The sequence below is a fragment of the Sturnus vulgaris genome, chromosome 2 (genome assembly GCF_052056855.1).
Source record: "Sturnus vulgaris isolate bStuVul1 chromosome 2, bStuVul1.hap1, whole genome shotgun sequence".
Taxonomy (NCBI): domain Eukaryota; kingdom Metazoa; phylum Chordata; class Aves; order Passeriformes; family Sturnidae; genus Sturnus; species Sturnus vulgaris.
The window spans coordinates 16,947,722-17,091,900 of NC_142244.1; the positions used below are offsets into that span (position 1 = coordinate 16,947,722).

Genomic DNA, 144,179 nt, shown 5'->3' on the forward strand with positions numbered 1-144,179 from the left:
AAACAAGAAGCCTCATGAAGGGGTCAAGGAAGACTCAACACCTAATGCCAGGTTTTACAGCAGATATTAAATATACACTCCCAACTGTGACTCCTGGCCTTAGCTAATCAAAATAAAACTCTCCCAAACAAAAGGCTGACTTACAGTGGGTAGAAACACAATAGACTCAGAAAATAATTATGCTTCCCAATTCATGCCAGAAATGTAGGTAAATATTTAAAGCTTATTGTAAAATAGGGTTCATGCTTATTTTACAGGGTAAACAGTGCTGGAAACAGGACTGTGAGGTTTACATTTTAAAATTTCAACAATAGTGTCTGCATACATGCAGGGAACAAGAACTGCCCATAGCTCAAACATCCAGACCCACAGCACAGACATAATCAAAAAGACTCCCTCTTTATTTTAAACATAAAAAGAAACATTTTACACAACATTGTTAGAATTATTCAGTACCTGCATTCCAGAATTGTGCCCAAAACTTTATTTTATAACTTTGAAATTCAAACAAAAGAGAGAAAATATCTTGCCCTTCTGCTGTATGATGTTCAAGGTTGCCCTGGATCGAAATTCCAAGTGCCTGGAGGAATTTACCAGCTTAACCAGGAGACTGGCAATGCAAACAGAGGAAGATCAATGTGAGCCCTTAGGATACTTTGACAATACCACAGGTTGCAGCAGGGAGGATATGGATGCTTGCACTGCACCACAGGCAGCCTACTCTTCTGATACTCTGCAGGTTTAATACACAACCAGATGCACACACACCTCCACTCACACAAACCCTGGTCACACACGAAATAAAAATAATAATAATAAAACATGAAAAGTGACCTAGATTTTTTTTCCCTTAGAGAGAAGATTCACACTATTTTTAAAAAAGGGGATAATACAAAATTGGCACAAGTAGAAGGAAATCTGGGGGCTAGGTCTAGCCCATCAGCTTCTAACTTTCCAACTACAGCAAATACAAGGTGGAATGGGATGCAGCATTGCCTTCCAAGGGGCTGACAGCAGTGCAAGCTAGTGGCAAACTTCCTTCACTTGGAGTGACAAAGATGGTTTGTTATGGGCTATGAAGGAAGGTCAGCATTAGATAAAGACATGGGGACCTTTCACTAGAGAAGAAGGGAGCCCTGACCAAAATAACCCTGAGTTTTTTTCCAGCAGGGAGGAAGTGTGCTATATTGTGTGTTTGGGAAGAGCTGGCGGTTCCCTGCTCATCCATTCCCTAATTATTGCATTATGGTCACGATCCTCTCTCCCTAAAACTTAACCAAGGGCATAGATAGACAAGGAGTCAGTCTGCCAGGACAAAAAGTGACAGATGCTGGGCTTAGAACTTGACCACTACTACCACCCCTTCCAAGATGCCCCAATGCCACAAGCCTTCTGAGAAAAAAGCAGATGTTAATGCACGGAAAAAAGCTGCTAGATCAGCCAGCATCCCAAACATCAGAATAGTGTTTCATAACATTCCAAGAAAAAGCAAGATTTCACTACAGCAGGGACAGGAGAGGAAGAAAAATTCTTGCTGTCAAAGTAGTGTCTGAGTAAATCGTTTCCTGAACTCCCTTCCTTTGGAAAGCGTTGCTACAGATTTCTGGGCTTTCACAGTGGAAGCTAAAGACTGCTTCTGGCCTGTCCTTTAGGAAAGGCAGCTAAGTCTGCCTGCAACAGAGACCTTTTCAGAGCTCTTCCAGAAAGAAAAACATCAGGCCAGAAAGGAGACTCACTCTGTACCTTCAGGCCAAAGTCTTTCAGAGGTTCATAGGTCTGGGGGTCCCAGTTTTGTAATACTACATTAAATGTCTTAAAGAGTCAAATAACAACTTTCAAGCCCCAATTCTGCAAATTAAGCCCATTTTGAAGATGTTTCATATTCATCTTTTAAAAATCCCTGGACATCTCTACACATACAGATGTGACTGCATGCCATGTTCACATGCAGGACACAGAGCAGGCTTCTGGAAAACCCCTTCACATCAGCCTCAGAACAAAGGTCACAATGCAAGACAGAAAAAAAAAAAAAAAAAACACACAGAGAAAACTTACCACAAAAAACCTTCATAGCCCAGATACCAGACCTGCAGCTCCCCTGGAATATGCAGTGGGATGAGCTATTAGAGAAGCAGATTGTCTAGGATATAACTAATGTCTAATCAGGCAACAACACACCACAGCCACTACCTACCATGGATGCTCTTGTTTGCCATCTTTTATCTTAAAGGCCATGGTAAGGACTGAGCCCTGGCCTCATCTCTGTATTTTTCACCCTTCTTGATGCAAGCCAAACCACGGCTGCGACATCAGATTGTGGTGAAGTCCTACTTCCTCGTTTGTTTGTACACAGCATCTTTATTCTGACCTTTATTGCTTAGAACACCAGCTGTGCTGGGAAGACAGAACTGCCTGGCAAAGGTGCTGCTCCCTCTCAGGAGCCAGGTCAGTGTATTTGGAAGACCAAAGCAGGACTTCTGTTCTATAGCACCGAGGAAGAGGTCTCAAGCCCATGGGGAAAGCCCCACTGCAGGCCCACGCTCAAAACCAGGGCTGTTGGAACCAGAAGGATCCTTGCTGCCCTCTTGGGCTTGCTCTTATTCCTATCCTGAGCTGCACTGCAGCTACTGCAGATTTCAGATTCTGCTCACAGGTTTGTGGGTTACCAGTGAGTGACTGGCAGAAGCAGCACTGAAGTCTGGTCTGTGCATTTGGTAACACATAGTTTACAAGTCTCTGAACATGATCAGTTGGCCAACTGCAGATGAAGATCCATCTCTTGTTATTTTCATAAGTCACACCATCACTTAGGGAGCAAGGTGCCCACCTCCCTGCTGAGGCCAGCAGAAGGCTGAGCCTTGTCCCTAGGTGCCATGTGCCCCCCTGCCACAAGCAGAACAGGGTCTCAGGCACGATGTGAGCAGCTGTAGTGGGGAGAAGGTGGAAGGATGGGGAAAAAGGTGGCCATAGGCAGACATCCATCAAATGCTTGTCTGAGGATTAACTCTTCAGTGTTGCCAAGTTAGTCCCTACTCACCACAGCTAAGAGCTTTGAGCACTGAAAATAAAAGGTTTTAAAAAGTGCTTCAAAGACCTCCACCAGGCAAGTGTCAGGATTAACTGCAATCTCTTGGAAAGTCAGGGAAGAGAAGGCATGCTGACAACCATAAAACAATTCTTTGCTGAAACAGCCTCATGATGGTTCCAGCACAGGAACCTTCCCCAGCCTTCAATCCAACACAGAGAAGTCTCTGAGATACCAAGGTGGAAAGAGAAAGGGAACAGGATGGTGTGATGGGGATAGAGGGGCAAGGTAGATTGGTTAACACAGTGAAAATCTAACACTTTTACCAGCCTCTTTCCCATTCATCATCCTGCCCACCTTGCTTTCATACAGGGACATCTTTCCAAAACCACAAGGGGGGAAATAAAACCAATGAACAAACAAACAAAATATTAATTAATTTTGTCACAGGGCCCTGCTGAAAGAAGGCTCAACAGTTTGCACATTAGAAGGACATGATCCCTATGCAGAAAGTGCTGCTGGAAAAGGAGAACTCCCAAGTTGCTAAATATGGCCTGATTGTTCTCAGGACATGACGTGTAACAAGGAGAAGCTTGAGGTCCAGGCTGGAATCAGAGAGCAAATGCACTGTCTTGTCTGGGCCTGTGAGCAAGTGTCTCAACACAGTCCAAGAGCCCTGTGAGTCTCTCCCAAAATGCAAGTGTGTCCAGCTCAGTCCATCTCCATCGACATTAGCCGGCGGCGCTCTCGTCTCGTTTCCTGCACTTCCTTCTTGCAGCACCAACGGGAGCTGCAGTAGCCAATAAGGCAGGATAGGAGTCCAATGGCAGTGGCCAGACCGATGCCAATCAACAGGGGGTACTTGAAAGCATTCAGAACTGAAAAAGGAAGGCAGAGTCATTAGATATCACTGAGAAATTCAGACATCCCTTTTATTTCTTCTGCCTGAAAAAGGAAAAAAATTCCACATTATTCAGTCAGGGGCAGATTAATTATTTCAGAAAGAAATTACACTAATTTTCCTTCTTGATTTCCATCTTCCCGGGTTTGAAAAATTGGCCTTTTAGTCTCTCCCTTTCCTCTTTAATATCAAAGCCTTGGAGAGGCTGGAAGCACCAGAAGAGCCTGGGAGTGAGATAGCAAAATCAAGTTTATTCCAAGAGTCATACTCTCACACATTTCTCCAAACAAAATATTGGATTGTTTCCCCATCAGAGGCAGAATGTGGCTGCATTCCTTGTAATACATTCCCAAAAATAAGTGGACTCCTTTATGCTTTGAATTATTAGAATTACTATATATTTACCCTAGCTAATCAACCTTCAAAGCTGGTGCCTAAACAAAAAAATTGATTCTGAAGTACCTACTGCTCAGTTAAAAGGCAGTAAGAACTGAAAGGGGCTTGGAAAGTACAGTTATAATAGTTATCAGCACAGTGGGGAGAACAAAAGCTTCTTGTTCATTTCAAGTTCATGGAACTTCCAAAAATGACCTCTCCTGGAAATATCAAGAAAGCAGCTAGTTCAAAACCCCTCCTGTACTAATTTTCCTCCTTAGCTACGTGCTGAATGCAGTATCTAGTGTTTGACTTCCTGCTCATGAAGTCTAGCTAGCAACACTTGCAACTCTGGGTGGAAAGCAGAAAAGGCATAAAGTGCAGGGAGCAATATCTCTTGTCATTAGAGAGGGAGGAAGGAGTCAGAGCTCTGACTTTCCTCAGCTTTGACACTAACCACAATGTGACCAATTCACACATCCCATCTGCAAACCAAGGCTTCCTCCAGCAGGCAGCAGAAGGGTTAACACTTGGAGAGAATACTGTGCCCTTCACTGAAAGATGAACTATGGAAAACATCACCAAGAGGTGATCAGGAAAGAAAATGCCCCAGTCTATCAACTGTTTAGGCAGAATAGATTCTTCTACTCTGAAGAATCTTGAATGAGAAACTGCCAACCATAAAAAAGATGACAAAATCTAATGAGATTACCAGAAGCACCTTTAAAAGTAGTTTTGGGGAATGTTTGCCACAAAAAGACACAATAAGGTGTTGAAAACCGAACTGAGTAGCACACGTTTCATTCTCTTACCATCCATTTTCACAGAGAGGAAGAGGGGCTTGGCTTTGATGTCAGGCTCGCGCTGCCACACGCCCGTGGCGGAGCGCACCCACGGCGTCACCAGGCAATAGTGGTTCCCAAAGTCATGGTCCTCGCAGCCGTGCACACGCAGCCGGAACTCCAGAGGGCTGATCCTCTCCACGCTCACATCGCTGCTGCCATTCCTCCTGCTCTGTGTCACGATCCCTCTCCGGTCCAGCGAGGCCAGCAGGACGGGCTCTCTGTCCAGCGCAAAGGAGCGCACGGCGAACCACGAGACGTCAAAGGACATGTCATCTGCGTTGGTGGGCAAAGAAGAATTCAGACATGTTGGTGAGTCCTGAAAAGCGTTCACAGTGCCATTTCTCAGCAGAAAGGTTAATCTGTAAGCAGCACAGCCAGTAGAGGTAAAAAAAAAAAAAAAAAAAAAAAAAAGAAAACAGAAAGAAAAAGAGAGAATCCCCTGAACATCTCCTTTCTAGGAAGATTCAAGCAGTGAACTGAAATGAAATGCACTGACAGGAAGAATGGAGTTGTACAGAAAGGGTGACTTACCACAGGGATGACACAGAAGCGATTTTTTGCTTTTCTGCCTGCAATTCTGAAATTTGTATTTAACTCTAAGTTTTTACCAAGCAGGCCTAGTATCATAAGAAATTTTACAGTTACACTGCACCTATAGTGAAAGGGAGTGGGAGTGCTAGATATTTGCTAGCAGAGAGTGATTTGCAGTCACTGTCTTCACAAGATCAGAAGGCTCTATCCTGAAAATCTCTTCCTTACATTTAGAGTTTGCCTAAATGAACACAAAATCTGCACAGTGCACAAAAAATTACCTGCAACAGTACAAAACATTCAGAAGCAAAGCCTGACCATGCTGCTTTCATACATTCTTCCCAGAGCTTTCACCACCCAAAGACACAGTCTATAATATGGATTTGCAGGAACTCACACTTCTAACACAGCTGGCAGGTAGTCAGAGTCCATCAGCACATCTAGCTCGCTGTGTGCTCATGCAAGGTCCTATTGATCTCATTAGCAGATCTCAGTCCTAAGCCTATTAGGCAGATGTAGCCGAGTATCCACTTTAAAAATCACCGCTATTCTTTGCTATCATGAGCCCAGCAACACCTGTCAGTCTGAAACCTGGCATGACCCACAGCACAGACAGGAAGGCCTGCTCACTTGTGTCCTCACAGGTCTTCCTTCCTGGCACATGAGCAAACCAATGGGCCCAAACTGGAAACAGAAATTACTATTTCTGTCCTGAGTTTGGAGTACTGGTACAGTGTGTGCACGCCTAAGGCAGTCCCAGTGATTCTTGGCAATGTATCAACCCTCCATTTTTTAGTACTGAGAGCTCTGAAAAGTACAATCTGAAATTTAAAACTAATCTTTTGTCTAATTGAGTTTGCTTTTCTCTTAAATTTTCACATTTGACCTCCAGGCTAATGGAATAACTGAAGCCCTAAGCCTACTGATGTACTGTAATTGTTTACAGATCTAAGTGAAGATGATTTTTAAGTCTCAATCAGGCAAGCTAGCACTTTGACGAAGACAGGAACCTATACATTTTGAAGTAAAGGGAGGTAAAGGGACAGCCTCAGCTTTTTTACTTGAAGCATAATATCAGCTGGCCACATGGGACATTCCCCCTCACTGCAGGAAAAAAAAGCCAAACAAACCAGTGTTTGGGGTATAATTCACTCCTTCCCAAGGTGCACTGGTTTTACACACATCTACAGAAACAAAACAAAAATATGAAAAAGCACATGTTACTACTGGAGACAGTGTCTGACCAAACTGTTTTGGGACAGCAGCCAGTTTCCTGCCCTGCCTGCCACAGCCTGGTGTTCTGGCAATGCACAGAACCTCGGGAGAGCACCTGGCCTGCTTTGCAGCCCTACAGCAGGAGAAAGTGTCCCAGTCCTACATGGGGTTCAGCATAGGTCATATGGACCAGCAGCCCTCAGAGCAATCCCTCTTGCCTTCCATCCTACAATGAGTGACTTGGCAAAGCACTCTGACCACTTCCCTTGAAATCAAAGTTAATAAAATTACCATAAACACATGTTCAGTCAAAGAGATCAAACTTTCACCTCTGCTTTGTGCACTCATCCAAGTGTCTATGGGAAACAGGGCCTCTGCTGGAGAGAGCTCTGTTTATAGAAACCACTCTTCATCCCTGCTGTCTGTTTATGCCAAATACGGTAACAGCACTGGTCCACAGGCAGTCACGTTGGGAATGACCAATTCCTTCCAAAGATCCAACACTGACTCTTGCTCTTGTGTTTCCAGGTGCTGCAGGAGCATATGGACACCTTTCAGGCTAAGTCAAATTATACTTAACACACCACTGATCTTGCTGGAAAGGGTTTAAGCAATAAATTTAGATATTAAAAGATAATAATAATAATCTAGTCTTCAGATCCTCAGGCAGCTTTGAAGAATTTCCTCTTTTGCATCTCAGATAATTTGAGGTTCCCTTCCCTTCACATGAGTAAAGGCACTTGATGTCATTCTGAAATATTTGAATCTGTCTTCTGTAATTACAACATGGGACAACAGTATTATGCCAACATATTTTATTAGCCAGTACACAGTTTGCAATTAGTGACTCACTACAGACAGTCAGAGGGAGGATTTGGCTCCAAGTACTCTGTCACTATCCTCCTTGAAATAGCTTAATACAGCAAAGTCATCTGATTCATTTCTATATATCTCTGGGTTTCATGCAATAAAAACACAGGCAAATTTAGCAAAGCCAGGACATAAATCAGGTGCTCTCTAAATATCAGAGATGAACATGCCTAGCAGCTCCCAAGTGCTAATAAATATGTAGATTCACTGATATAAAACAGGTCACACACTAGGCATCTGCCCCATTCCACATAGTTTCTTGCATCAATGCTGATGAGTCACTCTCAATTTTTGACCCAAATCTACAAAAGCCCCACTTTGAGAACCACACTCACACTCAGCAAAGGTTTCTTTTCCTGGTTCTTTCTGTGCCACAGTCAGTAGTGTGGCACACCTGGCCAAGGTGCCCTACAGTGAAGGGTTACATCCCAGTGCCCACAGGGGCATCAACGACCTCAGTGCCACCTAAAGGAACAGAGATCCCGTGGAGCTGGACACTTCAGAGCCCTGTGAGCAGAGTTAAGAGTGGTGCTGTGCTTCCTCCCCTCCTCAGCCAGTGAGAATCATCAACATGTAAAGCACATCTTTATGCACATTTCGATTTGACACACAGGGCTAAGCTGTCTGGGTCTTAGCTACTTCCCTGACCAATCACTCCTTAAAAGAGGGAATCCTATTTCTAGACCAGCTTCTTAGGAACCATACACTTCCACTGCTTAGAATGGAGCTCTCTCAGCATCCTGTTACAGTGTTGAATCACAATTTTGAGACCCTTTTTGTTTACTACATTTAAATGAGGTTGAATAGGGCTTCCTAGAGAGCTGAGCAAACCACTTCAAGCCATATAAGGGGTAAACAAGCTGGTTTTGTTAAATTCTCCAGAGTGCCCACTGGGTCTGTCTGGAGCAGATAAAAAACCCCCACATCTCCTTTCAGACACAGTAAGTAATACTTTTAAATCCCTAAGCACACAGCCCAAGAATGGGTGAACTGGGAAGTCTAGAGAGATCATTTGTGAAAATGTGTATTCAACAGAAGTATCAGAAGCAGCTTTTGTATCTTCAGGGCACAGAAGAACTACTATTCCCCACTGACACACACACATATTCCCCTCGTATCAATTCAAAACACCAACCACAGCTGCCAAGCCAAAGGAGCACTTCTTTAGATGGAGCAGTTGCTGCCATGTACTGGGCTCAGTAACACACACTCGATTTCAGCAGGGTCTCAAAGAAGCAGAGGAAATTAAAGCATGTAGCAGTCATGCCAAAACCTCTTCTACCCTTTTGAAAATTTCCCACAGGGTGGATACACACAAACACACACTGAAAGCATTGTGAGTTGCCTCTACCAGAAAAGGGTTCAAACTGCAAGTGATGCTCCTAGGAAAAAAAAAAAAAAAAAAAGGATCAATCTCACTAACAAATGGCACTGACAAAGATAACTGGTCGTTCAGCTTTTCTTCAGCTCCTTGGAAGTACTTTATTTTTCTAATTGTGCATACAAAGAGGGAGAAGAGGTGGCACCTGACACCAACATACTACAGGAGGCACACATACTAATCCACATGCATGCCTGCAAAGTTGTGTGTCTATGTGCACAAGAGCAAGAGCTGGCAGGCATACCAAATATTTTCAAAGGATGTGCATTTAACAGGACATCTTATGAAACATCCTGCTCCTCCTTTGCTCACAGGGGATCCCACACCACAGCAAGTCTGACACGAGAAGTACACATGGCCTTGAAAGCCACCACGCCCCTCAGAAGGGAGTCAAATGCATTTGCTCTTTTCTCCTTTCTCATCACATTCCCAAATGGAATGACCATGTCTGTACTGCAGTCCTCTGTTTTCTTCTAGAAGATGCTGGTAACTCTTGCCCTGTTTCTCTCAGTGCCAGCTGTAGGCTTTCCCTAGCAGTGTGCCTCATGTCCCCAGTGGCATGAGACAGCCCCGTTACTTTCACAGTCTGTCGAACATTTGGCACTAATTTAAAAAGCAAGTCCTCCATTCCAGTTGTGAACTAAACTGTCATACTGACACAGCATGAAGACAGATCAGAGATGGGATACAGAGGAATAAGGTTACTAGTGAGGAACTACATCTGTTTGCTACCATATAAGTCCTTAAGCCCTTCCTCGAACCTCCTCCATTAGCCCCCTCCAGCTCCCAAGGCAAAGAAGGATGAGGGAAGTCTGCATAAATTCCAGCTGTTCCCTGCCAGTCTCATCCAGAGGACCAGCAAGGACTGTGTTTCATCACACGGGATGACTGGTTAGGCCCCAAATCCTGCTCATCCTGCAACTGGAGGCTCAGAGCATGGACTGAAAAGCCCCCTCAAAGTCTGCCACAATGCCACATTTTACTCCACTCTAGGCTTACTGGTCTGTGCCTCATCTGCCCCGTTAGAGACTGAAAGAGAAAGAAGCCAAACAAACCACCAACATGAAAGAAACAAGATAAAAAACCACCACAGAGGTCTGCCATGTCCAAGATGACATTACCCAGCTAGGGAACAGATTACAGGGCTGACATTTAAGGCTCTGCTCTGGTTGCCCATAACTGTTGGAAACAGCATCACCTCCAGCTCCAGGGATAATCTATCAATTCAACAGACATCCATAAACTCTCGTGAAGTTGCCAAGTTAAAACTTAACTGTGCTGATGAGCAGCTCCTCAAAGAAAAGACACTTTTTTACTCCGACCTTTCTGATTATCCTTATACTGTCTGTGTTCCTCTCAGTCTCAAGGAACCAAATATACAGAAAACCATCCCAAACTCAACTGCAGCAAAGCACTGACAGGAGAGCCCCACTGCTACTTTTCACAGCATGGGGAAGGCTGGAAGGGACCATTGCAGGTCATCTGGTCCAACCTCCCTGCTCAAGAGTTATCTTAGAGCACATGACACAGATTTTGTCCAGAGGGTTTTTGAATGTCTCCAGAGAAGGAGCCTCCACAACATCTCTGGGCACCCTGTTCCAGTGTGTGGCAGCCCTCACAGTAAAGAAGTTCCTCTTAATATTCAGGTGGAGCTTGTTGTGTTCCAGTTCTCAAGTTTTAAGTGAGTCAGGGATGCTGACGCCTCTTCCACAAGGCACCACCAAGCTGTCGAGCCCCAGCAGAAGCAGCAGCTGCTCCCTGTCAGCAATTATTGCTTTGGAAGGGAAGGCAGCTGCTCTGGGTACTTCCTCACAACAATACCTGTAAGAGCTTGAGCACACCTCAACGTGGAAGAGGCTTCCTGCTGAGCAGAAGCCACAGGACTGGCTGAGGTAGATGAACAGACACACATTGCTGCTTGCTGTGCCCAATATCCCAGGCTATGACTCTTTTGACAGCAATAAAGTTTACTCAGCTTTTCCTTCCTGCCAGGCATTTCAATAGTAAAATCTACAGACTTCTATCATTTTTTCACAGGCAGCACACGACTGTAATCTAGCAAATTGCTTCCCTGCCACGCTCAGATTTAATGTAGAACAGACATCTTGTAATTTCAAAGTGATGGACCTTTACTAAGCCTGGTACTTCATCTCATCAGCTACTACATCATAAGTAATATTTTCTGCACAGCACCTCTTTTGTAGTGGTTTATGTGTAGGCTTTTAAGTTTGGCATGAATCACAACAACTTTAGATATATTCGTATATATTTATATTTACATATATATTTGTAGATTTATTTAAAAGAGATGCTTATATTCATATACATAATGACTCAACTCACTCCAAACCGAAATTTTGGGTATAAGAAAGAGAGTTACTCTCAGCATTTTGATGAAAAGCAGCTCAGACAATGCTTGGCAAGCAGCCAGGTTTTGTGCAATTCTCTGAACTTTTTAGCTGTCCATAAAAATTTGCTTTTGTGTCTGCTACCCTTCTCACAGGAACTAGGTACTGTAATTCTTTCTTCCACATAAAAAAGGATGCTCAACTCTGAAGGCAATGAACATTCATTTTGGCATTTAGGCTGCAGCAGTCAATTATTATGATTTTTAGATTTACCTTAAGCCTTAAATTCACTCTGAAGTGAGAAAGCTGACTGGCCAGATGTCTAAGATTTCTTTACAGATGACCATTTTCTTCTAAATGGTATATCCAATGGACCTCCTTTCCATTTAAAGGGAATAGGAATAGTTTTTTTATAGGTTGAGATTACCTGCAGTGGGGTCAGTTGGTGGGGACAGCAGAGGGGGATTTGATGGTAAGAACATTTTTTCTCTTTTCCCTCAGGAAGTAAAATGAAAAAAAAACTTGCTTTAAATTGAGCTGGGTAAAGTAAGCACATTCTCCTGTTTTTATCTAGTTCTACAGAATTGTTGTTTCTCAACTATCCAGCTTCACTCAAAGGACACAGGGTTTTAACTTCTGAAGGCAAACGAGTTACAAGTGAAATAATTCTGCTGAAATACCTGGCTCAAGTGGCATTCCTTCCGTTGTGATGATACACAGCAAATCTGCCACTTCCCCCTGGTAAATCGTTGGGCTGTCAGAATGCACCGAGACATTGAACACAGGACCTAGAAAAGAGTAACCACAATTATTCATGACAGGCTTTACTTCACTGTCCAACACCCTTCTTGCACATTTTTGAAGCATTCTCTCCTCGTTTGCAGAGACAGAGCTCTGAAGTAGGGAAAAGCAGCCATATACGTTTTCTGTAAATTTCTTTTTTCATTTTTAGCCATTTAATTCTGTATTAAGACAAAGTACCCAAACCATCAGACCTTTTGCCCAACACAGAGACTGCTGCCCAAATCTGCCTCCTACTCTCCAGCACAAAGGGAGCTGGTCTTCCACTGGTGACTCCTTTAAGAGCATGGGCGTTCAGATCTTCAGGCTAATCCAGAACAGATCTTTTTGTTGAGGCTGTCAATAGGAATTCAAGTTAAAGCAAAGCAGTATCTTAACAATACCAGTGGTTCTACAGTGGAACTGGAACAGACAATACAAGCAGTGCATCTGATAATACTTTTCTGTGGGTTTTCCTTCAGGCTCTGCCACAGACAGCTTCTTCTGTAGATGTCTCAAAGCCCAAGGGTACAGTAACTCCTTCAGCTGCAAAGTGCTGATGATATCAAAGAAAACCATTAGGCTGCTTTGAAATACTCAGATACCACGACAACACTGTGATGTTTTAAAAGATTTCTGACACACCTAGGTTAAAAAACCAAAACATCCCCAAAGTCTGACAACAGCTGCATCTCTAGTGCAAAAGTAACAAAATCATAACTCCTCAGATATGCCAGCACTGTTGATACTCTCTACTTCACAGGGCAGAAACTAAAGAATGTACCAAAATATTTCTGTGATTTCTCTGCTAATCAAGGTGAAGGACATGAATAGAAGCAAAGCTGATCCCAACAGTGATTCCAGGATGACTTTGGGGGAAAGAGCCAGGGAACCCAAGAAGAAACTTGGGACTCAGATTAACCTGGGACTCCCTTTTTACACTCCCTAAACTCCCATTATTACACCTGGCTCACCTACTTCTGGCACAGCAGCAGCAACAAACAGAGAAAGGTGCCTTGGGAGGAAAGAAAAGCTGTTTATTTGCTCTCCTCCACTCTTACCTGCTACTCTTTTAGTACAAGAACCCTACATTACAAATCCACTGAAGATCAGGGGCAAACAATGCTTTTAATGAAGAACACTTCAGGAAATCATCCGAAACAACCCACCTGTGTCTTGCCCTCTCAACAGGTTTCTGTGGAAAGCTACACTGACAGCTCACCACATGGCACACACTTACCACATCATTCCCAAAGTGAGGTTCTGGAGAGAAACTTGGATGTTATCATGAAGCTAGAGCTATAATTTTTGGTGCAACTTTTCTAGACTACAAGGGCCTGGCTTGTTTTGGTCAATAGATAATACACAGCATGCTAAGAAATTAATTTCAACTACAGTGCAATAATTACTTCTCCAGCTTTCAGAATCCCCCTCTCCCCTAACTTCCACCAGCCCTCTCCTCTTCCCCAGAAGCAGTTGTACTTTTGTACACAAGGGTAGTATGCAGACATATAATCTCAGAGTTTGACATCCATTTTGACACTAGAAGATCTTAAAATTAGCCCTGCAAATTACCCCCCAAACAAGGATCAAAGGATGGCAGAGATGCAATATAGAGGTTATACACAGATTACACCAACCAAGACTCCTGCATGCTTATGCTAGAACACATTTAAGGAAACAAGACCCACAATACTGAGATCAGCTGCTCAGGTAGTGACTTCACAAGCAGGCTGCAACCCTAACTTAAGATCATCATGATGGGATCCTTTTCCTAGGAGATGAACAGAGATTAATCTGAATGCTTCCTCAGCATCTATCTAAACTGGTTTTGTGTTAATTCAGTTTGTTTCCTGACATTCACACACATACATCAAACTATACTGCCCTTGCAGCCTATTTAATTATTTGTCCTCAGAAAAATCAAGACCTTTTCCATCCTTTTGTTTGGAGTTGAGCAGACAGAAGTTCAAGGTCCTAGGGGATTAAAGGCAGCATGGACCAGGGCACTCCAGCCAACTATAAGCACGAAAGTCTCAAGCTTTCAAGTGTGTGAACTGTCAAAGAAAAGAAATAAAGAGACTGGCAAAATCTGCTAGAAACTTCCCTGCATTCCCAGCACACTCCTTCTGCTGAAGGCAGAACAGTACCATAATAATGCTGATACTGTCCACAGCTCAGAGTCTATCCTAAATCTATCCTGCAGCAAGTGAGGTGACATCCCATCAGGAATATGGGACATGCTCTACTCCGGCAAACAGGCTGGATGCTGAGAGGGGTTGAGCAAGAGAGATGAACTGCATGATTCCAACTCTGTCAGGCTAAGGATGGGCTGCCTTATCCCTGCCCTGGCAGGTTAAACAAGGAAAGACAGAGGACACATGGGATTTTTCAGGCTTTATTTCTAGGCTGAAATTCCAGGTACCTCCTGCATTGAACAGGCACTGCCTTCAAACCCTGGCAAACCAACAAACCACTAATGTGGAGCCGAGTCAGAGCACTCTTGGCTGCTGGATGTCACAAGGGTAAAAGCTGAGCTTGGTTGGTGACTCAGCCAGGAAAGGCTGTGGATCATGGAAAAGCAGCACTCCCAACAAACTCCTCAGTTTGGGTCACCAAGCACTTCTCCACTGGGCCTTCCCCATGAAGAGCCAGAACTTCCTAGGCAGGAAAGCTCCAAGGCATCACCATGTCAGGATCCTGCTTCCCCTTGGTAAGGCACAAACAGTTCTTTCCCTTTAGTTATTTCTCTAGCAGGTAACATCTCCTGCAAATAAACATCTCTACCTCCAAGGAGAAATCACTGTCCTGTGCTAGAACTGGATATCAATAAATTGGATATCAAGATATGCGTTGGGCGTTGTGCCCTTCCCTCTTTAGCTGAAGAGGAAAAACAACATTTAATTATTTTTTTAAACCTAAGCAAGATTAATTATAGTGGAAGTTCCTCAGTTCAGTCTTGAAAACTGTGTGGCTGCAACTTCCTAGGGCTATATGTCTTCTCTGGGTGTATCTCAGCCCTTCTGCCCACATTACCCATACCCAAGGACAGAATAAAGGACACACAAATCTTTGAAAGGACACCTTCAAAGACTTATTCCTCCCCTTAAAAAACCTGAAAAGGCAGGAGTGCCCCCTTCCCCCATCCAGTGTTCCAGAGATCTTGGACCACACCAAGCATGGCTCAGAACACAAAACCCAAATACTTTTCTCAAATTTTTTGCCCTCCAAGACAAAACAAAAAGCCACAAAAAAAAAGGCCAAACATCTCAACACCAAAGTTGCAGACACAGGCATGTGGTGAAACTCCCAGCAGACATTGATGGCACTGGCTCAGGGTCTCAGCACTGTCACACTCAGGCACTTACAGTGTCACTGGAAGGGCTGAGGAGGTGACAGGAACTCTCTCCTTCAGTCAGACATCAGTTCATGCTACATTAACAGCAAGGAGAACAGAACTCTGCACATAACAGATGATGTGGCTTTGGCCATCTTGCCACCTGCATTCAATAGTCTGAAATACTGTTATTGGCACCTGCTGGTTACTCGGGAGAATAAACAAACCAGAGTTTAGTTTCAATTGCAAGGCTGACAGATCAAGCATGACCTGTAAAACTCATCAAGAACAAAGCAAAGTTAAATGCTGAAAAGCTGTTCGTGAGCTTGAAAGCTGAGAAATAACTGGATTTTTAATAACTTCAGATTTGAAGATAAGTGTCATTCCCTCAGATAATTTGGAAGCTAAAGAGCACAGATTTACAAAACAAACCAGCATTCTCAATTCTAAGAGCTAAGCATCATAAATTGCCATATTCTGCTGAGACCTTTAATTTAAAATAAGCCAAAATATCTGTTCCTTACTATAAGTAATGCCTTATGCAAGCTTAGATAAAACCCCTAAAAGCAGTTTTCTTCTTTATTAAAGTAATAACAATTTTATATTAAAAAGCATCTGCAGTCAGGATAGCAAGAGTTTTCAAAGCATTTCTTGACTCCTGAACACTTGAAAAACACTACACAACTTTAAACAGAAAGTGAAGAAATTGAGGTTAGAAGTTTACTAGTACACATCCAGAAGTGCTTAAAGAGAAACCAGGTTCCAGAACCAGGCTTTGTTCAGTAGACTTCTCTCTGAATGTTCCCTTTTATGTTCGATCTCAGTGCTCAAACTGTTGATTTCATGTCACCAGGAAGGTAACTCCAGGAGCCAGATCCTATAGTGATACAGTTTTCAGCTACAAAGTGCTATGCTAATGCTTCTATATATAAAAATTAAAGGAAAAAGTGTTTGGAAGTTGAACCAAGATTTGTTTATTACTTTGTGCTCAATCACACCAAAGGGGCTGCAGGGTAGAAGAGTTCAAGTTGATCGAGTTTATTTACTCAACTTAAGAATTTACAAATTGGAGACAAATTCTAAGCCCTCTTTACCTGATATCACCCCATTTTCTCCCTTCCCTGCTCAGTAATCCAAACACTTTAAATCTGCAAGCAAAATGGGAAAAGGAAAGAGAATAACTAAGAGCCAGTTACAATTCAGTTTTGTAACAGAAGAGGTCCTAATTATCTAGGGTGCTAGGTGATGTTTTGTCTTCTTTGATTATCATTTTACACTGTACTCTGCAAAAAAAAGGTACAGTCTTCCCAAAGACACAAGCTACCTTTATTTCCCAGCCAAGTAGAGAAGAGAAAGGTCAAGTAATCTGATGACAACAGAGACCTAGGGCAGACTGTTCCTCTCAAGAAGCCTGTGCCCAGTCCATTACTGACCAGGGGGGTTGGAATTCCTGCATGCAGCTTCCCTGCTTCCAATCACACAGCACCACAGACCACAATGGGGAAAGCAAATGATGCAACCCACGAGTTCTGCATCGTCCAGAATATTACTCATCTCTGCCCTGGCACCAAATCATTCACTCTTCAGCTGAGAATTCCATGACCTGCTTTTCTCCAGATAGTAAGTTTCTTCACCTTCATTTTTCCAGACCCCTGCCCTTTCCCAGCTTCTTGGTGAAGCTGCTCCCAACAAGCTTTACCCCAAGCCTCATAATGGCTGTTACTGGAAGAAGCCCTCAGTAGTTAAGTCTGTGGTTTCTACTTCCAGCTACAAATTACTGCACACAGGCACAAAGGCACACAATGACAAAGCACGTTCCTGCCCATTAACGGTGGCTGGAAAATACCAGCCTTTCTTGCCAAAGAGTTTCTGCTGCATTGCTTTTCATTCATTTCCGTGATTAAGCTTTCTTTCCTTCAAGAATCTTTCTATTCGTCCTTCTTGAAATTGAGTGTCTCTCTCGGGGTCATTGCAGGGCATAATTTCATTTTAATTGCAACTTCAACATCAATACTCAGCTCATATTTCGGCAGCTCTTGGTTTATCTCTGCTTCTTCCAAAGGGAACGATAATACATTGCTGTGCAATGAGCTCACATGCAGATGTAATCCAGAGTTGAAGATTTCATTGAGATATTTCCCTTACAAGTTCTCTTTTATTTTTGCTTCTCCAGAACTTTCTACCCTGCTGAATGGCACAGAGCACAGATAGTTTAGAGCACAGCCAAGCTCCAAATGCTTCTCTCTCTTAACACACTTCTCAACATGAGATTAAAGGCTTCCTTCTCCCTGCTTCCCTCAAAGGGAAAGGAAAATAAGTCACTTCTGTGGAAATCCTGAGACTGTGTAGTGGGCAAAGACATTCCAAACACTAACCTGGGTTGCTCAGTTCATGGTGAAAGGGTTTGAAAATTAAAGGACAAATGCCAAAACAGAGTTTATGGAGCTGTCTTCATACACTGGCTGGAGAAGAACAGCAAGGGACAGAAGACAGGTACATTCCAGGCTGAAAGAAAGGCTCTGCACACATGCATCAACCAATAGCTCAGGAGGAGAGAGGATGCATTGGAGTAGAAACAGTGCAATGAAATTAAGAGAACATTTCAAGACAGGCACTAGCAGCTGCTCTTGTAACTTCACATCACTGGGCAACCCTTTAAAAAATACATAGCAGATGTATACTCTCTGTCCTACACTGGGAAGAAAAACAAACAAAAAAGCACTGACGAATATTAAATTCTTCATATGGGACAGCTTCCTCTGCCCCCCAGATAAGCTTGTTTTGTTTATAGCAGCTGGACATACAAAAGGCATTTGGTTTATGAAACTGGCCTAGCGATCCATGTTATTCATGAGGTCATACCAGAGGATTCACAAGATCCTCTCTGGTCTTAAAATACATCCAGCAGAGAACAATCTGCCATTGACTGAATATTTAAAAATTAATGGCCTAGTAGGCTCCTCCTCACCACACTCCTCCACCCTCGCTTCCAGTTCATATGGTCCAATGGACAAAATCCACATTTCGTTTTTTTAAGTTCAGGGTGTTTCAAACAAATGCCTTTACATTAACATTTAAGATCATTAACCAAACATAATAAATACATCCCTCTGCAACAGCAAGTGAAGAAAGAAGAGAAGAGATCTCTGCTTGCAGCCAGCGAGTTCTGCCTTGAATGGAAAGAATCTGAGCAAGACATTTTCCACAGATGTTCATGGAAAAACATTTCAGAGCACTGCCACATTTCAAACCTATTGTGGTAGGAAACACTGAAGTTTCATGTGTGCAGTTCCCAGCTTATATATGAGAAGCTCACAGACCCCTGCCATTCAGAGATCACATTGCACCATGTGTATGCATGCTTAAAAACCCCTCTTTGAAACATCAGTCAGCTCCAAGAGATCTGGGAGAGAGTCAAATCAGAGAGAAGGATTTCCAGTCCCAGCAAGCCTCACCATCCCCCATCAAAGGGGAATCAATAAAAACAACTGAGAAAGAAATTCCTCCTAGGACTAAAAGCTTCACATAAAACCCTTTAAGGGCATCCTTTTGCTGAAAATGCTACTTCCTTATTGATCCCTTCCCCACTCCAACAGCCATGATAGAAACTGAAAATGCTGCCCAAGCCTGAGACTTCAAAGTACAGAGGAGACTGGAATACATCCTATTTTTCAAAATTACACTGCTGTATTATATTCCCTCCAGCAGTTATAGGTAAGTTGTCTTGCTGTTACACTTTGAGAAATTGGTGTGAATGACTCCTTAACAGTTTTCCTATTGGAGCAAACACTCATAAGATACCACACCCCACCTTCCCTACAACTCAGGATTTAGCACACTGGTGCTCCCCAGCTTTTCTTTTTTTTTTTTTTCCCCAGTTGTCTGGAAAGCTGCATGCCCCTCATTTATTCCTGCACCCTTCCTATTAGTACTTTCCTCCAATTTTGGGAGAAATTCTCCCTACCAACAACTAGCTCCCTCAGCAGCTCTGCCTTTCACCATACCCATTAGGTAAATTCTGGCACCAACTTATTTTTTCTGAAGAACAAGTTTGACAACTGCTTGTGCCACAGGATGCAAGAGAAGGGTGTGATATCTGAGCTGTGCCTTCATAGCTGCTCCACAACTTTGTCATTTACCTCTGACTCCCTGACTCAGTCTGCATCAAAGACAGGAGGCTTCAGCAAACAAAACTAAAGTAACACACCCACAAAACATTTTTTGTCTTGTATACTTAATTCCAGATGATTTCCCAAATAATAATTCCACAGTTAGTCCTTTCTAACTGTGCTCATCACATGTTCTCATCGTGCCCAGAGGCGAATATCCAGCAGGGATATCTGAGTAACAACTGAAGGACACAAAGTTCATCCATCAATTAAAGAAAATTGCAGGTATTTCAAGACAGATTTTGCTACATGCCAAGATTATTTTGGGAAATAGCACTCTAGCAAATTGTGCCTGGGATCTCATTTCTTCATTCTTCTGTAAAGAATGAAAGGCTGACAGGGCTTCAGGACCATGCCTCCCCCTGCTCCAGCCCTGCTACTGGAATTCACACATTCCCAGGGTACTTCTACATGCTTCCTCCCTTTCTTCACTCCACGCTCCAGAAATCCTATCTGGGTGAAGAGGCTGGGAGGAGAGGCTGACAGCAAAAAGAAGTCAGGGCTACAACACGCACGCTTCCCTCCCTCGCATTGCTCACAGATTTCCCTCTGAACCCTGGGTGTCAAAGCATCCCAACAAACTTTTTGGATGGGAGTTCAAAGTGACACAAGACAAGCAATGTTGGGAGAGGAACCAACCACCACTTTTGTGCAGGAAAGCCTCCGCATGGGAGCTTGGAGGCAAAGGGTGGGGTTCGGGGAAAGATTTCATTCTTGCTGGTTTCTTGTATCACCCCCTTTGCAAATACTGCTCTCCTGCTGTGTCTGACCCAGATGTGAAGAGCAGGAAGGCTAAAACTGCAGCCCACTAAACCATCTTGAGAAATTACCTAAAACTGAAAGAAGCTGAGTCAATGTCCTCTGTTTGGCCAGCTTATATCAAAGCTACAACTCAAAGCTTCCTACAAAGTGATGTCCTCATTGCCAGGCTGTCCTCCTATGATCAGCCCTTGTCCTTTCCCTAGTGTGCCATATATGCAAGCTGAGATCTTAGGAACCACATCATCTAGTTGTGGATGCAACCAGAAGTCAGGCTGCTCTTGCCTATACAGACACATCTCCTAAATATGCTGCAGCCCGTTACTACCAGCAGAACATGAGCATGAAAGCCCCACCAGCTCAAAACCCCACCAGCTTGGTTTATCAATTCATGAGAGGAGCCCTTCCCTCATATGTGCACCAGTGTTATAAAAACAGCTCCCACTGCACTTCCCAACAATATAACATCACAAAAATCAGGGTTAACATGCATCTCTGATGATCCAAATCAATGCCATCCATCTCTCCCTCCCCCCAGCATTTTATCAGGACAAGCATTTTTCTATAGAAAAGTCTCAACTGGCAGGCTTTGTTACAGCTGAAGGTAAGGGTTTCAGCAAGCAGTGGAGGAACAGGATGTCCTTCTGGGTGCTGAAATTCATCCCAATTTGTGGAGCTTTGTAGTTCAGCCACGAGGGACCTCTAAGGTCTTGCAGTGGCAGGATACACTTACTGAGATGGCTGAAATGTTACCCTGACTTGACCATTTTCTGCAATTACATCAACAGTGAGGTGCGCTCAGGGAATTTAATGCTATGCTAATAGAGTCTGTTTTGGAACAGAAATCCAGTTTATATTAATGTTCTTCCAGAGCAGCCACTACTAACAATCTAGTGATACAGCTGGCAAATGCAGCAGCAGTTGCTCCATACTGAGAACCAGCTCTGAGCCTGCAGGACCATAAAAGCTGCATTAGTAGAGAAAAACCCAGGGGTTATGATTACAGCCAATTCATTAAACATCTTTCTGTAAACAATCAATAGCACAAAGGACACAAGTACCACCAAAGAAGACAAGCACAGCTCTCAGCCATCACACCATTTGCTCCAAAGCGTAGGTATTTCTGAGACACAGGGAAATCAACGGGAAAGCGGAAAATCAATGGGAAAGAACGTCCCTTTCTGTCTCAAGACACAGAGCTGCCAGGCTCCGTACCAACCTGAAGTCTGGAAGTCTATCTGGATAGGGTTGGACAAACCATTGACAGCTTCACGCCACATGCCCCCGCCGCCGGGGGACCAGGCTGTCACCACGCAGCGGTAGAGCCCGGCGTCCGAGATCTGCGTCTGGTACATCCTGTAGCGGAACTCGTTCTCCTGCACCTTCTCCAGCACCACGCCGTCCACGCGCGTCTGGTCCGTCCAGTCCTCCAGCCGAACCACGGAGTCCTGGCTCAGCGAGATGATGCGAGTGGTTCCGTTGGGACCCGACTGGTCCGGCAGGGGCTTCTCGGCCGTGATGAGGACGGAGTAGCGCGGCGTCTTGATGTTCTTGGAGGACACTTTGCACGTCATCTCAAAGGTGTGGCCTGCTACAAAGAATGGCTTCAGTTTCACCGCCTCCACTGTAAGTGTGTAATCTGAAGAGGGAAGGAAATAAGCAGCAAGAGAGGGTTAACAAATAGATAATGGGCAGCACCATCACTAGTTGAATGTCCCATTCAACCTAGGAGATTAGAGACAGGCAAAGCTCCTTTTTTGGAGGAACAAATCCCAGCACTTTTTATCTAAACACGTGGACAACCCAGAATGCTACTCACAAGTACATAACAGTTTGGGCCAAGGTGCACGAATTCAAACAAACACCAAATACTGGACAGATAATAGAATACACGGGTTGCAACAATACAGGATTGTTTTATTCAGGAATAAAGATATTAGACAAGATTCAGAGTCCCAGTTCTGGGACTGGATCTGGAAAAGCACCCTCAGTGACAGGGTGTAAGGGCACTGCTAAAATACTCACGACTAATGACAAAAGTTGTCACTTGCTGAATTGGCAGCATTTAGCGTAGCATCTTTTTATTTCCCTTAAAAATACACCCTAACAGCAATCCAGCCACATTCAGCTGGAAACACATGACAAAAGCTGGTGGTAACAGAAGTCTCCACCCCAGGCATCCCCATACAGATTTACACACACCTCTGCCTCCCTGTCAGTCTTTCCTCCCCTTGCTTCTCATACATTTACTTGCATACAAGCCTATCAGAAGTCTTGACATTTCCCATTTGACATCAGGAATTCCAGCAAGACTTATTGCTTAGTTTCCTTCCATTCTCTACTGGCTCCTCAATCCCAAGAATCCCTTAATTACAGGGTTTGGGAAAATTATACATCTCGGAGCATAGCTCCAAGACACACAAAATACAAGCTCACAGTGAGAAACTGAGAAAATGAGGAGTGACTGAAGTCAGAATCAGATAAAAGGAAAGGGAGTTGCTAGTTTCCTGGCATTGTGATGAAAAGATATCCTGTACATCAAGGTTCTTCTTAAAGAAGGGAGGGCTGAGGATACAGCCAATTCAACTCTCTGGATTACTCTGCTGCACAGTATTTTCCCTTCCCTCCTTTATTAAAAATAAAAAAAGGTGTAGACCTGTTAAAAAGGCTCCACAGAACTTCTTTATGCAAGATGAAACTTCTCAGGAGAAAGGAAATAAGCAGTGGTGAGATTGAAACACATTTCACAAAACTGAACTTAAATGCAGTAATATTTATGTCCTCCCCACAAGAGCAACAAGATACTTGTCAAGATTACATTTTGCAGTGTTTTGCCTTCAAGCAGCAGTTTTCACAATGAGTAAACACAGCCCACAAGATGAGAAACCCGGTATGACAACTTTAAATCAGTACTGTATAAAGCAGATCACAGTACAAAGCTATATAAAGAAACAGCAGGAGCAGTGAAGGCTGAGATGCTTCTAGTGGTCTAGCTGAGCACAGAATTATTTGATACTCCACACCAAACACCCCTCACACTTCCACCCACTAAGCAAGTGACAATACAAGAGTTGTACATTTAGGCACTCAGGGTACAATCACAAATGAAGTTGTATAGAGTCACAGTCATTCTCCTCTCCCTTGTGAAAAGACTCATCAGATCTCAGATTCCAGATTTCAAATCAATTTTTTTCTCATTCTGTGTCTATGAGACTCTGATATTTCCTTCTTCATATGGCTGCAGTGTTTAGGAGCCCAGCACAGATCAGCTTTTCACATATTTTTAGGAATATAGTAGGCAATTATGTCTTGTCCCAAAAGCAGAAGCACAAACAGCTAGTTATACTTTTCTGGCACATATTGCTGCTTTCTAGGCCACATGAGGAGGCTCTGGGCAAAAATCCCTCCTTATTTAAATGCTCTTTACATTGTAGATCTTCACATCAGAGCACTGGGTCCTAGACACCAGAAAGGAAATGCTGCATTTGGTTTCTGGTATATGTGCTTAAGATTAAATACCCTGACACATTCAGAGCAGTTCAGCTACAGCTGAGAGAACTCTCCCTGCTACCTTTGCTTCCACTACTCTGAGCCATAGGTCAAGCAGCAGCAGAAAGGACCATGTCTTGTCCCCAACAAGGACAGAGCAAATTTTGTTTCCAGACCTCCTTTACTGGTTTTCCATTTGAGGGCAATAGCAAATGCTTTTACTAAGTATTTCTGCTAAAGGAAAAGGAGAAAGGAGTGGTGGTAGCATGGGACAACAGCAGAAATGCCATTGGTAGAGTCTGTGGAAGAGAACAGCTGAGGCCCAGAGATGCAGCTGAAGAACAGTGATAGAATTCAAAAGGGTTAGAAATTAGGATGCTGAAGAGAGCAAAGAGATATGTTCTTATGAAAGTTCTTTCAAAGCATTTTTCTACCTTTAAAAACCCGAGTTCCTTAGTTTGGCTGAACACAAGGCAGAAGCACCCCCTCTTCTGTTAGACCATAAGAAATCTAGAACAGAATAGAGAAGGCGACACGCAGCCCATCACATAACAGGTGCTGAATGTTTCTTTTTGCAACGAAGTAAAAAAAAAAGATCAAAGAGATGTTTCTGTATGTGCCATAATATCAGAGACTTGCATATGTAGCAAAGTAAAACAACAACAACAAGGCCCTATATCCTACCAACCAGAAAAACCTGGGTCACCATTCTTAATATTCTGGTTTTGTGCCAATATTGCTCTCCTTCAGAAGCAGGAGTTGAAATGTAATTAGCACTCCTTCACCCCCACCTAGAAAAGCATGTAGCTAGCTGTCTGTGTAAGAGTGCACATTATGAGAAAGAAGGCAGCCCAAAGATTTGGCACTTATCTTAGAAATAACAGTAATCTGCACGGAAAATTAAGAGGGGAAGAAAAGTCTCTTCATGTTTCCTATGTTAGCAGAAATTACTCATCAGATCTTGCAGCATAAGATGAGCCAGAGAGGTCAAATGAATGTTTTATATAAGAACTGCAGCCTAAGGTCTCATTTCTAACCTTCTGGGAATTGCCAAGGAAGCAGTGTGTGTCTTGACCACTACTCCTCACACTCGTCTGTCTGCATGCATGCCTGCAGTCCCGTGTGGAGTCTCATCATCTACTTGTAAAGCTCCATGAATGAAAAGCACAATAAAACACACCCTGCTTGGTCATACACAGGAGGCTGCAATCTGCAGTTTATTCTGGAAAGCAATAGGGGAAGAGTTCCTAAGTAAACCATATCCAAAGCTTGGGCACTACTCCAAAGGCAGAGGGCTAGCAACAGAAGAAATCCTAGCCAAATGACTCAAATAAAATTTGAGTAAACTGCACTTTGGAGCCTGGCAGTGCAAGGTTCTGCCTGCCATCACTGGCCAGTCCAAGTGGTTAAGCCACACTGTAATTCTCCTGTTGCTCTTCTACCACAAAGTGTGTGCTCAGCTTCAAGAGCACTTCCTGGGTAGTGACCAAAACCAGTTTTCACCTAATCTATGCCAGGCAAACTTCTAGAGAAGTCCAACAGCTACAAGGGCAAGGAGACTTTAGAAAACAGCAAACACCTTCCTTGCACCCCTCTCACTCTGGCTGGAAAAGCAGCACAATGGCCAAGGCTGACAGCAACTTTGGAGCCTCACAGTGCTAACTGAGGCTGCTGACAAGAATCCCAATGTCCATAAAGGCCCCTTCATCCCCCAGTGCACTAAGGAGGCTGCTCATACAGGGAATGCAGCAGGCACTAAGGCACTGACAGCTCTGCTGTGGCAGGAGGAGGTGGCTGTACAACACCCCAAGGTACAACTGCAGCCCCAGCAGCTCTGGGAGCACAACAAGCACACCAAAGCCTGCACCTGAACATGTGAACTACACATCAACACACACCTCACTTCAGGAACTCTTGTCCCTACAGCCAAGCTGGCACATACATGTAATGGGTTAGTTGCACCACCTAATTAGTGGCTTGTCTTCATTTTCCTCTGCCTTCACTCAGAGCCAGGATTGAAACACGAAGGAGACAAATTTCTCATTCGGGCTTGGTTGTTTATTAAATCTTATCTAAAGTACAGAGAGTTCTGCAACACTTCTACCTCACAACTAAAAGCGAGCAAAATGGAGGCAGATCTAGCTAGTTACAAGGTCTTTTAAAGCCGAACAGTCCAATTAAAAGCTAACACCTCTATTATTTATACTTTTGACCCAATAACCCTGTGACCTGCAGTGCAGCACTAACTATCCAACCAAAAACTACTACCTGAAAGCATGAAGAAGAGGAAAGAGACAACACACAAGAACGTCCATCTTGTTCCATACCTATTACTATATTCTAAACTCCAAATTCCAAACCCTTCACCATGTGAAATCACACACTCCTATTTTAACTACACACCCGTGACTCTTAACTCCATCACTCAAATTTGGGAGCCTTCTCCAAGGCCTCAGGTCAGAAGCAGTGTTCTCCTGGGGGTCAGTGCCAGAAAGCACAGAAAGCCCAAAACTCACAGGCTTCTGGGTTCCAACACATACACACACCAGCTCAGTGCCATGGGGATTTCTTTGCCCAGGAGGAACTGTGTGTCTGTACTACACCGTGTTTGTGACACATCAGCAACGAGAAAGAAAAGTAGGTGGCAGAAATATTACCTGTTCTCTATTTGCAGGACTGTCTGAAAGATTAAGGCACCCTTGCTCCCAATTAAGTGTGATGGGAGGGCCTGGGCAAACGTTTAGGACAAGTAACATTATGTTAAATGTAATTATTTTGTAAATTAAAGACAGAAGTATTAACAAAACCCCAAATAATAGTACCTTTGGGATCTGGAATTTCAATTAAAAGATAATGTTCTGTTCTGCTAAGTACTCCATGAAGATCCAAAGTTGACAACACTGGTTTAGGAAAAAAGCATTGATTCCACATTCCACTGTAAACACTATCTGTGTTCTAAATGTAACTCATACTCAAATAAACAAACAAACAAATAAATAAATAAAATTATCTTTTAGAATATCAAACTTTTTTCTGGGTTGAATATCATTTACAGAGCTAGTCAAAAAAGGTTTCCTCCCTTCCTTTACCCCTTTTCACAGACTGGAATCTGTACTCTAAATAAGCAAAACATAATACAACTGATGTTTTTAATTTCTGAGATGAGACAGATGCCTTCTTTGTCACCTTGGCAGGGGAGAAAGTAGAGGAAGGAGAAGGAACGTATCAGGCAGGCCATGTCAAAAACAACAGTGATCTATGATAGCAATTGGCTGCATTTGCAAAGCTGACTTAGCAGAAAGATGTGTGAGCATTATTGGTCCCAGTGGAATAAAATGGAAAACAGAGACAATAAAACTCCAAGTTCAAATGGGCAAACACGCGACTTATTATACAATGCACAAAAAAGGGTTTTTGACATCTTTACATGATGTTTACATTTTGAATAAAGGCTCTGAACACCCCTCTTTGCTGAGAGACCCACAAACACAATATAAACCCATTTCTCCTTTCTCAAGAACTCAGAACATTTGTTTTCAAAGCGAGATTTCTCCAATGCCTTCCCCCCAAAGCAGTGCTCTAAAGTCAACAAAGAAGATGCAAGCAATGAAATAGATGGAAGAAAAATCTCTGTGTAGACACAAGCTATCCAAGGAAGAGGCAAATTTCTGTTCTCTCCTTAGGCAAACACGTGGGAGCCTGGCTGCTGGCTTTTATAAGCACTGGGAGCAGTTAGGGACTCAAATCACCAGAGATACTTGTCAAAACAACAGTCAGAGAGCACAGGCAGCAGCAGATTAACTCTTTCATAGTTGCCTGCTACAGCACTGGGCTCCCAGCCACGTCTGGAGCTCACAGGAATAGGATATGGGAAGGGACAGGGTACCCAGGGAGAGGCATCTGGGGCTGCACTGCTGAAGGAGGAGTTGATGGGTGGAAGAGAAGGGGAAATCAAACCTATATTTCACCCTCCTCACCTCACATATGTACAATATTCTTTTCCAGGAGGGGAAGGCTTTTGCAGGAAAGCTCACTTGCACATAATAAATCCCCCAACCCCAAGTTTTGCCAACAGAACGTACTTTTCAGCACGGGGACTGTAACGTTTACATTTGTGCTGCAAAATTAGCAGAGTTTCTGGAACAAAACCAGAAACAAGAGAATGTTCACACCTGTCATGGTTTGTTTTCCCTCAGAAATGTCAACACAGGCTGAGACTTTTCAACTCCAGCTGGTCTCTGTAGCTGCTCCAAAGGCGACGATCCATTACACTGGCATGCACATACACACACTCCGTGTTGTGGCATAACACTGAACTAATTGTGACCAACATCCAGCACTAATGAGACTTCTCAGTCCTCCTGGAGAAACCAGCTTCAGGTGTATAAAAAAAAAAAAAAAACAAAACCAAAACCTCAAAAAACCCCCAAAAAAAGCAACCTTTCCCTGGACCACATGCATGGCCTGGGGATGCAGGGAGTACTGAGCCAGCATCCCACCACTTCTCTCTCCACTGAAGCAGAATCACAGCAGAAGATTTCCAATTTGCTTTCCAGGGATTATCTCTAAACAACTTTTAAATTATTTCAAACTGCTTTCTCTGAAATATAGTTCTCTGCCTGTGGATGCCTAAATTAGCTTATTAAACTAATCTATCAAGATAAATGCAGCTTAGCTAAGCCCAGATTTTTGACACAGACATCACATCCCAGGTTATCCTAACCTTTCTGGTGCCCTCCAACAGACCCTCTGGTATATCTTCACTCTGAGCCAAAACAGTATCACTCTACAGCACACCCAGGAAAGACAGATCCCATTTTAAACCAGAGTTAAGCAACTTCAGTTCAGGTAACTATTAAGCTCCTAAAAATGCTCCCTGAATAAGTTAAACACTGACTAGAGCTAGTTCACTTCTACCTAAAAAAAGTCAAGATCCAAACAAACCACTGAATTACTTTGCTTGGCTACCCACTTATTCTTTGATACTCTGGTAGTACTATGCCCATGAACTTCCTCGGAACTGCCTTTTAAACATGGGCTTATAGAAGAGAAAAATAAAACCACGACTCTCAAACTGTCAGACAGAGAAGTCAAGCTGACATTCCTCTTTTCACCTCAGTACAACCCTGTTGTTATCAGCAAGATGCATCCTAAAGAGACCAAAATCCTCCGAGCCACCAAAGTGGGAAATGACCACAGCAATGCTGCTGGATGACACCCCTGCCAGTTCCAGCCCAGCTCAGCAGCTTGATGGAATCTCTCCTTTGGTGGTGTCTCTTCCTTTGCATTTCCACTCCAAACTGCTGCACAGAACTGGGAAAGTAGTGATGCAAAATAAAGGAGTGATGCCCCTCCATAGATAAAAAGCCTTTACACAAGTTGACCATGCTTTTAAACCTTCATAAACACAGACCCCCATTTCCAAAGCCCATTAGCAGGCCTTCTGGCTGACAAGTCTATTCTCAGGCATCCAGGTGTAAAGTTCCTACCTTGTGTAGCCCAGAAAATGTTGACAGGTGCAGAAGTCACATCTTTGCTCTTCACCCAGCTGTTGTTGCGGTGCCTACTCCACGCCGAGATGACACAGAAATAATCCCCTCTGTCACTCTCTGAAGTCCACTGGATTCTCAAACTGAAGGTGTCAGCAGACTTCTTAGAGAAGATTATTTCCCCATTCTGAATCCTCTCTCTGCCCCTGTCCCCAGGTAGCAGAGTCCAGTCTGCATCCATGGAAGCCAGGAGCTCCTCTGCCACCACGTCATCCCCAGGCAGGTGCTGCCTGTAGTACCAGGAAACGCTGAAGCGGATGTTTGCTTCGGTGTCCTGCACGTTGGTGATCCTGCAATTGAGCTCTGTGGGGTCATCTGAAAACTTGGGTGTTTTAGAGGCATTCAGGAACACATCATAGTCTGGCTCTGCAGGAGAGGAAACACGGGAGAAACAGGTTAGAAGCTATGAGCTGGGAGAAAAAGTCACATTTAATTACAAGATACACTAACTTCTAACATCCAGTTTTAGCATCTGAGCTAAGAAGTCAAGTGCCACAACATGCATTTTTCTTACAAGACCCTGGAACTTGGACTCTAGTTCTCAGGCTTGCACCATTCTGACACAGGTACCCCTAAGTCTGCATTCCCAAACAAAACATTCCATTTCATACGTCTAGTCAGACCATTTCAGAAGAATCAGTACTAATAGATTTTTTTTTAACCAAATAATTCCCTCCTTTAGGCCTGCCCCCAAGAAGCCACCTATGGGTTCAATTTCCACCCAGTCAGACACTTTTTGCACCTGTCAAATGCCTGGGGTGGCCTGCAGCAGGACACTGGTTATCCTCTAGCTTTGGACTGACCAGAGACATCCCACTTCCCCAATACCTCTCCAGGATAAGAGGCCATCTTCCATCTTGAAATGCCTTCTTTTCCACACTTAGCCATCCCATTGTGTCTCTACAACGGTTTAAGAATGGTAAAAAACAGCCCTTTAAAAAGCAAGCACTTCACCCACCCAGACACCCAAACCAGGGGACACAGAACACCATTGGCATTGGCCAGAGGCAGCACCAAGAGCTGAGCACAGTAAATTTCAGTGGTTAGCAGCTTAAATATTACCTAGGTCAATAAATAATAAGTAGGATAAGAGTTGAAGATATGTAGATCAGAAAAAGCTTCACAGTCTGAATAGAGAAGCATGTGCTGCTCAGCTGTGAGGCTGGAATATCTCACAGTGGAAAACCAGTGCCTGAGTTTCAGGGGTTAAGAATGGGGCTGTTGTATTTAAATCTGAAATAGCTGGCTGCCCAAAGCCTAAAAGCGATAAGGGAGCCACATGACTCTTTTCTCTCAGACTACAGAGATAGTAAAGGAAAAAGATTACAGCAAGAACCTCACTCCACAAAGGAAATACATATTTATTTACTAGTATTAGAATATTTTTGTCTTGCTGTCTGCTGTAATTCAGAAGAATGACCAGCTTCACAACCGTTTGGCCAATACTCATCACACGGCTCTTACAGCCTAACTGTATTGAGCACTCCTTATTTATTTCCTGCTTTATGTTTTACTTGGCATTTTGCCCTCCTAGAAACAATTAACTGAAGCTATAATTGGGACAAAGAAGGCATCCAAGACTAAAACTTAGGCTTAGCTTACCAACAAGCCAAGATAATAAAGCATCTTAATATAACTGCTGTGGAAACTCTGTGTGCATATGCACTTTTGGACTTGAGATGCAGAGGATAAAAACAATTGTAGCAAACAAGCTGGGCTGCTGCTATGTAAGCCTGCAAGAAAAGATTTCTCACCACTGTCCTTGGATCTAGCACGAACAAGGGCATCAACACACACCAGACCCCAGAGAATCTGGTAATACTGACGGTGAATTTCTGTGACATTAGGCAACATAAAATCATAGAAGCATTGCTTATAAAGTCATTGGTGTCTACTACCAGGGAGCATGTACAGATTTCTGCACATTTTCAGGATAAGTAAAGCAAAACAAAAAGAAAATGCAGAGAATTTTGCTACAAGCAAAGCACAGATTATTAATGAAGGCCAAACTCCACTTTTGGTGTAAACCCCCTTAGGAAGAGCAGCGTAGCTGCAGGATCTTTCTCATTCACAAAAGACTAGTTTACTCCAGGGCCTCATGATATATTGCTCACACTCTACAACTCTCTTACCATTCCCCCTTTGCCACCCCTTCTCCTCAAAAAGAAGGCATTCAAGACCAACTAACATTTTCACAGCAACATAGACTATGAAAGCAGATGCACTTCTCTAGACGGGGACACAAGAAGGAAAAAAACCGCAAGAATCCCAAGTCCTTAGAAAACTCTTGGAGGTTTGTTTTATTTGTGGGCAGAAGGAGAAGAAGAGAGTTTTCTCTTCGATAGCACCACTCCAGATCAGCACTTCACCCTGACAGACACTCTAACAGAGGATTTAGAAAGAATAAAAGGCTGTCTGGATAAACCTCATTCCCCCACTCTGTCAGCTGTCAACGAACAGCCTCACTGACAATTCAACGACTTAATACTCCAGGAGCTCTTAACTTCCATTAAGGAGGAGGAGTTAGTGAATTCTGGATGCAGTTGATAACCTCAAATGCCAAAAATTTATTCTGCTTTCCCTCTCCCTAGCAACCAAGCATCTGCATCTGCTGAAAAGCAGATTTTCTTTTCTCCTGTTCCCAAATAATGCTAAGTTGGAATGGAAAGAGTAAAGAGTAGTCCTACAGATACAATCATGACAAGAGAGCACACGAGCATGCAAGTGCATCTGTACACACATGAACACACATGCATGACTGCACATGCACACAATTGTGGGAAGGAGGGAACACTCACAAATTAAATGTACAATGTGAATGGCTGAATGAGGACAGGAAATGAAGACATTAATCACTTGTGCACTTCTAGTACACATTACAAGTGTACTTGGAGACGGCCACGGCTCAACTGCTCTGCACAATGCTAAAATGCAACATTTAAAGTCATTGTTGATGGGATTTAACCTTATGGCACAGCTATTTATTGCTGAAAAACAGGCTCTCTATATGCTGGCCTCATTCAGCACTTTCATGTTGGAAGAGCTCTGCCTTTGTAACTGGACAGCACCACCAGTTTCTCATGACAACAGGATCTGAAAGGGTACATTGAAAGGGTTTGGGCCTGGATGCTTGCATCCAGTCAGAGCTGGGAACAGGCACTAAGCACCACAGCTCTGCCAGTTCACATCCAGCTTCATTCATGCTTCCAATACCTTATACATTTTAGCAGGTGCATATACCTTACCTACACCACTCTGCAATAACATCCTGAGTTTCACTGCCTCTAAATTGAAGCTATTATCTCCCCAAGAATAAACTAGAGAACAGATTGGGTAGGTTGACATATCTAGACCTATCTGTAAAACAACAGGCTTTTTAAGAAGTTTTACTGGGGTTTCATTTTTAGTACTTCTCCCACGTAACTTTACTTCTAAGGATATTTGCATAAAGAGAAATAAACCTGAGAAAGAGATCCCTACATACAGATAATAGATGCAAACAAGAGGAACAATCGTGCAGAAGAGATTCTGCAGGGTCCTCTCCCTTTTCTGATGGGGCCGAGGATTGAGGGATACATTACCCATGAAGTCTGACAGCCCAATCACTCACCTAGTGCTGTCACCACCACACTGACTGGTGCAGAGGTCCTCTCCACCACCTTATGCCAGCTCCCATTGTGCAGTGGCACCCAGATAGCAGCTTCACAGAAGTAGTAACCAGAGTCCTCCACATCCACATCACGCACCAAGAGGCGATAGGAGTTCCTGTCCACATGGCTCAGGCTGATGAGAGTTGAATCACTGACAACGGAATTGTGGTCCATGCTCAGCAAGAGCTGAGCATCTGACAAGGTGTCATCAGGTGATACAGAAAAATACCACATCACCTCTGCTTGGAAAATACCACTTCTGTCTGTTGTGATGTTGCATGTAAGGTCCAGGGAGTCTCTTTCGGTCACAGACACATTGCTGGTTGAGATGACTACATCTAGAGCTTGGAAAGAGAGACACAAAAATTCAAACAAAAAAATATTTTTTTGTTTGCTACTTTTATCCAACATAGTTCACTCTAAGTTATCCAGGACTTCACATTCTGTAACAGGAGCTTCTGAACAGGCTCAGTAGCCAAACCTTCAAATGCCTGTTGGATATTGAGCCGAGTGATCAATTACAAGGGCAATACACATTATCAGTCAAGCAAGGGATGTGTGATGGGAGCAGAGGAGAGAACAGGAGGGAGAACAGCATTTTTATAACTCAACAGCAACTGGTCCATGAAGGCTTCGTCTCGTCCATAGACTGCACATCACCTTTGCACAGCAGGAAAATAGATTTTTCAGCCACACAGGAGGGTCAAAGTGTTTTGGGACTATGCCTCAGAAGATCAAGCATCTAGAGAAATCCTTAGGAACTACATTGGAACTCAGCATGGTTTCTGCTGAGCTCCTCAAACAGAGCAGATTTGTTGGAGTCCTGACTAATCTCATGTGTGCTGCAAAAACATGAAATGGAAGCAAACAGAAGGCAGCAGTAACTCTCTATACTGCTGATTTCTTCGATTATTGCTCAAAACAAGACACACTGGGGACTTCAAAGCAACACCAACAGCCACTCCAAACACACTTAGCAACCACTGGCCAGTGAATATTTTTAATATACATATCACATATAGTCATAGCCAGCATTCAAACAGGACCAGATACAGAATATTAAAAGAGAACTATGGAATCACAGTGTCAAGACTAGGCTACCACATGTCTTCATTTGCTCATTCACTCATTCTACATTGCCTGAAGATTAGATCTGGGTCTCAGTGCAGCATCATTCCCACAGGGTGTAATGCAGCTGCTCTTAAAGTCTCCACCAAGGCCAGTAGACAGGGCTGCTACAGCAGTGGCTCTTCTCAGCATCAGCAAGAATAGAGATATCTGCTTTAAACCAGCAGCTGTGTCTCTGCTGAGATTAGTGACTTCTATGTAAAACCATGTTCTACTACATAATAGTTCCCCATCTGCATAAATTCCTGAGACTATCATCTGGAATGAGACACAACACACGAAGGCTGGAGCAAAACTGAGTAGTCAGAACTATTGACAATAAAAGCAAGCAATGCTCGTTCTCACCCCTCACCACCTGATAACACAGAGCAGTGAAACTGGGCAGAGGGTAGCAGGCCCACCTGAGTGCTGAAATCAAGCCCAGATGAATCTCTCACTGGGACTTGCCTGTCTTATCATGGGATTGGAATCAGTAGGAAACTCTAGCTAATTTAACAGACTAATAGCAGAATACAAAATAAAACTCATCTGCAAGGTTAAGAGCAGCAATTCTCCAAGCAACATTTCTGTCTTCATGAAAGTGATGGGCATTCACAATGTGGCAATATATGCACATAGAGGGACTTGGAGAGAGTTTACCCACAGGCATATAACCATTTACATCCCAAGTTCTTTTAGCAAGCAAGTGCTGAGATTTCAGATGCCAGCACAAGATGTTCTTCAAGTCCTTCTACAGGATGTATACTGCATTTTGCTGGAGAATAACCTATTCCCTTTAGCATAACTTTAAAAAAGCCTTCATGCCCCTGGCAAAGTGCCAGTGCTGCTAATGACTGAGCTTAAAATGAAGCAAAAAACCCAAAGAAAAACATACAAAACTCCCCCACAACAATCCAAACCACATAAAAAAATTGTACCACTACTGGCCAGCCTCATGCTGTTTTCAGCCACTGATTAAACCCCACCTACTTAAACCAAACACTGCAAAAGTGTGACAAAATCAAGAATTACAGCTCTTAATTAGGCAAGTCCTGTGTCAGCAGAGACAAGATTTGCTATGCAAAGGACACCCTGAAAAAGAGGAGGCAGATTGATCCTGTCAAATTTCACAGGCTAAGTGCCACCAAGACACTAAAACTACATCCAAATGAGCCAATCAAAAAAACCCCAGACTTTTGGGTTCTCCCTACAGAGATTAAAGGATTACAAAAATGAAAAGATAGCCTTCCTGTCTGAACAGTTCTAAAATACCGTGATAATCTCATATTTCTGAAGGACCATCACTGCCTGTTTTTCCACCTATTGAGTGATAAGGTGCATCACCCCCACTCTCCCTCCTCCAACCAGCAGTGATAATGCTAATGCAGTCAAGTGCTTAGTGCATCTAGTCCTGAAATCTGTATGGGCAGGGATATCTGGACACCCTCAGCATAGCATTGCATGTATTTTTGTCTTCTAAGTCAAGCATGCAATGATGTGTTTAACAGACCCATTACTGTCCCCTGCCAACAGAGCAGAGCAATCAGACCAGTGATAAAAATCATTGGGTAATTTGCCCTGTTAAATTATCACTGCCTTCCTCCTTTCTCTTGATCTTGCCATGCTATTTTAATAAACAGCATACAGAACAGCTTCACATCTATCACTGAATCACAAGCCACTTTCACAGGGGAAGTGCAGCTGTTTAGTGCTACAGAACCCTGTGTTAATAAGAGAGCAGAGGGAAGGCTTTGGGTGACCAGGCGTTAAATATAATGTTTATTTAATAAAGAAATATAAAAACCACGAGCACTCTGAAGTGAACAAAGGATGAGATAAAAGCTGGGTCTAGACATCTAAGAGGTTCCAGGCAATCCTTCCATGCCATCAACTCTCTTTGCTCGAAAATAAAGCTAGAAAAATTACGTCGTGGATGTAAACAGGCTATCCAAACAGCACTCCAGGTTCTGCTGGATTGCACCCTGTCCTGGGTTACAATGTACAGATGTGCCCAAAAGTATGTGTTCTATCACTGTCTGTTGAAACCAGGTGGGGCAGTGATCTTTATCTCTGTTGGAGATACCCTCTGCTAATAGGCCATCTGCTAAAAAAATAGGTGAGGCAGTGTTCTTTATCTTTTCCAGACCTGTCCTTCCTCCAGGAAGATATCTTCTGTTAATGGGCCGTTGAGTCCCACTGCATGACTGATAAAATTACATCATCCCATTGGGAGATGCTGCACCAAGAGGGAGCAGCCAAGCATTTCCTACCTAGATAAAAACTGAGATTTGAAACACCAAAGCAGCCCTTACCCACTGGTTTCCAGAGGACAAGAGCTACCAGACCTTTCTACAGGATCACTACTTCAACAAGACCACATAATCTGGATTGCTACCACTACTGTAACTAGCGGGGTGTCAGGTTGTATTCTGACTCTGTCAGTGGTTTTCTTTTGTACTATTGCATATATTTTTCTCTTTTCTCCTATTAAATTGCATTTCTGACTCGGAGCCTCTCACAGGTTTTGCTTTCAAACCAGCACACACCCTCACTTCATTCAGCTGACCCCAAAGCAGCAGAGCCTGGACGCGGATCACCAGGAACACTCACCGGTCCTCTGGATCGACACGGTGGCAATCTCCACGCTCTTCTCCTGGATCTTCTGCCACGAGCCATCCGCCCCTCTCACCCACTCGCTCACGAGGCACCTGTAGGCCCCTCCATCCACGGAGGAAGCCTGGGACACGGATAACCCGTAGGTGTCGTTGGCTCCCGTGTCCAGGCGGACGTCCCCGCTGCGGTAGCGCTCCTCGTAGCCGGGGCCCGGCTGGAACTTGCCCTCGTGAGTCAGAGACAGGATGTCCCGCCACGAGGATCCGCTCCTGACCTGCCAGGTCACGTGCAGGTGAGTGTGCTCCGGGGACGTGGTGCTGGCTGAGCAGCGCAGCTTGAAGGAGTCGCCCTCGGACAGCCGGAGGGACGCCGAGGAACGAGCTTTGGAACCGCTCACCGACAAGCCGTCGGAAATCACTATTAGGAAAATAAAAAAAAAAAAATAAAAAAAGGGGGAAAAAAAAGGCCAAAAGATATAAGCATCATAAAACAGAATTGAGAAGAGAACGCCCACAGTGAGCTGTTCAGATGTGAGGCAATAAAACCACCACAGAGCAACACCTTGCCAATCATTCCTTCTTCCACAGAAATATATTCCAGGAAGAAGGAAATTTAGCTGAAAAAGCACTAAAGAAAGTGCTCTGCTTTAAACAAGCCAAGACAAGAATTCATTTATCCTTCCACTCACTTTCTCATCCATACATCATCATTTTGAGTATTCCCATACAAAACTAATCTTGATATACATGTGAGTAAAAGATAAGACATGTGAAAAGAAATCATGGCCAAATTTAATACTGAAAAATGCTAAGTGATAGAGCAAAGCTAGGACAAGACTATAGTATCAACATGCTAAAGGAGAAAAGGAAGATTACCTCCTTCATACAGAAACATCCCTAAATGACACTAAAACTGAGAGAGAAGACAGCCTGTGGCTTTTACCTGAACTTAGCTTCTCTACCCAGAGGCTTAGGGACATGAAATATTTGCAGACATCTTCAGAAAACCCACCACTTAGTGTTTTATTTACATATTTACTAGACAGAAAAAAAGAAAAGTGGTGTTTATAGTAAACAGCCTCTCTTCATTTCTTCACCTTACTTGCCTTTGCTATCATATTTCCCAATTTTAAATTCTGGCTTTAGGAGAATTAAAGAGGAATAAGAAGAACGAAAAACAAATCACAATGATCATAAACAACAGAAAGTCAGCATTCTTAAGGGTACATCTATAATCAATATCAAAAACAAATTTAAAGCACACCTCACTCTTCAGAAATACCTTTCACTTGGACCTCTGCATCATAATTTCCCTGAACGGTGGCATCAGTGCTGGGCGTGGAACATTTGTATCTCCCTTGGTCAGCTGGCTGGATGTTCCTAATCACAAGTTCCACAGCATCGTTGCTGCTCCGTCTCAGTTTGATATCCCCGCGGCCCACGCGTTTTTGGTACTCCTCAGAGGTGAAGGTAGAATCCCAGGTACTCACTATCCGCACGAAGTCAGTGTCCCGGGAGAACTCCCAGTCAAAGTTCTGTTCACTGGGTCCATCATAGTCACTCACGCTGCAAGGGATCGCCACCTCCGTGCCCACCACCCGAATGAGGGGACCCTTGGGCACTCTCACAATGCGCCCTCTGCAGAAAGCTGGGCAGGAGAAGAAAGAATAACACACAGTGAAGGGCAGGCTTCAACAAGGAAAAACACCAAACATTAAATATGCCAAGGTTGGGCAACCCACTCTGCAGAAAGCAAGAACTGGTAAGAGCAATATTTCCCATTAACATTTAATCTCACTGAAGCAGTAGCCTCTAAACACATTTTTAGTGTGGGCAATCTTTTTTTCACTGCTTATATAATACCACATGAGGTAACAAAATACTGACTGAGAGAAAATTGTAAAGAGGAAAAAAAAAGAGGATTAACCATAGATCCAATGTATAAGTTTCTCTTCTACAAGGTAAGTGCTATATATATATATATATATGTGTGTGTGTGTGTGTGTTTATATACACAGTATATAAACAACATTAATAAGTGGTTTTCATTACTACAATGAGGGCATAATCTAATCAGGAATTTTTATAAGACTTCTCCTGATACCATTAGAGAGTCTGAAGGAGGAAATTAATTCTCCCCTAGATTGAGGACGGTAAGAATTTCAAGTTGACGTTCTCCAAGAATGAGTATAGTCACAGCTGCCCTGAAGAGTCATGGCTTCTCTCACTCAGGTGAGATTCCTTGCCCTCCAAATTGATTTAAAAGGAAGAACTGATTATAACAGACACAGTTTGAGTGGATTTCTGCAACCACAGGTTTCCTCTTTGGTGAAGGCCCAGAAGGTGGGAGCATGAGCAGAGCAGGCTCCCTCCAAAGCAGAGCAGCACACAGTGCTCAGACCATGTTTTCTGGGACTGTCTCACCAGAAGGAAGAAGGACAACAGCAGTTTTCTGCAGAAGGCTGGCACAGCAGTATGTTATGCTCCAGGCAGAAGTGTGAACCACTTCAACAAGCCAGAAGACCTGGCAAAGACACAGCAAGAGACTCTTCTGGCTGATTTGGCTCTCTAGTACAGAGAATAACCCCAGCAGCTGCACATGGATTTTGGCAGGTACTTACTTCTCCAAAGAGCAAACTGCTTTGATTCATAGTTCCAACCACAGAAATCTCTTAAGAGATGAGTACTATCTAAACTCAGCCTCCAAACCTGAACAGCTTACTGCATCCCACCACCTCCATATCCATAGCAAATTATTTTAACAGCCAGGTAGAACAGAAGCCAGAACACTCAAAGACAGATCTTGATACAACCAAGTAGACATCTAACAACACCAAAAGCAATCCTATCAAAAAATTGGTCTGAGATACCACAGAGAAAGAGACAAATTTAAACAAACAACCTCCCAACACACAAAGTACAGTACCCCACCTCTGCTACAACTCACCAAGTCCATTGGGAAAGCCACCAGCTAGTGACATGAACACCAATATATTTGCTGAGCCTTTCCCTCCTATCACTCTGCACATCTTCTTGCTGTAGATTAGGACTCCACTTGCTGGCTTAGGCCCATCATGCCAATGGGTGTCCAAGTGTGGGCAAAAGAGTCATGTGAACAGAAATCCCCCACTGGGGAACCTGCTATAAAGCACAGCTTGACCCCTCCACAGCAGTGTGAAGGATGTGTTAAAGATTTCTGTGGGCATTTAAAAACGACACGAGCAGCTGTACACACTAAGTGTAACTGCAAGAGAAAAAGCATAATTTTATTTGCAGTTACAGTTCAGCAAACAGCTGAACCAAGGATTGACACTGCCTTTACCTCCCCAGTTCAGAACTCTTACCATGCTCTTTACTTTGCAGGCTGTTCACGTGTACAGGCTCAGTCATAATAGTCCAATTTCCTCACTGCCATGACCTTCTGCATTCAACATTAGTACTTCATTAAACTTATTTGTAATGCAGACTGGGGTTAATCTCCTACCCCTTCTATCCTTCCCAGAAGACTGTTATTATATACCCGATCAAGTGATTGACTAGTCCTAATAAGGAAGCTGGACTTTGGTGCACCATTCACATGTGCATTGGAGAGGAAAACCTCCACTGACAGTGTACTGTTCCACAGACACGTCTTCAAGGACATCTCCTAACCCAAGAAGCACACTAAAATCATAAAAACATCCATACAGAAAAACAATTAAAAAAAAATAAAGCAACCTACAGGGCTCCGATATACTTCCCCACGAAGTCTTAAGTTGCATTCTATCCTTCAACTTATCCTCTCACAGAAAGCAGTAACAGCAGCAGATAAGCTTTAAAGCCTGACAGTCAAACCAACTTCCAGCAAACCACTGTGAGAAGTCAGCTCAGGACCCTGACTGAGGGCACTCTTCAAACACTGACATCTCTCTGGAAAACACTGTCTGGTGACACTAAAACAAGCAGACAACACTGTTCTGCATGTGTCTCCAGCTGTAGACCCACATACCATGCACTGCACTAATCCAATCTAGAGGTGACAAAGGCATGACTAATGTGGCAAGGGCTGCACATTTGTGTTTGAGATTAGCACCGACAGCTCAGTTCCTCTTCTTCCAAGGTCACTAAAGACCCTTTGACACTAAATGAAGGTAGGGGGTGATTAGCACCTTCCTACAAAAAGGCAAACCGAAGTGAAAGATAGGAGCACAGGGAGTCTCACCAGATCTGCAAAGCCATGACTATCCCCCTCCCTACAACACAGCCCCACAAGCAATTCCTGCTTGACCCAGGGCTGGAAGGAAGGAACAGACTGTAGGAGAGAAGAGGAATGAGGTGTAACAGAACTTCATATTGTCCCAACAATAACATTTGTTATTGCTAAGATAAATCAGGATTCTGGTAAGGCAGGAGCAGAAGCAACATCACCAAACAAGAGAAGGAGAACTTCCTGCAGAGCAGCTGCTCTGCCCTCCCCACAAGTGAGGAGGAGTGTGCACAGGGCAGGCACTCCAAGGGTTACCTGCATTTCTGAGTGACCCAGCAGGCTGTGAATTCAAGGTTCTGCCTTTGGTCCTGCAGCAAGGCTATATCTAGAGACTAAACAAGGAGTTATGCTCTTTGCCGTGCATTAGGGATTAACATTTCATGGAACTGTGGCACAAGTAGCTACAGACACGGTGCTACAGACACTGATCTTGGCAAAAGGTGAGCTCCATATTACTCTGGCAGATAAAAGAGCTTTTGCAAATATTTTAGTCTTACAGAACCCTGTATTACTTGCATACACCCCCTCACCTTCCCAAAGCAATTATGATACAAGAGCTTAAAACTCTGTAAATTTGTTGGAAACATTGATTTTTCATAGCACCCAGTATATTTCACTGTTAATATAAGGTGACAGGTTCTTAATGTATTCATCTGAATCCCATTTAACTATGGAAACAGATGGAGGAGGACAAAACAAAGTATACACTAGTGACAGAAAACAACAGAACTTTGACAAATCTGTATTTCTCACTGATCCCACCAAAGATTTGTATTTAGTAAGAAACTCAATAATTGGATCTGAGTTATTGAGTTAGTGTTAGACATCAAATTTGCCTAAGCACAAGGTAACTGCCAAAATACAAAACTTCATTTTTACTGAGTTACCAGACCAGCAGATGAAATTGCAAGGAACTATTTTCCAAAACAAAAGGTAATGGAGCCTCTGTAAGGAGACCAGCTCACAAACACAAGGCATGGGATATATTCCTTGGATTCATGAAACAGGTGACAGCACTACCAGGCAACACTGATCCTTTTGCAGGGCTGGGCCAGCAACACACAAATGTAAGACAACCACAGAGCCCTAGTGGGTATTTGTCTAGCACTTTATTAGAGGATTCTCCCATGGGAATGCATTAAATACTCCACCAGAAACATGGATCAAAGGGTGGCTCAAGGTAGAGTAATAATACACTGGGGTCTGCCATATTACTAAGATGGGGCAAGACAGCTCAGAAATAGCCAAGGCAGCTTTGGGTTAGTATTTTTTCCCTAGCGGTGGTTTATAAATTTGTCCCACCACCCAGATGCACCATCACATTGCTGGCATTAAATGAAATCCTTCCAAAAAGGAGAACAAGGAAAGCAGATGATGAATAGATAGGTTGTGAAGTCAGTCCGAGTACATCAAAAAGCAACCTGACATTTTTAGGATAACCAAGAAAACAAGGCAGCAAAATTGTGCAGGATGTACAGACCAGGTAGTCTGTTTAAACTCTCAACAAGCTTCAAAACTCCTCAAGGAAAGGGCTGGTTAAGGATTTGCCCCTTGCATTAGGGACTTGTGGAAAGTCTTCTAGGAGCTTCATTTTCATTTACATTTTGCACCCACGTATCACTTAGGAAAGAACAAGATGAAAAGTAACCTGTGGAGTCCCCCACAAGGCTGAGAAGGTATTATTGTGGCAAAGAACAGCCCTGTGCTTCAGTACTCTCTTTCACAGGGTGCTTCCTCCAGCTTGCACTAGACAGCTCTATCTAATAAGAAAACATGTTCTCGTAGCAGCCCAGAGAAGGAGGTCGCCTCCACATCCGCCAGCCAAAGGAAAATGCAATCTGACATGCAGTAGGAAGCCAATTAAAGTCAAAAAAGTAAGAGCTAACGAATGAGTAAATTGGCTCAGACTAAGCACTCGAGCCTCTGCATCAGAAAGACTCAGAACACACAGTCCAGCTCCTCAACCAAGGCAGTCACAGGAGACACAGCGACAACTTTGCCGACGCCTTTCATCTCAAAAGAGCTTTCTGAACAAAAGGTTGTTTCATTTGCCAACTAAACATTACCATGTCTGGGAAGGAAATACCCAGCAGCCCCTTTCAAATTCACAACAGTTTATGACAGGAAAAAAAATACTGCAGCCAACTTTGCAAAGGATGGTAACGATCCTCCCTCCCTGAACTCCTTCATTTATTACCAGTCGAAGCAAACACTTGCTGCAGCACTCTGGGAGTGGGCTAAGCAGGGACAACCCTTCTTGTGCCACACTGGAATGTGACCAATGGGTCCCCTACCATTAAAGCTATCTCTAGCAAAATCCCAAACCTCCCATTTCTATACTGAACTCCCATTTCTATACTGAACTGCTTATTTTTACCTATTTGGTTTTTTTAGCCCACCAGAGTCACGCCCACTCAAATACTCTTCTTCCATTTTCAAAAAATAAATTATCAGGCTCCTGATGGGAAGCATTCAGCAACTTTCCCTAGTGAGCAGGCAGGTGAAGGGACAGGCAGCATGCCACACATTCACAGGCTCTCCTCTTGGGAAGGAGAGCCAAAGCATATCAACACAGGAGATTATAATCCTTATCTCCAATCTGCCCCCTTTCCCATCCTCCCAGTTTCAATTATAATCAGGCAGCTACTCATCAAGAATGTCATCAGTGACTATCTGGGAGAGAAAGAATAAGTTATACCAAACATGCCTACAATGTTTGAAAACTTTCAATACTGTTACAGCAAATATTTTTTTTAATATATAAATAACATCACTTTCTTAGAAGAGGCACATTTAAACAAACATTTTACTTTGGTATTTCCTCCACTTTTTAAAGGCAGTCAATTAAATTTTCTATGCTACACTTGTAGTCTGAGAGGAAAAGTCAGATTAAGCAGAACAGGGACGTTCTTGAAGTAGCAGAAAGGCAGCTAACTATCAAAATTTCCATATTAATCTCAAAAAGAGAAGGAAAAAACCAAAACTAAGTAAGTGAGATCCCTTACCATTCCTGCTTAACACATGATGTCACCATACTCTTCTTTCCAGTGCAGAGACGCACACAGCAGGGATTGGAATGTATGCTAAACTAAGTGCTAGACTATTCCTATTCTTTCCAAATTACAAAATTCAGATTGCCTTAATCAGCAGAAGCAACCCAGACTTTACAACCAGCCACCAACCAGCACAGGGAAGAAATAAGGAGCTCCTTTAAAAGAGAACAATTTGATTCTTTATGTCAAAGCTGTAATCACCACAGTAGCCTGGCATCATCTGAGGCACACAGGGCTCCCTCCACACCTTGCAAGAAAACAGTCGTGTTACACCTCTCTGACTGCAATACTCCCTTACCTAAAAAAAAAAAAAAAAAAAGATTTTTATGGCTTGAAAGATCTGCAGCCTATCATCTGAAGATATCAGAGAAGAGCAAATGAAAGAGTCCGTGAGAGAGACATTTACATTGTTCTTTCCCAGGCGGCTAGGATTCTTTTTTTAGATAATGTAGAGCTCTTATCAAAAGGAATTAGCCTGGGTGTAATTGCTTAAAACCCATTATCTCTATCAGGATGAAGAAACGCATACTGCATCTTAAGTGGAGCCTCAGAAAAGCTATCAAACTGCAAGGCTGCTGGATTGCTCTAATCTCCATACCATCTGAGACCTCAGAAAAGCCACATCTCCAGCACAGGGTGAAAAAGCAAACTTCCCAGCTGAACTCCATCTATACCATGTAGACCAACATTCATGTGAAAGCACGTGAATGTTAATTTTGCAGCACAGGAACAACCTGCTTTCTTCACCGCTCATCCCCTCACCCACTGCCTCCAAGCCACGGGATTACAGAAGCACCTGAACAAACCGTGAGGCTTTCACCAGGGCACAGTTCTCAGTTATCACAGAACCACAGAATGGTTTGGGTTAGAATGGACTTTTAAAGATCATCCAGTTCCAACAGCCTGCCATGGGCAGGGACGTCTTGCACTAGACCAAGGTGCTAGAAGTTTCAGCCAACCTAACCTTGAACATTTCAAATAATGAGGCATCCACAACTTCTCTGGCCAACCTGCTCCCAGTGTCTTTCCACCCTCATCATAAAGAATTTCTTCTTAATATCCAATCAAAACCTACCCTCTTTCAGTTTAAAGCCATTATCCTCTGTCCCATCACTACATGCCTTGGTCAAATGTCTCTCTCCATCTTTCTCACAAGCCCCCTTTAAGTACTGAAAGGCCACAATATGATCTCCCCGGAGTCTTCTCTTCTCCAGATTTAACACTCCAAATTCTCTCAGCCTTTCTCCATAGGAAAGGAGTTCCAGCCCTGACAGCAGTCAGAAGATCTTATTGTCGAAAAAAGACAGGGACAGTAAGAGAACAATACTTCACCATATGAAACACACTTATACTACTGCAGATAGTCAACAGTTCATCTGATCACTGCCCAGAAAGATTCATTTTGGAAAAATGTCACTGAACCATCACCCAAAAATGAAATCCACCTTCTGTCTCTCTCCTAAGGCAGCTGCAACAGGCAACAAAGAAAAAAAAAAAAAAACAAAGAAAAAAACCACACCACAACCCCATACCTAGCGGGCAAAGGTAGCACTAAAGATCATGTTTTAGATTCCCTGGATGTCAAACAATTCCATCACATATAATCTCTATTCCCTTTCCCTATCACTGACTGACAGTTAAAGATAAAAGGCTGTACTCCAAGAACTACTTTTGACAAGCCTCTAAAATGCAACTGGGAGCAAAAAAGAAAGGGGATGGGAAAAATAACCCCATGAAATCCAAGAATTAACATGCCACTTCTTCCTGGGCCTCACTTGACAAACCTACCCCTGCTAATGGCTTTCATTTACTGTCCTCCAAACTGTCTCACAGATCTCCATTTTTATCCTACTCTGACAGAGCAGCCCATTTCAGTTACCTGGTAACCTCTGACCCAAAAAGTCCAGGCATTCTGGAAGTGGAATTTAGACTGCCACACATGAGAGGTGATTTTCTGTTGTTCTTCCTCAGAAGCAATTTGTGTTGCAGAGGAGAAGTTCAATACATTACATTCTAAACTAAACAGTTGACAAAGCAGTAAAGCCCACAAGTCAAGGCTTAAGAGCATAGCTGGAAACCAGGCTGCAAATATTTCCAGAAATGCTGTATCTACAGTATCTTCACATTTCCTTTAGTGGGGAGGAAGGACAAAGGTTAACCAATACCTATTACTAATGCCAACTTGAACAAGAGAAGTATTTTTTAAAAGTCCCCAAACTGGAATATACAGAATTAAAATCAGTGCTGTTCTGCAACATCATTAACTTGCACTTATCTCTTATCTTAAATCTTTCCCAAAGCAGTTGGAACTGAGCAGAGCAGTCCAAATCCATTTGTTCTATACTGCAATTTCCTCTGGGCAGAGACAAACCATTTTCTTTGCTCTGTGTGGAATGCAGCACACCACTAGGATTAAACTGAACTTTTGGAGGATTTAACTGGAGTAAACAATCAGAATAGATAATTTCTAAATCTGCATTTACCTTAACTAAAAATCATACATCAAGTGAAACTCCAAGACAAAAAAAAAAGTCTAAATCCTAGAAAGGCTACACTAAAACTCTATAAGCTACTACTTTTTGTTTAAAAGCATGTCTTTCAACACGACATAGCACACAGCAGAGCTGATAAATCTGGAAAGCTAAGAAAAAGCATTTGTCAAAAGACTTTTTTAAAAGAGGCATGAGTAGCAATATCCATGTGTTTCACACATCTGAAATTTGTATTATGTATCTATATTTAAATAAGGAAATCCTGAAACACTCCCTCCTCTCCCCCAAATAATTTCCATTATCATCACCCTTTTTCCCTCCCAAAGCAGAAAACATTGATTTTTATCAGTGTGAAGTAATCATTTGTTTTCCAAATTATCTTTAATGCTAGGTAATATACAAAAAAACCCTTTAAAAATGCTAACAAATACAAGAAGTGCTGAAACCAATATAAAGTCTTCTACTTTTCATTAACATTTTAACAATTATACTAAAACCAAAAAGCAAAGCAAGAAAAAACACAAACAGCTGTTTGCAGGGGGGAGGTTCTTGGGTGATTGTTTTGCTTTGCTTTTATATGTGAGCTTTTTATTTGGTGTTTGGGATGAAGGGGGGAAGGCTGCAGGAGGTGGCTGTTGTTGGGTTTTTTGTGTTCTTTACCTGCTAATTTTGTGGCATTTGTCCACTGCAATTTAACCCAACACCCCACTTATACTGGACAAGGTCCTGTCTAAAGCCAAGTTAAATCTAAGGGGATTTGGAAATGAAATTTAAAAACCCAAATACTTTCATAATCCAGACATTACTAATCTTAACCTCCACCTCCCCAAGAATTATTTTGGGGTTCACTTCAAATCTCCAGACACAGGCAGTCACTTCCTAACAAGCATTTCACCAGATGAGCAAAGGCATCCTGGAGGCTTCAGTAAAAGCAGCAACAGAAGCAAAACAGAGCAGAAAGTAAAAACAGCGACTTCTGCCCATCACAGAAGTCAGCAGCCACAATGCCAAATGATATAACACGCCCACACTTGAGCTCCCAGACTCTCCAGTTGGGATCCTGAGGGGCAGCTTCACTCTGCCTGCATCTGCTGTGGTGAGACATTATGGAACGAGGTGGCTGGGCAGCCAGGCTGCTGGAACTGCTGAACAAGGCAGCATATGGCACTGGCCCACCTTGGCTCCACGACTGACAACTGATTTGCAGCCACAGGAGCCAGTGGGGGGATGGAGCTCAGTGTTTTAGAGCAGTCCTTCTCGCCTGTAATTTAATTTTCTAACGGTCTCATCTTCACCGTAAATAATCTCCAAGCAAGCAGCCACATTAAAAATGCCAACAGCAGATGCACACAGAATGGGTGTTATGGCATGGAAATGAGTGCCTGTGCCTTGTAGGACCAGGCAGGTAAGTGCAGTAGCACAGCTATTGCCAAGTATTTCTGCAGCAGATCTACTTGGACAGATGAACCAGCTAGACCAAATTTAAAAAAAAAACCAGGAACATTCAGGAACAGATAACAGGCATTCCAGGTTTCAGGCTTAGTGCTCACTGTATCACACTGATTCTTTACATAAAGATGAAAACAAAGATATGTACAGTCAGGCAAAGCCAACACAAAACAGTCACCTAACTTGTGCTCCAGCAACTGGTGTCCCTACACAACCACCATATCCAAACTGCTGCCTGAAACCTGGAAAACTGGAGGCCAGCGTTTTCCAAGCCCTTCTCTCAAAGCCCACACATATCCAATTAGCACCCAAAAGCCAATTTCAGGTCATGCAGAGCAACAGTGTTTAGTATGTTAATCTCTGTGGAGCCTGCTTGGTATTTTTCTCCTGGACAACAAGGAATTGCACGCATGCGTGCACACAGAGTATGATTTAAGAGACATCAGGGCTCTTCCTCCTTTAATACAAGATTTACATAACTAATTCTGTAATTGAGAACAGGATTGCAAGGTATTTACATGCTGCTGAGCTTTTATTATTTGCTATGGGAGAGACAATGAGAGACTCTCTTGCCCCAGAAAAGATAGGTAGTCTCATCTGTAGCATTAAAAAAAAAAAAAAAAAAAAAAAGGAGACACATGAAATTACCCATTTCAGGAAGAGATATTTTCCATTACAGAATCATTTCTCTCTTCCAAAGCAAAGGGTCAGCGGTTCAGTGGGAGCAAGAGAAGAAAAGAGGTCTGGATAAGGAAAAAGATGAGAGGTCAGGGACATAAAACAACATCTAGAAGGCACACAGGGATTCCAGTCAAGGTCTCTGTGCAACCCCCACACAGACTGTTAAATAAAATTACCCCCAGATGGGTCTGCAAAACAGCTGGCTTTGAAAACAGGCGTGCCACAGCACTCTTCATTATTTGAAAGGGACAAATACCAACACAAGACATTTCTGGAAACACAGGAAAAAGCCTCACCAACAGCATTCAAATCAATATAGATGGTGTCATTAAGACTCCTGAAAATTCAGAATAAAGGTTTAGCTTTGTAGATGGAACTCAATATGGCCTCTCTATTTACTTCACTAATATTTAAACAGAAAAAAAAAAAAAAAAAGAAAAAAAAACCTGTGCATCACAAAGAAAATTAAGATTAGCACAACTGTCTACTTTGGGCACTAACAGTCTTAAAAAGAGAAAAGGCTGCAGAGGGCAGCTATGCCCCCAAAAATCACACTGATCACACTGCATCTTTGGGAGGCTGCAATGTACCAGAGATCCAAAACACCTAAAGTACAGCAGATATGCTCCTGAGTGACATTTCTGGTGCAGTTACATCCCAAGGAATACTAACTGGACACCCAGATCACTTCCCAGTAAAAAGCAAAGTGCAAAAACTGGGACAGTGAGGAGACTCACCTCAGAAATTCAGTCCTCAACAACCAAAATGATAATGAAGATGCAACCTGTGTGCTCTTTAAGGATGCTTGAAGCACTGCTCACATTTGAACTTCAGTGTGGAAATAGAAACTCTTCCCTAAATCACAAATATGAGCTAAAGCCATGAACACTTGTATGGCCAGGATTTGAAATCCACCCACACTTCGCAGCATCACTTATGCCTGCTCAACAAATTTAACAGCCAAAATTTCCAAAAAAAAGCATGCAAGAGTCAAAAATTTCCTGGCATTCAGTGCCTCCAGGAGCTTGAAGGCAAATTAGCTGTGTAATTAGCTGTCTGTGGCCCTGAATCCTACCTCTAGAAAGCTGCTCTCACATGTGAAAGGAAACAGTGTTGCATGTGGCTGCTGTTTAATTTCCTGGAAGATTAATTTTACTGGAGAGAAGAAGAGACCTTCTGGAACAGGTGTGCAGGTATGTGCATGTGGGCAACAGGAAAGAGATCCAGAAACCAGCAAAGCACTGAGCAAGCACCTGGTGAAATTCCACTCCCAATTACCCAATCCTGGAGAAAAACAAACACTTCCAGTTGTGACTTAGAGAGTAAGCAAAAAAAAAAAAAAAAAAAAAAAAAAAAGCACTCTGCTCTTGTGTGACCAAAGTGTTAGCTAGTTCTAGAAATGAAGAGGTTCAATTATCTCCCGGGGAACCAAGCCTCCTTTTTAAAGTTCCAGGCTCACATTCCCAAGCCTTCTATCACCTCTGAAAACCCTGCCCTGAACTGAATGCATTTTGTTACCCTCAGTAGCAGAATAGCAAGGTTCATCAATTCAGCACCTGGCTGAAAAAGACCAGCAGTCTTTTCATGTTACCCATCACAAATTTAAAGTCTTTTCTCCCTTGAGATTATATGCCAGCAGGCTATCACTGTTATTTGCTTTGATTAAGTTGTAGCATTTGCTGCAGTTATCTACTTTTGCCTCGACAATCAATCCTGAACAGCCTCCCTGGTACACACAGGAACAGGTAGCACTGCAGGATGTCATACACATTTAAGCTTCTGGGGACAATTTGATGCCATTAGACATGAGAAAACCCACATGTAATGAAAGACTATCACAGCACAGTACCACTTGGAGTCTGAGCAAAGTTTGGGGTTGGGCCTTTAGCTACCCACTTTCATTTAAGCATGCTCAAATAGACATCTTAAAATACTTCCTGTTATTCCTGCTTTTAAGAAACGTACCTCACCTAAGTAGATACTTAGCTGCTGTCATTGGCATGTTATGTATTGGACAGTCAACACCAGAGGTGATAAAAAAAGAAAGGTAACACAACAAGATTAACTAATAGGTGCCAACACCCAGAACATTTCAGAAACCAACTTCAGAAGTAGCCAAGTGGAACACCCATGAGCCAGCAAACACTTGGAGGAATTAGCCAAGGTTAAGCACGTTAAGGCCAGGCTGGATGGAGCTCTGAGCAACCTGGTCCAGTGGAAAGTGCTCCTCTCCATGGCAGTGGGGGGTTGGAATGAGATGATCTGTAAAGTCCCTTCCAATCCAAACCATCCTATGATTATATGAGGATATAACCTCTAATTTAGGAAGCTTCCAAGCTGCATATGATCATGAAATGATACATCAGGATAGTAATGTGTTCACTCTTCCCTCTTTATGACCACTGTGAGAGGCAAGACCTGAGGCTAAATACATCTTTGGTGCCAGCCTTCCCCCTTTCTTCCACAGCCTCAGGAAGTTGGAGCTTGGAGGCACTATCCTTTTACCACTGCTGCTCCTCAGTGGAGCATAGGCTGGTTACTAGGCTGGGCCCAGCAGTGAGAATAGAGACAAAAAAAAGAAGTGAAAGAACACAGAATTTTCAACTAACTTCAAAATCAGAAGCAAGGGAATCCTTTTGAGCATGAAACAAGAGTGAAAGGCGGGTAGAGAACCAACATGACATTAAAATAGCAGGAGGAGGAGAATACAATTTTTGAAAGACACCCGGAGGGAACATGCTTAATTGTTTCTTTTCTGCTCCAGTCTCCATGCAGAACTATTCTAGGTTACACTATTTAACAAGACAACCTACGCACAAAATAAGTAGCTGTTAATATTTGGGTGAAACTTGGGATATGCTGAAATGATTCGGTAACTAACACTTATAATCAGCTTACATTGAAACAGACAGCAGATTGCATGCACCCCAGGCATCCTCACATTTGCTGCGTTGGGAAGAACAGTCATGTCCCACAGTACATTGTTCAGCAGAACAAAAGATTCTGCATCCCAGTGGAAAGCCATTTTGTGGATCCTGCACTGGTGCATTTATGTAGCACAACTGCAGGCAACGCCTCAAGTGCACATTGCAAAAGGAACAGTGCAGTGCTGACTAAGCCCCAGAAGTCTCCACCAAACCCTGTGTTGATGCAAACAAAATTGTAATATAAACTGAAATTATGTCTAGTGCAAACACAGTAGCTGTCTAACACCATAAGAACAGAAGGGGAAAGTACACCACCGATTTAGAAAGTCAAGGGTGCTAAAATTCACCTGGAGAGCTGTAGATGGATTTGGCCACAAACACTGAAATTAGCAGTCCATGCTTTTGGAGCATGAGGGAAGAGCCTTAAAGTACCTTTGGGATTTCTAGTGAACAGGTGTCTCCCTGAATTGTCCCCTTCACTGGAGGGCAAAAAGGCCTTGGGTAACAAAGGATGCACTCACTGCACAGAGAGCCAATATTCCCCAGAGGTATTTCTGACCAGAAAACCAAAGCATGGAACATTCCTGTCCAACAAGGAGAGCAATCCCTGATCCCTGTGTCCTTCCAGAACTCATCCTGGAAGCCATGCCAAGCCAGCGACCTGCTCACTAGAGACCATGTGAACTGGAAGCAACCTAAACTGGAGAGATGTTCATTTGGGACCCAAGCCCTTAGCTCAGGCTGTAAAAAAAAAATGAACTGAAAGCCTGATGTCACAAGCATTAACTGAAAAACCCAAACAAACGAACAAAAAAACCCAAATAAAAAGATAAGCAAGTAAGAGACTGAATTCTGTGCAGCACCAAGAAGTTCTCCTTGCTCACATACTTCATGATAACATCTGAAAAGATAGCATTGTTTAAAGAGTCAATGCTATATCTAAGCCCCCTTGGGCAAAAGAAAAGGAGTTATGCCTTCATTAATGTTCAGAAAGAAGCATAGTATACATGTACTCAGACTTCTCAATGGATTGTTTAAAAATAAAGTATCCTCCTCCCAGGTCTGCACCTAGCCGTGTCCAACATCAGCAATACATAACAATAAGACTGACAAGCTTTTCATAAATAAATAGAACTAAACTGTTTATTTCCCTTTTAATTTCTTCACTGTTTATAAATTCACACTTTAAAACTTCTAAGTGCTACTTACACACCCTGCTCAATTTTTTTTCTTGCTACACCACATAAGCAACTGGGTTTCTGTCTTGCTGGAATGGCAGTCATAAGTCATGTTAACAGCACCACTATCCTATAGAAAATTTGTTTATTATTAGAGAGCAATCAGTATTACTACTGTTACAAGAAAATAACAAAGTGCCTAAAAGGCACTCCTGCTGCTAGTGAAGATCTAAATAGAAGGTACACACAGAATTTACAGGGCTCTAGTTAACTATACAACTCTGCTCTCACTTCCTGCCTCTCCACTTAATTTTTCAGGAAAAAAACCTCCACACTTAGAGATTAATAATCTGAAGAGCATTTCCCAGGAGCTTAAACCTGCTCAAATCCAAAACACTAAATTATGATGTTTCAAAGAATTCAAGCAGAAGAGCACCTGCCTTAATGGAATGCAAGAGCAGCCTACAAATGCCTCCACTGTTGGTAGTTTTATAGCCTAAGCCTACCTGGAGTTAAAATGCAGGGCACAAAGCACACAGCTAGATCATGGTTTGCCTTTCCCCAGACAAAACACAGATTATTTCAAGATCTTTATGATTCATTTCACAAGGAAGAAGCAAGCTTTGGACAAGGGATTGTCAGGAAGTCTTTAAGTACAGAAGTCCAGTCTGTCCCTAGATGGAAAAGCAGCACTCTGCTTTTATTTCAAAAGGATACCCTCTTGACCAAAGAGAATCGTGTTTAAAAAAAAAAAAAATCAGTTTAATATTTGAGTAATTATCTTCCCTGGGCAGTTTTAAGGTATTCATATTTCTGCCTACCCTGCTCACACTACTTCACTTTCATCTCTTAGCAGTTCAGTGCAAGAAATTCACTACCTGTCCATCATCTACAATTGCTCAGTACAATCAGTAAGTTCTCCCAGAATTCTCTGAGATCCTATTGAAAAAAATCTCTCTACTGATGAAAAGAACCATCTTCATTAATCCACCTGGCAGATGTATTCTTCCCTTCTAATCATTATGTGAGTTTACAAATCTAACAAAGCTGTACTCACATCACATTATTCAGATTACAAATTCTCTGGGAAAAGAAAGCTCTTGGGCATGGTGCTGTAAATCATCAAAAACACTTCTTATTCCTAGCTGATACCTGCTTTAAGAAAAGGAATGTACACAGCTGACTGCCAGGTTAGAGTCACAGGCATGGTCAGTCAACTGGTTATCACTGAAACAAGCATCTGTTAAGCAGCAGACCTCAATAATCAGAATCCTATTTTCTGTAGGAAGGATACATGTTTATACAGGGCAGCTCAAACTTTCGAGTGAAAGTCACCCAGAGTACCGTAAGCCAAGGCTGTAAATTATCTGCAGAGAGCCTGAAACAACAGCAGAGGCAAAAGCTGCATCTTTGAATGTCAACACTAGAAGCCTATAACAAATTTAACATCACTATTGTGGACTGTTTCAGGATTTATGCATTTTTATGGAAATGCACAAGAGTTGAATGTTCAATTGCAGTTATCACAGTCAGACTAAGTCCATGAGGCAGTACTGGGATTACAAGAAACATCCTGCAGGAAAAGCTTAAAATGAGGCTCCCTAGTTTCTGCCAGTAAAAGAGAACAGATTTGAACAATGTAACTTCACAGGCTCCTGCTAAGCCTGGATGTCAGTCAGGTAAATGTTTGTCCCTATTTCATCCTTAAATGGCAGAAATGTCAAAGGGCAAGGAAGGAAAACATGCACAGACTCTCAGAGTATCCCAGATTGGAAGGGACACACGAGGATCACCAAGTCCAACTCCTGGCCCTGCACAGGACATCCCAAGGGTCTCACCCTGTGCCTGAGAGCATTGTCCAAACACTTCTTGAACTCTGAGTCTTGGTGCTGTGACCACTGCCCTGGAGAGCCTGTTGCAGTGCCCAGCCACCCTCTGGGTGAAGAGCCTTTCCTGATATCCAACTCTGACAACTTCAGGCCAATCCCTGGAGTCCTGTCCCTGGTCACCACAAGGAGATCAGTGCCTGCCCCTCCTCTTCCCCTGATGAAAAGTTGGAACTGCAATGAGGTCTCCCCTCAGTCTCCTCCAGGCTGAACAGAACAAGTGACCTCAGCTGCCCTTGTACAGGTTTTCCCACTAGTTCCTTCACCATCTTCATAGCCCTAATTCCAATTAGTTTCTACCTCAACATAAAAAAATTCTGTAACAATCAGAGGTAGATGATGCTAAGGAGGGGGAATCCAGAAACGGACAGTGGAATTTCTGTATTACTCCCACCATAAATTCAAAGAATCTTCTGCCAACTATTTCATTTCTAGAGCTCATTCGGTTTTAAACTCCAGTTTCATTATTACTTGGGACTTGTGACAGGAGCTTTCATGCAATGCATAATTTAGCATTCATGTGGCAAAAATCATCAAAATTACAACAAGTCACAGAATAACTGTGTAACAGAGTAGCACTATTTATGTAACCACAGTAATCTAAGGCAATATTCTTTAGAGATCTTCCATTAGACCAGCTGTTACAGTAAGAAGAGATGGCATACATGTCCTTTTTCTGAAACAGATACAATAAGAAACTTCTGTAAAGTTTCACAAGCACCAAGATCCTACAGAAAAAAAAAATCTCTGCTGTTACACCTTCGCTATCATTCTGCCTCAAAGAGCTCAAACACAGCTCAGCTCATGTTCCACAGCCTCTCACAGTTCTGCCCATCACAAGTGTACACTCCAGTGCTTCTACTCACAGTGACTTTCCTGAAGAACAAAACACCCAAGATGACCTGACAAAATCCTTGCTGGCATTCACACTTCTGATGCTGCAAAGAAGACTATTTAGGTAGAAGTGGATTCAAATGGAAGAAAAAAAGTCAGGCAAAAGATGACTTCATGCACAGAAACAGATGTTCTGAAAGAGGGCAAGGGAGAATTTCTACTCTCCTAAGAATGCCAACAGTATATACCACCAGATGAGCAGAATTCTGCCCAAGTGCTATTCAGGTTTCCCAGCAGGTACTCACTGCCCTTCACCTACTTCACTACAAAGCACACATGCCATCTTTTCCAAGAAAAAGCAGAACCTCCTCAGAACAGGCAAGCTAGTTAGGAAACAGTCTCAGGCTCCTGTAGCTCCCACCAGCCCTCCAAGCTACCCTCAGTGCATGAACCAGGCATTTCTGAAAAATGCCACAGCAGAAAAAGAACACAGGCAAGCCATGCTTGCTCCCCTTTGCATATCTTTAGAGTGTCTCCAACCCAGCCTGGCTTACCTAGACACATCACTGCCTCTGAAGAAGTACTGAAGATTTGTCTGAAACATGGTAAATGTACCAGGAGCAAATTTTATATCAAATTACAAGAGAAGGGTACATGCCATTGCCTCCGAGGAATTCAGAGACCTTGCAAAGCCAGAGAAAATCATGAGACCATTCCCTGTCATCATCTGGTGACATACATCCAGGACAATACAGAGGTTTTAAAGGTAGGGCATTAACTACCACAAGTTAAAAATCTCCTTGGCTCCATGTATTGAAAACAACTGTCAGTTCATTAGCCTTTCAGGTTTCTAATGCAATCGCTGGGGAGGTGCAGAAGGAAGTAGTGGTGTTAACGAGTGCCAAGAGGCATCCAAATAACTTCAAAGGTCGAAGTTCTTCACTCAGAAACAGAGCACTCAAAACCAGGGCAGACACTCCTTGTGCATGTGTCAGCCACAGCCAACACACACCTGGCTGTTTTGTATGAGAAACTGGGTTCCAAGCTCGCTCAGGAGCCAACCTCAGTTGTGGAGTTTAAATTCCAAGAAACATCTGTGTGCTCATGAGAGCCACCTGACCAAAGCCCTGCTCTGGACTGCAATCAAGATCCCACAGCAACAAAGCAACCCTGACACAGGAGGATTAGTGCTTAGCCACTCATGTGAGAGCAGAACTCACGATGCACTTGGGCCAAGTACACATATGCAAAGTGTGTTCTCACCCCAATGCACCAATACCAGCAGTGCAACCAAAAAAAGAAAATACAGAAGAAAGCCAGCACATCACTTTGATGACAAATGCATGTTCCATCAAAGTCCAGGTAAGGGGACTCATTTCTTATTCTGAGGTTATATAGGAACTGTTAAAGCAAGGAAAGGACCCACCTTGCAAGTCTGAGTACAGAAGTGCCCCATGCACTGCCCTGCATCCACCTGCAGGTTACTATCCTTGCCCAGATACACAAAGAGGTTTAAGTGTCTCTCTACAGCACCAGACAGTGAAAAATCTCTCTATACACACACAAACTAAAAGCTGGTGGCTCACATCAAGAGGAGGGTCAGTGAGAAATACTTCAAATTACCTTTAACAGCTACTTTCTAAGTAGCTTTGGCCTATCTCTGTTGATCCTTAGAGGTTTATAAGGCAAAGTCTGGAACAGGGGCACGCCCTGTGTCCTCTGCTCCTAAGCAGGAACAAGGGTACTACATGAAGTCTCACTTGTTCTTGGGCTATTTTGGAAGGACATCCCCACCCAGTAATTCTATTCACAGTACTGCAGCCTCCCCCTCAACCCTCCCTTTCAGACTTAAAAGGCAGACACCAGCAACAACTCAGATGCCACAGCATACCCTGCAGCCACATGCATCACACTTCAGTCCTTGTTTTAAACTCTGCAGGAGTCTACAATTAGATATTCCATTTACCTGCCAGTGGTGAGCAGAAAACCTTGCTTAGAAAACCAGGGTATTTTCAAGATTCAACTGCAGAGCTCTGAGAAACCTATGGATTTTTACCAAGGCTGTTTTGTGGTGACAACAACCCCAGTGCCACCATCTCATGCAGAAATACCTTTAACTAATTCTTCCATTTTAAACAAGCTATTCCCCCACTTCCTTTTCTCTGTGGAAAGCATGCCCTGCTCCAGTTATCTCTTCTCCCCTTCCTTCTCCTAATTTCAAGCAACAGCCATACTTCTGTGCCCACTGACCCCTGGGTATATATGCTATTTTCTCAACTGTTTTTTTTTTTTTTTAATGTAATAGACAAACCCAAAGACCTGGGGATGTCAGCAGCTTTTTAACTATATTGACATGTGCCTATCAATAGTTACCAGCAGACAGGACTCAGTCAATAGCTTTAGTGACCATTCAACTCGGTGTGGTGATAAGACACGGAAGACCCAGCCTTGTGTTATTTCCCACCTCCAATCACTGAGTGATTTTGTCTCCAATAAACTGTCATGCTCTCTATTTTCTCACTGATGAGGCCACCTCCAAGCACTCAAGCTCTTGTTTGCCATATGCCTTGTCTAGAACCAAGCCCTGAGATCAAACAGAAACAAGGATGATGAGATACACTTCTTACTCTGCATTAATTTAAACCTCCATATGAACTGGGAACAAGAACACTGCACACACATAAAGGTTCTTTACACAGACAAACACCATCCACTGACATCACCTCCCCAACACACAGTATGTTGCTGGGCTTCTAAAGAACAGAACATCTCTTTTGGGGGAAGGTGGATGTTATCTGGGTAAATATTACCGGTGGTGCTGTGAAAGCACAAAATCCGTGGCAAAAATCAAAGGAAGATACATCACCTCTCCCACCCTCTAGGAAGAGGATTAGAGTGCAGACAGAAAGACTAACACCTCTCTGCTTATTCTAACAGTTTCCATTAACAAATAATTGCCTATTTTCACCTCAGTATTACTGGCTGCATTCAAGCACAAATGCATGTACTGATTAGACATGCATTTCTGAGGGGGGAAAATAAGTATTGAAACTTAAATTACCATTCACAAATCAAGCAAACTCTGGATTTTTGCTGAAAATGAATATGTTTGGTACCCTGAAAACCTAAGAAGCATCCTCCATCAGTTCAGCATCTGTTTCATATTTAGAAGCCATTCTTTGCAAACGCAGGGGTCACACTGCTTTTAAAGCAGCCTCTGCCAATTCTCTTTTGCGGGGCAGATTTAATAGCGAATTCCACTGCCACAGGATTCACTGTGTAATAATGAAGGGTAGCGTGTCAATAGATGAAACTGCACACATCAATAAGGAGCTGGCAGAGGTCCCCGTGGATGCCTCTCTTGCAACAATCATTTTAATGCTTGTAGGAGAACAATGCACTACAGCCTGCTCAAAGATTCCCCACAGCCACACTGCATCAAAGGCCCACTGAAACACGATGCTAAATCTCTGCACTTGGAGCCAGCAGTGGGACATGCACAGAAACAAAGTCCTTTACACTGGCAGTTACTCTTTTTAAGACTGGCAAACCTAAGCTTTTGTTGGAACTGGACTCTTGCTGACCAACACGACCCCCCAGCAATGGTTCCACCAAATTCTTTTTAGAGGCTACTGGTATGGTGAGAAGAGAGTGACTCAAAGGGCATGACAGCACACAAATTGCAGTCATGCTGCACAGCTAAACCACATCTTTAAGAAAGGCAAAAAGGCAAGTCCAGGCTGATCAAGCCTGTTAAACAGAAAGAGTGGAATAAGAGCAGCTACAGCAGCAGGAGTTGTTTTACAGCCAGTGTGAAGTAAAGAATGGTGATGGATATCTGAGAAAAAAGCCTGAGAGAAGAACTGAAGCCAGAGAACAAAAGTTAAAAGCAACACAAGGTTTACATTGATTTTTTTTTTCCAAGCTACATATAAGAAAGATGACATATACACTTTGTGTGCTACAAGCAGCAGATTCTCACAGCAGCTCTGATCAGTGATCCACACAGACCAGTACCTCACTCCAGCATTGGCTAATTTGGCAAAAGGAGAGAAAAAAAAACAGAGAAGGAAGGCCTTCACACACATTTACAGAAATCTGAAACTGGAATAAAAAGGAGGGCTCAATTTCTCCACCCCCAACTGCACTTGTAATCCTTTGATACCTTACAAGCAATGACAGAATGTTTTCTCTAGGGACCTGAGACTAATTCTCTATTAAGCTTTTACAAACTGATGCTTTTCCAAGTCTTATAATGTGGCCAAATTTGGACATTTTCCTAAGAACAGCAAAAGCCACATTCTTGATGCAGAGTTAACACTCCAGCCAAATTTCCAGTTCTTGTTCTAAACCATGGTTGGGCTAGAACTTCTAAACTTGGCAGTTTGAGACTATTGTTGGTTCAAGAGTGATAAAGAAGAAATAGCTAGAACCTACAAGAATCAAAAAAGAAAAAAAAAGGAATTTGCCCTGCTGCCTTCTTAGTGTAACTATGGGAAATACTGGAGCTTTTTAAGGAAAGAGGGAGTGAGGAGAGCAGTGTTTCCTCGGGGGGGAGGAAAAAGTCAACCTGTGGTAGATATCCAGCCCAGAAAATTTCAGCATGAATGCCTGAAGTCCTGCAGAATAATAAACAATTTAAGAGATGGCACTCATAACAAACAGTAACAAGCAGATACATACTACAGGCATTGCTGCCAGCCTTGCTTATTGGCAGCTGTGACAGATTGCCTGGGAGCTCCAGTCTTTAATTAGTTCTCATTCCTGAAGTTCACAAGTCAATTAATTCTAAAAACCACCCTCAGGTTCTTTTTTAAAGGAAATCCTGTCCAGGATTCTCTGCCTTTCTTACCTCTTCTTCCCATAGCTCAGCTAACAGTTCAGATCCTTTAGAACATCCATGCAAATTCCATCTAGCTGTGGAGATTATCACTAGTCAAATACTTCAGCCTGCTTCAGCAATTCTTCCTGTTTCTGCAGCAGTATTTTGCCACTCCAACAGACACTGTTCCCCAGGTTGCTTCTTCAGCCCCTCTTTCCCCACAACTTGCCTCCTCCAGGGTAATGAAAAGGAGCATCAACTGCAATACCCCAGTTTCAAGCAGTCCCCGTGGCAATTACATCACTGAAATCTACAAGCATTACCACATTGCTCTATAACTTTTCCAAGACTCAATAAAGGCATTTAGCAACACTGGTTCTACCTTCTACCTAACTCACTTTAAACTCAGTCAGAATGCCATAGTCAAAGTTGATTACAGATTCCACTGGACACCCATTTTTGAAACCACTTCCAACTCTGGAAGGAATTTAAAAACAAAAACAAACAAAAAAACCCATCTTTTTTTCTGTCTCGGACTTCATTAAGAAGAAATCAGTTATGCTTTACAATTATGAAATCTTACATGTATATGAATAAGCCAGCTTCTGATATGAAACTTTAAGTTTCTTAATTTCTGTCTTGCTTCTTATCCTACTTTTCCTATGCTGATCATCTGGAAAGACATTATTCAAGACTTTTCCCAGCTTAGCAGCTATTTTTCAGTTTATCCAAAAGCAGTTTGGTCTGAAACTGATTTTACACCTTTGCCCCTTGTAAAACACAAGGTGTATTAATAAAAGTTTCTCATTTTTAAAGCCTTTTAGTAGATATTTGAGTCTTGAAAGATAACTGTAATTTGAGATTTTCTAGAAAATCAACTGACAAAAAAAAAAAAAGGAGAAAAAAAAAGGAAAAACTGCAAACCTAGTATCTCCCTGATAGGAGATCATTTCTTCTTTAGAACAAGAAATTCAAACAACTTCAAACCTGCTTATGTCACAGCCTTTCCCTGCCTTGTTCCATCCAGTTTTGAGGTGCCTTGTTCAGGTTAGGAGCTGGGGTCATGCAGGAAACTGTTTGTTATTCTGGGACAGAAATGGAAACATCGGTATGCCTAGACAATTTCACCTCACAGGTCTCTATAAAACAGACTTTATCACTTACTATCACAGATCTGAGAAAGCAGAACAAATATCAGAGGCCTGGGAACATCTCTAATAAAAGTAAAAACCCAAAGTATTAAACAGATATTTTTATTTGCATTACAGTATACAGACTGACTTTATATTCCATCTAATGTCTTTCTTTTGAAAGTACTAGAGACTTTTATAGACACTGACATAACCTCTACTTTGACCTAGCTCATGCTAGTAATGTTTTCCTCGAGTTCTTTCCAGCTTTACTTTCAATCGACTTCTATGCATAATCTGAAAGAATTCACATTTTCAGACAATGTGTCCTCTTTCCCTTCCTTCTAAAACACAGAACTTCACACACCATAAAATATATCACTGAAAGGCATCTAAAACCAGACAATTGAAGTGCTCACTTTCTAAAAATACCTTATTCAGATATGTACCCATTTCCTTCTAAAAAAATATACATATTTCTGTTTTGCAGGTTAGTGTTTGACAAGGATTATGGAGATTGGGGAAAAAAAAAAACCCCAACCCACAATAACAAGAAACAACCACACAGAAACAAATCAACCCGTGAATACATTAGATGTGAAAGCTGAAATCTCAAATGTCCCTGAATGTTTGTTTATATAACTAGAGGGATGGATATATATTATTTCTTAAGCACGTTCCCCTCTAATCAAGCATGTGGCTGCATTTTTAAATGACCCCTACTGCTTACTTCAAATCTTGTTCAGGCAGGTTTATACCTCAGTTCAGGGATTAGAGCCAAATACAACAGAGGCTACCTAAAGAGAGCAAGCTGTTGCTATGCTGAAACGTAGCCATCAAAAAACCTGGGGAACAAGGTCGAAGAATTTCAGAAAAAGCACCTAGACTCCCTAAAAAGCAGCCCCAGCCAGGCACTTGGAAAGATGCAAGAGAGCCAGAGAAGGTGACTAAGCTATCATCTGCCAGCCCTACAGAACACAGGGATGCAAAGGACCAAACTGCATTGCTCTCCCTTCAATTCCCACATGTTCCCGAAGCCTACACAGCAAGAAAATACATCAGCATGACAAAGCCACAGGGGAAGCTTCCTCCTCAGCAACACCACCTGCCCTTCAGTGCCTCACCAACCCATTCCAATGCTCACTACGTGATTCCAGTGCCTTAGCACTCTGCACTTCCCCTTTGGAAGCCTTTTTAGCCACTTCCTAAGCCACAAGAGATAGGCAGGTCTAGCTGTAAGCCTCCTCTGGGTACCACTGGGGATCTGAGCCTGCCTCCTTCCAAGAACAGGCAGGCAAAGGCTACCAGGGCCAGCCCTGGCCTCACCTGCAGGTGAGCAGGCACCACAAGGGTAGAAGGAGCAAATTCCACTCTAACATACCTTGAACAGCAGGCAATCTCCTTACATTGCCTCCCTGCCCTAAACCTTGAGGCTCTCCCGTTTTCTAACGCTCCCACTTTAGCTGCAAATGCAGGGAAAGATTAAAGCGCGCTTTTCCTTGAAGTGCACGATCACAATAACTTACACTAATTACCAAAAGCCTTCTATTGCAGAGCTTGAATTAAACCTCGATTCAAATGACTAATTGTTGTAGCTTCTGAGGAAAAGAAACAAAAATAATTTCAGACACGAGATGCAGGAAACAGCTCCATTCATCTAAACACACAGCTCCTGGGGTTCTGGCATGCTAGAATTGACTTTCATCATAGCAGACAGTGAGTGCCACACAGGTCTAAAAGGTGAGGAAGAAAAAGGTCATCTCTGGGAAACCCATTATCAGTGGTTTTCCCCCAGGATCTACTGAGTACATGCTCTCCTCACGCCCCATAACATTTAAACAAAAAGTTTGTTTTTCCTTTGCAGATCCACTGAAATTATTACCTTGAACCTCAAACAAGAACCAGGAAAAAAAATCCAGGAGGTGGAATGTTTTTGTTTACTTTACTGTCCGAGCCCTGGTAACAATCAAATACTTGTTTTGTTTTTTTTGCTGTCTTGTCCTAGGAGAGATGTTTCGGTTTCCAGAGCATTTCACAGGTTGATTAGGTAGATTGGGTGCAGAGTGAAATCACACATGAAAGAGACAGAGCAAAATGCTCTCACAGTGCCCTCCTTTCTCAGGATCTAACCATACCAGACGACAGAAGAAAACAGAGACTAGATCAAGCCTCAGTATCAGGATCCCACAATCTCCTTACTAAAAAGATTATATTTGTCACAGCCAAATACTTCAGCCATTTGCATCTTTTTGCAGGGCTTTTTGTAAATATCTGAAGAAAACAGTCAAGTGTAAGTACTCACAAGTGATAAACTTGTCTATACTTCAGCCCCTTCCCTCCACATCCTTTATACAACAATTCCTCAACAATTGCAGCAAAAGCTCCAACCCATCTCTCCATTAAAGAGCTGCTTGAAATCATTTACAGAAGCATACTTCTCCCACCCAGAGTGAGGGAATGACTACTTTCCAAACCTCTTAACCTTTGGAATATTTCATAGAAGTGACCAAGTAATGGCATCAGAACACACACCTCAAATAAGACTACAGTTCAGAGATTTTTCTGTACACAAAAACACTTTCAATTTTAAAAGCATCATTCCAATTACCAAAAAAAAAAAATCCCCAAGAGACAACTCAGAACATCTAGACAAACCAGATCATGAACAATGGCCACATATCTTTGCATGCACACGTTAAGTTCTTCTAATAATTTCATCTTGAATTAGGAAGGAAACAACTTTCCTGTTGTGTGTCATCCTTAATAGTTTTTACTTTTTGCTGCATGACCTTGAGCATCTGAGAGTCTTGATTTTCCGCTTGTCCTACTAAACCATTCTCTTGAAAAATCTTATTCCCTTTCTGTTTCTAAACAGAAACACTGAAGGTGAGCTCTGCAGCTCTTGACTGTTTCCCCAGCTGGAAGAATGCCTATATTGTACAGATAAACGAGATGACTAACTTCAGCTGCAAGTAAGAGAAAGCACAGTGAACACCCTTGTCTGGTAGGATCTTGTAGACAGAACACCCTCTGCCCCAATAGCCTACAAGCAGCCTCAGGAAAAAGACTGGGACAAGACCAGTTTTAGGAAACTGACTTTTCTACGGCAACTCTCAGCTCTGCAGACCTGGCTATGAAAGATTCAACAGCCAAACAATGAGGAAAGTGCTCTGGCAGACATAAGGGGGAAAAAAAGTCACAACAAAGTCAAAAGTACAAGCACAAACTAAGTCAGCGAATAGAGTTTTGTTTAAAGAGGAGTGTTGGCAGTGTGGGGCTAGGGCACTGTTTAGTTACTCCTTCCACCTGAAATCTGGAAAAGGCTCCCATTTACTACCTGCAATTAATCAAATGTTCTGAATCATGAACTAAGTAGAGTAACTTGTGGGACATGCTTGCTCACCAGCACCCTGATGTCCTCCTGGCTGCCCAGAGCCGACACAAAGCCACTGAAATACTACAACACAGAGCTATCTACCCGAACAGTCTTCTGGTTCTCTACTTTTACACTCACTGCTACTTCTGTAACAGGGTTAACAGCAATGCTACAAGTACAACGTCGGGGGGGGAAAAGAAAAAATTAAAAAAAAAAAAAAAAAGGAAAAAAAATTCCCACGACAACCCACCATCCACCCTTTTTGTGTAGCGCTTGCTCGTCTTTATTCCTGCACGCTGCCTGGCTGGCACTGACACCAGTAAGGAACAATGCCACATGTCACGCTAACGACAGCTACACAATTACCTGAACGCGCCGTAAACCATCACCTCCACAATTACACGCTATCTCCTAGCGGGAGAACTTCCCGGCAGAGGCAGCGAACCCCGGGGAGCCCGGCGGGGAGGGCGATGGGGGAGCGCTGCTTGCCCCGCACCCCGTGCGCCCGGAGCACCCCAGCAGCTTCCCGGGGGACAGGCAGAAGGAGGGTCCCCGCCCCAAGGAGCGGCTTCACCTCCGCCAGGTGAGGTTCGGGAGCGAAAGAGCGCTCTCACCTCACCGCCACCACAGCCCACGCACCGGGTCCTTCACCAGCAACTACAGCTGCACCGCCACGTTCCCCCGGAGCCTGCCAGAGCCCCTCTCGGCGGGGAGCCCCCGGACCCACCCCCGCTCCGGGGAGGCCCCCTAAAGTTTCGGGGAGATGCCCGGCAGCGATGCCCTGCAGGGAGCAGCGGGGGCCGGTTCCGGCACAGCCCGGCGGGCAGGCGGCACAGCCCGGCCCCACCGAGGGCAGCGCTCGGCCGGGCTCCGCCGCGCCCCGGGCGGGCACGGCCCGGTCCGGCCCGGCTGCCGGCTCCCTCCCAGCCCCGCCGCGCTACCTGCGGGCAAGGCTGAGCACCCCCCGGCCGCCCTCCCCGCCTCGCACCCCGGGCTCACCGAGCAGCAGCAGGACGAGGAGGAGGAGAGGCAGGCAGGACGCTCTCTCCCCGCGGTGCCCCATGCTGGCGGGGCTGCGCGGCGCCCCTCCCTAGGCTGTGCTGGCCCGGCGGGACCGGCGGCCGCAGCTCTCCTCGGCCCGGCCGCTCGCTGCCCTGCGAGCGCACGGAGCCGCCCGCCCGCCCCGACCGGCCGCGCCGCGCGGCGCAGCCAACCACAGACACAAACTTTCCCAGCGCCCGCCCCCGCCCGCAGGTAGCGGAGGCGGCGCGGGGTCCGGCCCGGCCCAGCCCCTTCCCCTCAGGCGGGAGGGAGGAGAGCGAGGCCGCCGGCCCCGGGGCGTGGGGAGCGCCTCGCCGAGCGCGGCCCGGCGGAGAACGGCGCTGCCCTGGCCGCCTCCCTCCCGTCTTCCCGCCGGGGCCGCCGCCGCCGCGCACACGTGGCCCGGGAAAGCCCCGGTGCGGGGAGGGCACGCTCGCCCGGCCGGGAGCGTTCCCTGGACCCCCGGGAGCGGCCCTTGAACAGCGTGGGGTCACCGCTGGTCCCCAACACAGCCCCAGCCGCGGGCTGCCTGCTGGGCTGCGGACCGCCCCGGGCACCGGCGCCACTCGTGCTCCTTTCCATCCATGTGTAGCCTAAAAAAAACAGTGCCGGGTGTGCCCATCGTGTCCTCTACCCTTGCACGGGCCTGCCTGAACTCCGGCCGTGTCACCCTGCTCATGGCCCGGGTTAGGAGAGGGACAGAGCAGACACGCTATGCCCCAATCGTTTCGTGGACAAGGCTACCGCTGCCTCCTGCCCTGGTGCCAGGCAGCATTGCCCTTCTTTGAGACTCGGTCTCTTTTCCCCTGCCTGAGATCCCAGTTTACCCAATAAGGTGCTGCTGCAGCACCACATTCACGACATTCGTGCCACCAGCTCCGCTGCCTTTCTTACCAACCTGCTCAGAGATTTTTGTTTGCTCGGGGATTCAATTTCCTGTTTGTTTGTAAAAACAAAGAGCGGAGGCACTGGGCGGCTCTCTAGTAACTTGCACAGTTATCTGCTCTTTCAGTCCCCTTGGCACATTCTCTGTGAAATCTGTGCCCTCTTTGGATAAGTCTTGCTGTCTGTTGTCCGGGCTCCATGGTAGAGAGGGATCCGTGTTACACATTTCCCTGTGTGGGGAATCTCTGGAGCCTATGCATGGTTTGGGGCAGCGGCTCTTGCACGAAATGGCTGGTTTAGGCTTTATTCTACCATCTTCAGCATGACTTGGTTTGGGCGAGGTTGTTCACTCCCAATAGCAGGAAGTGTGTGCTGTGTTCTTGAGCATGATTATCAGACTGGATTTCAGGCTGGACTTTGTTATTCCTTCTCTTATGCTTTATGGGAGGGAGGGTGTTGCCTGATAGGAAATGAGAGCCTCCTAAAACTGATGAGAACTTTCACCCTCCAACCACAGTTACCTGAGCTCCTGCATGGAGTAGATCAACCTCTTTGCAGAGCTGTAGCCACGAGCTGTCTGGGGGACACTTGGTCCTGTGCAAGACTGAAGTTCTCTCAGCTCCCAGACAGAAAATGAGGTTGAATTCACAAATGTGACTGAGAAAAAACTGCCTGATCAAAACAAGTTTGTCTTCAAATATGTTCACAATGCCCTCATATCCCTGCTTGTTCTTGCTGCCTATTTCCAGTCATCCTGCTCTCCCTCCTTTAGCCAGCATCTAAACACACTTTTTCTTCACTGGAAAATGTCACTTCCATAAAACAAGATGTGTCCCTTACATCAAATTCAGAAAGTAGTTTAGATGTCTCGCCCTTACCAGTCAGCTTCCATCATACTGGTTAAATTCCTGATCCTTCATCAAGTTTTAGTCCTGAAACCCTGCTCTCCTGAGCCCTGGGTTGTGTTCTCAACAAGCACCTCTCACCCTTTTACTTCAGTAAGAACCAGATTTCCCCCCACTATATATTCAGACTTCCAGACAGAATGGCCACTATAACCCATTAATCTGGCCCATATACAAAAATCATTGATTTTTTCCTCAGCAGCAGGATCCAAAGTGAGTTAGAAAGACAACACATCTTGTCTTAAAGACTCCAAGTAATGACAATTGCCTTCTTCCACCTACTAATTTATTCCAATGTTTAATTATCCTTGCTGCTAGAGAATTGCTTCTTTCAAGGTTGAATTTGTCTAACCTGAACTTTGAGACATCAGAACTTGTTATGCCTTTGCCTACAAAACTGCACACCTGTCCCATTTTCATGGATAAGTCACTATACATGGTGTTTCTATCACTTCTTGTTTAACTGAATAGATTGTTTTCTTTGAAGCCTCACATTGTAAGATTTAGTTTAAGTCGCTGCAGATTTTTGGACTCAAGTGTTTCTAAGTGTTTTTTTGACTTGCAGGCGCCCACCATGGGTACAATGTCATTGTGGTGTATACACACATGCTGTGCACAGAGTAAGTAATTTCTCAGCCATTGTTTTTCCCCTTCTCTCATAACTAAAAATGGAAGTAGACCGTTTCCTGTGCCGTACAAAAAGCTTATGGATTTCATTATCCATGTGGAGTCCCCACATCTCTTTCTGCATCTGTGTTTTTCCTGAGAGCATCTTTATCCTGCCATTCATCACTATGCTCTTCCCTCCTCAGTACATGGCCTTGCAGCAGGGCGTGTTAAAATACATTGTGTAACGTTGTGACAATTTAAGCAGATGTCTGAGATCCCTCATTCAATTTGAGAGCCCTTTCTCCAAGGCTGATAAATCGGCAGCACAGAAAGAGCAGGTCTGAAGCTGACCACTGTGTTAGTCTACCTTCTCCTTCAAAGCCTGTTTTCTTCTCTTTTTTGTGTGTCCTACTTTCAGTGGATTGTTACATGTATGTGATTATGTCATTTTTCCCCCTTGCCAATTCCATTTTGTATCGTTCAGCTATGAGAGCCAGTCTGAGCCAGAAGCTTTCTCCAAGTTGAGACAAATATCTTCCTCTGTTTTTGTGCACTTTCCATGTTTATTCATGAGCTGCAGAGTAAATACATGGTCAGTTGTTTGTTTCTCAGGAAGGCATCCCATTTGACTTTCAGCGTTTAGCATGTTGTTGATTTGAGTAGATAGCATATATTTATTTATTGATGATGCTGTAAAAATGCTTGCTTACCTTTCTTCATACCTACATTTCTGCATAATGTATAGGCTGAAAGTGTCTCTCATTTGGGGGTAACTAGGTTAGCCAGCAGAATTTCGGGGAAGGATCAAGACTAGAGTGTTATATTAAAACACATTATTATGCATGCACTGGTTCATGAAACATGAACACACCCTGATGCTAAAGAAGCCCACACGCAACCACTCCCTGCTTGCACCACTCCCCCAACACACACTTGCTAGTTTTTGCAAAGTTTCTCTCTTGGCAAACATGGATAAACAATTTTGTTCTCCTCACCTTGTTGCCGGAGCAGCAAAAGAAATGGTGTGGAAATGCAAAAGAAAGGTGTGAAATGTCTGTGTATGAAGCCCACATCTAGCACGGACTGCAAGAGTAAAAAACATTTAGAAGAGCTGATAACAGCAGAAGGACCCAGCCTGATAAGGACCCAGCACCCTGCTCAGGGGCAGAGATGCAAAAGTGCTCCTCTCATGCAGTGCAGATTGCAGGCTGCAAACCTTAACCAGGGGAGAAATCTTTCGGTGCCATTGCCCGGTGTGTGCTAGCCAGGAGCTCTCCACAGCAAACGAGAGGCGTAGGCAGACAGACAGGCAAGGCCATGCTCGACTGCCCTGTCAGCAGCACTGCAGCCTCTAAGGCAGGAAGGGGGCTCACAGTGGCTTCCAAACTGTTTGCATGAGAACCCTGGGGAAAGGGAGCCACAGCACGAACCTTGTCCTGGAGACATCCGTGCAGGGATGTGCCATCTCATTTAAAGACCCTTCTTCCAAGAGCTAGGGACTTGATGCCCAGCATGCTGGTGAAATTCCACGTTGCTTGATTTCATTCCACCCCTAGGTTCCCTTTTTGTTTCCAAGCAGGCACAATACTGGTCTTCATTTCCTCTTCTCAACTCTTGTTAAATTTTGCCTTGCTCCAGTGAACAGATTGCCTGTTCCAGCCCAGGGGCTGCTCCATCACAATTGTGGCTGATGTGAGCCCCACACCCTCGGAGCTGTACGCTCGGTTTTGTGAAATGTTCCCGAGCCTACCTGGATGGAAAATATATGCCCCTCTGTCATTCCCCTTTAGCAGCTGAACAGAAATATGGCCAATAGTAGAGAGCTCACAAAGAACTGTGAAAAACTCAGCTTACCCATTTATGTATTATGCATTAAAACCTGTCTCTATTGAGCTGTCCAAGATAAAGTCCTACTGGCATGTGATCAAAAGCGTAGGAAATTACCTTGATTTGTCCTGGCTAGAGCTGGCTGCCTCATGTAAAAGTATTTGTGAATAAATTATTTGCAGATTGATGAGGAAAAAGTGAGTAATTTATTTGATGAATATTCTTCAGCTGGCTCTTGAGCTAACCAAACCACGAGGAAAAAATATTGGCGAATTATTTATTTGAAAATCTAGTTGAAATCTGACAGGAGAAAATGGTCAAACAATCTGCCGCTATTATGCAAATTCCAGTAGACCTGGATGATGTTCATACACTGCTAAAGCACACCCCAATGCTTCAAGTCATGGCCGTAAAGAAGATATTGAAATATGAATTCAAATCTTCAAATCTATACTCACCTTCTCCTTAAAAGAGATTCTCCTCAACCACAGACCCAAAGGTACCTATTAATGAGCATGGAACAGATTCTACATTCGCAGTTATTTATTCTTATTTATTATTAAGACACTCTGGAAACTCTCTTGCTCGATAGAACAGCAATGAAAATTGAGTACCTTTTACTCCTCTACAGCCTCCCTTCAGTGGATTTCTAAGCACTTTACAAATTTCAATGGGTTTAATGTTACAGCTGTTCTGTTAGGCAGGAAGGCATAATGAAATCCAGGAAAAGAAGAAAGCACACACCACACGCTACAGGTTTCTTTACATCATAAACTCTCAAACTTCGTGAGCATCTTTAGACTAGATTCCTTTCAACAGAGCACATCATTCAAAGACTGACTAGATTTTTCAAATCTGACTGCCTGAACTTTGGTTCCCAACTCCTTAAGAACTCATAAGCACGCTACATGCTGAGCTCTTGTTGAAATTTGGTGGAATTTTTGAGCACTAGACACACGAGGAAAACCCCCATGTGTTGTGATATTTCCATGCATATGCACAGATTTAGCAGCATTATCTCTAGATGATTGATGGTCTCACAGGTTAGAGCCATAATAGCTGCAAAGCAGGCAGGTTGCAGAAGGCTGCCTGTGGCTGTGGGTTGCACATCATCTCGCTGTCACCACATGAGCAAACCACATGCAAAAAGGTTATCCAACCTGTTAAGCAGTAAATGACACATCCTCCTACCTCCTGCCTCCCTCTCGCACTTCCAGCAGCAGGGCTGCAGTCCCTCTGTTGCTTCTTGGTAGAAATGGTGAATGAAATATGAGGGGCTGCACTTCAAAGCGCTGGAGAGACGTTAAAGATCTGATGTTAGATGTTATGGCAGCTCCCACTATGGCATGAACAGTAAGGATAAAATCAACACCCTATTGAAACTACTGGATATTTTCTTGTCAACTTGAGTGCAGACAGGATTTGATCTCTAGTACCTCAGCAACTAAAGAATTAGGGAGCAGAAAATACATTCTAAAGCAGTACATGACAAAATTATCCCCCCAACAACTTGCCCTCTGAACTCCTATAGAAGTGATTAATTAAATAACCAATCTAAAAGATACGTATTTTTATATAAGCAAGACTGAATATCTAATTAAAAATCTGCTGTCTGCTTTAACACAAATAAACTATAAAACCAGAAATAAATATTTGTATGATTGCTGTTGATCATTAGAGGCAGTTTAAAATCCAGATTTACTCGGTGTGATTTTTATTCTCCTTCCCACTGGCATGTCTCCTCTCTTGAACTAGGAAAAATCAAAAGGAGTCAATTTTGCTTTCAGGTTTTCTCTCTTTCTGCGTTGTGACTGCAAAAAATCATAAGGGAGGATATTGCTCTGTTTTAAAGGAACAGATTTCATTAGATACAGAGAAGGAAAACAATAGAAACATTTCTCTTGGCATTTATTTGTTTTTATATGAATTCTCCTAGGCAAAATTGAAGTCACGAGAGAGGGGAGCCTCTGCTTATAACATAGGCAGGTCCAGTTCTGTGATACTTACCCTGCTCCAGCTTCACTCTCTTTATACTGACCAGTTACACCCATTTTGGGAGCTTGCTTTTTTTCAGTAAACTCAATCTGAGCTCTTCTTTGTGTTTTTTACCTGTAGGACTGCTGTCTTCCCACGTCAGTAACAGGCTCAAATCCTTTTCTGACCTGGATTGCAATGAGTAGGACATCCATGCAATGAGAATAAATCAGATTAAATCAGAAGTAGGAACAGTGCATTTCTTTGGCAGATCCCAAAACTTCACATATTGTTGCCTTTTATTACGCAAGGTGTATAACCCAACCTTGACTTTAGGCCATTCTGAGGCACAGAAATTATGGAAACAAGAGGCCAGGAGGTCTCTACCATGCTAGACTGAAATGCTACTTATAATATACACTGAGCTGTCACCTATTATCCTGAGTTGATTTAAAATAATCTGTAATCCAGGGATAAGGAGTGAGCACCATAGGATGTGGCAAATCCTTCTCATATAGCAAGACAGTGTTGTCATTATATCAGACCATGAAAGAAGCAACACACTGTCTCTTCAAAAAAGGACTTCTAATTTCTTGAACACTACAGCTAAAAGAATCTTTTCGAGTCCATTTACATTAACAGGAATTAATTAAGAGATTAGGCTAAGGCTGGTGATTAGGGCCCTGTCTGAGAATGTGGGCACACTCTTTATTAGCAAGAGCCTAGAAACAGGAAGGAGGCTCCACACCCCTCATCCATATAAGCTAGTGCAGTCACTGCATTCCAAGGAACTGAGATCTCAGTACAAAGGATGATCCAGAAGTCAGTCTTCTGGGAATCTTCCCTCCCCTTGATGGGACTAGAGGAGGTGCTATGAAGAGAGCTTTGTGTTCTCAGACCTAAAAAAAATAAAATCTGGGGAAGTCAGTGAAGTCTCAATGTGTGTTTTTCAGGTTAATTTCTAACTTGCAGTGCCAAGCAAAGAGAATAGAGATGCAAAATACATGCAAAATAAGCCAACATAAAAGTTCAGTGACAACTGGCATATTGAAAACCCTGCTTTTAACAGAGTTCCAGAAACCAACTCAGAGGGCTTAATGCACAAATAATAAAGGAGAGCAAAGCAACCTCTGTACTAATATATTTCCAGTCCTTTTGGCATCTTAATAGTCCAGCATCTCCTGCCTATTGCAATTTGCTCTCCTTTCCTCTGTTTTGTTTTCACATTGAATGACCAGCTAACTAGCTATTGAGCCAGCAGAGACCAAAAAAAAGGTCAAAAACTGCAGATGTCTCAGTGTTTGTGCCCAGGGGACATCAGATAACAAGCTGTTACAGTCTGCCTGCAAATCTACTGGTTGACTTGTTATTCTTGAGTGTCTGTGTAAGGCCTCATTGATTCTAGTTTGGCACTGTGCTGTTGACCCTGCAGCGTTTTGAGGAGATCTGCAGTACAAAAGGCTCATCAGCTCATCCAGCACATCTTCTGTGAGTCTTGGATAATGGTCAGAGAAGTAGCTCAGAGAAGCTCTATCTCACCCCAGACCTTCAACTGAGCTGGCAGCTGTGGGCTCCTGCTCCTGCTAGGACACTCCATACACCTGTGCCTTGGCAAATCTTGCATCCTGGAAGATGGGCACTGTTAGAGGGTGCTCCTGTATTGGCAGAACAGGGAATGTGTCTGCTGATCACGTGGTTCTTCAGGATACCCCCAAAAAAACCCCCAAAAGTCACAAGGTAAACCACAGCACAAAATCCCCTTGCCTACTCTGTGACCACAGGGACTGCAAGCAAGGAAACACATTCAGATTCAAATCACGATATATGAAAGTCTCACTAATTTAGACCCAAGGGACTTCAGAAGAGGGCAGATTTTGGTTCTCTGTGAGAGTGCAGTGTGTGCATATAAAGTCACCAGAAAACGTTCAATAAGGCTACACATACTGTGTCCCTCAAAATACACTTCTGTGACTGGAGAGTGGTGGCTGTTACTCATGAATTGCATATCTTATAGCAGAATAAGAAGGGTTTATAAAAACAGCATGAATAAATCCTATTAGCATTGTTTTTAGGAGACCTCCACTCCAGCCCTTGCACAGATGAGTGAGCAAAGCTGGGCAAGTCTGCAAGGGGGGTTTGGCTATTTTCTTAAATCCCAGAGGGAAACAGTATTTCTCTGTTGGTGGAAGGGACGAGAGCCTGTACATTCCCTGCTACTCAGGCTTCCCATGGGTTTTCAGTCCAGCTCCTCACCCACCACCATGCTGTGGAGTGGTGTTTCATGCAAGCAAGATAACTTCAGAGCAGGGGGGATTGAGGAGCAGGGAAGGACTAGTGCAAAAGGAAGTATCACTGCATTTCCAGAGCTTGTCACGGAGGATCAGGACAGCTGGGGTAGCCTTGGAGACAGAAATTGAAGGTGTGTTACGGGGATTTACATGCTGGTTTTGGAAGTCCTGTTTCAATTTAAAATGATTAGCAGTATCTGTGAAAGCCCTCAGGAAGCTGACTCCTTTACGTTTTCATAAAGGCATCAGACAAGGCATAGCCCCTTTCTTTTAGCAAGAATTTCCTAGCCAATGGCTGGAGAAATGTGCTGCTTTTCTCCTTGCTGCGACTAGGCAGCTGCTGTGCTCACTAGATTATAACCCAGGCTGCATGGGAAGATTTGATTTAAGGCAAGCCTGGCTGATGACTCTCTGCATGTAAAACTTCCAAACAAGGAGGAGGGAGCAGCTGCAATTACAGTTTTCAATTGGGAAGTGAGAAAATAGAGATAATTTCCGTTTCTACAGCAATGTGAATAATTATCAAAAAGAAAATGGTTGACTGGCAGCTAAGAAGCCTTGCTACTGCTACCTAGAGCAATGGGCCTGTAGCAGCAGCCAGATGAAATCCTTGGACAGAGGAGTCCACTTCTAAATTTTAAATCTCCTTTCCCCATTCTCGTTTGTTTGTTTTTCATTTTCATGTACTTGGAATTTACATTCCCCCCACCCTGCCCTGAGAACACTCTGTATTACAAGGTTTGCATGTGAATATCACTTCTGAGATTTCAGGTTGCCTCTGCTTACATCTCAACACCAATCAAACAAGACTGCAAGGCATTCAGGCACTAAGCCTCTATAAAGCATCCCTTTCTAGATTAAAATCAACATTCTTTATTCTCCAGAACTTTTGAAAACCAGCCATGTTTAGCAGGTGATGGGCACACCCCACAAAGCTGCTTTAACATAGCACTAGTTTTCAGGTGCTCTCCTGTCTCAGACAGGAACTCCTAGCAAATGTCATGTTTCCAGAGACTGGAAAATCCATGGCAATAGCCTTCTGAAGTGCTAATAAAATGCCAAGCCCATTCTGGAATTGTACTCTGGCATATGAATGTGGGGTTATTTATCTGAATGTTGGGATGCTTCTGCTGCCAGCTAAAAAGAAGGTAGTGCCCCCTTTGAATAACACTGGCTCAGCTGAACTACCTGGCCTCTGCACTATAAGAAGTCCAGTGGTACTCAGCTGATCTAACTGAAAATGCACTGAAATTCACTAAGCTAGCAACACTGAAAATCCACAGGATCCTAATTAGAATGATCAAGTAGTCAACTTTAAAACATGGGTACAATCTGCTTCCGAGCCCACAGGCTCTCAGAAATAATGAGCATTAAAGGAAAAAAAACTCTTCAGAAAGGAAGGAATCACTGATACCTCAGATAGCAGGTCATGCCTTTTGCATTTCTTGATAAGCTGGTAGCTGGTCTTCTCCGACTGCTCCTGCCAGCACATGTTGGAGCACATCTCATGCCTATTCAGACAAACAAAAGAGGATGTCTCGTCTTTCACTTTCTCCTTCCTCCATACTGTGGGGAATTACTGCTCTTCTCCATTCTGCTTCTCATGTGGAGAGAGTAATTTTTAGTTTTTTATTGCAGTAAAAATAATACAAAGCTTCACGAATGAAGCTGGCAAAATACAGACTAGGGCTTTACTCTTCATGCACAAAGATAAAATGGTAACATAATATTTAATCAGTGAGTGAAAGAAAGAGAAGTGAGTTCATTAACTTTTCCCTTGAGTGAAAACTCCTGTTTTCATTCTTCTTTTATTTTTATTCAAATAATTTCCAAGAGAACACCATCCATATGCAAATGCATATGTGTTCTCAGAATACAGCTTTCTTTTATATAGATGATCATGAACTCACTTCAATAAAAGAAAAATGTCAGGATTTTTTCATAGAAATAATCGGCCAGGCAGCCATCAGTAAAAGCTCTATTAACCTCCAATTATCTCTCCCACATTCCCAAGAGCTTGTATACTTTAGTGGACAGTATTTTGCAGTGCTGGACATCACATATCCAAACTGCTTTTATTCAGTCCTTCTGTAGGAAGAATCACATGCTACTTTTTGTAGTTTGCAGGGTTTTTTTCCCCCTGCTAGTCACTAATGAGAGCAGAAGAAGAAGAAGCAACTTTTTCATTGAGTTTTCCATGAAGCAAGATCCGTGCTCTTTGGAGGCTCCATAATGCCCTGGAAAGATCCATGTCTCCACTTCTGGATGCCTACAGGAGGTTTGGATTTTTGCCAGGAGTGAGCTCAGAGGCAGAGCTGCCTGTGACACAGGACGGGGAAGGGCAAAGACGCTTTGATGTTGAATGATGGGCAAACATCATTCAAAAGATGACATTTGTATTGTGCCCTCATGCACCAGAGATCTGGGAATGGGAATGTGATTTGTCCTCTATGCAGGGCAATGGCATGGAAAAGGCTCAGGGTGACAGCTTCCAGCCAAATTTTGAGAGAATGCTGAGCCTTGACATGATAGCCCATCTACCCCTGTATCTGTTTAACAAGCACCAGTTGCCAGATCCCTGAATATGGCTGGGCACCAGCTCTGCCTTTCCTGAGGCATCCACATTATGGGATGCTGACTAAAAGAAGCCACACAAGAAAGAAAAGGGAAGTTCAGCCCTGGGAGTGCCTGCTCAGAGCCCCTGATCTGGGCTGTGCCACTGAGCTCCACCCCAGCAGCTTCCCCATCCAGACTCTGGTGGCTGCACACTCCAGTCCTAAAGTACAGAGCACAAAATAACTCCAGAGTTAATATGTCCTGAAGGTCTCCTGCTTTCAGAGGAGCATGTGTTATGTCTCTTCCAAATGATCCCTCTTATGGGTGTTGCCCCTGGGTACACCCATTTGGGAAGCAGTTTGCTTGTGAAAAGTTTTTGAAGAGATGCAAACATGACCATTAAAATAACCTAAGCAATTCCCATACTCACTCTGTGACATAAAAAACCTACTTGTCTCCCATCACCAGGACATGTTACTTCTTTCTTTTTCCTGCTGTTATTTCCTTTTAGATACCCACATTATCAGAACCCACATTATCAGAACCCATTAATTTATGAGGAGTAGACAAAGACCAGGAGAGTTAGTCTCTTCCTTGAAGATGTTACTTCTGTCAGATTAGTATGTGAAAAACAGCCAGGAACTTCTCAATGAATCTTTCTGGAATATTTCCTAAGCAGCTGCTGATTCTTTCTGGGTAATAACAGAAAAGAAATCTGAGAGGAGAAGCTGCAGCTGCTGCCACAACAGAAAGAGCTTATTATGAGACATTGCGCTCCTTTGTTTTTTCACTTCATTTGTTTGGGTTTTGTTGAGGTTCTTTATTTTTTGCCGAAGTGATAAATTGCTATGGAAAATCCATGCCAGGAATTTTATATACATATATATATATATACCCCTACCAACAGGCAGGTTTGCATACAACCATAGATGATGTCAGCTATTTTGGTTAGTAATGATTTTGTTCCCTGTGGTGTTTTGGTTCCCTTGCTACAGGACTCAAATTCTGCACTGGAGGCACTGGGATGGGATTTGAATGATTTGCCACCAGTGCCTGCCTCTTTCCAGCTCACTCTGGCTCGGGTTACTTCCATTTACAGTGCCACAGTGCACCATAATCCCAGGTATCTTCTTATCTGCCCCATGGTTATTGTGCTCTGATACTAAACCTTTCCAAGAAAGGATCGTATCTGCATTGGATGTTTGGCCCTATTACAATACAATAACTGATGACAGGGAACACCATCTGCAGAAAAATACAATTCCCAAGGCTGCACTTAAGGCAACCTTTCAGTCCTTAATTACCCAACGCTGAATCAGAGAGGAAAGAAAGAAAACCAGCTCCAGGCATCTGCTCCCCCAGTCCCTGAGAAGGAAACCTGAGCTGCCAGCCCGGAGTCCACCACCCTGCAACATTCCTCCTGCTCAAAGAGCACAGGGGTCTCATGTTTGCCTTATACCCGGGGCTGGTAGGAAGCAAGAGATTATGAAATGAGAGGTTGCCAGGGCAGACTCAGCCCAGCACTTCCAAGAAAGGACATTCAGAAAAGCTCAGCATTTTGAAAAGAATCACCAAAGCTTTTTGAGTTCCACAAAATGCTACTTTGCATTCACATTACAAAACTGCGTGACACTGAGGCCAAGAACCAAAACGAGGGGGAATACCTCATATTGTAATATATTGGAATTCAGGCAGCTGTGGGTATGCTACCTGCATGCTAACAGAAAGTGAAGATATTTCCAGCCACCTGCAGGCTTTTTTGAAGTACCTCTGTCATCCTCCAACACCCTTCTTTACTGCCAAGCATCTAAATAGCAAAAAATAAATGCTGCCATTGAGCAAGTAGGTTATTTACCCTCTTAGATACTCCATGCCCTCCTCTGGAGGCTGCACACTTTTCTTCACCACAGTTCACTTGCTGTGCAAGTTCAGTTTGGCATTTGTCAAATCCTTTCCAAATCTGGAAACGCTGATGTGTCACGGAAGTATTTCTTTGTTCGGGGGTTACTGGGTGGATTAATTGTAGTGGCTTCTCAAAGGACAACTTAATCTGCATTAGCAACTCACCTGCTTCTCAGTGCAGCTACTGTGCATGTGTTGGGAAGGATGGATGGGAAATTAGGACATTGAAATCATTTTTGCTTTGTGTTCTTGATGTGTCTTAAGCTACTTGCCTAAATGGCTGGCAAGCATTTGCCACAGTACTTAAATGTATTATGAAAATGAGTCAACAGAGAACCTCAGGCTGGTTGGGAATTTTTTTAACTTTCTCAGGCAATCAACTACACCATATCCTCCTAAGCAGCTGAGTCCCTAAATTATTTGTCCACTAAAAAAAAAAAAAAAAGGTAGTTCTAACCAGCAATTTGACTTTGCAAACAGTCCATTGTATGTCTTGGAATCAAAACTGCTCTGTGACACAGACATGTTTCATTATTGATTCAACAAGTTTCAATTCCATATGGCTTCAGTTACAGAAAAACTAACTGGAGCCTTTCCTTCCTTGCACAAAAGCATCGTCAGCTAAACTCCAATAACAGAAGCTTTATTTCAGGCATGTGCAAGGGGTGGAAAGAGGCTAATTGAAGCTGATCTGATAGTTTTTCCAGTCTTAAAAATTAGCGTGGATTGCCATTTCTTCTACGTGAAGGAGGGGAAAAAAATCTAAAAGAGGCCAGATTCTGAGCTGGTACCCCAGCTGATGACCTGGTCCCATTTTACAACTAGGAAAATAGTAGTTCTAGAAGGGTGACTCCCTACAAATGGGACACTATGGTGTGGGTGAGTGGTGAGGGTTGTGGACCAGCATGCAACTCCCCTGCAGATCAGAAATTAATGGGAACACCACAGCATGGGGGTTTTTCTAATTTCATGCTTCTATTTGGCAGCCAAGGGCTCCCAGTTCTGCTGGCTCTGACACCAGTGGCTTCTCAAGGAGGCAAAACCATTCCTTAATAGAGTCCTGTATGGGATAAACAGCGATTCAGACTTCCACCTGCAGCTTGTGGCCCTCAGCCAATGCCCACTCAAGTCAACAGAAATCTTCTTGTTGACTTCAAAGGACATTTACTTGGCCTTTACTTGTCAGCCTTTGAGGGCAATTAAAGCCATATTGTGTACAAATGCATGGTGGACACCATTCCTTGGATGATGCTTTTGTCCCATTGCTGCTTGCTTAGTAGGACTGGTGATGATAACAGCAGTAAAAGTGGTATCATTTTGCCTGTGCTGTGATCCTGACAGTGGCTTCCAGGTGTTGGGTAATTTGAGGAATCAGGGCTTTGCCTCAGTTACAGCTTTACAAAGATTCACAAGGAGAGGAGTTTAAACCTTTCCTGCCCCTGGCATCCCTTCACTTAATTGCACTGTCCCTTCCTTTTCTCTAGATTGTCTCACTATTGCTTGAGCCCTGTAAAGTAGGATGTTACAAAAACCTTGGAGCTAGAAGCCAGTTTTGCTGAGATTGACATGATTTGTCAGGGTGGCAGTGAGGTTCTGAGGGAGGGAACTGGGACCCAGATCACTCTGAGAGCCAAAAAAAATCTTTCCGTGGGCAGAAGCGAGGTCTGGACGAGCTCCCTGCCTGCAAGCCCAATGTCTGCAAGGTTTCACTCCTGCTGTTTTCCTGGTGACTCTTACTGCTTTCCACAAGTCACTAGGCAATTGCAGATCAAAATCACGAGCTCAGCCCCAACTCCAGCTGGCAGTGCCTTAACTGAGACTGGCAGCAGCTGATTTCTAAACCAGTGAAAAGGTATAAGAAAATTACCAATGTATTGCTGGGAGGGACAGGGCTGTGCTTGAGGCTCTGGGCAGCCAGGAAGCATCACAGCTGTACTGCAGAGCAGAGCCAAGTGAGGAGACACTCATGGCCAAGTCCTGCTTTCAGTACTTCTTCAGTACAGAGGAAACCCTCTGGCAGCTCCTGTCTTCTAACCAAGAGCAAGTGTCAGTGTCCTGCTTTCCTCCATCAGCCTGCAGGATGGGGTGACAGCCAATCTATGCATATTGCCTCTTGATGTCTCCTGGCAGAGGCTGCAGGATGCTATTCCTACCCCAGGGGCTGAGTAGGGTGCCCATTCCCATGGAAGGACTGCTGGTGAGTCCTGTGCTGCACTGTGTTCGTTGTAGGGACTAAATGTTTAGGTATGTCCCGGGTGCATACATTCAGAACTGAGCTAAAAATGGACTGGATGTGTTTGCTGCCTCTTGAACTGCCTGGGTGCAACAAAACATGATAGGCTGTTCCAGTTGTTCAAACTTGTATCTGTGTTTAATCAGCCCAGGTGCCCAGCTGTCTGCTAAAGGAAATCCTTCTGGAAGCCACTGAGATGGGCTTTTCTTTATGAAATCTCATTACTGTGATAGGTGGCAGCAGTGTCTGTTATGCAGGTTGGCATTACATTCAGTTTCTTCTAACGCTGCCTGACTTTAACTGGCTGGGCTGACATGTTCTGTGAGAGGTCTTGCCTAGGGCTGATGGATTCCTCAGCATTTTGTAAGACATGCTGTTCAAATCTGGTTACTCTGGTCCTATTAATTTCCTCTTAGGTTCTTCTATAATACCATTATAACGCTGAAGTATTTACAGCAACTCCTGCATTTATTGTCACCAGCTCACCTGATGAGAAAAAGCAGCTATTTCTGTAACCCCCTTTGAGCTGCCCAAGGTCTCTACCCAGGGACCAGCACACTGGCACAGTGCATGGAGGTCTCATTGATTTCTGTCACTTTGATTTCAGGATGGGCACTGGGCAATGAGAGCACACAGAGGCAGTGATTACCTACAAATGCTTGATGAAGTGATGTCCATGATATCCCACAGACATGTGGCACTGCAGGCAGGGTGTCCAGTTCTCTGGGACAGAACTTTGGTGTGTTCTCAGTGAGGTAGTGTCTTCTTTCAGCCTCCACATCAACTGTTACACACTTTCCATCTTCTCCAAAGAAAGGAGTATAGGTCAATTGGCAACAGCCTCCTCTGTCATGTGCTTTGCTGTTCAGCCCCTCCACAGCTGCAGTCTGTGCACTAAGAGAGGCAGGGCTCCAGGGGCTGAAGGAGCAGGCAAGTTGGACACTCATGGGGCCCAAAATTAGATTGCACAAGGCCACCATTATTCTGGCTCTCCTCCACTGCCTGCTTGTGGAGGGCTGGCTTTTGCAATCTTTAGCATTGTGCTTTTAACATCTTTTTCCTTAGGGGCGGGTGGTGGTGGTTAGAAAGATGTCTAACAGAAGCTGATCATCTTTTGTAAAGATTTCTCAGTGGTAGCTCAGGAGATGACAGGGCAAAGCCCCAGAGACATGTACCAGTGTCTTTGGAAAGCAGGGTGAAGAAATCTCAGCTCTTCTTCCCGTGAAATTCCAGCTGAGGTCAGGCTGCCAGATGCCTGGGAGAGGTGCTGCATGCCTTGGATGTGTGCTGTGGCTCTCCTCAGGGTCCTGGCCACCCAAATGAGCTCCCACCCACAAATCTGACCTGGAGCTAGCACATCTTTCTGCATGGAAATCAGGTGTGGGGAGGTGGAGACCACTAATCTCTTCTGACTGAGAAGGTGATACACAGCCAGGATGGGCACCTAAATTCAGGTGCCAAAGAGATCATTGGCTGACATAATACAGATGTAGCTTCTGGCACCAGAGATTACATGCCCAGGAGCTCTATTATTTATCCATCCTAGCATCAGGTCATGCTGGGTTTAGTATTTAAAAACAATGTTTCAAGCCTAAATTCTTCTTGCAGCCATGAAATGCCATAAATGGAGGCTGCTGGCTGCAATCCCCTCCTCCTCTTTCATCTGTGCCGTGACTGGTCCTACTTTATCAAGCCCAGCACCTTCCACTCAGAAATGCCAGTCGAGATTTTCCACTGATAAAAACGCAGCGGATCTCGCAGTCTATCAGAGCGTGTGGTACTCAGCATCCTGTGAGCCCATCTTCACTGCTGCACTGAGCAAAATGGGCAATTCTCCTTCTGCAAGGCAGCTATTCAGATCCCAAACAAGGCTGATTATTTTTTTTTTCCCCTGACTTGTGGTTATTAAAAGCTCTGTCATTTGCAGGCGTTTTGTTGTGCCGGCTCAGAAATAGCGATGGGCACTGAAGGTTGAGCCCTGTGTTTTGCTAACACTTTGGAAGATGATGCCATCTGTGACATGATTCAGATGAGTGGTTTAGTGAAATTCTGTTGGCAGGGAGTTACTCACCAGATTAATGTTTCAGAAGTTCTCGTGCTTCCAAAGTGATGCTTTGCCTTCTATCCCCCTCTGCTATTTTCTTTCACATCTCCAAAGGTAAGCCCTGTCAGAGTGCCTCATTAGCATGTCTGGACAAGGCAAGAAATGCATCTTTGCTGGCACAAACCCACGATACACAGCTTGAAAGGGTGCACAGAGGTTTGATGCTTTGAGTGGGCCATGCAGATGCCACCAAAGCCTGTATCATGGGCACAGAGTGAGAGTCCCCCCAGACACCTCTTCCCCACAGCATCCCAACACAGGAGGCATCCCCAGAGCACCAGCAGAACACAGTGTAGAAAGAAAATTTGGTTCTTTCAAGACAAATGAATTTTGGCCATGTGAAGGCCTCCATGGCAAATCATCGTGTGCCTCTGGAACGCGCCCCATTTGTGTAAACAAGAAAAAAATTGTAAATGCCTTTGATTTTTAATACCCTGTCAGGACTACAGCTCCCTACACACACCAGACTTCTCTGGTTTGCAAGCAATCAAAGTAATCTCGATACTCACTTGCAGAGATGGACTTTGCAGAGGTCCCCTTAGGCCAGAAAGCCCCATTGCTTTGGGTGCTGCTCAAACACCTCCAAACCAGTAAAGAGCTCACAGCCCTATGAAACACCTCACAAACATCCACCAGACGGCCTAGATGTGGGAAATAAAATTCTGCAGTACCTCTGTGGGCACCTCTCCCCAGTTATTCTCTGAAATACGTTTTTCCATAAAACACCAGCAGTGGCAGACACTTCAGAATGGCTGCAGCATCCTAGGGATGTGGGGGGTGTTTTGAATTACACCAGACCTTCTCTGGGTAAAATGATCTCCACACAGCATTATTTGTAATTGAAAATGAGAGGTTAGAGTAAATGAATTCTCATCACCATCACAGATCTTCATAAGCTGCCCACTGCCACAGTAATTCGGGCACAAAAATTAAGCAATGGCAGCAGTTGTTTCTGAAGTATTTTGAACATCATAAAAATAGTTTTAATGGTTAAAATCCAAAGTGCTGGGAGCCATCACTGTGACAGCTCTGTAGATGAGAGCTGCATCCCAGCAGCGAGATGCAGTAAATTTACTCACAGTAAATCTGGATCACTGGAAAAATAGTTAGATAAAACAGAACATTTTCATTCCTGTTAGTTTCTGGTTTGCTGTTGATTGGACAGTGTGTCTGATCATTTTGTGCAGCAGAGTGACAAATAACTTACAAAATTATTTCCTTGAAATAGTTTGGAAGTATAGCTCTTCTTGCCATATATTTCATCTGGAAGGCAATTTTTTCCTGCCCTTCTGCACATCAGCCTGGAGTTTCTGTTAGAGAGAAGTGGTAATACAGAGAGACATCAGCATCATTCATTGAATGAAAATTCTGAAACAGCAAACAGTTTCTAAAAATAAAAATATAGTGAATATGTCTTTAGGTCTCTAAGGCATTATATGGTGACTAATCAGAGCAGTTTTCCTACGAGAAAGGGACAGAAGCAATAGAGATGGCATCAGATTTAATAGTACAAAATGCAAGGTCGTGCCCCGAGGGAGTAATAATGAGAATTTCTGCTACCAGCTGGGAGCTCATCAGTTGGAAGTGACAGAGGAGGAGAAAGACCTGAGCACACGAGCTGATCAAATGTCTGTAAGCTGGCAGTAGCATGCAGATGTGAGAAAGACAAATGTGAGCCTAAGACATGTGAGATGAGGGATTTCGAATAGAAATAGCAAGATTTTAATGCCATCACAGAAGTACAGAATATTGTATGTCCATATAAAAGATGAATTAATTTAAAATTGCCTTTTTTTGTGCCTTTCTCTCTTGTCATGACCTGGGAGGAGAGAGCTTTCTTCCACAAGAAGAGACTAAATGAGCTTGGTTTCTTGAATCCAGCAAAATGCAGGCTGGGAAAAGATATATTTGTTGCTTACAAATACCCTGGGGGGAAGTACCAGGAAGAGAGAAGAGCTATTTGAATGAAAGGACAGTGCTGGCACAAGAATAAGTGCCTAAAATTTGCCAGGAATACATTTCAGCTGGAAATTAGAAGGAGGACCTGACTGTCCAAGAAGTGCATCTCTGAGATTGGCTTCCAGGAGATTTTATGGGGACAAAAATCCCAACTTGTTTTAATGCAGAAGTGAGACAGTTCTTTACCACAGCTACCCCAAACAGCAGAGGTTTGGACAATATGGTCCAAAAGGTCCCTTTTGGTCCCTATTTTCCACTGTCCTCATGTGCCTATGTTGTCCAACAACTTAAGGTTTCACATTGATGGTATTCAGCTACCTCTGAGTAGCTGAATAACAAAAAAATTTGGTTTTCCTTGTTTTGCTGACTAGAACCCACAGCCAAGGCCTGGTACTATCCCCCTAGCTACTCTCTGGTCCATTTTATTGAAGAAATTGCTGAGGACAATCCCAAGCCTGTTTCTAATGGACACATGCTACATGAGTCAGACCATCCAGCATGTCTGTGGAGAAATGGGCTAAAGGCTCCAGGCTGCCCTTTGCACTGAGATCAGCTCTGCTCTTGCCCAGAGTGGAGAGACATCACACATTATCCAAATGTTTTAGTGCAGAAGTGAGGCATTGAACATAAAGACTCACTCCTGCAGTGCAAGGCGCTGCATGAGCACATCATAAATTACTCCCTTGGTGTCCTTTTGTGACTCTTCTCTGTGTTGAAGAGCTAGAGATGAAGCTTGGGCTTGGAGAAGGGTGGAAAACCATGATGTGCAGGTGCCAGGCAGGTGATGAGCAGCAGCTCAGGGCAGTTTGCTTGCTAAGTGCCTGGCACTTCATGCAGCACTCACTTTTGTAAGGTTTCATCTGAAAAATGAAGAAGCCCAGCCCAGAAGCAAAACTAAAGTGAGCAGATATGGCAGAGGATCAGCCAGGTGAGGTTGTGACATTGAAGTCCTCAGTTAAAGCAGCTTAAATGGAGCCATGGGTAGAATTGGCAGGTGGGAGCCTCAGCCTGGAGGAGGTTTGCTAGGTGGCTCTTACAATCAGTATTCTCTGACCACCCCAAGGGACAAGGAAGTTTGTCCTTCCTCTGCCTGTAACAGGAGACTCTGGGCAGACGATCTCAGAAAAAAAGCTTTGGATGCAAAGCATTAGATAAAGACACTTTTTATGTACATCTCTTGCTTTCAGACTTAAAAAAACACCACTGACCTTTGTTTTCTTTACCTCTTCTCTCAGGTATATTATGTCTCTCAGATTGCAGCACCATTAGGGTGGTTGTTCTCTCCATGCAGCACTGTAACTTTACACAGCAATATGTCACTGGAGATAAAATATCTTTGCTGTCCCAGGCTGTGTGCAAGTTAAAACAGGCATGGCAGGCAAATCTAACCAAAATTCAAGAGTTCAAGTTCAGAGGAGTCTGGAGGAGAGGAAAGAAGGGGGAGTGCTTCAGGAGGAGAGTTTTGCAGAGGACTGCCAAGGCAGAGTGATAGTGCACTGACAGATGAGAGGAGGGAGGCTGTCCAGGAACAGGAAACACAGCACAGAAGGGCAAGAGTGGGAGCAAGGGATGCAAGGAGGGATGTGGAGGAGAAATGCAGGGGAAGGAGGTTGGAGGAGAAAATTAGAGAGCTAACAACACTGCTGTTGTGTGCTCAGCAATGAGAAGAAGCCCAAGGGCACTGTAGATAACAGAGTATGGCTGCTGCATCCCACACCAGAGCCTCCCCTTCATGGCTGGGCAAAAGATCAAATGTACACACAGACCTACAAAGCGTTTGTAGAGGCTTCAAGGTGAAAGGCACCTATAACAGGAATTATTATTGTTGACATTAGGTAGCTGTGGAAGTTTTCACTTGGAAATGCACCTGGGTTTTGTCTCTTCTCAGAGAGTTTCTTAAGTGCAGATCTTTGTATTTAATTCAGCCACTTGGTTTGGGTTTGCAGCAGCCAAGTCCCTCCTGTGTGTTTGAACAGCACGCACATAAAGCCCTTACTCTTAGCACAGCAACGGAATGTATATGCTTTGTTCAGTTTTATATTCCAAGCACTGAGTAAACCCTCAACAAATTCTGTCTTCAAAAACTGGCCACACACCCACACCAGTCAAACTTTCCATGCAGTCAGAACCTCAGAAATCTCTCACCAAGAAAGAAGCACTGACCTGGTCTGAATTCATTTTAGGAGAGGAGGGAACAAAGAAAACATACATCAGATTTTGTCGAGGCTAATGCTACTGGCCTGAAATTCAACCTTCTACTTTTGTTAAATTTTATAGTCTTGATAACCAGCAACATTTCACTCCTAAACCCTAGAAGAAAGCAAACTTGGAAGTAAAACTAAAAGAAATCATACTCTTACTCTGTCTTTTCGGGCACAAATGAATCCCCCTACAACGAGCCCTCTGTGCCCCTGGAGACTGGGAATTCATTGGGATTGAACTGGGGTCTCTGGGGAACCCAGTTTGTGAAACAAACTTCCACAGGGCCTTGGGTTCTGCAAAACAGCTCTCCTCCCCCTTCTTCTCCCATGAGAAGGAATTAATCACAAATGTTGTGCTGCCCTGTATCAAGGCAGGGGAGGAGGAAAGAGAGGCAGGCAGAGCGTGCTGAGCAAGGCATGATCCAGACATGGGTGCAGGTGCAGGAGCAGGGAGGGAGCCATGGGACAGCAATGCAAGCAGGTGTCTGGCTGCACATGGCTTTTTACACCAAATGAGCTCAAAAATCCTTTAACTGAGTACCCAGGGACAGCCTGGTGACCACAGCAGGAGCTTGCGCTGCTCCATCCCTGTCCTGCACTTGGGATTCCAGGCTGCTTGGGAGACAAAGTTGTCTTTAGGCTGGGGATAGGAGGAGAGGACTGTGCAAATGCCTTGTTGGAGGTGCTGTCCACTGGAGAGCCCACTGTGCCCTTGGAGAGGCCTCAGCTCTCCAGGGAAGGCAAGGTTCTGCTGTCAAGGGGCTGTGTGGGGGCACAGAGCTGTGTCAGCAGGCAGGCTGTGTTGGAATGATGCAGTGCACAGCAGATGTCCAAGACACAGCCAAGAGGTGGGACTGAGGAAGGCACAGGGAATGAGTCACCCACAGATGAAGCCAAGCAAGGCCTGAGCATTGAGACAAATTGTCTAAGATGAGAACAGGGCCAGAGCCAAGTGGGAAAGAGAAGAAGTATTCCTATCAGGGAAACAGCCAGAGAGATGGAATGAGGAGAACAAACAAAACCAGAGAACTACAGAAGTGCAGGATGTAATAAGGACCACCCTTCACCAGACTGGTGGGCATTCAGCTTGGTACACTGTCTGAAGCAATGACCAGGAGCAGATGTCCAAGGAAAAAGTGCAGAAAGGCCAGAACAGACACAGAGTGTGACTTTCCCCAGAGGACCCTCCCAGCCTCTAGCACTCCACAGCATAGCAAGTCCCCGAGCCAGAGGCTGTGCCTGCAACATTCACAGCCTTCAGGGAGTTCTCTCCTCTGAACCTGATTGCTCTGCAAACCCCTCTGTGCTTTTGGCCTCTGTCCCAATTGGCAGGACTGAACTCCACACCCTGAGGGTGCACAGGGGAAAACACAGGGGAGGGAGGGATGGAGGAAAGCTGCTGAGAAGTGAGGGAGGATGGAGGGGATCCTTCTGGGAAAGGACCCATTGCATCAGCCAGTCCAGCCATTTGCAGGGCCCTCCTAAAATGGCAAATTGAGGTCACGTCATTGTGGTGCACTCCTAAGCTCTCATGTCAGCCCCTTGGAGGGTCCAAGATATCAGCAGTACATTGGAGTGGACTGCCCCAAGCGTAGCACTGTCAAAAGGGAAACTTTCTGAGACAGAAAATGCCAAAACCAATGAATTTCAGCACCAAGAAGTTTGTTTTCCCACCCAAGGAGCCTGCAGTTCCCACAAGGCCAGTTCCTCTCCAAGAGAAGAGCTCCAGGCACTTGGACAGCTTGCATTGGTGCTCCTTTAGCACCTCTGTGCTAATCTGTGTTGGAGAGATTTAAACTTGCTCTGGGTGCAGCAAGATGATATGACAAAGGCTTTTTCCCCTCAAATAGTAGAGCATTTCATTTTTTCCTCCAGGAAAGGGCCAGCAATCGAAGGTATTATGCCGATTAAAAGAGAGGAGGGGGCAGGATTTGAGTTACAAAAGAAATCGGCACATTACAGCAAGGGAAGCTGCAAGGTACAAGGCCACACTGTAAAAGAAAAAAAAAAAAAAAAAAAAAGGCATTCAAACCCTCTCCAGCATCCATCAAAGCGATAACGTTATTGCATGGTACGTTTATAGTTCCCTTGCAGCTGCGGCAGCAGCTTTTCAGTGGGGCTGGGCTTAAAACAAGACCAGAGCCAGGTCTCTGCTGCTCCAGCACCAGCAGCCAGGCCTTTTCCACCCCCTCCTCCGTGCACAGACATGCACAGCCCGTAGCAGTGACTCCAAAATTCATTTCACCCTTTAATTGGATTTCATGGAGGAGAGCGAGGCGCGCAGGGGGAACGGCCGGGGCTGCAGGGGTGCCCGGTGGGACAGTCAGGGTGCAGAGGAGAGGGTTGGGACAGTGTTGCTGTGGCAGGGTCCAGCTTTGTGCACCCACCAAGCACTGTGCAGGCTCAGAGCTGCGCTGGCTGGGAGAGCAGCAAACGCGCTGTTTCTGGTGTCGATTTTCAGCGAGCGCAGGTCGCTTCCATTTCGTCGCGCTCAAAAACGTCTGGGCTTAACTAGGTCACAGTTCCTAACTGTATCAGAGGCAAAAGCTTCTCTTGCTTGAGTGATTTAACTAACCACCCTAGAAGAATTTTGCCAAGCAGTGCCACGAGTGTCCATGATGAGAGATGACTCCCCCTGCCTTGCTCTGGAGGAGTGAAGACGACCTGTGCAAGGGACCAAATGCTGTTTACAGTTCCACTGCTTTAAGATTCCAGGTGAGAAGCAGCTCCTTTTCAGCAGTCTAAATATGTGTGTCTCTGAGACAAGCTATTTCCAACTTGCATTTTTACCCCATTAGTTGCCAAGGCACAACTTCTGTGCACTGTGTTTATCCTGCAGACAACAGCACTAAGCAGCAAAAACTATGGGGGCAAAGAGATTCTGCACCCCTGCTGCAGGCAAAAGACAAAACCTCAGTCCTGAGTGCCAATGAGTAATGGAGAGGCAAGACATTTCAATGTAAACCCCAGTCTGCTCTGCCTTTTTCCCTCCCTGCTGTGGGTGGCACAGCCCAGCACCTCAGCCCTCTTTTGTGAAGAAATCAGATGGGTCCCACATGCTGGCTGATGGTTTCACCCTGCTGAGGGGACCACTCACCTTCCCTCCCAGCTCAGCATCTCCTTTGCACTGTGACCACTGCCATACCTCAGGGAAGAGCTGCAGGGAGACCTCCAGGGCAACCCTCTGGAGCTACAGCCCAGTCAACTCCTAACCCCAACACAAAATGTGGATGCCTGTAATTCACCTACATCTACAACCCTACCCTGAATCATGCTGGACTCTTGGTGTATCTTGCACTCTCATCCCCCAGGCTGATGCTATACAGCTGAAAAGAATCCATCCTTTTGCCCACATTAGCCATCAGTGTCCATAGATGTCTGTTTGATTGTGGCTCTTTTAGGGGGATAAACTGATCTGTCTTTGTTTTTCAAACCCTTCACCTCAATCCTCCTGATACAGGTGGGAACAAGACAGTCACTATTTTCAGCCTCTCTGCATCCATCACTTTCTCTGCTCGATTTTGCTCCACATTCTTCATCTGTTACTCATGAAACAAGAGCATGTCTCCAGTCCATAATTCACCTGCTCTGCTTAGACGGCAGAAAGGTGGCATTTTCAGCATGGTTTTTTTTTGGTTTTTGGCTTTTTTTGTTGTTTTTTTTTAATGCTGTTCTTTATATAGCCAGCCATTTTGTTCTCCTCTGAGACAGCTGCTGCAGACTGAGCAGATGTTCCCAGTGAGCTGTGTATGGTGACACCCAGTCTCCCCCCGCTGTCACCCAGGCAGCTGTGGTTGATGGAGAACCCAGCAAGGCAGCGGTGCCATCGAGGCAGCCTTCCCCACCGTGTGTGCCAACAGCAAGGGTCACCTGCCCCTTCCTTTGGTAAGTCCCACTGGGTTCCTGCACAGTTTCCTCTATCCTAAATTATTTCATGCCATCTGCAAAACTTGCTGCTTCACTGCTTCCCCCACTTTTCCAAGTCATTAATAAATATTAAGCACCAGCAGTGTGCTCACAGCTCACTGCCCAGCCTGCTCTCTCCATCCCCGGAGGGAGAGTGCATCCCTTCCCCCTTTGGCACCAGTGAGACCCCCAGCATCACCTCCCATGCACCCCCACATCATCCCCACCTGGCTGCAAGGTGCTCCAGCCTGCACAGAGCAGCTTTGGTGGACTGGAGGGGTGTTTTAGTCCCTGGTCAACCCCTGTTTCTAAAAATGGAGCACAGGTTGCCCGACCTCAGCTGACTCACTCAGCTCCTCCACATTGCAAAGCACTCAATAATTCACAATGCTAAATGGCCCCTTTGGTTCAGGCTGAGTTTCCCATCCCGTGGGATGACAGACACAACACTGCCAGCTCCTGTTCCCCTCTCTGTTCTCCAGCCAGAGCAGGGCTGCAGCCTGTGACAGAGGCCCCCAGACTGACCTCCCACAGGTCTTGAGGTGCTACTCAGCCCTCTGAGGATGGGGAAGGAGGATGCAGTGGGCTGTGGAAGGGAAGAGGTCAAGAGATCCTAAAAGACTGGCTCTAGCAGGGATTTCTCTGCTGACTTATTGGAAAAATGTGAAGCAGCCTGCCCTGGCTCCTGGGGGCCACTGAGGGCACCCACCTTCCCTCCCCACACACCTCTGCATACAGCCCAAGAGCAGGCTGGGTTTGTGACAGTCCCCCCTGGTCATACCCAGAAATTCCTTTGTGGGGATTGAGACCCTCCTCCCCCTTGCCCAGGAGCTGGTCATGGCCAGCTGCACAAAGCTGCTGCCTGTGGGGAGCTGGCATCCAACATTTCGTCTCTAGTTTGCATGGAAGGGAAGGCTTGTTTTAATTTTGTTATGATTTATTTTAAAGAAGAATATAAGGAAAGTAGGAATTTTGGTCTGCATGTCTCTGAAGCACTGGTGCATACCAGAAGTAGCTGTGGACATCATGTCTGTTTGCCCAAGGAGCAGAATATCCCTCATATTTCACCACCTCCCAGAGCTTTGACTTTTGTATCTCTTGTCCACCTCACATCTTTCCCACCAATACCTGAAGGGAGCCCAGAAGAAAGATGGAGAGGAATTTTGTACAAGAGCATGTAGTGACAGGACAAGGGGAATGGATTCAAACTGAAAAAGGACAGGTTTGGATTAGATATTAGGAAGAAATTCTTTACTGTGAGGGTGGTGAGGCTCTGGAACAGGTCACCCAGAGAAGTTGTGGCTGCCCCATCTCTGGAAGCTCCACCAAGGAGCTGCAGTGCAGGGTCTTCTTCCCCTCTGCAGCCTTGGCAGGGGCTCTGTCTGCATTTTGCTCAGCCCCATGATACATTTAACCAGACTTGTCACTGTGCAGGGAAATCAGCCACTCAAGCACACTGCAAAGCCTTGTTCAGATACTCACTTTGAGAGCTTAGCCACAGAAAAAAAGTACTGTGCACGCACAGTACATGAGTTTACAGCAATCAAAATGTGCTCAAGAAAAAGTCAACTTTACAGACATAAGCTAAGAGAGCTCTTCATTGCAGAGGTTACTTCCCTGCCTAATTTCAGCCTTTCATTCTCTGGGGTTTTGGCCAAAAATCTGCTAAGAACATCACTACTTTCTTCCTAATTAGTCGAACCACATTTCTTTTCCAGAGAAAGCCTCCTTCCTGGACCCAGGCTGGAATAGTGACCATTGCTTGAAAGACAAACATTTTGAGCAATTGGGGAACAGGGGATTAGAAAGAAAACGAGTGCCCTGGCTGCCCCTGAGCAGCCCCCATGCCTGGTGCTGTGTCCTCACATCCTGCCTGTCCTGCAGCAGGGCACAACTGGGGATGCAAGCAGTGCTAAAGCCTGTTCCCCTAAACACAGAAGGGAAACAAAGGAGAGATTTCCCAGTCACTCTTTCAGGATTGTTTCCCCTAAAACTCTCTAAAAGCAGTGCTACAAGCCCTTCTTTGATGTTTGCTTACATCCTCCTTTATCCCCTTCTGTGACACTTTTGTGGCTTTTCTGCACAAAATGATAGAGTTCCCTCCCCTGCTCTGCAGTGGCCTCCTGTGCTTGCACTCAGTTACTCTCTCCTCTGGTCACACCTCTCCTGACCCCCTGCTTGCACCGTTTGCAATTTGGATAGCAGCTCCTATCATTTCAGCTGTATATTTCATAAGGAATCTGGGGGGTTTATATATATCTTGAAAGAGAGTAGCTTTTAACAACAGCTTTTGCTGACCTCTCTGCTGCATTCAATTCATTTTCATATAACTCATCTAGCAGGACTAAAATCTATACAAAATATCACATGCTCTCCATCCCTGAACGTTTTTGCCTAAGGTTTTCAGTTACTTTGAGGTTTTTTTCTCACATAGGGTCAGGAATGGCGCTGCTGAGAGAGGGTTTATAGATATTGTGTTATTTGTATTATAACTACAAATCAAACAAGGGAGAGGGGGATAGAGGGAGAGAAAGAACAAGTTAAAACTTTTTTTTTTTCCCCAATCAGCCTGTAGTGCAAAGGCAATTATTATTTCAGGGTCATCTCCTTCTCTTAGACCTCTCTATCAAACTTTTCCTATACACATTCCTCCCCATTTGGTTAACATTCATTACTATGAACCTGATCACAGACTTCATGGTGCTCCTTGGAGAAATTCATGCCCTCATCCCATGACATCTCCTTGATCACCTGATTCTGCACTTGAATACAACTGGCAATGCTTTTTCTGACACATATTCAGGTCTGATGGTACCAAAATTTTCATGGGCTCGTCACAGCCTGGATAGATGTTGATATTTAAAGAAAAAAAATTTTTAAAAAGGGGAGTGACTAAGCAACTCTTCAGGCAGCCAAAAGATTTCATTTCAGTATTGTCAAAATGAAATATTCAGAACAATTTTTCATTTCTTTCTAAGCCTAAGAAGGTCTAAGGAGGTCTTAAATCCTCATAGATGGAATAAAGAAAATGAAATACATGGCTTTCCCTCTTTGCTTTGCCATGTTTTAAGTTAGACCGTGCTTTCTTAATTTATTGTCCTGCCATGGGGTTGCCAGGAATTGCCAGTCACTACATACTGCTGAGTTTCCAGAGGAGAGTAATGAATTACTCACAACTTCCCTATCCATGGGCTCTGCTGCAATCCACACTGCCCCATCCGGGCAGCCACCCAGCTTCCTAGGAGAGTTTCTGCCTTAAAAGAGATGTTCTTAATATTCCACTAATTTCTCAGTGCAGGTGCTCTCTGCATAGCCAAGCACCTTTAGCCAGCGAACTGGGTGTGAGCAATGCAGGCTCCTTTCCTGCACTTTGCCAACAGGTTATTCCCCCTGGAATGCTATTCCAGCCTAGCACTTCGCTGGCCTTCCCTCCAGAAACGCTCAGCAGTTTGTCAATACGGAGCTGGCCTTGGCATGCCTGAAGGACAACAGCGTTGTAGTTGCTGCCCGTAAACCCCATCCTCCCTTGCCCACTGCAGCAAAGTCCTCCTGTGCCCTCTCCAGAGCCCATAATCACCAAGTGCTGCTGCCAGCATCTCAATTGCAAGTTTACAGCCCGGCTAAATTGCCCTGTGCTCCCCACAGTTCTCATTCAGCATTTCCGCCGTCACCCTCTCACTGGATATCTGGTCCAGATTAATTGGCCCGAAGATGGGGCAGCCTGCATTTGTCTGGATTGTTTCCTGCCCGAGCTGCTAACCTCAATAGATATAATTTTTTGAAAAGGAACGCACTGGCAGACCATCAGAAAGGAAAACTCCCTGACTGTGCAATTATAGTTTAATGTGTAATAGCCATCTGGGAGATGCTGGGAAAGCCCAGGCATTTTTGGGCGTATGGAAATGCAACACATGGAAAAAAATGAAAAACCCACTGGAGAGGACACTGCAATAGCCAGGGGTGAACAGACTCTATGTGAACCAATAGCTCCTTTCCATCCCCACCCCTGATACCTTGGCCAGGGAAGGGAAATGTAGGCCAGTGCAGGAAAGGTGGGATCACCTGCAGGCAGGGAGAGCCATTCCTGCTGGCGCTGAGCTAAGTGAGAAAACACCACTAACTTGCCCTGATCTTCGGTTCAGTGACATTGATGGAGGGATTAATTCAAACTGATTGACCACAACTTCAGACCTCACATTGCTGTCACATGTGATTAAAGCTGACCAAGTTGCTCGCTGCAGATAAACCCTCCAACAACACAGCACCGCTATCTGTCCCTGCATGGGCAGGCTTGCTTCTCCAGTGCCTGTGACAAGCCACTGTGTGAAGGCATTTTAACATATGGCTGAGCTGAGACCCTTCTGCTGAAAGCATCCTACTCCTCACTCAGCATTTATGCTGTGCCGTTGGTCATGTAAGTAGCCCTACATCGCTTCTAGGTAGGTGACATCCCCTCCTCATCGTGAGTAATTTGCAATCATGCTGGATTGTTCCACGAGCCTATTATGCAACTGATAGGGCTCTTCAGCGTGGCTTTGAGAATAAACGCCAGCCTGAGCACTCAGTTATATTTATTCACATTGCTCCAAAAGATAGCTTGCTTTCGTGAACGTCTTTGCGGGTAGAAAATTCTTTTTCAGCAGAGTGTTTGGGAATAAAATGGGTCACAATCGCTAAGGAAGACAGGCTGCATGTTTTATTCACAAGCACATTTTGTGAACGTTTATTGCTACATACGCCCAGCTCTAGTGAAGATGGACATCTCCAGTTTTCCTTCTCATTTGCCCTCCCTCAGCTCTTATTTTTGTCTCCAGGTATTAACTGCATCCTATTGACATTTTCAGCTACCAACTGAAGAGGGGAAAAAAAAAAAAAAGCCATTCTGGGAAACTATGCAAAAAGAAGTTTACTCCCTCCTAAACCTTTTCCTTAAATTCAATTATATCACTCTCATCCGCAACAGCCTAATGGCCATTTACAGAGTCCATATCAGATGCAGCCACACGGTTTCTGCTGAGCAGAAATCTCTCTGGCAAAATGCCACTTCATTTACTGGTGATCTGGTTTGCTCAGCGCATCTCAACTTTGACAGGTTTTCACCAGCTACAGCACAGGATTTCAGGATGAGTTCAGCCACAGTACTTGGCCCTATCCTTGCCCCTCGGGGAGTGTCAGGGACCCTCTTTTGCTCTCTTAGCCCCAGAAGCTCTCCCAGACATTTATTTTCTCTGGCCAGGTAACAGCAGCTGGAGTTTATGGAAATTTCTGTGTGGAGTGCTCATACTTCAGATTTTCAGGCCATGCTGAAATGGTGGGAAACACAGTCTGTGACCAAATGCACACACCACTGGTCACAGTCCAGCTCAGCCACCCTGCCTTTCAGGTGCCTTGGGCACCAGGAGGGCTTCCTACAGCTCCTACCCCTGAAGACTAGAGAGGACCTCCTGTCTTACAGGAGCCCAGATTTTCATTCCTGAAAGGTCTTGAGCCTCAAGCTCGTCTCATCAGTGTGTTGGACTCAGCAGGAATAAAGAGACCAAGAAAACATCAACCAACGCAGGGAGGGAGTGTGTGTCTGTTAGATCCTGCCAACCAGGAAGCAAAAAGGAACCCATCTCCTTCTCCTCCTCTAGAAATCAACACCAGGAGTAAAGGATGGAGGGGACGAAGACACAGTGCCCTGGATGAGGAGGAAGAAGAGAAGGCAGAAGGAGTTTCTGGCTGAACCAGCTCTTTTCTCTAAAGGCTGTTCCTTTCATCTGCCTCAGAATGGTCAGTATGGAGAAGGAAAATAATTTTTTAAAAACAGCTCTAAGATAAAGATAAGTAAGGCAAAATAAAAACTCTCACACAAAAAAAATAAGGGGGAGGAAGAGGGAAAAAACCAAATAGATTCTTGAATTTTACTTTATGTTACTATCTGGGGAAATATTCCTATCTTCCAAGATGACTTTTTTTCATGCTACTCATACCTCTTAGAGTGAGCATTTCATGTAGAGCATGCAGGTGCAAGGATGGTTGCATGGGAGGGATCCAGTTTTCCTCACTGGGAAACAGACACAGATGGCTACAGGGATGGCAGGGCCAAGAGAAACCATCCAACCACCCCCTGGGTGGGACTGATCTTGCCCCAAGTAGTGTCAGCACAGGGGCTCTGGGGTAGCCACTGTGCAGATGGGCACAGACTGGTCACTCTGGTGCAATGTCCCCATCTGGCACAGCAGGGCCCTCAGAGGTCCCTGTGTGCTCAGGGGCCACTGTGCTCCAGTGCCTGCCATCCAAACAGGCCACTCAGCATCTCCTTCCCACTAGGAGCAAGGGGAGAAGACACACTGGCAACGCTCCTGCCACTAAAAACACAACACTCTCCTGCCACCCCTCCTGGATGAAAGTCTGTGAGCATTACACAAATCAGTTTATTAAGCGAGGCCCACTGCTCTTCTTTGAGGTACTGAATGATTATTTCCATTCTACAGGCAAGGAAACAAGGACAGAGCGAGTGAGATCCCATATGTTCTCCATTACAGACCACGGCCCTTCCTGGCTGCAGCACGACCTGCCTCAAGTGCTAAATAACATCCAACATTTGTTCCTTTCATACATCCACACCAACCAGTAGCAGGAAGCACAGTTGCAAACTCATGGAAACCTGGGAGGTCTAGGGAAGGGTCTGGGCTCCAAGCATATGTGCTCTGGGATGCAGAGAGCAGAAATGCCAGATGCATTAACCTTCCCTGCAAAGAAATGCACCCTCCTACCAAGGGTCAGACAGGACACCACTGCTTCCAGCTAGCTGGAGCATTTGCTTTGCAAACAAGCAGGTTTCTAAGCACTCTCCTTTCCTCCCCTGGCTGCAAAAGGGTGGGAGGAGAGGTGCCAGGACACTCTCGGGAGAAGGGAGCAACAACAGCAAGGCAAAACCAGCACCCACATGAAGCCACAGAACATCAGGGGTGGCCTCCTCACAGCTTCCAGGGCCACACGTGCCTGCCCCACACACTACATCCCTGCCCCACACACTACATCCCTGCCCCACACACTGCATCCCTGCCCCACACACTGCATCCCTGCCACCCTTTCACCAGGAGGTCAAGCCAGCAGGTGATGCAGCTCTTGTGCCTGCTCCACTGCACTGCCACACAGCCATTGCAGAAGGGCAAAGAATCCATTATTTATGCAGCCCAAGCCAGGAAAGCACAGGCATGATGATGGGCACAGAGCACACTGTCCCAGACAGACATAGCTGAGGGAGGTGAAGGCAGCAGAATTATTCATGCTTGGACCTGCACCACCACGGTTCTGGAGGGTGAGTTGGGGCTACAAGAGTTTGGATGTGATCCTCAGCCAAGCAAACCTCTGGCCTCTCTTATATTACCAGATAAGCCCCACTGAACCTCAATAAGCCAAGATATATTTTCAAAGTTTCTCTACTTAGAAACATGATGATGCCTTACAGTCTACCCATTGCATTTGGGGTTCATTGGGGATTGGACTAGATCACCTCCAGGGGGTCCCTTTCAGCCTAAATTCAGTTTTGATTCTACAGCTCTCCAATTCTGAGGGAAGAGGTCTGAGCCAAAGCAGTACTCAAGCGACAACACTGATCTTTACCACATAATCACTTTTATCCTCAGTGCATCTTTGAGGGAATTGTTCTTGGTTTCAGCTTGTAAAAACAACATCCCTGTGGAGACACAGCTGCAGCTGTGTTAACATGGCTGGTCACCCAGAAACTTCTGAAGGGAAGCTGAACCATTTCAACTCACTTCACAAAGAGGATGCTGCCTCACCCTCTGCTTTAAGCCTCAGAGCCATGGCAGTGGAATGAGGGAGGGCTTTCAGTGTGTGAAAGATTACCCCAAAACACACATGCAGATCCTAACTGGATTTCCTGAGGAGGCCAAAATGCTTTGGCCTCCCCATTAGCACCAACAAATCACCCTGCTTAACACGTGTTTCACAGTATCCACAGTCACATCCAGCTCAGACTCTAGAGGAAAGATTATGTTAGAAACAACCTTTCAAATGTGAATCACCTCCTCAGGATGCAAGGAGTTGTACAGAAGAGATTTTCTCTCCTTGGGGAGCCTGAATGCTTTTCTGTCACACAATGTCAGACCAGAAGCAAAAGGGAGGAGCTGTGTACCAGGCAGCAATTGCAACTGCCCGTGGGTTTGTACCTTTCCCACTGAACATAAAACTGCAAGAAACTTGTGCAAAGACCCAGCTAATGGTCAAAACAGCAACACGCTGCCCTGTGAGCCTCCTGGGGCTGTGGTTCCCAACATCCTTTTGCCAAGACCTGACATCTACAGCCCTTTCAGCTTGTCTTGAAGGTCACTCCACAAAACACAGCCAAGCACCATTGACCCACATCCAGCCCAAGCCACTCATCTTCTCAGCCACAAGACAAATGATGTGCTCCAGCTCTGCTCTGCATCATCTGGGCCAGCCTCTTGCCCTCCCACGCAGAACAGCTGGCTCCATCCGGGCTCACATGTTTTCTAAGGACCTTCTGGGGGCTGCACCAATTTTTCCACTAAGGCTGCACTTTGTTTATGCCCAGAGGTCTCCAGGTCAGCAAGCTGCTGGGGGTGGGGAGCCACAGAGCCATTGTTTTACTGTGCACAAGAAAGGAGAGGCAGAGCAAAGTGAGCTGAACATTCTCCCCATCGTGGTAGCACCAGCTGCCATCTCCTGACTATGCAGATGAGAGAGCTTACTAAAAAATAAAACAGCTTATCCAAAACCTGGCTCTGTTAGACATAAATATAACTGTTGTGACTCACCATGAGGCTGGGACAAAGGCATGAAAGGAGGGATAGAACTGGAAGCAGCACTGGTGTCACTTCTCTGAGGAAGCTGTCCTGAGGAGACCATGAAGGATGCACAGTACATCTGGACATTGCTTCTTGCATCATGTCTGTTCTGAACAGAAAAGAATAAATGTAAAAAGGAAAAAAAAGGTGAAGAGCATCTGACCAATTTAGGATCCTAACCCCAGTGAGACACCCAGTGGGTGAGAAAATTGGGTTGAATTTCAAGGGTGCTGCTGACACAGCACTGCAGAGACAAGCCATTACCTTTGAATGTATTTCACTCAAAGATTTACCCCCAGTGTCTCTCATGGCAAAAATGTTGCTTAGCACAAGATGCAACCACCCTTAGGAGCACCACAGAACCTGGCCATGCCTTCCCCAGAGGAGTCAGAGGCATCCTCAGACTCAGGACTCCCTCCCACAACACATCACATGGCACCACATCCCTTTCAGGTGAGTAAATATCTGTTCATCTGCTTCAGTGGAGCCTCTCACAACACGTGGATGCATTTGGGGTCAGTGCAGACAGGGAAGAGGGCTGGAGACACTTGGCACAGCTCTTTTTGCTGCATGTTGCTTAGCACTGGGACAGGTCACCACTACTGTTCAGGTATGCAAAGCCATAAACTGGTTTTGCATAAGTCAAATCCCATAAAGCCAACACTTCTCAGTGTCATCCACATACCTCCTCACAGCTCTGGTCTCTCAGTCAGAGGCAGTTCACTCTGAGCAGCAGGAAGCTGTTATTTAAATGCACAACACAGCTGGGGAAGCAGCTGAACTCTGGCAGGAGCTGATGCCCTTTGATCAAGGCTCAGGTCCTGTCCCTCTGCAGAGACTAGCAGCTCTGGGCAAGCAAAACCCCGAGAAAGGCTGGTCCTTGAGAGCCCTGGGCAAACCAGGCAGCAGCGAGGTGCAATAAACCCCAGGAATGGCTGGAGCACCCACAATACCCCTATGACCTCCCCTTCCCTGGTGCTACAGCACAGCACAGCCTGGCTGCCTGCTCCCATCCCACCAACAGGGACCCTCTACCACAAGCTGTACCCTCCTAAAAGCCACAAGCCTTTGCTGATGCCAGCAAGCCACCCTGAGCCCCTGCTGGCCACTCAAGCACCCACATCACTCGCCATCACCGCTGCTGCTTGTTGCACCCCAGTTTTCTGCTTCTCCCTCCGCTCCTACATATGAGCAACACCCTCCCCCCACCCCTCCAACACCTCAGTCAGGGCACAGCTGTGCTTAGGCAGGCTGGGTACGGCCACCCAGTCCATCCTGGCAACAGCAAGGGTCTGCAAAAGCAGTTGCCAGGTTTTAGTTCTTGCAACACGGATGGATATTGCACCTCCCCAAGGGGAGCTCCCACCGGGGCACAGCACAGAGCATCCCACAAGAGGAAAGTGTTTTTGTCAAAATGCTGCATTTGTACCCTTAAAACAGGGCAGGGGATTCACTGAGGCAGCACACACAGAGCCCATTTTAACAAGCCACACGTCACCCCAGGAAAATACCTTGGACAAGCATGATTTCGAGCAGCACATCTGCAGCACCTTGCAGCTTTATTTGACAGCCTGAACAAGCAGGAGAGACAGGCATTAGGGAAAACAGAGTCAGAAACAAGGGGGGAAAGAAAGACCAGAGGAGCAAAGACAGCCTAACAACAAAGGCTTGTCTTTTACAGAGAGAGGAAAGTACATGTGTGTATGTGTGTGTGTGCCTGTTCTAAGAAAATTTTTTTTTTAAACTTGAAGTCGTATGGAAAAGGTGCCTGTGTACACACAGCCTTTAGTATGAATTTAGTACAGAGCAGGCAGTGTCTTTGTGAAGATGAAGATTAATAAATGAAGATGTGCACGTAATGTGAGTTATATGCACAGCTACAGAGCATGGAATGTTTATTGTGTCACACATTGACTAAGAGAGGGGTGCTCACCTGAGGAAGGGACGTGCAGGCAAGTGACGCAATTAGGGTGTAAGTGTACACAGCAAAGCCACACAGCAGAGGGTGTGAAAAGCATTTGTTGGTAAAGATTTCATGCCTGAATCTGCAAGCACTCATGAGAAGTGAGGAGAAAACAGCACGGGTTTGGGGACTGGGGATGAGAAGAGTCCATCTCTGCACGTGTGAGAGAGGGAAACACCATGGGATGCTCACGGTCCCAGAAGGGAAGCAAAGTGGGGATGTTGCAAGGTGACTGCATGTGTCAAAATTCACTCCAAACACACGGCCAGGAGCTTTATAATCTGGCTGAAATTGGTGTTGCTCCCAGCCACCCCACAGTGCAGCAGGGCTCTGAAAATTTCTCCAGCCTGACACCCTTTATTTGAAATCTGATGGCTCAGTGTTTTCAGACTTCAGAAAATCTGGATTTTCAGGGAGCAACATTCAGCCACTATTAACACAAAGAATAAAAGTCACAGAATTAGCTAAGTTGGAAAAGACCTCTGAAATCATCGAGTCCAACCATTAGCTCAGCACTGCCAAGCTCACCACTAAATCAGCTCCCTAAAGCTCCAAATCTACAGGTCTTTTAAACACCTCCAGGGATGATGATTCAACCCCTTCCCTGGGCAGCCTGTTCCAAGGAGTGCTCCAAAAACCAGGGTGTACTGGCAGCTCAAAAAGACATCCAAGCCCGGCACTTCTTCCAGCCTGATGTTCTTGATCAATGAGGTGGGGCTTCCCCGAAACCCCACTGTGATTTGAACACAGGTGCTCTTTTACTGAAGTCTGCGTGTTTTGGGGGAGAGCTTTTTGAGAAGGGGGAAAAAAAAAGATCAGGTTTTGGCCCCTGAGTTGCTGCGTGGTGACAATACACTTGCACGTGTAAAACACAATATACTTGTGTTTTATATGGGGGTGAGCATGGAGTCAGGGAGAAAATTTGGGAATTTGGGGCAGGAGGAGAGGGGATGCAGGTGAGAGAGGAGCAGCTTCGGCACTCCGAGCGCTGCTTTGCCCTCTTCTCTGATGGCACAAAGCTGCGAGCTCCCAGAAAGATGAAAACGGCTTACAGGGTTTGCACAAAAAAAAAAAAAAAAAAAAAAAAAAAAAAAGGTGGGGCGAGGGGGAGGCGAGAATAAAAAAAAAGGGAAAGGGAAGAGCCCAGCAGCAGAGCTGTGCACAGAAGAGCTGTGTCCAGGTGCCCTCTCCTGGCTTTGCGAGGGTTTCTCCTCGGGGCTTCTCACTCTGAAAAGAGGATGGATGGAGCCAGGTGGGGGTCGGGCTCTTCTCCCCAGGTAACAAGGGACAGGAAATGGCCTCAAGTTGTGCTTAGGGAGGTTTAGATTGGATATTCCGAAACGGTGGTCAGGCACTGGAACAAGCTGCTCAGAAATGTGGTGGAGTCACCATCCCTGGAGGTATTTTAAAGATGTGTAGATATGGCACTTAGGGACATTATCTAGTGGTGGATTTGACAGTGCTGGATTAATGGTTGGACTCAATGGCCTTAGAGGCCTTCCCCAAGCTAAATGATTCTATGACTCCAAAGATCTGTGGTTTGTTGTTTTTGGGGTTTTTTTTGTCTTTTGCATGACCTCCACACCATCCCCACGTGTGGAAACAGAATTCCATCAAGACCTTCCTCTACTCACCATCACGTTCCACCACTGAGTTTCTGCAGTCTCCACAGCTGGCACCATGAGCTGGAATAATTAACCAGGGGGCAAGGAGTGATTTACACAGCAGAACAGAGTAAGAGAAATAAAATTAGGAATCCTTCAGAAAAACGAACATTGTATTTACACAGATGTAACCTGAAGATTAATGTGCTTCCAAAAAAAAGGAGGGTAAGAATGAAGGGTAGAGAAGAATAGCACGTGGGTTGTTCTACAGTTCTATTTAAAATAAGGTTAAGAAATCCCTGCATCTTTAAAAATAAAAACATGAGAGTGCTGCTCATTTGGGAAGACTGCTTTCACTTCCTTGTTGCCCCTTGCCCAGCTGTGGTCTCTGTTCCAGTTCCTCCACCAGAATTAACAATGTCAGATGTTCCAGGATTCCTTCTGCTTTGTGAGGAACGAGGACACACATACAGGACAAAGCCATAAGAGGCCAGGAAAGACCTAAAATGAGCTGCATGGCCCTGATCTCACCTCTGCCCTTCCACTGCCACTCAGCCTTGAACACATCCCAAATGCTCAGTCTCTGACATTGCTTTTTTGTCTTCTGAAAAACAAGCTTCGTCAATGCACCCTGTGGGAAATTTCGAGGCAGCAGACAGGGAGGTTTGCCATGTGTTGTGGAAGAGGTTAGAACACGTCTGAGCAGCTGCAAGAGGAACCAAAACCTGAAACTGATTGTAGTGAAGATCACAAGCAGAAAATAGTGATTTGTGTCTCAAATACAAATAACAGAAGCCAAGAGCTTAAGAGAAGTCTCTAGTCTTGATCACTTGTACCTCTTTGTGTACAAAACGAGATCTAAATTAGATGGGCTGTTAACCATTATTGTTTGTGCATTGGGCTGACCTCTTCTCTTCTACAGCACAAAATCTACTAAGGAAAAGTATGTGAGGGCCATCAGAGTTCAAGAGTTTGGATGAGCTCCCTTTAAGCTTGGCCTGTGATAAACAAGCCTGACATAAGCTGTGTCTGAAGCCTGTAACAATAACAGCTTTCACACTGTCCGTTTCAAGGAAAAGCTTTATGACCACAAAATACAGGCCTAATAGTCAGGATATATGTTAGTGCAAGGGAGGAATAAAAGGCATGGGAGGAAGGGCACAGAGCCCTGGCTGAGCTGTGCTCATGTGGTCCCACTAGATGAGAGCAGCAACGTGTCCTTGTGCACCCCACAATCACAGCAGCACCAGGCAGGGCACCTGCAGCCTCCCCTTCCTGACCCTGGAGACAGCCAAGAGCCCGGCTGGATAAAGCACCTGGGCCAAATCCTGCAGGAGAGGGCATTGCTCTGGAGCTGCTAGATAGTTCTGTGCTCTAAACTGCCCTCCCTGCCTAGAGGTGTGCACCACAAACTGGCTGACAAGTGCTGCCTCCCTAAACTCTTGTCTTCACTGTATGGCCAGCCCACGAATTCCCCTTCTCCTCCCTGAGCAGCTCCCTGCTCCAGCTGCCCCTTGAGCCTTGTGTCCCCCCCCTCCAGCCATACTGTTCACCAACCAAGGAAGAGACTGTAGCCCAGAACCCACAGCTCTGGGTGTTAAATGGGCATAGCATGAAATTCCTGGTTTTTTTGTGCATGCAATTCTCCCCAGGAAATGTCTTCAGCAGCACCTTTGAGGCAGGGCATCCATCCTGTCCCAATGTGACCAAAAAGCTGACCCCAAAGTGGCAGCAGGTAAGTGTTCAGCCTTCAAAGCTGCCAAGAGACCCATGGCAGAGATCCATGGCTCCTGGCTGGGTGCCACCACACCATCTGCAGACAAGTTTGTGTTTCTGAGTCACGACTGCCCCATGACACCACTGCTGGCTCTCCACGCAGCCCCATGACACTGGGAGCTGGGAGAAGGAGCAGAGCAGCTGGGTCCCACGTGGGAGAGGGGACAAGTGTCCAGCCCAGCAGCCATGCCCATCCCACAGTGCAGTCTGCAGAGCTGGGCTAAGCCTCGCCTTATTGGATCCCAGAAATCTGGAGTTTTTGAGCTTTCTGTGCTTTCAGGCGCAGAAAGCTCAAAACCTCCAGATTTCTGGGATCCAACATCACCTGCCCCACTGAGAATTATCACCTGCATCATTTCTTTCATCCCAGCTTCCTGCAGCAGTTTTCTTCCAAAAGGATGCAGCATCCTCCTCTTACACCTTGGAGAAGCAGAGCCTGTGCTCTCCTTCTGGTCAGTCTAGGCCTGTAAACCTTTCTTCTGTACTATTTCTCATGATTGGCATCAGAAGCACATGTCCTTCAAAACTCCAGGAGAGGGAGAGGACCAGCACTTCCTGCTGCTTTAACATGTGTGTACATGAGCTGAGTCAACTGAGACAGCTGCTTCAGTGCCCGCTGGTCCTGGTGCACTTTTTCACCTCTAGATAAGAAATCACTCCTGCATTTGCCTGAGGTGCTCTGTCACAGATGCTCTTCCCTAGCACAGATGCTTTGAGACAAAGGAGATTCACAGCTCCTTCATCTACAGTTGCCATCTTGAAATGCCTCTTCTCACTGACATCACCTCTAACCCTGGCACCTGTGGCTCTTTGGAGATGCAGTTTGGAGGTTTTCCAGTTTAAGGGAAATCCAGTTTTCCTGATGTGATGTTGCCAACATCAACAGGGAGGCCTACTGCAGGTAACAGTTGATATTTAGAGACATACATGTCCAGACTCTTTTTCCTAGAAATACCCCAGCCAAACTGTACCTGTGCCAAGGAAGAGGGGTGAGGACAAGAATGAACTAGATAAGATAGTGTAGTTTGGCAGCAACAGTCAGGGACATATTTGCTGTTTTCTGCAGCATCAGACAAGGCAGCCCACCTGTGACCAGAATTTCTAGGCAAGACAAGATGCCTGAGAGAAACAGGGTGGGGACACCTTTTATTTCCACCCCTTCTTCCTTATTAAACACACCTTCCTTTGGAAAACTTTGGATTCTGATCAACTCCTTCAACACTGGTATTTAATTTCCACTACAGGGCCTAAAGGCTCCTACAAGTCACTTGCTGTGCAGACAAGTTTCCTCCTTGACAGTGCTTTTTAAAAATCTCCAAGTTACTTGGTTCCTCTTTTGCAGTGAATAGCTTTAGGCTAAGTTTGTCTCGACTTCAGCTTTAGTCATTTATAAATGACAAAAAGAAAAACAGAGTCTGTAGAAACTGTAAGCTCAGCAGAAGAGTGTTGGAGGCTTTGCAGGTTGAATTTTGGGTTTGAGATGCTGGTACTTCCTACCATCAATAGGAACCACATCCTCATTCTGCCGTGCACTAGAGTGACCCTGGCTGCTGAAATCACTGAAGCCAACTAGAACTGGTCAGCACAGTGACCGGTGTGTCTGCAGCACAAGGGTCTTGCAGTCTCCCTTGCTGTTTGTGCAGCCTGGTGTTGTACAGCCATTCTTGGAGACACAGCTCCCTCAGGTGGTGCCTTCAACACCTGTAAAACTTCCAGGAAAGCAGAGACTGAGGAAAACAGCAGTGCCAGCACAGACTGAGAGATAGCTACAAGTATTTCCTTCTCATACAAGAGGAGAAATGCCATTCTCAGCAGGAATATGAATAGGAGCATCCCAGGAGAATCCCGAGCCTACAGACTGCCCTTGCTCTCCCTGGTTCGCCTTGTGCCTATTGCTCAGGGCAGGGCAAGTCACAAGGGACAGACAGGACACACCAGTCACAGTGAGATGAGTCAGGAGTAAGAGCAGAGCCAAGGCAGAGCAGGGCAAGCCCCCAGTGCCCTGGCACAGAGTTTCTTTCTAGGAACTGCCCAGCAGGATCCTCCAGAAAACCTGCCAACAAGCCCAGGGGGCTCTGGAGCACCCAGCCAAATGGGGAAGGGATTGATGCAGGCTTTGCAAAGAGCCCATCGTGGGAGCACGTGATGTGCATGCATGTTTTATGGAAGAAAAGCTGGAGAGCAGAGGACCCTTCCATAGGAACTTGTTGGCAAACCAGCGTGCCTTTATTTCATTGCCGTTATCCATGGGAAAGCTCACTTTGGCTTTAGCAGAGGAAGAGAGGTTTGCCCAGTTCTGGCTGCTAAGAGCAGCAGTCCCAGACATTTAATCCTGTGGCTCTACAAGGGAGATTCGTGTCCAAATGCACCAGCCTTGTTGCCTGTCCCCATTTCACTGCCGTTTAGCCAGGGAGTGGCAAACACAGAAATGCAGCTTGGGGACCAAGTGCATCATCCCTCCTTGCACGCCTCTGCCTCTGCACCGTGCTCCCTCACCCTCCCCCTGCCACACGAAAGGGCTGGAAATGAAACCAGGCATTTGTGTGGGAGGCCAGGCAGCAGCCCCAAACAGTTGCCCGCTGTTTTTATGCAGGCAGAAAAAGTGTGTGGGAAACACAACCAATGAGCATCTCTTTTGTGGCATTATCTCTTCCTGTTATCTCAAAACTATGCTTCAGATGCGCCCGAGGCAGAAACTGTCGAACAATAGAGCCCAAAGCAAAGGCAGGCGAGGCTCTGGCACCTCGCTGAGGTCAATGCTGGTGGCAGGAAGGTGGGCAGAATCAAACACCACGAAGCACCATGTGCCCAGTGAGGCTCAGACAGGGGAATAAGCACAAGCTGTGCACTTTCCATGGCAGGAAGCAGCCAAGAGGTTGCTTCCAGAGCCAGGAGTCATTCCTGGCAGCACTGGTAAAGGCAGCCAACAGCAAAGCAACCCAGAGAAGGGCTTCTCAGGTAAGCATGATCATGAGGAGCCATGCTCTGAAGCCATGAGGACACCTTGGAAGTCCCCTCTCCTCCCTTAGGCTGACATGTGCATAGGTGGAGTCCTGAGGTGTCATTCAAAGAGGAAGAATAAACCATCCAGAGTGGGCATTTTGTAGGAAAGGAACACTAAGATAGGCAGTAGTGGTGGGAAGTGTCACAGGAGGTGAGAGCAAGGCAGCTGGTGCTCAGATGAAAAAAGGAGGGGCAAGCAGCAGGCCCAGCAAGGCAGGCAACTCCTGCCCCTGCCCAAAGGGTACATCACACTTCAGATGGGAGTTCTGCACAGAAAGAAAAGCCACACCCCAGGACTGAGAGTGTGGCAAAGTTATGTGACTCAAATCCTGCTTCCTGGTCATCCAGCTCATCTTCTCAAGCAGCCATTTCTGTTCCCACCCATCCTCTTCACCTGTCCTGTTGTACTCTGTGCCCCATGCACAGAGCCTGGCTTATTCTCTGGGCCAGCTCAGCTGATCCCTGCCCTCGTCCTCTGCCCCTAAATCCCAGCCTGGAAACCCTGGACAGCAGCTGGCAGATGTTTCACTGATCATGACATGAGGTAGCTCCTCGCATGTCTGCTCTTCTCTGCTCACAGATCCCTTTCACACCTTCCAGAAGGTCCAGTGGAGCAGCAGCCATGCCATGCTTTGGGAAAGCTCCTTCATCTGTGTCCCTGCTGTTCTTAGGGAGAAAGCATTTCCCAGCAATGGTATTTCACCAGCTTGATAGCTCCTACAAACTGATCTTATCCAAAAGCTGAGGCCAGACCTCTTACACTATCAGCTGCAGCACACAACAAAACCCTCAGTCCTTCAGGGTGACCATCAGCCAGTTTGGGTATCAGGAGGTGCCAGCCATGCCAGGCTGCTCACTGCAGGGCTGGCACCTGCAAGGAATGCTGCTGGAACACCTTGTCCCACTCACTGAGCTCTGCAGCTTGAAACACAGACCCAGCACTTCTAAGCTTTTGCAAGGCTTCAGGACAATGAGATAATACCTGTCTGTCAGAATGGGGAGGGAGCAGATGGACTGGAGTTTATCTCCACATCAACACCTGTGTATTTGTTGCAGAATAAGGACAAAATGAGTGTATTTTCCCCATAGCATCATTTTGGCAAACATCTCAAGAAAGTCTTGTATTAGCTATGGTTTCCTACTTACCTTTTAGAGGCTCAGAGTTTTCGTTTAGAAATTAAATTATCTAGTTGTCTTGCACAGTGTCTGTGCCAGAAGCCTGAGAACCTCCCTCTGGACAGGCTAATGGCCAACAGAGATACAAGCAGGTTCTGGCTACTTTACTAGAAAGGCCAAGTTTGGGCAGCAAGTGCTGCTTTTGTCACAAGGATTAATGCTGGGATAGAAGATTTGTATCTTCTACAGAACCAACCATTGCTTTTTTGGGTACCTGCTCAGTCTGCCCATCTGGTGAGTGCTACAGGACCACAGCACAACTACAGACCTGCTTTGGTCTGCACGTCCCTCCCATTCTTTCAGCATTTGCTCTGGAGCACACCACTGATCCCAGCTAATACCCAGGCAACAGAAACTGCAGCTCTCCAAACAGGGAGGACAAGGCAGCAGACAGACAAGGACAAGACCAGCACATCAATCATTTCATCTCATCCCCCTTAAGGAGAATAGGAAAAACCACTTCATCTCATGACTCAGTGGTACATGCATTTACAAAAGAAGAACCAATAAATGTTACAGCAAGAGCCACCAGAGCCAAGCACATCCTGTTATGTCTTAGGTCCCAGTGTCAGTTCATTTTCCAGAACTGCACTACAGCACAAAAGCTTGAGGTTTGAATGCCCCATGACATGCATTGAGAAAGATGAAGTTTGCTTGGTGCTTATTTGATAAGTCAGCATTTTTTCTGAATGTGTCATGGAGCATTGATAGTCATCATTGGTTTTGTAATGTCTCACATTTTTCCTGATGTACTGCAATGGACAGTACTTGTACAATGAGACATCACAAAACCAATGGTGACTATCCAAAAAAAGGAGAAAATTTTAAAATAGTATTGCCCTGGTAAGCTTTCCATAGCACAGGCATACTTTGTGCTAGTAGTATTTTCTTGTCTGTCTGCCAAGGGCTGTATTTTGGTGTGAATCAGCCCAAAAGAGATAAATCTTCTTTCTCAGGCCCCTCTCTCCCAGGAAGAACCCCCCACACCTGTAACCACAGAGCAGCACCAGTAAAGCTCTGGCAGCACAGGACAGGCAGAGCAGCTGTGCTCACCCACACCAGCTCCTGGCACCCCAGCATCAGCCAGGGATGGTGTGACACCTCCTGCATCCCTGCTTCTGTGCCTCAGGGACCAAAATATTTTTGTTGCCTCTTTTGTATCAAAGTGAGATACTGAAGTACCAGCACAGCTGTGAACTAAGATCCTCTGCACCCAGTCTTCTCTTTATTCATTCAGTACAGGGATATAGCATATGGTATGTTACAAAATAAACCATGAAACATTTACTAAACGCAATTTGAAATAGCAAAAGCCCAAAAATCAGCTGCAGAAAGCTAAGGCAAGAGCAAGTGGCACTCCCAGGGCTGTCAGAGTTCAAGTGAAGTGGCTGAGCTCTGGAGGAGGCAGAGACTTGCTTTTACTGACAAGTTGCCTCCTCGCCCTCATATCAGAAGATAAAAATAGTCATATTCTCAGGAAAAACAAAGCATGGCTGTTTTATCTCCCCTGGCACATGTTGGGTAGGGCAGCCTGAAAGAGGTATGAGGTGGTGCTCTGCCTGACACAGCTAGATGGGTGGATGGACGGGTGGATGCACGGTGCTCTGAGGCTCTTGTAGCTCCCTCCTCCTTCACCTTTGACCCCAGATGGGTCAGTGAACCCATCCAGACACTGCTCTAAAACAGCTCTCAGCTCTTCAGCTGTCCTGCAGAGGCACTTATGGACACCCCCAATGCCCAAGGGAGCAAACAGTGTCCAGCACATGGAAGGTGATGCAGGTGCACTTATTGCAGTCCAACTTCTCCCTTGGGGATGCAGGTCCCTCAGCAGCTCTCTATCATCCCTTTGTTATGGTTATATATCCCTTTGTTATGGTCACCAGCAAAACCAAGAGACATGGTCCCTCACCCTCAGCAGATGTAAACCCCTGACAATTCAGACATCAGTAATCCTACTGGTTGTCAGCTCATAATGCTTTGTTTCACAAGCCAAAGGAGACCAGACCTCTTCTATGCAAAAAAAAATTGTCTGGATAGCCACACAGACTTATGCTGAGAATAAAGGTTTGTTTTATTTGCTTAAAAATCACAGAAAACTGAGTTGAAGGGGCTGTGTAGCACATTCTCCTGGCCCTTGTCAGGACAAAGAGGCTTCACAGAATGTTGTTTCGTCCAGTCTTGGAAACCCAGTGCTGGAGAACTTCTCCCAGAAATCTCAGTGTCACATTAAAAAAAAACAAAACAATAAAACACTGACCTAAGTCTCCCTTGCTGCAATTCAAGCTCACAGTTTCTTTTCTAAACACAGTGGAGAAAGGGCAAAGTTTATTCCTTTCCCATTTGTGTTTATCCCACACAGGTGCTGCAAGTCTCTCACGCGTCCTTTCAATGTTTTCTTCTCTGCATTATGCAAAATAAATCCTTTCAACTTCAGACAAATATTTAATTACATACAAATAATTTTTAGTCCAGGAGTCCATGTATTTGATGCTGAAGCCAGAGAGCTGTCCAAATGTGTAGCAGGAGACAAAACCCTGTAAGATCCATAGGTCCATTTTGTCTCAGTAGAGCTTTAGCTTCTTCTTGGTGAAAACCATCCAAAAAGCACGAAGAAAACAAGGTGCAGTGAAAACAAGTGAACCACAGAAAGGCACAGGGCTCAGTGCTCCATATCCTAACATGGAGATATCAGTAGAAAAATGTCCACAGGGCTCAATGCCCATCACCTTGAGTCTTCTCATCACCATTTGATGCTCTCTCTCGTTTTCTGCATCGAAAGCTGCCTTTTCATAGCGGAGCATTTCGCAGGGCTGGGCAGGAGGGGCTCCTGGCTGGGGGAAGCTTCCTTTTCCCAGTGAGTGGTGGAGCAGAGAGGGCAGGCTGTGTGCTCAGGGCCTCTCTCTGGGCAGGTTTGGGGTGCGTGGGTGGGCTCGGGGCCGTGGCTGGGGCCGTGGGGGCAGCAGCTGCTCCTGGGGCTGGGGGGGCAGCGGCCTCTGCTGCACCCGGAGCTGCTTTGGGGTGGGCTTGGACGGGGTCTGGGGCAGCTCCCGTGCCCCCCTCTCACACCCCATGTGCAGGGTGTGCATGGCTCGCTCCTCTTCTGCAACAACAGCAGCACCCCACGGTCAGACACACAACAAGAAGTCAAAAAAGCCAAGGAAATGTGTTTGGACCAAGCAGGGAAAAGCCAAATATTGGGTTTTAAGTGGCGCTCTCAGGCGTTCCTGCTGTCACAGTGAACAGCAAGAATCATCTCTGCCTGCACCTCCCCAAGCCAACATGGAAGCTTTGGGCTGCCCTGGAGAATTTTGGGGCAGCCCTGCCCTGGCTATTGGGGGAACCAGCTTCTTCAAGGGAGCCCCAGTAGGCATCAGTGGACACCCCCAGCCTGAGCTGCTCTGTCCCCTTTGGAAGCAACTGAGATCCAACCCCAGGAAGCAACATCAAAGCACTCCGCCCTGCCATTGTCCATGCTGAGATTTCCAGACACCTGGAAGCCAGAAATCCCTTCTGCCAGCATAAATTTTCACACACAAAAGAAGTAAATTCATACCATCTGACTTCTGATCACTGACTCATCATTTCTGAAATATCACTCACATTAATTTAGGGATTGAGGGATTTACCTCTTGAGACACTGAGTCAGCCTTAAACACACAGCAAACTGTTTCAGAGAGGCTAGTCACCACAAAATAATCGCTAAAATATTAGTTCTCATTTTCTCAGGCTCATTTTCTTAACTCCTGCTGAATCCAGGCCCAAGAGCTGAGGATATGATGTCACTGCACAGCTGAGGCAGTGATCTGTACCACTCAAAAGAGAACAGCCATAATGTACAATAATACTCAGATGGCTTTGCTCAAAGCACATATCAGAAAGTGAGACTGGCAATGCCAGCTGATGTACACAGATTCACCATATGCTAAAACCAGGCTATTGCTCATGTCAGGGCAGAGGAAATGCTCCTCACCACAGGGCTGCTGTCAGTGGGAAGCTCTAATATTTTAGGTGGCTGGATAGCAAAACAAAGCCCCTTAAACACTTACCATTAACTCCACGCCTTTTTGCTTTCTTCCTTATGATGCAATAAATAAGACAAATCACAAAGATGACAAACAAGACTGCACCTCCTGCTATGCTTAAGATGAGATAAAAGTCCATCTTGCCTAGTTAAGGGAATGAAAGAGGATGTTAGATGAAAATCAATAACTTGCACAACATCTACTTAGAATTCTCTATTTTCCTCCATTGAATGCAAAGGCAGACCAGTAGACACCCCACCCTTTGCCTTTTCCCTGCACACAGCAGGAAGTTGCTGCTCCTCTTTTGATTGCTCCCTGATGGACTCAAGTTCTGCAGAATATTGAAACCAGAGCATTTATGTATGCCAGCTTCACTGGCATACACTGGTATTTAGATTGCCACTTGTTTTAGTTGCCAGTGTTACATCAAGTGGATTTTGTTTTTTCTGTGTCTGTTTCTCCCAGATGAGTGCAAGAGGAGCCCAGACAGATTCACATATAATTACACTTCCATGAAAAGCTGGCTGAGCTGAATGTACCTTGCCTGTAAAGGTCAAAATTCAAAGAGATTGGCCTCAAATGCAGGACCAAGTGTTTACAGAGGGCAGCAGGGTTAGAAGGAGGTTTGACTGCAAGATGAGGGATTTTTAATCTGCTACGGAGCTGGCAGAGTCCTGCCACTACACAAAAAAGTTAGAGAGGTATTTAGTTTGGGTAGGAAGAGTAGTGCTCCATGGTTTTAGGGGGTTTTGGTGTCTGAGAAATGCTGTTTGTACTTTAAAGATCGTTGGTATTTCTCTGTTAATGATGTGAGAAAAAAACCAAACTCTCTGACCCAATTCACCCTGAGAAAAAGAGCATTTCTCAGGGGTGAAAAAAAGTGAAATCAAAATTGTCTAGACAATAGCCAATGTCTTCTTATAGCAGCAGTGCAGGCGGCATTTCCTCATCCAGACAAGGTATTTGGGATCGTTTACCCTGTCTAAAACAGACCTAATCCAGAAGCACCCTTTCTTACCTGGCTCCAAAGTCCATGCCACATCCTGCTTGCCCCTTCCCAATGTTAACATCAATGGGACTATGCAGTCCATCAGGTCAGGCATCAGCAAAAAAAAAAAATACATTGCTTGGCTATTTTTGAAATCAGGAAGATTATTCAGGAGACAGCAGCTGCACACAAGAGCAGAGGCCATCCTGTCCCTCAGCTCTTCACCCTTCAGTCAACCTCAGCAGACCTGGGATCATTTCAGTAAAGCCTTTATACCTTAAGGCTTGCTCCCTCCCTTCTCATACCATGGGCTGTCCTTCAGACTTGGACTTTCCCTAAATTCACTATCAACGGAATAGATAAAAATCAGAAGTACTGAGTCAGCTCTTGTGAGCCCCCTGCAAATTCTCCACCGGCTCCAGCAGGAATCTAGAGCAAGAGAATGCTTCAAGCAGAGCACTCGTGGCTGGGAGGGATGAACCCAAGCCTGGCAAATTCAAGGACTTTTCCCTAGCACTGCACTGGAATTCTGAACTTTGAACTGAACACCACACCCAGTGTCATACCAGGGTGATCTGTCCTTTGTTTGTGCCTTAACTTCTAAAACTTGTGTGGGAGGATGATGACTGTGATGATTTCTTTTGCCTACTGAATCATTTTCAACACGACTCTCCCCCTTTAAAATGCAATCCTTTCAGTCCTGTTGCTGCATCTGTGGTTTAGAAAGAGGAAGCTTCAACTGAATAGGAAAACCATGGTACATTTCAGCTATGCTTATCTGACCCATGTAACCCTGGAGCAAAATTCTCCATAACTTTCCTCCTGATTTCTAGGCCAAGCTGAAGAGTCCAAGCAGCTTATTTTTCCCCTTGTGGGAGAACTCATCCACACCCATGGCTTGCAGGCAGCCACCACATTCATAAACATGATTACAGAGAGGAGAAAAACACAAAGGATTTCCCCACAGGAGAAGGGGAGGAGCAAAAATCCCTCTCACATCCCACTGCCCTCAGCTCTGTCACCCTGCCATCAGAGTGGGGATGCCTTAAGGGTAGCAGGGGGGCTGGGAGCAGGGAGATGTGACAAGGCTGGAGAATGCCAGGCAGAAAGCAGGACTTGCATCCTGGCTACCCCAGCAGCATCAGCTCCCAATAACTGTGCTGGAATTCGACTCACACTACGGGATACTTGGGATCTCTGCACTCCTGGACCAATCCCACAGATGTGTGCAACTGCATCAGGCTGTGTGGTCCACCCTAGCACATTCTGATAAAGAAGATTTCTTACCTGAGCACTTAATTACTTTTTCAGCCCTTTTTTCACTGACTTGGTTCTTAGTAACACATCTGAACGTCCCAGAATTCCACCCGTGCCATTCCAGCACTGTTTCATTCTTTTGGATTTTTTTGCCGTTGGGTTGAGTCAGTTCTATTATAAACACTTCATCTTTAGCCTTCTGTTTTGCTTCACACTTGACAGATATGTTTTTATTCCCACATTTGAAGATGAGGACTGGCTGAGGGACAGGTTCTGAAAAAGAAGGGAAGGGACAGGCACATCTGAGAGAGTTTCTCCTCTTGAAAGCCTCTGCTATTAAGCAGAACAGAGAATTAACCCCAAATCACCATCTAATGAGATCACAGAAGAATAAAGAGCAAATTAGATCTCTGCTACAGAAATAAGAAGGCAATAATAAAGAAAAAGCAGTGCAGTAGCCTACAGTGGCCCAGTAAAGCAGAGCTGGAGACCAGGCAGGTGAGGGGAGGAAGCTGAGTCTGCAGGTGGATGGAAGGGACTCAGAGCCACAGCCCCCTCCACACCTGGACCCTGTCTTTTGGTGCAAGTGAAGTTGCTCCTGTTCCACCTGTGTCCATCAGGAGAGATTATCCCTAAAGCAGGAAGAACTACAAAAAGCTACTTATGATGCTCTGTGTGCTACCAAGAGCACTCAGCAGGCACGACAGCACAGCATGGAAGGCCATCAACCCGGAATGGAGAGCACAAAACAGACACTTCAGCCCTCAATGAGGCTATGGCAGACAAAACTGATTTCTGTCTCTTCTCATGCCCTGCAAACAACTTTCTGCCTTTTGATTCCAGCTTCTCTATCACTGGTGGCACTGAAAGAGATAGAAAAGCCTTTCCTCGAGTAAAGGCAACTGGCAGAGATAGCAGATGGAAAATAATGATTTCTACCTTTAAGGCCAGATAAACAAAAACATGCCAGTGCCACCTCTAGTTACAGGCTGTGTAAATTATAGAGATTATAAATTCTAAAGTAAATAAGGGCTGCTCATAGCACATGCAGTCAAGGTTCTCACCACACCATCTGCAGGCACCCTTTCCTTGTTAAGCCCACTCCTCCTCTGCAAACTGGATCCTATTATTCAGGGAAACATCTCAGTGGGAAACAGAGTCCAGGTTCTGGTGATGGAGTTGTGGGAGGATATCATAAGGACTATTTTTTGTTTTTAACAACTGTTTGTCCAGCCCTAGTAACAAAGGGCCAGCCTGGCTGACAAATTATTCCAGAACCCAACAGTTACTACAGGAGTTCCAAAACTGTGTGTCAGAGGCAATGCAACCTCTCTGCTGCACAGCAGAGGAAATGATGCAGCTCACAGCTGGGCTGGAACATTAACCTTGACCTGAAATGATGACACCCCAATGACAGCAGAGTAGCTTAAAACATAAGCAAGAAACGTCAGGCCTTGATGACTTCCTGACTCTGTTTTCAGTAATAGCTCCCAAAGCAGTGAGACACCCTCACTTCTTACAGCCCATTAGACACAGGGCCTCCCATAGTACAGAAACCCTGCTAAAACCATTCCAGGTGTCCTTGCTGCCTCAATAAGGCATCATTTCTGTAATCCCAGCTAGTGCCACAAACTCAAGATGTTGGCAAAGGTGTGCATGATGACTGAAGGACAGAACAAAGCTGTCCCCTTATTGGGGAAAAATCCATGCTGTCCTACAGCTTAGAGGTCTGGAGAGGTCACAGCAGCTATGAAATAAGGAGCAGAATAGCCATCCCCATCATTCCTACTCACCCCAAAACCTTTGGGCTGCTACTGCTCCAATCTTTTAGGACAAGATACAGCACAGGAACAGAAGCTGCCCTCGTGCTTATGTCCTTAACTGTGCTTTGAACATCACAATCATAATTTTTGTTGTGTTATGCTATGCAAGGATAGGGTGCAGGAGTCTTCTTCCACTGCAAATTAAACTCCTTTTGTGGTTTATCTCAGGGGAGGTGACTGCTGTCTATTTTGTATGTTAGAGCAAAAATGGAGTGGGATTCCACTGCCTAAATGCAGGCAGTTAGTGCCATCTGGACTCCTGGGCTCTCCTCAAGGGGTTGGCAACACAAGTTGCTCAGCTTGCTGGACCAGTAGCCAGAGAACAAAAGTCATAACTCAGTGCCAATAAAGTGGCACCAGAAGTTCCTGAAAACCAAAATGCATCAGCCACAGCTGTACCTCACATAGGCTGCTGTGGTCCTTCCAGAGATTTCTGGAAGCAGGATGCTGCTGGGAGCCCAGTCCCCTCTCAGGGTCCATCCCCAGCTCAGAGTCATGGCACCATTTGTGCAGTAGGGCTGACCACCCTCACCCTGCTGCTTTTTTTTGGGCACAGCTAGAAACTTGCTGGCTGCCAAACAGGGGACTCAGGAAGAAGCCAAGGATTTGAGGCCATCAATCAGAGCAAGAGAAGGACGAAGAGAGGCAGACTGCTGTCAGTGGCAGGAAGAAAAGGGTATGTCCTATAGAAGTCCTCCTACTCCTAAACAAAAGGAGGGCACTGAGTAGGAAAGGCTGTGGGGGAGAGCAGAGCATACCAAGCCTTGTTCAGCTGTGCTGGGAATGATATGGGAAAAGCAGAAACTCACCCTGAACAAAGAACATTATATTTTCTTCTGCCTTCAGTTTTCCATCTTGGTAAACCATCACTGTGTAGTTTCCACCATCCTCTTTCCCCAGGTGCTGGATTTGCAGAGTCCCATTTCGGAGCATGGTACACCTGCACTGCTCCTTGTTCACAAAGTACTTAGTGATGTTACCTTTGAGCTGAACCAGCCTTTGCCTGCTTTTGGTCCATATTACCTGGTAGGTGTTGCTAGGGACCAGGGGAGCAGTGATGCTGAGAAGAGCTGTCTCGTTCACTGCCTTGTAAATCCAGCTGGTATTGGAGCCTGTGGAGGTAAGCACAGGCAGCCCATCAGCTCTCTCCAGCAGCTGCAGCAGTCACCCAAAAGGTTGTCATTGTCATTTGCTATGCCCCCCACTCCTTCCTGAGCTGCCTAATCCTCTCTGCTTTACTGATGCCACCCTCTTCCCCTGCTCCAAAGCACTTCTTCACTGTTCATTAGATAAATGCCAGCATTCAATTTAATTCTGAGAGGCAAGAAAGCAAAGAGTCCAGCTTTCAAAAGCTGAATTTATACCCTGGCTGACTTACTCGGAGCAACTCTGGATGCCAAGATTCACGGCCTCCCATTCACTTGAACATGAACTTAGCCCTTCCTGAAAAGGAGGTCACGTCTGTGTTTTGCACATGACACAGGCTGGTACCCAGAGTGCCCATCACTGCAAACAGCAAAAATAGTCATGTTCCTGGACAGCAGAATCATTTCAGCAACCCCAGCGATAGCAATGATGATAACAGTAGTAGCCCATGTCAGGCTGTGAGTGTAAGGCACAGGATCCTGATGGGGCAAGTAGAGGCAGGAAGAAACAGCTACCAATATCCTGTGAACTGAGGGGGTACAGGAGTCATTACAAAAAAAAGCAATTGCCAGGAAAAAAAAAATAAAACACAAAAACAAACAAACAAACAATTTTAAAAAGCCAGTTAAGAGTAGGGACTTCCCAAAGGTGGTGTCAGCACTGGGAAGCACCAGAGCACGTGGCTGGCCAAAGGGGATATTCATGAAAGCCGAGGTTACTATACACCCATCACGTTTGCAGCAGTGGGGATGGCACACTCCTGGAGCAGTGCCCGGGTGCTCCCCTCCAGGCTGCTTCAGTCATTGTCCTTGCAGGTCCCATTCCTGGTGAGCCAGGACTTGGGAAACTTTGCTGGGAGGTCATTTCAAGTGAGGTTCTGTCCCCACCCCCGTGGCAGGTGGACAAACCTGCAGGAGGAGATGGAAATCTGCGTGCAAGCGTCAGGTGGGATAAGCTCACTGACACCTGAAGAGCCACAGCTTGTTTAGTTTGTCATTTTCTTGTGTTCATTCCTCCTCAGTTTACAGGATGAAGCCAATCAGCAGGAGATTTCCCTCCCCATCACCACACAGAGCTGATTCTGCTCTAATTTTATATATTTTAAGCATTTTTTTCCCCACAGAGAGAAAAACTGTGTTTATGCATATTTTTTATTACAGCCCTTCATTCCTTGTATCTGGGATAATGATAAATGGCACCACAGAGGGGAAACTGAAACCCAGTGGCTATTTCTATTAAACTAACAATATTAGAGATAATCAGAGAACGAAAATAGCATGCCTCTGCAACAAGAACATTAATGCTGCAGTGCTTCTGGCAATTCCCCACCTCTAAAGAGAGGTTATTCTTTCAGCATTGCCTTTCTTGCAAGGTATTTGACATATTTAATGAAATGTCCTGAAATAAAGCTATCAACTAAACAGCCTTGGAAGCAGCTATGCCCCACACAGATGACACCACACATTATACCCCAATATTTGAATTCTGATACTTGTTTCTGCTCAGTCATGACCAAGTATTTAGAGCTGGCAATAGGATTTCTTTGCATAGCAGACACTACTTATATTTTCCCTCTGAAAGTAAAGGAAAAAAAGTAATCTGGGTTTTCAAGGATAATTCAGTGGCATCTCTGTGGACCACTTAGACATCTCTAGAGGTTGATCTGATCTCCATAGTCTTTCTAGTGGAAACTGAGTATCCCACACCAAAAATCTGTTCAGTTAATGAAACAACATTTCTGATAAAAAGGCCAACTAAAATGTGCTCCAAAGGGCAAAAAAGGTTTTAACTGAGAGCCTACAGCTCACCCACAGTCACAAGAAAGAGTTAAAAGAAAAAGTGCCATAGTAATTTTAGAAAAGGAAAAAAGTCTCTGAAACAATGTTCCATTCAAGGAAAATGATTTCTTATTTCTGCTGTGGAAGATGTTTTATAGATCGTGTATATATAAAAAAAGAAATCCTTATTTATCTATTAATTTTGTTCTGAAGGAAAAGCAAAGCATTAAACAGCCATACATACAATCTTAGTGGAATGAAACAGAGGGAAAAAAATTATGCAGGCTTATATTGCCTCCATCTCTTAAAACCTTCCCTAATCTGTGAGTTAACACCTTAATTAAGTTTTTAGATTAATATTTTAAAAAATAATGACAACAAAAATAGCAAAATATAAAAAATATATGCAGTTGCTTGCTGTTTTCACACTTTAGACTTCAACTCCACTGAAGACACTGAAATATATCACTCTGTTAATATTTATGTAAGAATATAAATTGCACTTTCAAAAGATTTGCACATCTTTGATAAGAAAAGGAAATTACATGCGATAATGCACAGTGAACTGGATCTCTAATGTAGTACAAGCTACCTCGAGGGCAGAAAGCAAACTGCATGCTGACATTTCTCATTATACATGTGTCAAATTAAGGCTCATTAACTTAAAACCAAAACTCTTTACAGCTTATTATTATAACGGGAATAGGAAACTCAGGTCCTGCCCTCCCCCTGGCTGAAAATTAAATCAAATAATAATAGCAATAACCCAGATGTCTTCACTCATTGGAAAAGTGGAACAAGTTTCTTATCAGTAGCAGCCCACCAAGTTGTAAATGCTTTAAAATACAATTTTAGCATCAGCCCAAAAGAGCAAAAAAACAGTAAGAAAAACTCACTTTTTACACTGGGAAATAAAAGCAGCAAGCACTTGACTAGGAAAATCCTCTTAAAGTTCATTTTCAGGGTCAAAAAAAAATCCAGTGTTGCCTTGTCTAATGACAGCTCCTGGCAGGTGAAAAGATTTTCTGCTGTGAGCAAGCAGTGATGGGACATGTCGGCACAGCCTTTGTGCCCTCCTCCTCTCCTCCAGCACTTCTCATTTCTAGCAGGGGCGGAAATAAGTCTCAGCAGGGTGTTTTGTCTGCATGGAGGTAACATGTAGACACAAAGAAAATGGGCACTAAAAGGCAGGAATGCCCTGGAGGTTTGTCCACCCAGCTGGAGGGCCAGATGGAACCTTTGTCCTCCTCGGTGCTCACCTGAAGAGTTCAGCTCCAGCATCCATCCTAAGTGGGAGGGATGCAGTTTTTGGGTGGGGGAGTGATGGGAATCCTAAATCTCCCCCCCAGCCTCAGCAGCAGCAAGAGGAGAGCAAGCCCAGGACCCCGTGAGGAGCAGGTGCCTGCTGGACAATGCCTAGAAAGGAGCCACACTTTCCTTGGAAACCATCGGGATCAGATTTGAGTCTGGTGTATGAGGGGCTGGCCAGAGCCACAAACGCTGCCTGCAGGCAGGGCCAGCCACTTCAGCAAGCTGTGAGAGGGATGAGCATGGAAAGGGGGATGATAAAACAGCCTTGATCCAGCCACAAAGCAGCCCTGAAGCTGCTGGTGTGGGAAAGACAGCAAGGAAAGGAGCAGTGAGGAGGCATGGGAACTAGGTCCAAAAACATGTGAGAAGCTAATAAAGCCCTTATTCCTGATTCCAACATGAAACAGATGGAGTGGTGAGGATTTTGAATCTTATCCTCACCAGAATAATTCCTCTGCTACGGCAGCCACTGAAATCTTCCAGCTTTTTGTCACGGATGTAGGCCAAGAAAGAAGACAGAAGAAAATCTGTGGCACTAGAAATGTAGAATAGTAGATAAATCATTCTTGTTCATTCACGTTATTCCTCTACCTTGACGTTTAAGAAAGGTCTTGTAAGACACCTCCCTTCTCCAGCTTAATCATTTTTTACTGGTACTAATGAGGTAAAAAACACTCTTTGCAGGAAAATCCAGCTTTTCTTCCTTCTTTCTGCTACGGTTTCCTTATAAAGAACACACAAAGGAGGCACACACAAAAGGAGAGAGGAAGCAATAGCAGCCAGATCACATTTCTGTGCCTGACCTCCACCCTCTGTGGCAAGAAACAAGCTGAGGGCAGGGGCTGCCACCCTCAAGTATCTCCTCAGCCAAGCAAGCTGTGTCAAACTCCTGGACACGTCTGCTTCCAACCTGAGCACTAAAGAAATTTGGGCAAAGGCAGCAACACCGATTTCTTCTCAGGTTTTTTTGAGGTTTTTTTGCTGGGTCCATCAAGCAGAAACCACTGTCTATGCTCTGCTCAACTTTGTCTCCCTGCTTCTTCAGGGCAACATCCCTCAAAGGCAGTGCCTGATTCCAGGGTACCCCTGCATGTTGTCTGTTTGTTGGCACGTTCACACTGCCAGCACTGGGGTGGGGATTGTCCATGGAACAAATGAAATGCAAACAGAAAGATGTGTGAATGTGGGAGAGAGAAGACAGGTAAAGCTCCAGAGTGGTAGACCCAGGTGTGGAAGAATTCCCTGTATTCATAGTGAAGGCCACTACTTAGTGGGCTTAGTGATTAACTAAGGGAACTTAGTGTATCTTAGTTAACTTAGGAGATTACTTAGTGATTAACTAAGTTAATCAGTTTGGCATGCCCACGTGCCACACACAATCTTCTAAACTCACAGTTGAAATGAGTCAGACCAAAAGCCCCTGTGGTCCAGCAAACCATCTCACCAAACTTCCTGGTTTCTTTGGAGCAACAGGTAGGCAGGAGCAAGAAACCATTCCTAAAGGATATGAAATGTCTGTTCAAAGATGAGCTCACTGTGAGCAGTGAAGATTCACTTGAGAGAAATGCTCAATGGCTGATGTCCCATGGTCACTGAACATCACAGAAGTGACACCAGGCCTTGGTATTCCTGAGTACACCAAATCCACTTGCAAGATTCTGAGAAACAAAAGCCAAAAGCACAGCCAGACCTGCAAAGGGGCACATCACTCACCTGCAGCAAGAATTCCCCACGAGATCGTGGCAGGTACATGGTCTGTCCCAAAAGCAGCCCCTTTTCTAACCAGCCTCAGAAACCTCCTGCACCATCAGACCCAGCTGGAGAAAGACAAAGCATCTCATGTCTCTGAGCTCAGCCTTCCTGCCAGATGACAAGTGGGGAAATGTCAATATCCTGCCAGCTTTATCCTTCCTCTCTTGAGGAACAAGACAATGTCATGCTGCAGTCCTGACTGGGCTTTGATCCCCACTTTAGAAGAAGGAAGGGATTTTTTAGATGCTACTTGGAAAGAAGTACTCTAAGCTGGGCCTGGTTCATTTAGACCTGTCCTTAGCATCAAGCTGAGGATGCTTGAGCCCTGTTTATCCCATTGCATTGCTACACATCCCCAACTTCTGACACACAGGAGGGCAGAGGACTGAGCACAACCTCAACAATGTCGTTGCACATCTTTGCTCTCTCTCTGTGGCATTGTTTCCACTGCAGAAGCCACAAAACCCTGTACTCGTTCATTTCCTTTTGTGGCTTGCTCTTTGTAACACAGTGCACAGTTTCCTCACAGGGAATGTGAGTATCATACTCACACTTCCTTGTGAAGGTGTCAGAGCCCCCCCCACATCTGAAGGCAACATCTCAAGAGACAAGATGCAGCTGTTGCCACTCCAGGTTCTCAGCTTAGTGATGAGCCAATAAACATTCATGCCTGAGGCTTATTTAGACAAAAAAAAAGAGATAAGAAAAGAAATATTGTTATTTGATCTACTAGAAAAGAAAGCCTACAAAAAGTAGATTTGTAGCCCATCTGCTAGTTTGTGCCATCTTCTCTGGTTTGAAACTTATGTTATGGTTAATGGTGTGTGCACGTGAGTCAGACATCCTGCACTGAGCATTACCCAAGACCTTCACACCTCTAAATTTCTCACCAGGCTTTGATGAGGCATGGTGTGAGAGAAGAAGAGCAAATTTGGTTTTAATTGGAACCTCAGATGGGTGATATGTGGAGGGGAAGCTTTGGGAAAGGGTAACTTCATTCTTGGGAGCTCTCCTGGGCTTGCTGGGTTGCCCAGGATGGTAGTTAAGGGCTTCCTGACAGCACATTCCCCTTTCCTGCAGCTTTTTACAAAGCAGGAGGAATCCTGAGCAGTGGCTGGAGCAAGGCAGAAGCAAAGTCAGCCCTAGGAAAGGGCATTTCCCCGCACTGTGAAATTCCAAGGAGCTGCTGGCTCCCACGTAGCTTCAGCCATTTGGTTGATGAAGGACACAATTTGCCTCCTCTTCACTTCTGCCTCACACAGGGCCAAGAAAGGGAAAACTCCAGCTTTAATAGAGTGGAGGAAATATGAAGATCAATAACTCAAAAGAGAGCTTTAGCCAAGGGTTTGGCAGAGATGCTGACTCAGTCCCTCAGAGCTAACTGAGAGCCCTGTACACAATGGAAATCCTCCAGAAATAGTGACACACACACACACCACTGATATTGAAACAGTTGTCTGCACAAATTTTTTATCCTTCTCTCAAGAAAACTAAATGAATGTTTTCAAATCATAAATTATGCAGGATAGTCCTCACCTGATTATTTGAAGAAACATGACTCCTTGTGATGTCCATAACCCTACACAGAATCACAGAATATTCTGTGGTGGAAGGGACCCACAAAGATCAATATATCCCTGCATAGGACAACCCCAAGAATCACACCCTGAGCATAAAAGCATTGTCCAAACAATTCTTCAGCTCAGACAGACTTGGAGCTGTGACCACTTCCCTGGTGAGCCCATTCCAGTCCCCCAAAAAGCCCCAGGGGGCAGGGCCTTTTCCTGATACCTAACCTAAAACCCAACCCCAACACAGCCTCATGCTGTTAAACCTTTAACCCCAGGTGTTCTCCCTCAGACACATTTTCTTCTTTTCCAGCTGTAAGCATGTGTCAACAGCCAAACCTCACAAAAAAACCCACCCTTTATTTCTGGTCTGAAAGAACATAACCCCCTTAGACAAAGCAGTCTGTGGTTCACAGCAACGACTGAGGCTGGAGCAGATGGCAGAATCCCATCAGTTATTCCTGCAGATGGTGCATTTCAGTCTTGCTGATGATTTCCATCATCTGTAATGGCCCTAGATTTAGGACCTAACTTCCAGCATCTTGTTCTAGTAAATTCAGTGACACTACTGCTGCTGTAAAAGGTGCTGGCTTGCTGGCATGCTGCAATCAATCTGTCTTGTACAAGAAGCCAGATAAATGACCATAAAAGCCTCTTCTAGTCTTGGCAGTGGTAAATACACAAAGACCTGTATTAACTTCAATGTGCCCCTTCATCACAAGAGAGTGGATGGACTAGCTACCCAAGAAGGATAATAGAAGAACAGCTGCTCCTTGAAATATATCCAGGAAAGACAAGTTGTTGCTACCATCTAAGTAATCTTTTGGACAAGATCAGACACTTCTCAGAAACCATCAGCTTGATAAATGCATGTATGCCTGATGCTTTGTACTGTATTTCATTCTACTACAGTATTATAAATTCAGAGAGGAGTGAGGGACAGTTGGAAATGGGTAGGTGGGAGGTTGAGAAGTGGTGCAGGAGACTGAGCACAAACAGCTGGATAACACATTTCAGTACTAAGCACATTTATTCCTAGGAGTGGCCCTGAATGGCCCTTATATAGCTCCCACAGAGAAGGAAAGTCTTCCCATCAAATGCAAGACTTTGCATAAGCCTCTCTGAAGCATCACTGTGGATCCTAAAAGTGTCTGTAGTTTAATTATTAGAGAGTGGGCTTATGATAGCAAAAAAAAAAAAAAAAGGCCCACTATGTGGCCTTATACATACAGGGATGTTTGGCTCTTATTACTGAGAAATGAAGATGCAAATTTCTCAGAAACATCTGAATGACACCACATCTGCAGCAGGAGCCACACCAGTGTTGGCAAAGAGCTTTTTCCACAGCAGGGGAAAGCACAGGCACAAAGCTGCCCATCTTTCTGAACGTTTACGTGCCACAGCTGCTGTTGCCTGCCAGGAAGAGCAATGGCAAAGGTGCTGTGTCATTGCATTTCTGAGAATTTCTGCTTTTTAAGATGTCAGTAAGACAGGTGCAGGATGCTCTGTGTGACGCAGGTGAGTACTGGGACATTGGTGGCAGCTTGTGGCTTTTCACAGTATTCCAACAGGGCAGTACCTGCAGCCCAGCTCATTCTGTCCCACTGCTGACAGTCAGGTGATGTCCTCATTCTTTTCAGCCACCCCTTCACGTTTCCATCATGGAAGAGCAACTTTTTTGTTAATTACATGTGTGTCGTGTTCCCTACAATCACAGCTTTCAGTAAAAATTTGCTGAATTTTAGCAGGCACTTTGCAGAGCAGGAAGTTCACAGTGCAGCCTCAATGGAAAGTTACTGTGCATGCCTTGTGCCCTCACAGATAGGATGCACTGGGTTAGAACCACAGCTGCCATGGTTATTTGTGTTATATTGATATTCCTTTAAGCTTTTCAGCATCAGTAATTCAGTATAAAAACAGGCATCTACTTTCCTCTTATGCTGAGGCTGTTTAACCATTGGGACTTTTTAAGATAGATGAGATAAAATTTATGGCAGTGTTGACTCCTCCTGATTTTCTCTCCACCAAAGAAGGGCCTTTTCATCTGCATCTGGTTCTTCAGAGAAAGCTATAAACAGATCTTTCTATTGTCAAATAACGAAGCTTCAAACGCTCAACAAAAGGCATGGAAACAAAACTCCTTATCAGACACTAAATCATCTGAAGAAAAAAAGTCCCAAACTCTCGACAGGTGGGCAGAAATGTGTACAAAGAGAAGCTGAAGTTGCACAGCTTTCACTGTGACCTCCTGCAGCAGCAAGAGGAATCCTGACCCAACTTGTGCACAGGCAGGAAAGGGAGCTGGCACATCCTTACCTGTATTCAGGGTACCTAAAAGCTGGCTGGAGTCCTGCCTTTCCATGAGCTCTTTCATCTCATCTAACAAAGCCCATTCCAGAAAGTGACCTCAAGATAAAAATGCTGGAAAGAATTTGCTAGAATGAGGAGGCGGAGGAAGAAGAGAGGTTATTTCCTGTTTGATGCTATCAGATTTGGGTTTACTCCCCTTCTTGGGCTTATCAAAATTAGCACAGCTCATTCTGAGCCATTTCTCCTGCAAATGGCTCGGCAGAAAGACAGAGAGCAGTGAGGAGCCCCTGCAGTCCCAGGCAGAGCATTGCCAGAGGGGCTCAGTGGGGCTGTGATGTACCACCAGCAGAGGAGTGCATCTGTCTGGGGAGCACCATCCATGACAAATGCCAGCGAGAGCAGGAGTGAGCAGAAAGCGACAGCAGCTGCAGCTTTCTGCAGAAAAGCATTTCATACTGCCTGAAGAGTTTGCAGGATGATGGAGGACAGACCTTGCCTGACACCCCTGCAGCCTCCCCACCTATTTAAGGGAAGAAAAAGCGTCTCTGTCTGCCATTACTCACCGCCACTTCTGCGCCCTCAGTCATTAAACCCGAGCCCTTTCTTCCCTCTGGATCCTGCACAGCAGTCACGGAATCTGTATCATCACCCCCTCCCTGCCTGTGTTCATCCTGGCACAGCAGAGACAGCAGCAGCAGAGGCTGTGCACTGCTCCTGCTCCAGGCTCAGACTGTCCCACCCAGCAGCGTGCTGGAATTTTGGAATTTGGGAGTTCTGAACTTTTTTGTGTTGTCAGGCACTGACATTTAAAAGAATATTGGTTTTGACTCGAGGTTTCTAAAACGGAGTGATAAAATTAAAATAACTAATATGTAATTTAAATAAAAGTATCTAATATTACATGACGAAAATTTTAAAATTGAAAGTTTTAAAGTATAACAATATACAAAAAATAAAATAAAAGTAAGGCTCCTGCTCCAGGCTCTGCGTGGCCCCCAGGGAAAGCCTCCACCAACTTCTCCAGTTGGCTCGAGGCGAATTGGGTTGACATCACACACCTTCCTGAATGTGTCACTTGACACATCCCTGAATCCCACCCCTGCTGTCCCAAATTCCTCCCCATGGGTTGTTTCAGAGGAGAAATCTGATGCCTATTGCTCTGTGATTGAAAGCTGTCACAGGAGTGCAACACAAACTTTTAGTGCTCTTTGCTTCAAGTCATGCTGTCAATGTCACTACTGCAATTCTCTTCACACAGATAAAAACACCATCACAAGTTCTTTTTCTTTTTTTTTTGTTTGTTTGAAGATATCGTGCTACATGACTTTTCAGTATCAAAAAGAAAAAAAAAAAAAGAAGCTTTTAAAACTTCTTCGCTCCTTAGTTTAGGCAAATTATGTTTTGCCCTCAAAAAGGAAATTGTATAAACCAAAGATGAGACAGCAATGCTGGCTGGAGGATAGGCACCCAGCTGTATTTCTTTATTCCATTTGCATATGATATGGGAGTAGACAATAATTTTCTCCAACGTACTGCATTTGCAATTCCAAAGGATTTGCTGAAAACTGCCTCCAAGTAATTCTTGGTCTGTAATACATCTAGCTTCTGTAATGTTAGACAATACTAAAACTATCAGTAGCCATCATGAGTTGTAGAAATTCTGCATAGAATTTCCAGTAGTAACTATATTTATATTAGCTATAAAACACAAACTTTAGACTATAGCCCCATTCAGTATTTTATTATGGATATTGGCTAAGTGTGAGATGGAATATGCTAATCAGAAAAATAGATCCATTTAAAAATAAGCAAGTGTCCCTGCCCACAGCAGGGGTGTTGGAATTAAATGAACTTTAAAGTCCCTTCTAATGCAAACCTTTCTATGATTCTATGATTTGCTTACTGAAAAAGTACAAATATTTAGAAGGGCTTGGGGCCTTCTAGGTTCTCAGTAAAGATTTCCCTGCTGTCTCCAGCCACATCCTTTGCCCGAGGAGATGAGTCATGTAATCTTGCAGAAAGGAAATGCAACACTTACTCTGAACAAAACCAGTTCAGGAGGCAGTGGTTGTCAAAGGTCCCAGGCACAAGCAGTATCCAAATGTTAATCCAAGTTTCTGCAATGACACATCATGGAATTCTGCCTCTACCTCAGACAGAAATGGGTGATGCTGCTGTTCAGGGCATCTCACTCCTGCCTGCCTGGTGGTCATAATACCGATTTGGATATTACAGCACCAGCAGAATTTGCTGTTTCATTTTAAGAAATAGCTTTAAAGATGTCTTATCTGTGACACTGCCTGCTACAGGTTCATTACACACGAACCTCTTGTTTGCTGGTTTTGAAATGAGCTGCAATAATTCATAACTGGTGACATGAACTTACCATGTACATGCCTAAAATCTAGAGGGTTTTTTTTCAAATACACAGAGATTTTTATCAGAGGTTCACACAGTCACTGTTTGCACATCTCTTCAGTACAACAGATGTTTTATTTACTCTTGTGAACTGACCATTATCTGCTCTCAGACTCACCAGCTTCTACTCTTGTTGTTTCTGTAGATCCAAGGTTGACAGGGTGGGGCTGGTCCTGCAGCTCCCCATGAGATGCTGGCTCTGGCCCTGGTGTCTCTGCTCCTGTGCTGGGCTCTGGGGCAGCCCCCCAAGGGCTGCATACACAACCACTGGGACATCAAGCACTATGGTAGAGGTTGAGAAACAAAGTTCTGTTTCATTGCTGGGATGTGGGAGCTTTTCTGACATGATCGTTTTGTGGGGATGCGCTCATCCTGAACGCTAGAAGAAATCTAAAGGGATCCTTCCATTTTCTCTGCTCACCATTCTACAACACATTTCTTGCTTGTTTCCACTTTCACTTTGATCTTATGTCAAGTAAGTTCATTCTCTGTTCTCCTTTTATATTCACAAACTAAATTAATTACATGATGAAAAGATTACATCGTGCATTTCATGTCAGTTGTTGCTTAGCACATGCCACAAGCAAACTCCTCTCTTCCCACCATGAAAGATTGACATGGATACAAATCTAAACCTCTGTTCTGTACAGTGCTACAAACCACTGGTGGTTTATCTCAGGTGGGAGGATATCAGATCCCAAAACATCCACGTTTTCCATTTCCTCGTCCTGCCAGCACTTGATTAGCAGAGGGATGGAAGCTGCACTACTGCCAGCCTTCCCCAGTCGTGACCAGCAGCCTGAGAGGATGATGTGATGGTTATTTCCCATCACCTGGAAAGCACCAGCTCCCCAGAGGAAGCCAGAGCCACCTGGAGGCACCCTGCCACCAAGGACTCTCTCAGCAGCCCAGAGAAAGCAGGGCACAGCCTCACTGAATGAGCCAGAAGCCCCAAAGAGGCAGCACAGGCACCTCCATTTCTGGTCAAATTCCTGATAGCACCATCCACAACCCATCCCCTGTTCTTCTGTCAGACCCAGGCTGGAAAGTGTCCCTGTTCTTTCCTGGGAAATGTAGCACTGTAGTCAGACTGGAAAATACCTGGAAATTCAGGCAGCTGGCTCCTCAGAGTGCTGGGTTCATAGACTGTAGGGCAGGGTCACCCATGCCCAGTCACACCAGTGTTCAAAGGATAAACTGTTATGGTAAACTCAAGAGATTTGATACAATCATATCAGGACATTGCTTTTACCCACAATCTGGACCCTCTTGTCTAAGGGTGAGAACGAGCCACATCCTCCTTGCAAAAGGTGCAGTGCAGTCCAGTATCCCCTCTGCCAGCTAAGGTGGCTTAGGTGTCACCAAACAAATACAGGTGGGTAAAACCAGCCCATCACCCTGCATCCCTGCCCTGCTCAGGCACCAGAGCAGGGCTTGGTGAGCTGCTGGTGTGCATGGATGTGCTTACACATTAACACACCCATTCCTACAGGGACAAGCTTCGTGCCACTGTCCCACAGCCTCTCCTGGGTGACTTACAGATTAATGTCCTCGTCATCTCTGTGCCCTTGACCACCTAAGTCAGCAATAACTTGTTATCACCTTTCCTTTATTTGGCGGTGTGTGAATTTGAAAATAAGCCTGTACTTCCTGTAAAAACCAGAATGAAACATTAAATAATAAAATTTAAACAGTTCTGAAACAAGGTAGAAAACAGATATTTTTATTTGGAACAAAATTAATCATGGGGGGAAAGGAAAGAGAAAAAATAAAACAACAATAGCTGGGCATGAACACATACAGTTAAAAGAAGAGCACAGGCTGCATCACTTCTCTCCTGACAGTAACACAAACTTCTACCCCATTGCTGAATGGCACTTTCAGTGGTAAAGGACAGAAAACCAGCCGTGGTTCAATCTGTCTCACAAAGACCTCTTGCATCTCTATGGAAAAAAATCCTTCCAGGACTGGGATCATAACAGTGGTGGTGCTCACAGCTGCTGGGCACCCCCAGCCCTCCCAGGGCTGCCAGCAGGAAGGCAGCCCCAGGGTAAACTAGAGCTGGGATGCCCCAGCCAGCAGGACAAGGCTGGCCCAGCTCTCTCACCCTCTGTGCTCAAACACTGCCATCTTCTCCAGCGCAGCTCAGAGCACTGCTCAGCCTTTGAAGCATGTGCTGGAGTCGACTGTCCCCTCCTGCCCTTGCCAGAAAGTGCAGAAGTGAAGCAAGGCTGACTCTGTCCCCTCGTTTTGGTGACTCTTGGCCCTGTGACATTCACTCAGCACCCTGTGCCACTTCTTTGTCATTCAACTCACAGCCTTTGAGGAATGTTTATACTGAAAGGAGTTAGAACAGCACCGTAAGGAAAAGAATTATCAAGAATTATCACCTCCCTCTTACCGTGGAAAATCCGATTCCTACGGCAGCCTTTAAAAGCAGAGACAGGCTGAATCACCAACAACACAGTAGACAAGATCCAAACATCTTCTAAAGAGTCACAGGACAAGGAAACAACGAGAACCATCACCTGTGGCTGGGTGTCACTGATGCAGAGCCTTGGCAAGTGCACAGAGATGAAGGAGTCCCAGGTAAGCGTGCAGCCATCCCACCAGCCCCCTCACCTGGCAGAGAAGCCTTCAGCTTAGCCTGGATTCTGCTGGGGTGCTTGCAGCCCTTGCCGGATGGCATTCAATCAGGCGTATCTTAAACCCATTGCCAAGAGACTGACAGTGTCAGCACAATATAAAACAGGGACGAAATGACAAGGGAGGAGAGGAATGCAGTACACGCCTCCCCATCCCTTTTGGTCCCAGTTTGTACAGCTCTGCTTTTACTACCGTGCCTTTCTAGCCCAGCAGGCTAATTTAATGGTAACAACTGATTTAACACCTCGCTCTGACTACTACAATTGTCTTATACAGTAAATATCTTGCTCTGGCATCACATCCTGCAGCACTCCCTGCAGCCTGACAGCTTTGAGACAGAGTCCCTGCCCTCTCCTCACCACAGCTTTCTTCCCTGCAGGTCTGCCCCAGCTGCTCCACAGGCACACCTCCCCTGAGCAGAACAGGACATGCATAGCAGCAAGACTTACCTAAGAGATTCTATAAATTGCTGCTGTCTGTGCAAATAACACAGCCCCCAACAAGCCTACATGCACAGGCAGATGGCTTCATCAGCTTGCAGTAGCTAAACTATTACACTAAAGGCACTAATGCTTGCATTGATAAACGACCTCAGCGTTAAAATCAAGGTTTCTGCCAAAATTGCAGCCCCAAGCCCCCTCCTGTTGCAGGCAAGCAAGCGAGTGACAGTGCTGGCTTAGCTCAGGGGCAGCCCAAGCAGCCAGGATTCTGGTGAAAGGTAACCAAAGGTAACCTGCGCCCTCTGTCATTTGGGGCACCAAGAGGTGAGTAAAGCCAGCATCACCCCGGGTGTGCACCCAGCATCTGCAAGTCAAAAGTCAAGCCCCCACCACTGTTCCTGCTCCATGCAGCAAGAGGTGAGGGCCAAATCACAGGGTCTGGAGCTCAGAGGAGCAGCTCAGATAAGCACCCAGCATAGCAGATACTGAGCTGAGACCTCCTGTGAGTTTCCTCGTGAAAAAATATGCCCTGAAGTCTCCCAAGAAGAAGCTTTTCTCAGGAAATTTCTGGCAAGTCTTTGGTTTCTGCCTGGGTCTGGCAGGCCACCTCAAGCTGCCTGTAGTGCCTGCCCCTGGCAAGGCATGGGGTGGGGCAGGGAGCAGGAGGAGCTGCCCATCTCATCCCAGGCTGTCCCTGGGGCTCCTTGGTTTATCTGCAGCTCTGGTATCAGGCAAAGCATCAAAGAACCTGTCAGGCCACAGCAGTGCAGCCTTGAGGCCACGTGTGTGCTTTTCTCTATATTTTCTATTTTTCTTTTTAAATGAGGTCAGAAGGTCTGACACCTCACATCATCTTTCCCCCTGCTAAAATTTTCCAGACACAGTGAGACTACGGGATGCAAAGGGCAAGAGTGACAGGCTTCAGGGTGGGACAGCAAGCATGTCAGATCAGTCATCAGTTGGATCAGGGAAACAGTCTGAGGCATCTTCCTGGCTTTCCATATCAACTAGAACCTCAGGAGCTGGCATTTCCTCAGCTTCTATCTGCACTGGTAAGTTTTCTTCTGACAGTGGCTGGGGCTCAACACCTTGACCAATCTGGGCAGCGTCTGGAAAAGGGAGAAATGGTTTGTAAGTGCCCACACTATGGCTCACCCCCATGGAAATTCTGCCCCTGGTCCCTGATGCTGCAAGCTGCCTAATCCACTCAGTGCCCTCGCCCCAGGCACCTGCAAGTCAAATTTCAATTTTCTCTGTAACTACTCATTTACTGAGCTATCCATCATGCCTTAGGGCAGTTTGGTACTGAAGCTATCTGGCCTCTTAGTACCAAAGTACTTTAGTACTGTTAGTACCAAACCTTTAGTACCAAAATACTAAAGACAAATCTTACATCTGAATAATTAAAGCTGGCTAACAGCACACGTTTAGTTCTCACCTACTTTCCACATGCATCTCTGCTTTTTACTTAATTGTAAAAAATCTAAATATGGACTAGTTTTTAGTCAAACTTATAATGTGTGAATTTTTTATTAAAAGCTCTACACTTGAAGTATATTAATATTAAACAATGACCTGAAAGAATTTTTTTTCCTCTTTCTTGCTCTATGCTCACGAGTAGCATTTAATATTTTGAAAGCAGAGCAAAGAGCATCCAAGGTTAGATATAAAGCACAGCTGAGCTATAGGAGGCTGTGCATGGTACAGTGAAGGACATCAGAAATGCAGTGCTGAGACCAGGCTGTGACCTATGTAATGCTGCTCCAGTTCATGATGTCTCTGCTAAAACTACTTCAGCTGATGATGGTGCATTACTAGGCAAGGCATTGCCAGCATTTGTGTTTGGGAAGCAAAACTGAGGGAAACACAATACAAAAAAGTGGATATTAATATCAAGCACTTACAGAACAGGAGATTTCTGAAGGGTTTTTATCACAGCACTCTCTTGACCATATTGTGCTAAAGCTGTGGGGATTTATGCTCGATTTCTTTGAAGAATTTAAAATGTGGCCATATCCTCACTGTAGCCTCAGTTTAAGAAAATGCACAAGCCTCCGGCTTTGATGGGATTTAACTGTGTTTACAGCTCAGCATATTGGCTCCTGCTGTCCTGAAGATGACTGCTTACAAAAACAATGCCAATTTTAATAAAATGTTACTGATGACAAGGGGAGAGGGGTGAGAAAATTGCAGGAAAACTGCTGAGTTTTTTTGGGGGGGTTGCTGTTTTTGAGGTATGTGTTTTATTTAGCAGAGGAGATACTGGAACAGACATCCTGCAGCCTGCTGGCAGCACCTTCTGTGGGATGCTTTGTGGCATGGCTGCCTCTACCTCTCATGGCATGAGTAAGGTACTGAAAAATGCCATGCTGCAACTCCTGGAGAAGGTGCTGGCATGTCCCAGGCCCCTCTCTGCTGTCACCTCCAGCCCCACCAGCCACACACAAAGGCTGTGTCCCTCCTAAACAAGGTGTCTGGATAAACAGGTTGCTGGACTTACCAGGCTTTGGAGGACGGTCGGTTTGAGCCTCGACACGGTCTCCATTGGGGGGGCTCTTCGTGCCTTCACCAGACACCACTGACATTGTTAATCCATCATCCTTCTCCTCCTCTGTGAAACCAAAACCGGGGATTTGAAGGAAGAGGCCTCCCACAGCCCCAGGTTCAGCAGGTGTGCTGTGATGCCAGACCCCCAGCACGCGTTTGTGTCCCCTGCTCACGCAGCGCTGGCTCCGCTCCCGGCACAGACAGATGCCAGAACAAAGGGTCACTGCCGACCTGCCAGAGACCTGCCTGGCCATGCTGGCAGGGTCACAGCTTGAGGTGGCACGGCCAGATTGCACTCGGGGACTGCTGCTGACAGAGGACTGCCATCAGAAACATTCAGGTCATTTTGGGATCGCACCCGAATGAGGTTCAATTTTATTGCCCATAGGAAAGATTTCACTGTAGGTTTTTCTTCTTTCTGTGCCAGGAGCACAGGGTGAGGGGAATAAAGGAAAAGTGAGGTTTAACTCAGGACCCTGTAAGAGCTGCCTATCAGCAAGCAGACTTCTGCTCCAGCAGGTCAAGGGAGGACAGGCTGGAGGACAAGCAGCCACCCAGCTACTCTAGAGACCAGGTTACCCTAAGGCCACGTAAACCACAGCCTGCACAAACACAGTCCTCTCTAAAATTAATCAAAGGGAGGTCACAGCATTCCCCACTCACCTGAAGGCACTGGGATGAACTTGTGTCTCCTCCTCGTGCAGCAACATATGGCTGCAGGCAAAGCCACCAGCAGGATGAGCACACCCGCTGCACACCCTGCCAGGATGTAAATGAACCCCGGGTACTGCAGCAGGTCTGCAAGAAGGACACAGCTTTGTTAGGTACCGTGGTGGACAAACTCCTTTCTCCCAGTGGGAGAAACCCTGCAGCCAGGTTAGAGCTTGTTGACATTACTGTTGCTTTAGTTTGGATCAGGGCAGCTGACGCTGAACCATGGCACTTTGTGATTTATGTAGCATCCTTCAATTATGGAATGGAATGTTACACTAAGAGAAGAGGCCTGTGCTGTGTGCATTCACTTCTGCCTGCTCTGACCACTGACATCTAAGGTAATCTGTAAATTTTAATGAAATTTAACAGAGAAGGTGATGGGTTTGAAAGTTACTACGCTTCAACAAGTTGTATGAAAATGGGCAGCTGAGGAGGGAGACCTAAGGAAGCACCTCCTGCTGAAGGAAAAGCTGCAGAGATGGTATCAGAAAATCTGCTTAGGACAGTCATATAATGACTGCACCAACCCCAGAGCACATCTGGTCAGAGCCTGCACTGCCTCAAACACCAAAAGCTGTGGCCCCTACAGCCAAAGCTGTAGGAAAAAATCCTTCCCTGACTCCGCTGCTTCTCGGGGAAGGATTTCACTCTGCTCCCTGCCCAGCCAGTGTTGGATCCCAGAAGCCTGGGATTTTTGAGCTTTCTGTGCTTTCTGGCACTGACCCCCAGGAGAACACTGCTTCTGACCTGAGGCCTTGGAGAAGGCTCCCAAATTTGAGTGATGGAGTTAAAGGCACGGGTGTGTAGTTAAAATAGAACTGTGCGATTTCACATGGTGAAGGGTTTTAAATTTAAAGTTTTTATAGTATAGTGATAGGTATAGGACAAAATGGAAAATTTTAGGTGGTTTCTTTTAGGTGTTCATCTTCCTTCTTCTTCATAGTTTCAAGTAGTAGTTTCCAGTTAGACAGTTAGTACTGCACTGAAGGTCATGAAAGTTTAGTTATTAGGTCAAAAGTATAAATAATATGTGTAAATTCTCTATTAGACTATTTAACTTTAAAAGACCTTGTAGCTAAGTTCACCTCTGTTTTGCTCACTTCGAGCTAGTAGCTGAAAGTATTGCTAAACTCTCTGTACTTTAAATAAGATTTAATAAATAACCAAGCCCAAACACGAAAAAATTTGTCTCCTTTGTGTTCTTTAATCCTAGCTCTAATAAAGACAAAAAGACTTCAAACCAGCCACTGATTAAGTGGTGCAAAACACCACCACCTTTACAGGCCAGGAGAGTGAGGAACATGCAGCAGGAGTGAGGGCTGCAGATGGCTGAGCAGAAAGGCAGCACAGGGCAGTGGTGCCACAGGGCAGTGGCAATTGTCACCCAGCTCAGCTCAGAGTCACTCTGATGGTGCAGACCTGCACGTTCCCTGCTGCTGAGCACGCAGCTGGTAGAGGGCATCACAGACTTGCACAAGAGAGACCCAGCCAGGCTTCCTCCTTTGTCACTTTTTATCTTCTTTTTCTCTTCAGTCGGAGTCATGAGAGATGGAATTTCGTGTTTGGATGCAGATGTTTATTAATTCCTATCTATATTACAGTGAGTGCTCCAGCACTTCTAGCTAACAAGCTGAAAATGGAGAAATGGCAATGGATCTCACTCGTTACAAAGTCTTTTAAGTCTTAACAGTCCAATTAAAAACTAACACCAAAATTATTTTTACTTTTGACCCAATGACCAAACACCTGTGACCCACAGTGTGGCATTTCCTATCCAATTAAAAAGTACCACTGTACCCAAGAAGAAGAAGATGAAGAAGAAAGAAAACCTCTGCCCTAAAACCTCCATCTTGTTTTATACCTATTACTAGATTTTAAAACCCCAAATTCCAAATCTTTCACCATGTGACATTACACACTTCTATTCAAACTACACACCAGTGATTTTAGTCGAATCATTAATTTTGGAAGCCTTCTCCAAGGCCTCCAAGGTCAAATGCAGTGTTATTTTGGGGGTCAGTGCCTGACAGCACAGAAAGTTCAAGACTCCCTGTTTCCAGGGAGTTTTCCTTCACTGATATCATCTGCTCCAGCTTGGGGCAGCCTCTAGGAAATCTCTTCTTGCTATTTGCAAAAAACCCTCACACAGCTCCACTATAACATAAATTCCTTAAAACTCCTTAGGTAAGTCCGTGTCATCCCTTTCTGAATAATTTAACTCCTTTTCTGCAGCAACCAACAGGCTCATTTGGAGCTTATTTTCACACCCTCAAAAGCACTAATTGCTCCATATCTCCAGAGACTAGGAGGAATTTTAAATGCTCCAGGATGTACTACACATCACCATACTCCACCTGCTCACTGGGACAATAAAAACAACTGCACACAGGTGTTCATGGTATTTTCAGACTGCTCGTTCCAGTCTTTTTAAGAACAATTACCAAGTTCAAAAAAAAATCCATATTCAAAATTTAAAACTTTAAGCGACTCAGAAATAACTTCCCTAATTATTTTAGTTGACAAAAGCTTAGAGAATATTGTCAAAAGTATAAATACAAGTTGGAATTTTTTTCCTGAATCTTTTTCCTAAAAATTTGCCACTTGTTAATAAAGTCTTTTTGAGATAAAACATTACATTAAAAATAAGCAATGAACAAGTCATTAATGAATAAAAATCTTTTATATATGTTGACTTCTTAATTTCTGAATCCTGTATGTTCAGAGCCCTGTGTTGCCTGGGAAGTTTACAGCATTTCTGCCAAATTGTTTTTGGTAATAATTATTCAAAATTAGTTTAATCAGCCAACAGGTTGCCCAAATGGATGTTTTCACATAGATTGTATACCTACAGTGGAAAAACGAAATTCAGCCCTTTGCCTGGAACAAATAATCCACAACAAAAACCGTTAATCTTCAATTAAATTAAATGAACCCATTTCCCTCTTCAATTCATTTTACTGGTATCCAGAATTGCTTTAATTCACTTTTTACAAATGTGGTTGCATTTGGTAACTAAAAAGTGGAATTGCTGCCACTTTCTTTCTTTCAGACCCTTCCAAATATATATTTATGTGTGTATCCATCCCTAAAGAGATATCACTAAATTCCCTCATGAGCTTTCCAAGAAGGGAACAGATATTGCACCCAGGGGACTGGGCAAGCACCCAGGATCAGCCATGGAATCTGTCAGCACTTGTGTGATTTATCACAGGGTTTGACTGAAGAGCTCATGGATGTTCACATCCTCGTTCCCCAGCTTGGGTCTGACTACACTGAACAGCCTCCAACCGATTTAACTGGGCAAAATTCAGGTCACTGCTCCACAGCCACAAATGCCACATCTGCACAGACTGGCCAGCAGTGCCAGGCATGGACAGCCCACAGCATTCCTGCCACCACACTGGACACAGGGTCTAGGTCAGCAGGAATGCTTTCACACCAACTGCATGCCAACCACAGAAGAAAAGACAGCATCTGCTGTGGAGCTGGAGTGTCCCAGACAATTCCTAAAATGCTACAGTACAGTTTCGCTAGTGGCAAAAGTGATTAACTTAATTACAGCAAAATTTGTCAAAAACCTTATGGTTTTGACAGCCAATTTGTCAAAAATCTTATGGTTTTGTAGCTTTGATAACCATCTTTGCTGCCAGAGAGTAAAAGAACCTTCACTACTGGATGTTCAAATTAAATTATATCCAAGGATCCAGATTCTCTGTATCATTAAATTCTGGCCTTATTGAAGCAGAATACTCAGCATTTATGAATAGTTTGCAAATGGATAAAGTCCCAGCCTTCTCGCAGACTTACATGTCTGAGCAAGGATATGGAGGGGAAAAAACCCCTACATTCCATAAATAAGTTGCTTGTGTCTTTACCCACTTCTGATGGATGGGGCTGATGGAGAGACATTTGTATAGATCAGAAAATATTTTGTGCTTCTGGCCTAGATAAGGGGAAAAGAGATGAGGCAAAACACCTCAGCTGAGTCCAGCACCAACAGGGCTGAATTAGTGGAAGGGTTTTTATGGGGATGCACAGGAACTGGAAGGCATCTGGGTCATGGATGCACATCAGAGTAGGAAGCAGCCTGTGTTTCCAAAGCAGCATAGAGGATTGATGCACAGGAGAGTGCAAATCTCCATCACCAAAAAGTAGGAAAAGAGACAGATGGAGATCCATCCTTGCTGCAGAGCTGGGTAAAAGGAACTCCTCAACAAACTTATGGTGTCTGTGGTTGTAGGCTGTGTCAGTCCAAGGCACAAGAGGGAGAAGGAAATCAAGGGGCTGCTTTCTAAAGGCATGATTTGGTAACTCTGGAAGGGAAATGCCAGAGGACAGAAGAATTTGGTATTTTGAAGCAACTCCTCAGTTTGCTGCTGCAAGAGACCAAAAGGAAGATTTTCTGGAGATGCCATTACTCACCGTAGCTGCAAGACAGCGTAATGGGTCTGGTCCTTGTGACACTGTTCCCCTTCAAAACTTCACAAACAAACTCCCCAGGCTCAGTTTTGTCCAGTTGAACCTTCTTCCCAGCATCCTTAATGCAAGCCCCCTCAGCTTTCAGGTGGGTGCCATTCAGCAGCCACCGAAAAACCAGGATCTCGTTGCTGGCCACGTTGCAGGACAGCTCTGCAGTCCCATCAGGGAAGCACTGGATACCAATGGTCGGCTCTGGACACACACAGCATGGGGCAACAGGAACAGGGAGGAAAGAGAGAGGTGAGGAGAGGACCAGCAATCCCAGTAATACCACATTTACTCTGTCAGGGGAGCACAGAAACAAGTGAGCAGACTCTTGAGTGCCTGCACTCTGCCCTGAAATGCTTAAAGTGCCCACTCCAACACTGCTAGTGACTCTTGATCCCTGCTTTAGAGATGCCACCAAAAACTGGCATCTTTTCATTATCCTAACTAACATTGGAGAAAAAAATAAAAGCCCCTGGTCTGAGAGGATGGTGGAAACATCCAAAGCATGTGCCAGCCAGAGCCCTCCTCTGTAATCAGCAGGTAATCATAGCTTTGGAGGAATCTCAGCCCTTCCCTCCACCAGGGGTTTGTACTTTTGCTGTCATTCTGTCCCTTCTTCCATTTTAGAGTGGAACTGGTGCAAATCATGGCCAACATGGGTACAAACACAAGACACCTGCAGCTAGATACAATACTCACACCAGGACATTTTAAAATTAGTCAATGAATAATTGCTCTTGCTACATTTCCCTAAATTTCTCACTTTCAGTCTAGTACAAGGAGCAAACCTATTTCCTATTTCATTTGCCACTTTGCAAATACAAACTAGATAGAGAACTGGTATGGTTTCCTGACAGCAGGAGTAACACTGAGAACATCCACCCATGGAAATAAGACATCACTTTCTTGTGCTAGCATATCATCTTCAGTTAAAATTTCCTGCTTCCACGAACATGTTGGCTGTGGAAGTTTTTCCCTGCCTTAGGGGTGGCAACAGAACAGAAGGAGGAGGCAAATGTTCCCAAAGTAAATCCACTGAAATGGAGGTTAAACCCAGGACACTTCTGCAGTCTTTGACTATTTCCAGTCTAAGCTCCTGTTCTTCATACCAAGGAGTCACATCTTTGACCTACTGTGCACAGCAGTTCCGCCTGTTTGCACCCAAAAGGTGTAAGGGTTCATTTGTCTTCACTGAGACCAGTTTGCTCAGACATTTTCATTACAGTTTCCTACACTTCAATTTATCTTAGAAGCCTGTGTAAGTGAAAGCCCTGCAAAAGGAATGGTGGTGATGAGGACCAGAGCAGAGCTCTGTCTGCTATTCAGCAGGAGGACAAACCCTCCTAAGCCTTCTCCATATTAACCCAAGCAATGAGCTGGATCCTGTACAGAAGTGACTTTGTTTCTGTCTTTGCTGTCTGCAGATGGATGAGTGGGCACACCAAAGGGAGCAGGAATTCTGAGGCCACGGGAGGGACACTGGCAAGGTTCCCAGGGGCACCTATAGCTCCTACAAGCTCAAGCAGTTTCTTTGGAAAAATTTCAAGGCATCAGGTTTCCAACTAGATTCACAAGTTCAAAAGCTTTTTGTTGCTAAGAAGGCCACTTACCAAATACTTCCAGTATAAAATTTCTGGTGGTGTTCTGAAAAACAAATCCGTATTTTCCTTCATCATCTTTCTCCACACTCCTCAGCACTAGGGAGCCGTTCTCCAAGTTCAGCCATCTACTGGCAGAAGTGCCACACTTGGCCAACAAAGTATCATTTAGGACAGTTGTAGAGCATTTCTTATCCTCCCTGCTCATGCTGGAGAAGGTCTGCAGGCTTTGGATTTCCAAAGAAAAGACTGCCGAGTCCCCACTGAGTGCACCAGTCCAGATGGCAGAGCCTGGAAAGAGAGCAAGCTTGCCATGTCCATCCATCCCCTCCTGGCTGCCTCCCAGGAAGGAAAATGCCCAGGTGAGACATAAGAGGGACAGACCTAACCCTAGGGACAAGCTGGATCACCAGTGATTGAAAATTAGAGGAGTGGGACACCTTCCATAAGGTCCAGCTTCCCCCCACCTCAACAGCACAGGAATGGTGTGCACACTATGCACACAGGGAAACAAAAAGCTGAACAGCTGGTTTTTCTCTCCCTAAATCTAAGATGATCATCTACCAGCCCCCATCAGAAATGAGAGACTGTGCAAAGAAAGGTTCTCAGGGCATCAGTGGCATGGACCTCGCACAAAGGGTAGCAGAAGAGTAAAGTCACAGTTTTAACTTGAACAGGTCCCACATTACACTTGCACATTATGAAGTTGTTGTGTGTAAATCAGAGGGGGGTAAATGGCTGTGTGACAGCAGCCTGGGGACTAACCCAAGGTCACACCGAGTGTTGGGAGCTGGACCACATCGCTCCCAAGCCAGCACTCTGCATTACAAGGACCTTACATTCCCCACTGAAAAGCTTCTACAGACACAGGACACTCAGAAAGTACCATATTGTTACTTATCGCCTGTTTAGCAGGAAAAGAATCTGTGTTACTTTGGTCTGCCTCCCCTTTCATGCATTAGCAGCTACACTATTTGATGTCATCCCAAACCTGGTAGCGTTCTTAAAAGATCTTGGAGCAAAATTAGGGCATCTGCTCATCTTGGCAAATCTGTGCCAACCCCATAAAGAAAAATTTTACTTACCTTGAGTAACAGTTATTATCACCAGCAAGCAGAGCAGAGTAAAAGGAGAGTTGAAATCCATTTCAAAGAGCTCCTTGCATCATATGCTGAGGAGACGATCTGGCTACAGAGCTCGGTGAATATAGTGCTCGGGAAATGATGTCAGAAGCAAGAGTGGAAAAAAAAAAAAAAAAAAAAAAAAAAGAGAAGAGAGTCCATAGTGGACAGATTGAATGATGTTTCAAAATAGACCTGCAAGGTTTTGGGTGACTGAACTCGGGCTGAGCCACAATGTGCTCTGCAAAGTCCCGCAGCTCAGAGGTAGCTGCGAGTGTGAGAATAGGGCTGAGAGGTGAGGGGAGACAAAAATCTCTCCTGGTCATCTCACCCCATTTAGGAAGACCCTAACGTCAAGAGCAGGCAAAGGAGAAACACCTGTTTCTTTCATTCTGTTATAGTTTATCAAAGTACAGCATCCCCACCCATGGGGGAGAAATTAGTCTAATCAGATAAAGCACTGCACATGAAAACCAGCTGATTTTCTGAAATACTAAAAATTATCTCAGCAGCAGAAAGGAGGTG

General features: G+C 44.9%; 3 protein-coding genes across 4 annotated transcripts; all 3 read right to left on the bottom strand.

Moving 5' to 3' along the window:
* Positions 1 to 380: 380 nt before the first annotated feature.
* On the bottom strand, positions 381 to 66,122 carry PTGFRN (prostaglandin F2 receptor inhibitor). Its single transcript, XM_014882803.2, has 9 exons — positions 66,017 to 66,122; positions 38,226 to 38,591; positions 36,942 to 37,361; positions 33,185 to 33,568; positions 29,515 to 29,940; positions 21,756 to 22,175; positions 12,172 to 12,279; positions 5,114 to 5,419; positions 381 to 3,903 (listed from the first exon to the last, which is right to left on the bottom strand). Exons 1-9 carry the CDS (start codon positions 66,078 to 66,080, stop codon positions 3,737 to 3,739), a joined length of 2,661 nt encoding a protein of 886 aa, XP_014738289.1. The 5' UTR covers positions 66,081 to 66,122; the 3' UTR covers positions 381 to 3,736.
* A 45,673-nt stretch (positions 66,123 to 111,795) lies between these two features.
* Positions 111,796 to 121,844, bottom strand: CD2 (CD2 molecule). Of its 2 annotated transcripts, XM_088158048.1 has the most exons (6): positions 121,659 to 121,844; positions 118,648 to 118,950; positions 116,046 to 116,288; positions 114,789 to 114,848; positions 113,795 to 113,914; positions 111,796 to 112,848 (listed from the first exon to the last, which is right to left on the bottom strand). In XM_088158048.1, the coding sequence occupies exons 1-6, from the start codon at positions 121,813 to 121,815 to the stop codon at positions 112,637 to 112,639; spliced, it is 1,095 nt and encodes a 364-aa protein (XP_088014174.1). In that variant the 5' UTR covers positions 121,816 to 121,844; the 3' UTR covers positions 111,796 to 112,636. The 2 variants fall into 2 exon arrangements, with proteins under 2 accessions (XP_088014174.1, XP_014738325.2); XM_014882839.2 differs by lacking the exon at positions 114,789 to 114,848.
* A 9,984-nt stretch (positions 121,845 to 131,828) lies between these two features.
* Positions 131,829 to 143,776, bottom strand: LOC106857026 (uncharacterized). The gene is made up of 6 exons (XM_014882854.2): positions 143,619 to 143,776; positions 142,546 to 142,824; positions 140,891 to 141,139; positions 136,418 to 136,552; positions 135,708 to 135,818; positions 131,829 to 134,316 (listed from the first exon to the last, which is right to left on the bottom strand). Exons 1-6 carry the CDS (start codon positions 143,677 to 143,679, stop codon positions 134,156 to 134,158), a joined length of 996 nt encoding a protein of 331 aa, XP_014738340.1. The 5' UTR covers positions 143,680 to 143,776; the 3' UTR covers positions 131,829 to 134,155.
* Positions 143,777 to 144,179: the final 403 nt, after the last annotated feature.

What these genes read in the sequence shown, in the direction of transcription:
- CD2 (XM_088158048.1), bottom strand. Translation starts at nt 121,815, where the DNA reads ATGTCCCATCACTGCTTGCTCACAGCAGAAAATCTTTTCACCTGCCAG. An exon ending in TTTATTTCCCAGTGTAAAAA is followed by an intron (nt 118,951 to 121,658) that starts GTGAGTTTTTCT and finishes TTACCTCCACAG; the next exon opens with GCTCCAATACCAGCTGGATT. An exon ending in AAAAAGGCGTGGAGTTAATG is followed by an intron (nt 112,849 to 113,794) that starts GTAAGTGTTTAA and finishes CTGTTGTTGCAG; the next exon opens with AAGAGGAGCGAGCCATGCAC.
- LOC106857026 (XM_014882854.2), bottom strand. Translation starts at nt 143,679, where the DNA reads ATGGATTTCAACTCTCCTTTTACTCTGCTCTGCTTGCTGGTGATAATA. An exon ending in GATAATAACTGTTACTCAAG is followed by an intron (nt 142,825 to 143,618) that starts GTAAGTAAAATT and finishes CTCTCTTTCCAG; the next exon opens with GCTCTGCCATCTGGACTGGT. An exon ending in TACGCTGTCTTGCAGCTACG is followed by an intron (nt 136,553 to 140,890) that starts GTGAGTAATGGC and finishes TCCTTCTTGCAG; the next exon opens with ACCTGCTGCAGTACCCGGGG.
- PTGFRN (XM_014882803.2), bottom strand. Translation starts at nt 66,080, where the DNA reads ATGGGGCACCGCGGGGAGAGAGCGTCCTGCCTGCCTCTCCTCCTCCTC. An exon ending in TGCAGAGGTCCAAGTGAAAG is followed by an intron (nt 37,362 to 38,225) that starts GTATTTCTGAAG and finishes TTTTCCTAATAG; the next exon opens with TGATTTCCGACGGCTTGTCG. An exon ending in AGGAATGCCACTTGAGCCAG is followed by an intron (nt 5,420 to 12,171) that starts GTATTTCAGCAG and finishes CCACCAACGCAG; the next exon opens with ATGACATGTCCTTTGACGTC.